Genomic DNA, 144,179 nt, shown 5'->3' with positions numbered 1-144,179 from the left:
GGTCCCTTTTAAAAGGAAATCACAGCAAATGTTTTCTCATGTCATTGTAAATGTAGACTAAATATTCTTTTTAATAATACTGCTTATAAATGAGCTCACCATGGAAACAATGCGAGGGCCGTCAGGCAGCCATGACACATAAAAGATAATGAGGTTGAGGGAGTCCACTTTGGTTTCCGATCTGTGAAGTTGAAGGTGAATCAGACAGCAGAACACCGCAGAGCAGGTCTGAATGCTCACAGACTGGATTTACAACTCTTGTGTGTTATCATGGTGGCTTATACAAAACTCGGTTATCTTTCTCAGTCACAACGAAGAGACAAACAGCACAGATACATTGTTATTATCTACCTGGAATGTGGGTCACAGGACACTGCAGCGCTTCCGGATGACGTTGAGTTTAAGCTGATTTAGTCTGAACTGCTTTAGGACATGAATAAATCAAACTTCAAGGCACTCTACTTTAAAACTATTCAAATGGCTTTAACTTCACAGGAAGGTGAAATGTTTGCAGAAACCAGGCGGACTGTTTTTAATGCTGTGTGCCTCAGAGTTTTCCTGTAATGTAAAACCTGAGCCTGGTTCAGCTTCTCCTGCTGGACTACCCTGCGCTGACTTCCAGGAGCGTCTTATTGGACCGGCTCCACTTCAAGTGAATTAGAGGGCTGAGTTCTGGCACACAAAGCTGTGAGGTTTTACAGCTAAATCAATTCATCTCGCTGGAATCACCGCAGGCGTTGGATTCACTTGTGCGGGGGGGGTGAAGTAATCCAAATTATATGAGCCAAGTTCAACTAAGTTGAATTCTGACATGTGAGTTTGCACTGCTGACCGAACTGTAGCCGCCTCGACAGAGCGGAGTGATGACGGGAGAAGCTGTCGTATCTTTTGAGCTGTTTTGCACCAAAGATCATTCATTAACAACCGACTTCTGTCAGAGAATAAACTGCTCCCAAAGACAGGAATGGTTTCAGAGGCGTATAGCATAACACAGCTAATATGCTACGAAAGCTTCCTCTACTTTGGTCAGCGATGTGAAGCGTGCACGTCAAAGTTCACCACAGTTGAGCTTGAGATTACGTCCTGATTATTGTGATTGCAGTTGAATTAACTTGTTTTTGCTACCAAATAGTGTTTCAAGATTTAGCCAGCCTCAGCCCAAACTGATGAATGTGCCAAATGTTTCTCCATCTTTCTTTCTGCTTCCTCCAGCATGTACAACACCAGACCGCACTGACAAATGGTTACAGTTAGACACACTATGTGTCAAACCTCTGCTGAACATCACTGTAAGCTCTCCTGTGCTGATCTCTGCAGATCTCAGCCTGTGGGAGTTTAGCTCTCACATGAGATATCCACCAATTGAAACTTTGACACCTACAAGCTTCAGTGTAAAGTGCTCCTCAGAGGCTGCACAGTGTCTTCTGAGTCAGCTCACATGTAATGCTCGCTGACGTCAGGGTAATACATTCTGCAGTGGACGTGCATGTTTGGGAAATGTCTCTTTAACTGGTTTCCCGTGTCCTGGGATAGGAGACGGGGAGGAAGGCCAGCCAAGAGAGCGGCTTCGGCTCGTCCATCAGCCGCAGAAATCTAAATATTTACCCTGTGATCCACATTTATCCGACCGCTGCTGCAGCGTTCTGGGTCAAAAACGAAATGTTTCTGGGAAGATACACGAGGATGCAGAGTTTATCCGATGCTACCCACAGAGATTTATCCTAAACTGTCACGGTTTACAATAACACACATAAATTGTTGTGTGTGTCTCCCATAAAAATCATTAGAATCATTAATTTGAGTTCTGCGCCAGCTGGGAAAATCTGTGCAGAAGGGAGTGAGTAATGTTCTGGTATCCAGCTGCTCTTGAGCAAGGCACTTAAACTAAGCCAGTGAAACAACAGCACAGGATTGTGGCTCTGCAGTAAATGTGGTGAAGATGCATGTCAGCAACTCAGTGGGGTGTAGCGGGCCCACGCCCTTCACCCAGCGGTGCTTTTATAGACGAGGAATAAAAGTCGCTTTAATAGGAAATAATCCGGCTTTTACCTTTTAACAGGGTGCGGCACAAAACTCAAGGTGCTCAAGTGGATGTTAAGAATAAAAAGCCGTCAGTAAATACGGGCAGCACGAAGACACTCGAAGGAGACAATGCACGCTCATCTAGTGTTTGTGTCTCTTTATATGTACGCTCTCATAGTGATTAAAAGGCTAAAACCACAGAGCATAAAGCCTGGATTATTAATGCCACACCCTCTTACTTACACATGATAGATTGTATGTTTTATGACTGGATCTACACGGGAGTTTGAATGCTGGACTGCAGCTGACATGCATCGTCAGGGTTCCCACTCTTTTTAAGAAATCATTTTCCAGGAGTTTTCGGTACAGCACTTGCTCTCAAATGGTCATATCATTTACCGGTAGGCCTAGTACTGACACTTTTAACCCCAGTTTTATTCCTCCTTACTTTGATGATGCAGGGTTCATGATGAAGTTTCTCAAGCACCTTTTACACTGACAGTTCAAGGCGGGATTATTACACCTGTCATGTTCTGTCTTCTGTGTAAAACGCACGGAGGCGTAATGATAGAGCGAAGTCGTTCATTAAGCCTACATCTATCCAAGTTACACCTGAAAGGACATAGCAATGTATTGAAAAAAGAAAGATTATAATATCATACTTTGATATGTCATACTTTTCCATCGTCTTTCAGTTGGTTAGAAAGCGTCTAAAGGCGGCGATCTTACACCCCTCGCAGGACTCGATTGTGAATGTGACAGCTCTGGGATCCCTGACCAGAGTTGAGGCGGCAAACTTGTGCTGAGCGTGGGGCTAAATTCAATTTACATTTACAAGGACAACATAAATAATTTCCAGGATATTTGGTCATTTTAATCAATTTCCAGGTGTTTCCAGGACTGGAAAACTAGTCTCTAAATTTCCAGATTTTCCAGGTTTTCCAGGACGCGTGGGAACCTTGATCGTTTTCTAAGGTGTTGCCAAAATAACAACACAGCTCTTTTCCTTCATATACTGCTTTTTTATGAAGATTCATATATTCATTGGATGCTTTCAGGTGCTCTGGTATAACTTGGAGGCAGCCTTGTTGATGTGCTGCTGCCTGTCTTGGCCAGGACACTCTTGAAAAAGAGATTTTGAATCTAACGAGTTTATCCTGGTTAAATAAAAAAACATAAATAATAAGTTTCTTTCTAAATAGGGATAACGACACACAACAATAGGCTATGTTTTGATCGTAACATGGAATTAAAACAGCTGCTATTAGTGACTATATTTTCATGGCCAAAAAACAAAAACACCTACCGTTAGCTTCATACTGTAGCACCTTCGTATACGCATGTGGCCAGCATTCAAGAGTCAAGACTTTCATAAAAAGACTGTTTATATACTTTTAAAATCAAATGTGCTCTTCTTGTGAACAGTGAGGCAGACAGTATCTTTCAGACCAACTGAAACACGTGTTGGTTCAGCTCGTGGAAAGTCGTCTGCAGGACTCATCTCAGCCTATTCTTACTTGTACTAACAAACCATAAAGACGGAAGCAAACATCCCCTGAGGCTGCGTAAGTCATGGTCAGCATCTCCACTGCTCCTGACTGACACGTGGAGATTTTGTTGATTCTTGAGATTTTTTCTGTGGTGCAATCCTCGGGTGAAAATGTGGTTTAGTTAGCAGCCTTAGCTGTACTCTTAGCGCTTATTAGCAGAGTTAGAATTCTAGCATACTAAACTGACATGGCAAACATTTACTGCTAAACCGTCGAGCATGGAGCGTGTTAGAACACTGATGTTAGCATTTGCTGAAAGGATAGCTGTGTGCCTACTTTAAGTGCAGCCTCACAGAGCAGCTAGCACAGGTGTAAACTCTATTAGCCTCCTAGCAGCTACTCCTGCCAGCCTGTGACTTTGGTCCTGATTGAAATATCTAAGCAGTTATTACATAAATTACCATAACATTTGTTATGAATATATACGTAGTCCCCAGGGGATGAATCTTGATGACTTTGTTTTTACTTTAATTCTTCATTTAGCACCACTTTTGGATTGGATTGTCATTTCTTTGAGTACATTCATTGCTAATGCACAAAACTAGCCTATTGAACTTTGTCTTATCAGTAATGGGGCAAAGTGTTCCTCCAGGAAAGGCCGACAAACGAAGCCTTAATCCTCTGGAGAGTCAGAGAGTTTTTTTAAAGAGGTTTTAAGATATATAAATATGGACAACTTTGACCTGTTGATAGTAGATATGGAAAGGTTACGGGAATCACCATAAATAGTGACATTTCTTTTGATTGGTTGCACGGGCCAACGAACAACAAACCTACAAATCAAGTACAGCAGTGAGGGCTAAAAATAAATAATAAAGAGGAAAAACTGAAGGAAAAGTTAATTCTAAAAACACTTGACAAGCAAGTAACTAAAGATGGAGGTATTGTCATGTTTTGTTTTTGTAAATATGGAGGAAAGAGTCTAAGAAAGGCCTGATTAATGTACATTCATAATGTACATGTCACAAAGGGTGCATACTTGTTTAATTTGTGCAGCAGTTTTTAATTCCAAGTGCCCTGAGAGAGGATATGTCGCTGCATTAAAGGAAAGCATTAATCATTCCTTTGTGGCTTTCAGGGTTTGTTCCTCTGGAGTGGTCCAACTGTAAAACATGCTGGGGGCACTAACGCTGCCACATGGCCAATCTGAATTATGATTAATGCTGTTTATACTAAAAAGTACAGTTATATGAAGTGCGGCGTTTTCTTTATTTGTGTGACCTGCAGGCGGAGCATCACCGATGGGGAGATTAGAACCGTGTCCCACATTTAAACACCAAAGAAAAACCATTAATCAAACCTGGAGGGCGACAGGGTGGCGTGTTGGTTTCCCATCTCTTCTTCTTCTTCTGTCTTTTTCAGCTAAACACACACATTTATTGTTTGAGGGATGTGCAGAGTGTGTGTAGGGTTTCCGTCATCTCATTTGTCTTTGTGTTTCATCTCCACACACACGCCTGGTGTTGACCTTGGCTCTGACCAGACCTGCTGCCATGCGCCCTGCAGACGAGGGGCCTGACCTCACGTCAAGACCTTCCTGTCCGACTAAATGGATCGGCTTACGTTTCAGAGCCCCGACTCTGGAAAAGAACAGAGGGAGGAAAGGTTTGGCAGGGGAGGGGGGGGGTAAAGTTAGACAAGAGACATGAAAGACAACATTTTAGCTTATAGGCCGCAGGGAGTGACAACAAACACGGGGCCTCGAGTGAAACAGGATCTGCTGCAGAGGGAAGATGGAGGTGCTGCTTTCTGTCACTCTGCTCGTTTCTCTCTTTGTATGCCTTTCAGCACAACATGGAAGGACGCCTATTATGTAGAGAAAAAAGCATTAACAGGTTTATCTACGAAAGGCCTGGGAGGAAAGGAAATAACTACAACCAAAGTTGTTGATCTTCGGTTACCATAGAGTAATAATTCACCAAAAGTTTTTGTTAATGACGTTTACCTAGCTTGGATCTGGTCAAAGTTAGACACTTTTTACTCTCCGGTTACTCTCTGATCTGATGATGAATGTACCCATCCTTTTTTAATCCTTCTCTCCCTCAGATCGTCTAGTTGAAGTAGATTGTTCTTATTGTTCTTTCCTCTTTCTTATCTCTTTGGTTGCTCCTCAGTTTATTTACATTTGTTTTATAAACATGTTTTTATTCTCAAAATCGCATCGCCTTAAATTGTACTGTTGTTACATTATCACATGGTAAAAGAAATTACAAATATATTTATACTTTACAGATGCAGTTTAACGTTTTCAGCGCTCAGCGACGCGCTCGTCAATGCCATTTATCCCTCACCGACCAATGAATATCAAGAAGGGGCGGGACTTACGTTATCAACTTTGTCTTAGTTCTTCGAGGGTACAATTTCCAGGTGTAGAGCTGCTGCTAATGACAGGACACGGTTCCTTTCCATTGTTTTAACGTTTTCTTTCTTAAACACCCGTGAACAAAAGCAAATATTAAGCACACAGAGCATTTTAACAGACTTAACGGTCACTCTCAACGGAAGCGGAAGTGCCGCCAGGCAACTTTCGTAACCTAAGCAACAATAAACGCCGGTGAGAAGTGCTCTGAAATTGAGGTCGTATGCGCTGCCAGAAAAAACGCCTTTATCTGAATTCAGAGCTTCAGACATTATATTTGACAGTAGCTTGATTTCTCTGAAGAGCCCACAAGACATACCGTTTACAATGAAAGAGGTGAAGGTGAATCCTCGCAGTCGAGAAACTGCAGAGACTGCTTATCATATTTGTTAATTTAAGCAATGCATTGTTTCAGCATGACAAACACAGAACTACCGCTGCAAGTAATTGTCAATGATATCAGCTGCTGTAATCTTTATTTAAGAGAGTGTGTCTTTACAAGCTGCTTCTTATCATCACTGTGTTGACAATACATCTTATTGGTTATCATAATATTACTCAGATGTGTACATACAAACCAACAGATTTGGTGCGTTTGTGGTCAGAGGGGGTTGTCCTTGCATTGGCGACACCTGCTGGTTTAATGTGACAACTGCATTACATTTGAACATATTGACACTACACAATAGGTCCATTAATAGGGCTCAAAATGTACAATCCCATACGATAATGAAAAGTAGCTTGTAATCTTCTAGTGGAGAAATTATTGAAATACATGCCTGATTATTTGGACTTTAATCTGTCAAACAAAAACTGTTGGGAAAAATATATCGTGAGCTCAGCGGTTTCATCGTGACAGGAGAGAAAAGGAGGGTTAAAGTAAGACAAATACACAGATTGAATTTCTCTCAGCGCTTTGAGAGCCAGCACCAAGAGAAGACCCTGCTTCTGCGAGGTAGCTGCCTTAGCGAAGTTTATTTACAATTCACAAAATACAGGTGTCGCTCTCAGTGTTCAAGCGTTTCACATTAGTGTCGTCGTCTGACAAACCACCACTTCCTCTCTCTCTATTGCTCTCAGTCTTTGGTTTCCCAATCACGAAACTTGGCTTCACATACATGAGGAACAATCATTTTTAAATACTCTTCACCCATCAAATTATTTCCTCACACACATAGGGTCTGTCTGAATTTATGTAATCCAGGTTTTTTCTTTGTTTCGTTCCCAATGAGGATTTATGCACTTCTATAAAAACCTGAATTTACAGCGCAGTCTTGATGACACTTCTAAAGTTTCGTATAGATCAACGTACAGGTTAGCTTCAAAATGTAGCTGGTTAAAGAGTTGGGCTTATCTATATTTGTCCATATTTATAGATATAGTTTTATATATATTTCTTATGTACAATTCATCCTCTTTTATGGCTTCAAAACACAATATTACATCTCTATCAGAGGATCTCTTTGTAGCAGTTGTGCGTTGGATGCATGGCGGCTAACTAAAGGCATAAAGAAGTAATGTTACTTTATTCTCTGCACTTTTTTTAAGTCTGTTTTTTGTCCGGAACAATGAAGATCTTTTTAAGTGCTAGGATGCTGTGCGGTTTTAAAACACAAAAGAAAACTAAACAGAAAGTTGTGATGTAAGGTGAATACTGTTGCAGGTGTTATGAAAGATGTATGTTCCAAAACTCTACACTATGGAAGAAGTGCATATCCAGGTGCATTTTGCATGTGGCATCTTCCATATGCAAGAACAAAAATCTATGTAAAAATCTAGGCGCACCTGTCAACAAGCCTATCAGTTATGTGTATGCTACTCCCCAGGCTCCGACCAGAAACCACCTGCAGCATCCACATGTGCATGGATCTGAAAGCACTCTTTGCAAAGATACTGAGGTGACAACTTGTAACGCATTTAACTCTTTCCTGTTGCCCTTTAAAGTCTGTTGTCTGAGCCAACCAGAACTTTGAAGAACAGCACAAAGAGTTACAACCAGGAAACACACCGCCTGCCTCCACCTGTGCGTGACGCAGAACTTACTACACAGACAGTGGTGCTGCTACTGTCGGCCTTATCTTTCCACATGGAGTTGGGGTTAGGGCTGGGCACTGTGGACTGGAATTAGACTCGCAGATTTTTTCACCTCGCATCTGATTTAGGATTTTAAGCTGCTTATGTTGGCTGCTTTTTAGAAGGTGTTTTTGGGCTCTTGTTCATCTCACACACTTCTTTCACTCGGCTGTTTGAGATCACGGAATCAAAAAGGCATGCTGTTTTAAGTTTCTTCAAACTTTAAACAAAGTTTACAGCCAACAGAGGTTTGCTGATGCTACAAAACCGAACCACTTCCAATTTGAGGAGCCTTTCAGGGAACAAACTCACTTTTATAGCAGCAAATGGCACCTTGCTTACACGTTGACTCGGTCTGAAGAGAACTAAATTTGAACACATAGTCCATTTATCGCCTAGCTCTTTCAAGAATGTTTCATTTGATCATTTTATTATAAATAACATTTATATTTAGGTAAAACTGGAAAAGATGTGTCAATTGTAAAAATATATATGCACCTTAAATATTTTCTGTGTCTGTGACATATTCTACAGTAAAAGGCATGGAAACTGTAGTGAAAGGCGTTATAATGCTGGTGGAGCCATGTGGAGAAGAAAGGGCATGACACCCAGCTGCAACCGCGCGCGTCTGCTCATACCTGTTAACATCGACGCCGAAATGGAAAGCAAGCGGTTCCATGACGTACACGCGCTGTTCAGGTAGGCGGTGTGGCCCGGGTGTTCGGACATGTTGCGAACAAATCTGGTCAGAGTCACTGCTGAGTTTTATGAAGGTGCATTTCCACTCATCCAGTCGCTGTAACACACACACACACACACACACACTCATACACACACACTCATACACACACACTCATACACACACACTCATACACACACACTCATACACCAGTTCCACTCAAGCGTTGAATATTTGAGTTTCGTCAATCCGAAAAAAGATTCTTTTTCAAAGACAAAAGAATACATCAAAGGCTTATATGTTGGATTCTAATCATTTCAAGTAATTCCTAGTTTCATTTATAACAAACTGTCTTCATTGTTCTTGTGTTTTTTCTTAAAGTAAAGTGTAACTGTACACCAGATCAAGTCTTCGGACTAATATATTGCAGATTCTATAACCTCCAGTTGCATTGCTTGCGAAGTTGTGCGCCCCCTTGTGGTCAGAAGGTAATATGGTACTAATACTTTCCAGAAGTGCAATATTTGCAGTTAAGAGAGGGGTGTGCACCCAGAGCACAGTGCTGTTCTTATGTGCTTGGATAAGGATACGTCTTTGTTTTGGCTCAAACACACTGGATTGCTACAGTGAGGTTAAAGTGCTGACTTTGTGCTTCAAGGCTTTTGGGGCATTTTCCCATCAGTTCAGGACTTCTCCCCCTTTTTGTCCCATGTATAAAACATGTGAACACGGTCATATAACAGCTCAAAGTCAGCACTTTTACACTTTAGTTCAAGGCCAAAACAAAAACATTAACATTTTAACAAACTGCACTGCAGGTGGCTGAATGGGGCTGAGTGGGGCCGAGCTTTTCTTTGTTTAAGTGGCCAAATTCAACTTCACTTTTACTGAGTTCATAGTCTATAAATAATTTGCTTTTTGAAAGCTAATAGAGGAAGTTTGTCAAGTTGAACACTAAAATGAAAAATGGATAAAGCATTTGGATGTGGTGGGTTAAGGAAACAGGGACATCCTGTCTGCCATTTCAAGACCCTTTTCATACTGACGGGTGAACCCACATCTAGTAATGAAGTATTCAAGACAAGCTGTCTGGAGGCGTCTTCACCTGCTATGAACTAGATCACACCTGGCTGATCTCAGTAAACAATAAGCTTTGACTTTATGCTCCAAGAATCTAAAATTCTGGAGCTTTTCAAACCTTCAGACGTTCAGAAATCGAGACCGATAACGGCGATCAGTATGGTTCGATAACCCTTTGTGTCGTTGATGCCCAATCCTTCTGCTGGGTGTTTATTTGTCTCCGTCACGATCTCCCCGCAGCAATCTCTCGTGCTGCCGCTTGGTGATGATGTATTTGAAGAACTCATAGACGGACCAGCTGATGGCTGTGGAGGGCATCTGGTAGATGATCCGGGCTTGGACGCCCTTGAAGAAGGCCGGCGTGCCTCCCATCCTGTACACAGTCCGAAAGGCCTCGCCCAGGCCAGAGATGTGGCGGCTGCCAGAGGCAGTGGCTGCTCCGACTGCTCCGGCTGCTGTCGCTGACTCGGTTTGGATCACATGTATGGCCTGGGCCTCCTGCGTGTTGAGGAGGGTCTTGCAGACGTCGAGGGGGGTGGTCACTGCGGCAGCCACAGCACCAGCCAGCGCGCCGGACACCACGTGGGAGGAAGGGTTGTACTGTCTGTGGGGGTTGAGGAGCTCCTGAAGGTACTCGTAGGTCATAAAGTGAAGCGCCTGGAAGGGCACGTTCATGGTCAGCTGGGTGGTGTAGCTTCGGTAGAAAGCAGCCGAGCCCTCCTGCCTCAACAACGATCCCATACAGTCGAGCACGCCGCGGTAAGGGGAGTTGAACATCTGCATTCGCTGTTTCACAACTACAGGGGGAGAGGAGGTGAAATTAGCGAGAGAATCACCAGAAATATATTAAACATGGCTCCACAATAGGACAAGGAACTGAAAAGAAGAACCAGGAAGAAGGCAGGAACACAAGAAGGGAAGTGAGTTCTTCAGAGTGTATAACCAAACAGGGTTGGATGATACTGGACCAGAGTAGAAATGTGCCCACTGGTGCAGAATTGTACAAACTTGAGCAGATTCTCACTCCCTGATGATTCAACGATACATGGTTAAATTATTTTTGGCAGACATAGAGGAGGGGAGGCCAGTTTCATATACAAGGCAGGAAAAGGCACCCCAGCTCACAGCTGAGTGTGTAGCTCCACCAAGTGTCCTAATGGCAGAATAACACCATTAAAGGGCTTTCAATAGCGGCCTTAAATGAAGGGCTTCTATAAATAACATTTACTCTTCAATGGGAAGAATGAGTGGCACATGTAAGAGCGTTAGGAGGGGTTTACCTTCGGCTGGGTTCATAACGGCGTCGTGCAGCACTGTGGCCATGCAGCCCGCCACTCCTAAACAACAGAGAGAGGAAGTTAAAGCTCAAGCTAAAATAAATTTCTGTATATTTGGCAACATTAAACTACATAAATAACAGGCTGGCAAGTCGTGTTAACCATCTGTTAACGACATTTTTGCTTTTTAGTTGCAGTAAATGTGGTAAATTTCAGCATCGTGAATCAAAAGTTGTGTGGGCAACTTACCGTTGGCAAAGTGGCTGTTGGCTCCAGGGTGAATGGCATCACTTAGTGAAAACTTGATCTTTTCGTAGCAGGCGAAGTAGAGAGCGTGGGCAGGCCCCGCCCCCACCGCCAGCACATTCACACCTCTGATTGGCCGCCACACACCCTCGGTCCGCACGATCTGCCGCAGGGCGTCCATCACGTTCCTGTAACGCGCTCCGGGCTCGGGGTGCAGGCTTTGCATACGAGTCTGGGGCGAGAGAAGCAAGAGGAACAGACACATGAGTAATAGATACGTCTTTATATTATTTACCTAAAGAGAAAGATGTTTTTTTGTCATCTTTCTCAACTTATTAATTTTAATATTTGGTATCTGCTGATCCTACGAGGGAAAACTTTTTCCAGCATCAAAAAGAACAAAAGGTCAAAAAAAAGATGCACCAAGGAAATGTGCTTTTTATTCAGTGTTAGAACAGAAGTAATACAGTTATAATAAGCACTATCATGCGTTTATAAAGGTCGGATGAAGAGGTTCAGTGGGATGAAAAGATACTGGGGTATTCTAAAGACAAATTTGACATCTGCATTAAGGCAGATCTTAAAGAGTGCGCAAGAAAGACTCTTAAACAAAGGCCTTAAATTGAACCTTGATCTTAGGTTCATGCCCTAAGAGAAACATAACCTTCGATACAGTTCAAAAATACTGAGTCACGGCAGGTAGCAGTTTCACAACTCTTTGCATCCAGATTTCAAGAAGTGTGTGTGGTTATGACCCTGCAGTGTAAACACACCTCACTTTGACAGCCTGTCGACTCCACCGACCTCAACTAACCTTGAAACTGCAGTCAAGTCCACAACCACAAACCACAGCGTTATGCAGACAGGAAGTGTGCAGATAAAAACACTCAGCTTACCACTTGAATTGCTCAGATATTCAGTACTGTTTTCACTCTGTTTGTGTGCTTGTAAATACACAGAACACTGGAGCAATGATAAATATTCCTACGCTCCAGACGAAGATGGCGCATTCTTCAAAATACTCATATCATGCAAGAAGTGATTTTCCCCTGACTAAACCCTCCCATCAGAGGCAACTATTTACAGAAGAGGAGGGGAACTGCTGCTTACAAGGGGGCGTATGTGGACATTCCCGCTATCGGGAAACGGTAACTCATAAGGAATGTGCCCAGTCATTCACAGTGGGATCATGACCAGGTTTCTTTTGGTAACATTTTGGAGCAACAAGCCTGGAGACTGAACGACAGCCAGACAGTCATACGAAACACAAATCAAATAACAACAGAGAGGTTTATGTGCAAACTTCTTTTTTCACATGGTATAACTCCCTTAGTAACAACAGAGTGGCGTCATGGCTGCTCTGTACGTAGAGAACTACAGCACCAGGACGAAAATGAAATCAAATACCAGTCGCTGGTCGACACAGGTTCAGATATGGCCAGAGAGCGAGTATCTCCACATGCACCTTATTTGGACTCTGGGGGAAAGTACAGCAGATGAAGTTTGAATGCAAAGAAGACTTTTAAAGCTACAAAATCACAAGGTTCTCAGTCACACAACCAACAGCTAAACCGAAATAAACAGACTCCCTGGCTTACTCATGTGATATATTGTATGGTATAATGTATTACTAATCGTTCTGAGGCACTGAAGAAAGCATGTTAAATGAATGCACTGCACTTGTTTTATCTTTGGTAGCAGCAGCACATATTTCACATTAACATCTGCAACTAAAACAAGGAATGTCGACTGGACTGATCGTCAACACTGCAGGTCGAGCTGGCGATGACCTTTATTTGATTGGATGGTAAAGGAGTAATACTGTTGACATTTACAATCCAACCAGCCAGGACAGATAGAGTATATATCTTCAGTCGAGTTGATATAGCAATCTTAAGTACGTAAAAGAAAAGATTTATTACTTGGGTCGCTGAGATTAATAGGATGATTTATTTGTGTCTTTGTGCCACATCTTACTCATCCCTTAGGGTCTTACAGGGGTTGTTTCCTCCTTTTACAAGACAACACTGTGCCCTTTTCTTACCATTTCTTCTACGTAGCAAGATAATAAATCACAATATATAATGTGTTTTTAACAAGTGTTATTGGTTTTCTATTAGAACTACATAACATTGTGCTTACCAAATGTTAATTTAAAAGGGGAAGTCACCTCTGCAAGGAAATAAATCTGACCAAAGCGTGTCCTTACAGACGCCATTGTCATATCAATTTCCTCATTTTTACTGTGAGCAAGGAAAGCAATTTGTTTCCTGCAAGGTTTTAAAAAAAAACAAGTCTTGTGGTTAACTATCTTGGATTTTAAGTAACTCTTTAGTGGCCTTCGAGCAATGAGGAAACCGTGTCTGAAATTCAGGGAAAGTATGACCAGAAGCATTTAGATATGCATGTTGGTAAACCTGCCGTGCCAGCAACAGGAAGTAAGAATTCTCTGTAATTGAGGAAGCTTGCTGCAAAGTATTACTGTAAAGAAAACCAAAGTGACTTCCTTGAGCTAAAGTATCTTATGTGAGAAATGTGTACTGCACTTCCTCCTCTTACTTCAACTTTCTGGAAGAGACCTGCAGCCAATGCCTTGACTGAAGGAGAAACAACAAAGATTTTAAAAATTAATAAAAGCAACCATATAAATGTCTACAACAGTTTCCCTTCAAAGACATCTGTTCATTATTTTACTACTTACTTACTATTTACTTTTACTACATTCCCGTTTGTGGGGCCCATTTATAACGGCACCTGGGCTTGAAAACAAAACCCAACAATGTATGCTTCTGCAGGATTCTCACAACATGAGATGCCGCCAGTTTTGAGGTTGAGCTGGAATTTGTGGACCGTCATTTAATCTTGCATATTCTTTCTTTGTTCAAGGCTTTCCAGAATAAGAAGCTGACTGTCCACAACAACTCATAAAGTCAGTATGGCCAAGGATGATGTTTGCCTATTATAATATGACAAGTTTCAATAATTCAGTACACGTTATAAAGTCAACCTGAGGGTTGTGTGCGACTCAAACAGTTGATGAGAACAAGAAGCAAGCATAACTCTGTCCACGTGAGGTCAAACATATTTTCAGACATCAGTAGAATCATGAAACTGTGCTGTGCATGACTCTGATGAACATTTGTACAATGGAAGCAGCTCTCGCAAACAATGAGGTGATTAGTTTTTAGGCCGTTTGTCCAAAATCTGCAACGAACTGGAAGACCTAATCATCCAGGAATTTGTTCTGAACAAAAGCTTTGTTTGATTTACCACTGAGAGCTGTTTGTTCTTTATCCTCTAATACTGACCGTATAAAGACGGCCAGTGTCCCAGATTGACCAGTTGCGAACTTTAAGGCTAATTTGCATTTGGCATCGATGTCGCCAAACCACTTTAAACTAGTAAATCTTTGAGACAAGTAATTTCTAATTCTTATTCACGGGTCCTTGGTGACAGGGTTTGTAAAGAGCCGATCGAATAGCTTTGGGCAAAAGACTTTAACAATGATATTCCTTTTGGGATAACATAGATGAATCAATGTGAAGATCTGAGGACAGTACATTTCCTAAATGGAAATAATTGAGTCAAAGGTGAGTAAGAACAGAGGTAAGCTCATAGTCGGGCGCAATAAACATTTCCCCATTTAACAGAGAATCTATGAGTTGTAATTCCAAACTAAAACTAACACTATATACTCTTTGCTATTGTGCTTATTTTCAGAGTGTTATGATTTATATTAGAATACAGGATATTAATGTTATTTTTCTTTTTGGACAACAGGAAATAGTAAACACAAACCAATAAATGTAAGCAAAAGTGTTTCCCAGAGATTTTTCAGGACACTCCTTTTCTCATAACATTCCCATAATTAGCTTTCATTTCTCCTCCTTGTGGGTAGGTTTTCACTTTGCGTTTCATCGGGTTGCACAGTGTTACTAAACGCTCAGCTCTCAGTGAACTCAGTATGACTCACAGTCACAACATATCTGAATGAAGTGAATTTAGAGTTGGTGTTTCTTTTCCATTGAGAATGTTAAAAACAAAGAGGTGTACAGTTCAAGAGATCTGTTTGAAAGGGACCCATAAGACAGACACGGCTGTCATATTACATAACAATTCATTATTAATTAATTCATTAAGTTTGCAAATATGGATTAAACCCCCAAGAGTTCAAATCACTTTTTGTACTAAAGGCAAATTGAAATAAATGGGATTAATCATTAACTTCACTGACTGTTCGCGAGTAGGTTAATGGTTTTAAACTTAATATCATTGATGTGGATGCTTACTCATTTAATTACCTTGTTGCATAATCCTCATTGGTTTACAGTGCGTGCACATGTGCAAATACGGGGACTACGGGACTAGAAAGACTGTCGACCGTTGGTCTAGTGACCGATGGCCCAGTTGTGTTAATCATCTACTACTTTTAAGTGATCTCTTTACAATGAACTTCCCACATGTGCTCCTCAGACAGTTTTATGAGTTAAATCCCTCAGTTGTGAGCCTCTTCAGTCATAATCAATCCCATTCCATTCAGCTAACAAAAATTAGTTTCAAACCAAGTAAAGCTTTCATTTAATAACTGATGCCAATACGTTTTGGACATCGGACTATTGAAAAAATATTTGTTCTATTGTCGAGCACACATCAATATATCCAACGACAGCTGAATTAGCTTTGCGTTTACAAAGTACAAGGATAAAGGGTGATAATAATGACCCAATCAGACTTAAACGATACATGTCAACACCCAGATTAATTAGAAATGTATGAATATGTTTAAGATCTGTCCAGCTCATAATCATTTATTCCACCTTAGACATAAAAACGCATAAAAAGTTCAGTTTAAGAGATGTCCGATAATTGAGGCATGCTAACAACTTCTGCTTTAGCTATCAATTTGGCTAGCGTCTGTGCCCTGCTAGCTAAGGGAGAGGAGATGCAACTGTCACACCAAACGGTATGTTATCACACGAAATCCTGCCAAAACGAAAGTTCGGCTTAGATAAACATATCCACCCAGGATTTAGAATATATGACTAACTTATGTTGGGTTATTTCCCTTTTAAACAACGTTAGTTGAGTGAACTGACCTCTGTTAGCAAGGTTATCCCTGTTAGCTAAAGGTAGCTTGCTGCCTAACGCTAATCGAGCTCAGGCTTCAATTCGGGCCTAGCAACGTTAGTTGAAGGTTTATGCAACCAGTGGCTGCGTTCGGGGTGACATTAACTGGGGCTAGACAAATCAAGCTGTTTGTTATGAATCTTTGCTTTGATACCTTGACACAGTCGATGGGATACATAAGGCAGTGCTCCATGATTCCAGCCACGGCTCCTGCCAGCATGTGTGTGCTGGTGGCTACTCCCTGTGGCAGCCCTTCATAGTCTATTTCTGGTTCGACAGAGGTCGAAGGCTCCGGAATTGATCGATGCGACACCGGGATAAAGTCCAGTTCTCCTGTCTTTCTCGACGAAAGAGACCCCACAAACCCCCCTGTGACGTTAGCGTCCAGGAGCCTGCCGCCAAGCCATCGAAACTCTGCACCGGCTGCAGCGCCTGTAACCCGGCTGTCGACGCCCGGTGCTTCCATGGACGTTCGCCGGGACACGAAACCGTCCGCCTCCATTCAAGAAAAAGGCAGTTAAGTCCGTATAGTAGATGAAATAGATGTCCTTGCCAACCCGCCTGCTGGTGTAATCTTCTCGGCGGTTTAATAAGCGTCCCAGCCGGCCGGAGAAAGTGTTTGCGGGTTGCTGCTTCTGCGCGGCAGACAGCTGTGGAGACACCGGGAAAGTAGAGTTCAGGAGGGCGGGACTTTGGTGGATTTCTCACAGTGAGTCACAATCAACAGGTAAGCTGATTCGACAAGATGGCTGTCAATCACTAACCGTTCCTTTTATTGGCCAATTCGGTCAGTAAATAAGGCGGGCAGATGAAGTGGGCGTGGTTTTGGCTTTAGTGGGTGTTGACAATTTCGTAACATCAGGAGGTCACATGTATGTTCGGGAAGTGCTATAAACAGACCGTCCCAAGTTGGAATTCGTACCATAAAAATGCACATTTTGGGACTTAAAATGTAGAGTTAAAAGTCAAATATAATTTTATCATGTTCACTTAATTATCTCCACATAAAAGCCGTTTACACACAACATTGTAACACTTATTATGCAATAAAAAAGGACACCACAGAGGCATTTTGTTATATAATAGGACAATGTGAAAGCTAACTCTGTAGTGTGTAAAAATTCATACATTTGCTACCACTCTCTTATATTATATATCGTATTATATATATATATATATATTATATCGTTTACTGTCTATTGTTGACATTCTTCCAAAAAACTGTGGAAATAGAAAAATATCCCATGGAAGCTGATAAACGATTAAAATGCCCCTGTTTTACAGACTTATCAATTTTACTTTATTGTTCTATTTTAAAGTCGTAGACACATTAGGCTATACGTAGGCTGCTATGAGAAAATGATTTTCTGATATTGATGTGTTGTTTTTTTGCCTTTTTGTTTCAAATATATGTCATTGATTAACTAACATAAGTTGGAAGCCGACAATCATTGTACTCAAACCAGACCCTGAACTCTGTAGACTGTGGTGTACACATGTTCGCACCACCGTACTCCGTACATAAAGCTTTCCACTAGGTGGCATATGTTGCCTTCGTGTTTTGCTCGGGATCCCTTCATATTCTAACACTATCTGAATCCACGTGTCAACCGTTTCAGTATTATAAAGGCTATTTTACCAGCCAGTGCCTCAAACTCAAATTTGAATTGCATAATGGAATCAAATCTGGATACACGTTTAAAAAAAGTTGAAAAGTAGTGCATTTCACTCTCACTTATTCTTAATCACTGTTTTGTTGGGCTGTGTGATCTTTCCTATAGCACCTAAATGCAGCATACGTGCCCCGGACACGTATTTGATGACGTACACATTGATTGACCGGAAGTCAGTTGGATTTTTCGGTCATTTCCTTTTCTTCGCCTCCTCATCTTCTTTTTAAATAATCTCCGTGGACTAAAGTGAACATTTTATTGTCGTTTCCGTCGAAGGGACGACACAGTACGTTGACGGATTGTACTGTCATGGCGGAGGATAGGCACATGTAGGTAAGTTTGTAACAGAGAGTGACAGCATATGGATAACAGTTATCAGTAACTAATGTGCTGTTAGCCGGTTTATAACGAAACAGCTGCTAACCGTACTAGCACATTTTCAGCTAAATTAGAAAAAACAGCAAATGTAATATTCGTGTGTTGTTTGTGTCTTCCACGAAGCTAGCCGTTCTGCTTTTCATGCAACAGTTTAATCTTACATAACTGGAAAATAAGCCATCTACTGTAGCAGAAGGATAGCCAGTAATGTAGGCTACTGTAAATACCAGATTAAGTCAAGTACATAATGTTAAGAGCTATAAAAATACAGTAAGGTGATTTATTGTGTTTGCATATATCATAATATGAGCATCTTTGCATGAAGTATATATCTATAAACCGAATGTTTCAGGTATGTTATGCAATATACAGCGTACACTTGATTATGTACCTATGGATATCTCGAGTGGCATGTGCAAGAGATTAGCTGACAGTATTGGAGAGATAAACACAATATATTTACAGTCTGTTACAAAAGTACAAAACCTGACACCCAGAGGAGCCAACTGTCACAACATAGCAGAGACCAGTTTAGAAGAATCATCTCCCAGAGAAAAAGTTCCTTTTTTTTCATGTTATTTTTAAACTTGGAATAATACTTAAAACACTACGTATTGCCACTCAGCACTATTAAGAATTTTCTATCTCTTCTTCAGAAGGAAAGTCACAACTCTGGACAGGATCCCAATCAGACTGCTGGCACCATGAGGTGACAACTGTGACATTGTGTATATTTGCCGACGTGGACATATGGCAAGGTAGTAAACAGACAACAACCCTAATAAGACAATTAATGAGAATGTTACATTTGCTCCATCATTATATGCACTGTGAGTTTAGTTTATAACTGTATATGGCCTTTTGTGACTCAGTCAAACTCCACAGTGTTTACAGAAGTGTGTTCTTCCTCCACAGGATCACTTTTTCCTGCCTGCCGGCCTCCTGGTACTGCAGCGTGTCCCTGCTGTCTCTGAGCTGTGTTTCCAGGCAGAGACTGCTGCTGCTGCTGCTCTTCATCACAGCAGCCATCCTCCTCCTGGGAACCTACCAGAGGCAGCTGTGGGGTCCGCAGCGACGGCCTGGGTCCCAATTCAACAAGTGAGTAGACAGATTCATTGTCACTATCACCAGCACCTCTGCCCTCTTTTACGTGAAGCTGAAAGCATTTGTAGCTGGACTGGAAAATTCTTGGTAAACACAGCCAGCTTAAAGTGACTCTGTGAGACTGACTGCAGGTGCTGTTTTTGTTATCCAAGGACAGGTAGAGATTAGGAGAATGACACTGAGGTCCGTGTTGGTGAAGCTTGTGGGACGTAAACCTGAGCAGCTAACTGTGCTTTACTTGTGAGGAATAAAATTCATGACAGAAAGAAGATGGATTAGTAACAATTATATTTATATAATTTGAATTTAAGGAGCCTAAACAACAACAATGTTTAGGAGACTGTAACAGTATGGCGTTAATAATGATTATAATAATAATAATAATAATGGTTAAATAATGATTAAAAACATAAATATGTGTAGGGAAGGTTTTAACATATTAATACCACGGTAAATCGTGGTCACTTATTTCAGATGGCTCTGCATTTGGAACAAATTCAGTCATGTGATGATAGTCCTAAGTATCAGCAGTGGAAGATATTTGATTAAAAATCTATATTACTATGTATAAGTTGAATCTAATCAATACATTTAATTACTTTGATATTTTTTGCTGATGTTTTTCTGATTCCAGCCTCTTAACTGTGAATATGTTCTGGTTTCTTTCCTCCTCTTTGGCAGTAAACTGAAACTTGGGCTTTGGAAAACACTGATCAAGAGTTTTGATTTTTTTCACCATCTGATCAAATTGTAGAGAAAACAATAGACGGATTTATCCTCAGAGAAAAATGATCAAAAGCTCCAGGCCTATGTTTGTTTAATTTCCTTGGATGGAAACACAATGTTGATGAATGTGTGAAATGTACGTACATTTTCAGACATTAAAAACGACTAATTAACATCTATGTTGCTTTAAATCACTCTAATGAAAAGCTTAGGAGTATATTCTTCATCTTGTAACGTTGTCCTCCTGCAGATACCTCTCCATGGCAGAGACCATGGAAGCCACTGACGTCCTGAACCCCGCTCTGAATTATGGGATTGTTGTGGACTGCGGCAGCAGCGGCTCTCGGGTGTTTGTGTACTACTGGCCCCCCCACAACGGGAACCCCCACAGCCTGCTGGACATCCGACAGATGAAGGACCGAGACCGCAAACCTGTCGTCAAGAAGATCAAACCTGGTGAGGAAAGAGAGCGAATCGCTGCAGTTTTTTAAAATCCTTTTTATAATGATTATTTATTTCATTAGTTTTAAAGATTTTTGGCTTTTTGCCTTAATTATAAAGGACGGGGGAAGAGAGACAGTAAATGTGGGGAGTAGAGAGTGGGGAATGACATGCACCAAATGATCAGCAGACCGGGGGTCGAGCCTGCGATCAGCGCGTCGAGGCCGAAGCCTCTATACATGGGGAGCCTGCTCTACCAGCTGAGCTAAACTAGCGCCCCATTTATTTAATTTTATCAGAATATTTTTAACATTTTAATAGAAATCATTCCTGTTTAAAAGGTTTTAAAGATCTTCTAAACAGACAAAACAAACAGGCAGACCGACTGCTTGCTGACTTGTGTTTTCATGCATGAATGTTTCTTTCCAAGTGCATTCTGGGAAAGAAATTGGAGCAGTTTTTGTTCAGGAAGCAGCCTAGCCAAACCAGCTTCTCTGATTTCAGTAGTTTTAATCATCTTAAACCAAACTTTATAGTTAAATGTGCAGCAGGGCTGCAAGATAGGGGGAATCATGTAGTTATTATTTGAAAGACAGCTGAATGTGAGACTCTGCATTGGTGCCAGTGGGACCAAACAGGCTCTCAGAACTCCTTCAGTGTTTTTGATGATTTTATTGCAAGCACAAGGATCAGTACTCATCGAGGTCTGCTCCTGTGGCTCCCAGCAAAAGAAAGAGATAGCAAAGAGCATTCATGGAAGACAACAACAACGATTAAAACAATATAAACCACAGTACTCTGATGCTTTCATACTAAGCTTACTTGTTTCATCTGGAGCTGAGGGTTTTATCACAAGTAGTTCTCCTGATGATGTTAATAAACGAGTCACATCAGCGGGGAGGAGCAGTCCGTCCCTGTGACTGTATCTCAGTAACTGGGACAGATTAGATTAGAGACTCTGGGTTTGTTCCAGGAGCACTGTAACGCCACGTCGCACTTTGAACCCTGTGATGATGTAACAACCTCAGAGGACGGACCTGCTCGCATGCAGTGTTTTCAGGAATGACAGCTCCCTCTGAATATTTACAATCATCAGGTATTACAATCAGGAGCACTGATGAATGGGCCGGGCTGATGGAACTGACCTGTATTAACTTGATATCAGATGTTTCTGATAATTAATTAGAAAGGTAAGCTAAATGTAAGCCGGAGAGCAGCGACAAGTTGATCTTTCTAATTTCTTATTTACCAACATTTTTATCAAAAATATCTGTTTATTTTTTAAAATAAACGTGAGCGATATATTGTCCCCCTAATATGATAATATACTTTAACTGCCTTTAATCAATAGTGTTATAATAACAGTGTATCAATTAAAAACAAGGGACACTTGTGGTGCTAAAATGTGTGTGTTTTTATGTTCTCTCTCTCAGGTATCTCCACCTTGGCGAAGACACCCACTCAGGCCAGTGATTACCTCCATCCTCTGCTCAGCTTCGCCGCTGCTCACGTCCCGAAGAACAAACACAAAGAGACGCTGCTCTACATCCTCTGCACGGCCGGCATGAGGCTGCTGCCAGAGAGGTACGCACAAGTGCACCTCACAGTGTTCATGCCAGATGCTTAAACTGTTTCAGAGGCGTGTTGATTCATCGTTACGATCACTTCAGAGGATTTAAATGTATTTTTGATGTACTTTTATGTTTTATGCATGTAGTGTTTTTGTTATTCTGTTATTCAGCCTCTCTAATGTAAACAGGGTGGGAAATAAAGGAGAGGACCTGTCAGTGAAGTGAAATACAATCCAACAGCACCACAAACACTGCAGCACTTCTCTGAAACAGTTTCCTTCCTCAATGGAGAGACGATCTGTTGCAGGACGGTTGCATCACTTTCAGCTCTGTGAACTTAAACTGGCACTAAATGTATTTGGGAGAATAAGTAAACACACGGAACCAGTCATCCCATTTTGGTTTCCAAAACTAAAAAATGTTGCTATTTTATTCCCTTACATTCTCAGTAATAACATACTATATGCATTTGCATTTATGCATCAGCTTAATAATACAAATGTGACATAAAAGAAGGTTAAGATTTAATTTCAGTAAAACATATTAAATATGTTTTATTTGATGCTAAATTTAGCTTTTTGCTGTTTACTGTCCCCTTTCTTTATGTTAAACGTGTCTGTGTCTAATCCATCCCTGCTGCCGCTCACTCCACCACAAACTGCCTCACAGACATGAAAAACTGGATGCATGCAAATTTCCTTCGACTCAACAGCAACAAATCTGAACTCCTCAACATCAGTCCCAAATCACTCACCTCACCCTGCCCCGGCTTCTCCCTCTGCTCTGACGGCTTCACTGTTCCCGCTTCCACACACGGCCGTAACCTTAGTGTCATCTTTGATCAATCCCTTTGACCGTCATGTCAACCACATCTCAAAAACTGCCTTTTCCCATCTCAAAAACATCACCCGTCTTCGCCCTTCCCTCTCGTTCTCAGCGGCCGAAACACTCATTCACACATTCACCACCTCACGACTGGACTGCTGCAACAGCATCCTCTACGGCACCTCCTCCAAAATCCTCAACAAACTACAATACATTCAAAACTCTGCCGCCCGTCTTCTCACCCACTCCCGCACCAGAGATCACATCATCCCTGTCCTTCAGAACCTCCACCGGCTCCCCGTCCAACAAAGAATCCAATTAAAAATCCTCCTCATCACCTACAAGGCCCCCCCCCCACTGACCTCCTTCACCAACACACTCCCACCTGCAACCTCAGAACCGCCAACAACAACCTCCTCACCCCTCTCACGGTCGGACAGAGCCTGCTCTATTGTTGCCCCCTCCCTCTGGAACTCTCTCCCCCATCACCTCAGACACTCTCATGCCGTCTCAGTGTAATAAAAGTGAATCTATTGATTATTTATTGAAGGAAGCTGGCATTCTCAGCTGAGAAGGGACCTTTCTTGTTATGAACAAAGACAGAGAAACATCCTTAATACGTTTAACTTTTCTGTATGCAGCCAGCAGGCAGACATCTTGGAGGACCTTATCACGGACGTCCCTCTGGAGTTTGACTTCCTGTTTTCACGCTCCCATGCTGAGGTCATCTCTGGGAAACAGGAAGGTGAGACGGCATGCTTCCTTACTGTGATGGCATAGCTAAATTAATTGAAGGTGTCATTTCTAACTGCTGTCTGCCTGATTGTTTTGTCTCCCCATCGTGGCTGTGATGACTCTCTGCTGTCGCCTCTCCACCCTGAAGGAGTGTACGCATGGATCGGGATCAACTTTGTGCTGGGCCGCTTTGATCACGCTGATGAGGGTGAGTGTGGACGTTTAACGACATCACTTAAGAGGTGTGACATACTCTTTTTTTATGAGTTCAAAATAACAATGATGTGATCCCCTCCCCGTTTCTCAGAGGACGCCACAGTCGAGGTGACAACAGGGTCTCAAAACCAGCGGCCAATCAGCAGGCGGCGCACGGTGGGCATCATGGATATGGGTGGAGCTTCACTGCAGATTGCGTATGAGGTGCCCAGCGCCATCACCTTCAGTTCACCACAGGAAGTAAGGAAGTGCGTCAGTTATGGGAGGAGTATCGATGAGGGCTGCAGCTGATATCGATTTGCATTCTGGATAAATCTGCTGTTTTGTTTTCCTGCTTAATCATTTGATCTAAAAGAAACTTGTGTACATGTAAAGAAGGCCTTAATCCAGACAGCTGTGTTTGATCTGCAGGAAAATAATGCCCGTGTCTTTCAGGAGGAGGCAGGGAAGAGCGTCCTCGCAGAGTTTAACCTGGGCTGTGACGTCGAGCACACTCAACACGTTTACAGAGTCTACGTCACCACCTTCCTCGGCTTCGGGGGAAACATGGCGAGGCAGCGCTACGAGGACCAGCTGGTCAACAACACACTGGCCAAGAACAGGTTCAGACATCCATTATTTCCTTCATACAGGATGTTAAAATCATTCATGTATTTATGCAGTTTCCCTGTGAAAGGAGAAGAGCGCCCTCTTTTCTTTGTGCCTTAAAAAAAACGACATATTTTCTGTAGATCCGACCAGATGGTACACAGATAAAACACATAGTTTACAAGCTGTTCAGTGCTGGCAGCCTGTTGTTTATGGCAATTACTTTAATATTCCGATGAAAGCTCAAAGAAAGATGCTACTGCAGTCTAAATGGTTTATAATCTATTATCATGATTGTCAGCTCAAATGAACGTTTTCCTTCTTTGTAAGATGTGACTGATGTTTGTTCAGGTTTCTGACCACACAGATGGGCCTGAATGAGGACAAGCCGTACATGGACCCGTGTCTGCCGGCCGGTCTGTCAGACACATTGGTGAGGGAGAACCACACGCTGCACCTGAGGGGTCAGGGGGACTGGACTCACTGTCAGGAGGCCGTGCGACCTTTCCTCGGCCTCCACAACGGCACCATGTCACCAGGGGGCGTCTACCAGGTACTGGCTTACATGTCAATACCAAGCTTATGTGAATGATGAAGAAACGCAGATTCTACCTTTGAAATAAGTGCGTTTTCAGCGAATAATAATGTTGGTGTGATGTCAGTAATTTCAGTAGACAAAAACATGTTCATTGTGATGCTTCTCTCAATCAGCATACTTATTCCTGGTTTTTCTCAGGCACCCATCAACTTCAGCAACAGTGAGTTCTACGGCTTCTCCGAGTTTTTCTACTGCACAGAGGACGTGCTGAGACTCGGAGGACAGTACGACAGTGAGAAGTACTCCCAAGCTGCCATGGTATCCGCTCACACACCACCGACACTTTTCAGGAGTAACTCAGCGGAAAAACTTTGTGGAAAGTTTAACAGTTGTTTGTTTTTCTGCAGGAATACTGCTCCACCAAGTGGTCGACACTGAAACAGCGTCTGGACAGCAAGCTGTTCTCTCAGCAGGCCGACATGGGCAGACTCAAGTAAGTTCATCGCTCTAATCCAGCTGTCTTCGTTCTTATTTATTTCTTTTTCTTGGCTTTTGGTGCTTCTAGTGAGAGAGAGGACAGTGGATAGTGTTGGAAACAGGGGAACAGAGGGGGGATGACACGCGGCAAAGGGTGGACCCCGGGGCCGCTGCATCGAGGACTGTAGCCTCTGTATACGGGACGCGTGATTTAACCGCTGAGCTAAGCCTGATCCAGAGTCTCAGCTGACATTCAGACAAAAGTGTGAGGTAATTGTTGAGTTTGGGTTCGTCTTTTCTTTCTCTGTTCAAGTACAGGCTTTCATAAACTTGATATAGGGTTTAAGTGTTGTTCTGTCCACTTATCCATCCGTCCATTATCCATTCCGCTTATCCTGTTCAGGGTCGCGGTGGGGGGGCTGGAGCCTATCTTAAGGGGGGTGCACACTACAAGATAATCAGGCCGATTCCCCCCTTTCAATCGTAAGCAAAGTCCTGATTGTTTGATGGTTCTAAAGATGATCTCTCCAGATGTTCCTGTGCTGTGAGGGACGTTCAGACTGATTTTACTTCCCTAGATCTGCTCAGAAGAACGTCGTGGCCGCACCGATTTCAAATATTAAACATGTGCAATATTTACGATCTGATATCCTGTTGTGTGGGGGGGAACCCCGAGGACAGCCGAGCACGCTCTCTGTGGATCGTCACGTAGAACCAAACGATAGCCAATCAGGAAGCGAGCTGACCGAAGAAGGAGGCACAACAACCGCAGCCATGGCGACCAAGCAAACGTGCAGCATAAAGTAACACGTGCAGCCCGTGTTCACGCCGTCTCCACCGCTTCATCCACAGTTTGTTCTTTTTATCATCGCCAATTCTTCCTGCCCGTCGTCGGCCATGTTTGTTTACTCTGAAGTCTCGTTCAACCGCGAGAGATTTAGTGAGATTCCCAGCTGTGAGAGTCGGGCTCTGGTTGTTGGTGGATGAATCTGTTAGTGTGTGGTGTGCTGTTTGGGTCATATCGTTGCCCTCCACACTACAGGAACAAAACTGTTCAATCTATCCTTATATATCATCATGTGTGGAGTCTCTCACATCTGTTAAGCTTTGAAAAATCTTTTAGTGTGGGCCAGGCATTAGCTGTCATTGGGCGAGAGGCGGGGTTACACCTGGACTGATCACCAGTCAATCACAGGGCTGACGCACAGAGACTGACAACCTTTCACGTTCACGCTCACACTTACCGGCAAATTTAGAGTCACCATGACCCTAACCAGAGTGTCTTTGGACTGTGGGAGGAAGCCGGAAAATGTGCACATTGTCATGTTAGACTTGAGCACTTTCTTGATGGAGAGCACTGCTAGAGTTACTTCATATTGCCCGTCATTTTCTACCTGAAGGACAATAAAGAAGCAGCGGACAGCATCACGGCCTACAGGCTTCTCTTGTGTACTTATGTGATTTAGGTCTCAATAGAAACGAGCTGTTGGCAGTAAAACACAAATGAAAAATGAATTAGATATGAAACAGGGCTTCACAGTGAGCTTTGGCAGGGACGTGAGTTTTTGGAACAATTAACACTTTTATTTTGACGACTAAACCAAAGTGTTAACTTTGTGGAGTTACAGTGAGAGCCAACTGTTCTACCAGGGAGCTCCTGAGTTTATGCTCAGATATTTAGCAGAACGGCAAAAATAGCTTTTAACTTCCCCGCTCTCTTCAGTTTGTGTTCATCAGAAAATGTGCTTGTTAATATTTAAACATTTTGCAGGTTTAAAATTCAAAATGTAAAACCTGAAAACACAAGCAGCAGCTTTAAAAGGTAAACATTTGCTTCCATAACACTTATTAACACATCTGCATCAACAGGTCTGAGCAGCTTCTACTTTTCTCGCCTGCAGGTGGCGCAGTTTCGACTTGTTTTGTCCCTCAGCTCACATTTCCAGAATAAACACATGTTAATTCATCCTCCTGCTCCTGCTCTCTCAGGTATCAGTGCTTCAAGTCGGCCTGGATGTACGAGGTGTTGCACTCCGGCTTCCGTTTCCCCACCGACTACCAGAGTCTGAAAACAGCCCAGCTGGTTTACGACAAGGAGGTCCAGTGGACTCTGGGAGCCATCCTGTTCAAAACCCGCTTCCTGCCTCTCAGGTAACTTTTTCATTACACACAGATCAGGACAACAACTCTTACACTTAATATGTGATGCTTAAAAACAAGAACTTTTAGTGAACGTACTTTTGGCGCCTCCAAGGATCACGTTGCAGTTGTTACAGCCTGTTTTTGTGGATTTAAAACCTTTTTGTCCTTTTTTTTCAGTCATTAAGAGCCAAAAGTATTAACAAAATAGGTCCCCGGTTTAATAAATACTATAATTCTCTTTTAAGACATAAGGATGAGGTGGGTTCTGTTGTATGAAACCTGTGACATCATCTCTGCTCATGCCGTCTCCAGGGACCTACAGCAGGAAACGCTGCGTCAGAACCACCCCAGCTGGCTGCGCTCCTCCTTCGTCTACAACCACCACCTGTTCTCGCTCTGCATCCTGGTGGTGGTGCTCGCCATCCTGCTGTACATCCTGCGCCTGCGGAGGATCCACCAGCGGGAGCAGCGGCAGGCCGAGGTTCTGGACCTCATCTGGGTGGAAGAAGGAGAGGCTCTCCTCGCCTGAGAAATGGCCTGCTGAGGGCGGGACTGAGAGACCTGAGCTTTTATGGTGTGGAGAACAATCTCACTACAGAGAGTGTTTCCATGAGTACAGCCTCGGATCGTGCAGCTTTAAACTCAGAGCCCGTCTCAGACTGGAAACACGTTCTCTGTGCTCGTCTTCTTCTGTGGAAGAAAAGAGTCAACTCGACTCAACAGGACCCAACAACGTTTACTTTGCTGCCTATTTCTCCTGAGATCCAAAGCCATGTTTCTGTGAAGGTGCTCCGGTTAGCGTCAGGATTCATTGCATTGAAAATATCTGCGCATGTGGACAGAGGTGGCAATCCTCTCTGGCACAGGATATTCAAGGGTTTAGTAAGACTTTGACGACCACAAAGCATCCTCTTTGGAGGAGCTGTCCAAAGGCACATAAGGTAGAGTCGCACCTTTCTAAGAATTATTTCCCATGAAAAATACAGAAATATCACGTGGTAGAAGCGTCATTCCAACACCTGCTAGCAGCCTGGCTCCTCCAAAGCTATAAGGTTAAAGCTAACATAAAAGCTCCTGCTCATGTCATAAGCGATAGATGATTTCAACCTCGAGCGTTCACGTCATTGCAACGACTCAAATTCCTGCACGTTTGCACAGCTGGACGTTAAATATGGGTTTGCAGTTTCGACACATCTGAGCTTAATCCCGACTGTCAAATCCATCTTCCAGAGCACATTAAACATGTGCTCTTAGATTCGTCTGGTGCCAAGGCTGTAATTTCTGTGTCATAGTTAATTACTATGATTTATAAAGGAGTCAAGAAAAAATTCCAGCTGTAAAATAGAAAGTTTAAATGTTGAACTCCTTTAACAAGTTCTGATATGACGTGAACAGAACAACATGCTAATATTAGCTTATTTTGAGCCAGCTGTACCAACGTTAAAGTATTAATTCTAGCTGATGTGTTAGCTCGGCTGTAACCTGACTTTTAAAGGAAATTTTGGCATGTTAGCACTTAAGCTAAAATGTTAGCTTAGCCTACAGTGCAGCCAAGTTGAACCAAATCTAGCTAAGGCGGATCCAAGTCTGACCATGTGAAGCTGAACCTGTCTGATGAGTCTGCTGGTGTTCAGGTAACGACTTCACCGTAATCTGGCGTAATCTGGCGCCACGTTGAGGCCACAAATCCCTTTTTTTCTCTTTAATCAACAACTTATATTATTATAAATGAACTTCCCTTAACATTAGCATCCTTCTCTTCAACATGAACATTTGACCTTTGACTATCTTCACCTGGTGGCAGATTTAAAACACCACGTTACCACCTGCAGACAGAGTAAGAGGAGGTGAAGAAGCTGTCACCTCCTCCAAATGTTTTTACCCGCTGAAGTGTTCCCACCCTCAAAGTGATTCAGCACTCGAGTGAGCCGTGATACCAAGGCGGGCTATCATCATCATCATCATCATCATCATCCTGAGTGCAGCGGCTCTTTCCTCCCATCAAAGACAGAAAATGTTTCATCTTAACCTCCATCGGTCCCAAAAGGAAGATTTCCTCAGAAGCAATCCTGAAGACTGATGATGTCAGCCGCAGAGCTCAGCATCAGACTGTGCTTTGATACTTGAATGTCACTGTTGTCCTGCCAAGTACCCGCCGTCTGTCCGGCACAGATTTCTATCAGAGGAAAGAACCAGCTAAATGGCTTATTCGCTGAAATAAGCAGAGATCTGCTCAGTGTTTGGGTGAAGGCGCTTACAACATAGATCCCAAAGGATTTCAGACCATGATGTCTGACCCTAAACACAACTCACAGAAAGGGAATAAACTTTTATTTGTTTGTTAAGAACCTAATAAGGTTTTTAAAATGAACTACTTTTATGGAGAAAGCCTTACCCGGAGAGAAGAGGAATCTTTCTGATTCTGTTTTTAAGTCTACTGTATTTCATGTTTGTAAATGAAGCCACTGTTTTGTCCTTTTTGGTAGCATTTATGACATTCACACGGCGGCCATTTCTCTCTGATGTCACTCTCAGATTGGGAGCTCAAATGCTGTCGTGATATTTTACTGCTGTTCTCAGTTTGTAAGCCATTAGCTAGTGTTTGAAAGCTAATGTAGCATAACCATTTCCGAGCCAACATTACTGTTAAAGAAAAGACCAGCATTCCTAGCGGTGACGTTAGCTACCTAATGTTAATGTATGCTAGCTGACATAACTGTGTGATTGTGTTACACAATAAGAAAGAAACGACCTTCATTCCTAGCTAATGGTGATGTTAGGAAGCTAAAGGAAATGTTAGCTAGCTGGAATTAATGTGTGCTAGCTAACAGCACTGTTTAAGTGTGTTACACAATAAGAAAGAAAATACATTCCTAGCTAACAGTGATTTTAGCTAGCTAATGGTAATGTTAGCTAGCTAATGTTAATGTGTGCTGGCTAACATTACTGTTTGATTGTGGTACATGTTAAGAAAGAAAAGATGTGCATTCCTAGCTAACAGTGATGTTAGCTAATAAATGACAACGTTAGCTAGCTAATATTAATGTATGCTAGCTAACATTACTGTTTGAGTGTGCTACACAATAAGAAAGAAAATACATTCCTAGCTAACGGTGATGTTAGCTTACAAATGGTAATGTTAGCTAGCTAATGTTAATGTGTGCTAGCTAACATTGCGGATTGATTGCGTTACATGATAAGAAAGAGAAGACTTGCATTCCTAGCTAACAGTGATGTTGGAAGGCTAACGGTAATGTAAGCTAATGCCAACGTAAGCTTGGAATTTAAGTCATTTCTATCTTACTGTATAACTCTATCAAACAGTAATGTTAGCTTGGGAGTGGTTGAATGCTACAGTACATTAGTTTTTGTGAATTAGCTGTCGGTAGCTAATAGGTTAGCAAATATGTTTTATGTCAGATTTGAGCGTGACATCCGAGGAAAATGGCCGCCGTGTGACTGTCGTGAAGGCCGATCAGCTCTGCAATGAACAATGATGATGCAACCATGTGTCTGAGTAGCACCTGGTGAAACTTCCTTAGAAGTTGTTTGTATTATTAATTATTTTGCGGATTGTTAAACGTGTTGTGGGACATGACTCGTCAAACTAAACGATGATGACTCCATTAGTTTGAAAAGAAACAGCTGTTTTGTGACCTGTACTGTGGTGCTTAGGAGAGGAGGAAACTGTTCTGGAGGGTTAAACTGTGATTCCACTCGTTCTGCTTCCTCTTCTCTCTCCGTCCTGACACAGAGGACTTCCTATCAGCGTCTCTTTGTCTCCTCATCTGTTCTTCAAAAACAACTTTTCTACTTGTGAGTCCTGAACCAGTGACAGGAGTTTCTGAAATAAACCCTGACAGACCTTCGGGTTACTGTGGACCTCCTTCAGATGCATCCTGATCAGGTTTCCGGGACTTCTGCTGCTCCTCTGATAAAGGGACCAACCCCTGAGTGCATCTTTCCAGAGCTGGGCGTTGTGCAATGTTGAACTGTAATTCTTTTAAATGGAAGGGACACTTGACTTTGTGTTTTTAATTAAGGTACCTTTAATAATAATGTGAATAGAAACAATTCCAATCCAATAAAAGGATCCTTTTGTAATAAATCTGTTTTGAGTCTTGTTATGTTATTTGTGCAGGACTGTGGGGCATTTAAGCCCTCATCACCGTCTTATAAACATTAATACCACCATCAGTCAGCTGGTTAGAAAGGGTTAACTTAGGGTCCCAATCATTGGCCGTGCATAAGAAGTAGACATCATCTCGGTTTCTAAAGTGAAGTGATTGTGTAGTGCATTAAACCTGCATTATTTCTAATTGCCAGCAGGGGGCGACTCCACTGGTTGCTTAAATATGTCTGTGTGAAAATGAGCCCGCTTCTCAGCTGATTTATTACCAAAGTAAACATTTTATGGTCTCAATCTCTTGTTCCAAGTCTTCTTCAATACAGCATGATGTTTATTTAGTAAGTTAGAGTCCCATTTAGAGGAAAAACAACAAGATAAAACAGCGCAGACAGTGTTTTAGGGCCTGGCTAACTTGCAGAGTTGTTGTGAAAAATCTCTGAGGACTATTACCTTTTTATGAAGCCAAGTATCTCTGGCATCTGTACTTCTGAATTACTAATGCACCTAGTTAGCACTAGGGTGGCTAACTTACTTTGCATTTATGGTGTTGGAGTTCCCTCAAGTACTTGGAAGTATGTAGAAAAGTTGGGTACACAACTTTCAGTGTTTATGTCATTTCACACATAAAAATTGCAGACAAAAGAATCTTTTCTTAAATTTAATTTTGTAATAAAGTTTACAGAAGTTACTGTTAGCTGCTGTCAACACAGTGAACTATATTAGTTCTGAGTGTTTTAGTAAATGATGATTTGAGGCTTGTGAACACACTGATATCAGAAGAACGACATCCAAACGAAATGGGACCGTTTTAGGCGCACTTTTATGCAGGTATCATCTTTTATCAGTCGCTCCTCTCAAGCTCCACCCTCTTGTCCAAAAATGGTCACTTCTGGCGTTCAAAAAAACAAGATGGCGACAGACATAAAGCCAAAATCAAGGCTTTGGAACAGCAGTCCACAAACCGATGGGTGAAATCACAGCGGTTAGATCTATTTCTTGGATCTTGTGGTTGAAAGATTTTACCTGCAATAAAGATCATTTAAAGGAGCGTTAGATCTTATCTCAGTTTTTTTTAAAGGAAACTTTATCTGCTGCTCAGGAGCCCTGAACAGCTACTAGAAGGTTTGTTTTTGATTCTTAGAAATTAAAAAATGTTTAGTTCAAAATATGTATGCTTTAGATTAAAAGTTAAGTTTAAAGAGTTGCTTCCCCGTTCTTACAAAGTAACTTTTTTTCTCACCTCACATCTCACGCTGTGCAGTGATGCAGAGAGATACGTGTTTTTTATGCCCACATTTGGAGAATTTTCATCTCTGAATATGTCAGGAAACTTCAAGCGAGGTTTCTTGACAGACTTGTCACACACACATCTTTCAAACATCAGAGTAAAGAGGAGTGCGTCTGTCAGTTTGCAAAACCAACAATCCGACACTCACATCAGCTTCACACAGCGACTCACGCTGGGTGTTTTGTTGAGGTGAGAAAGAAAGAAACTTCTCTGTAAAGCTCTCTGTTATCACACGACTGCTTCTGTCGCTCTCTGTGTGAATAACAGAGTAACACTATGAACGCTGCTCTGAACCGCTATAAACTCCTGTGCCTTCAGATTTCTGCCACCACAGGGATTTTTCCACTTAGGCAGCGGCTCCAAAGAAAACTGTGCATAGTGAGGTTTGTGGATTTAATGATGTGAGAAATACCGGAGACAGAAATACAGACGGCTGACAAAGGAAAGGAAGTGTCTCTGTAAGGTGTCGGGCAAACACGTTCTCCAGTGAGTCTGGGCATTGATTCTTTAAATATCAGGACTCTGTCTGAGGGATGGAAAGCTGCTCTTTCAAAATAAAAGTCCATATTTGGTGTGGTTATGATGTAGCTTGAAGGCGCTGGGTCAAAGACCTCCCACAGGTGTTTGGTTAGGTTGAGTTCTGAGACAGTGATGAGCACTGTGAATCATTTACACTATTTCTGTATTCTTTAAACCACTCTGTGACTTCTTTTGCCCCGTGGCAAAGGGGGTGTTATCATCCTGGAGAGACCACTGGCATTAGGGTAGAAATGTTTCATCTTTTGTCTTCTTGCTTTAACTTTATCTTAACAGTACCTTCATTTTTGTCTTGCTTTTTTTTGACCTACTCTTAAGATTTCCTAATTGTCTGTCAAATCACTTCGTAAACTCTATTTTTAAAGGTGTTATGTAACATTTTTAAAGGTGCATACCACAATGTAGTGTCATTAGATCTTTGAAACAGTTAATACCTGTGTTGCATGAACATAATAAAAGCGTCATAATCATGCAACTACGCTGCCCTACAAAGGCACAGTGCAGTATCTGTACTTCTGTACTATCTGTCTTGTTGTTCTGCTTTTTCTCCCGGAGATTTCAGGGTTTTTAGTTTCGCAGTATATCTGTAAAAATGCACCGTGAAACGAAGGCGGAGGGCAGTAACTGCACTTACTGCAGTTTGCCTTCGTTTTAGGACCAACTTTGAAAACGACACTGCTGGTCACTGCTTCTTTATTGATGACGTCCTGAACGAGGTGATCGTCGAAATGTGAAATCTACGGAGCCCCTGAAGTCCCAAAAAAAATTGTATCTTGTTCCCTCAAGATAATAATGTGTGCGCAAGATAACTTTTTTTCCCCCCCAACTTCTGGGACTTCAGGGGCTCCGAAGAAATCTTTGACACAAGGAAAAAATCTCAAAGACGGCACTCTGCCGTGGTAGAGAGCTAGTGGAACTTGCTTTGAACCCTGGGGCACACAAACGTTTTCACCATAACTAATCATCATTTAGCAAAATGACAAACACGAAAGCCTGTTTTGTTAGCTTGTAGATGTTAGCTCATTAGCCATAACCAATCATCATTTTTGCTATATCGCCAATGCAGTGACGGCTCTTGTGTTACATGTACAGAGGATGAACACACAGGAGGTCTTGCTCACACGGCAGGAGTCCAGACAATTACGGTATTTTGTGTGATCCAAAATAAAAGCAAAGCGTTCAGTATTAATAAATTCATTGATATACATGAATTGTTCAGTTCATATTAATTGTTGTTCTCATACCCAAACACACGGGCCTGTGACTGTAAGAGTTTGTTCAGAACAGTGAAAGACATTTTCATCTGATAACTGATAACTCCTACATCTCTTACTCCCTGCAGCCTATCACTGTTTGGACATATAATTATACTGCAGTAAAACAAAGACAAAGTGCAGCTTTAGCCGTAAAGCTGCCATGGTCAGCCTGAACGTCAAACTACAATATGCTTGAAATTCACTCTCATCTAATCAATCATGCATCTGAGTGAAAGGATAAATTTAACATCACCTAATAAAAGTCCTGCCTCTGTAAAAACATAGAGCTGGACATCAGCACAATAAAGCCCCTTTAATTCAGATCATTTAAGGGGACAAGTGGACCCAAACAATGTCAGCAAAATGCTCCTGAAAGCAAAATAGAGCCATGAAACTCTAGGAGGCTAAACTATAATGTGTCTGTATGTTAAAATTAAGGCAAAGATTTCGGTGACCCAACACTTTAAACTGTGGTCATTAAGTTTACTTTAACGTAAAGATCTGGGAGTGGAAATGTGGACCAATGCAACAGCTGCTCCTCCTGTAAGACAAGTCTGAGGGCAAAACGAGGGAGGAGAGCCGGAGTTGGATCCTTCTGTGGATCGTTGCCAGCCTGTAAAAAATAATTGCCAGTACACGCCAAAACTTCCACAGAGCCTATCCTCGCCTTCAGGTCGTGTAAAAACACTTTCATAACTGTTGCAGTAACTGTGTGTGACCTGCTGGTGGTGCCGCGCAGCATTAACGCACTGATTAAAATCCCACAGAGGAACATGCATCACCCTGCAAGGTGCTGCAGGAAGCTGTGAACAAAGCAACACCTTAAATTGGTCGCACTGCTCAACAGTTCACACTTTAAAAACTAAAACATTTAAATGAGCAACTCAAAAGTTACTTCTTGCTGTAAGTTTTACCTTCACCACAGGGATTACTTTGACAGTCACTTAAAGGAACACAGCCTGCTTTTTATTTTAAAAATATACTTTAATACAACAGCTGCATATAAATATTAAAATATACATTATACAGGTGTACAATACACTCACACAAAACCAAAACAAAAAATATTAGGCTTCTATTTGTACGGCACTTCTTGTTTTTTTTTTGTATTGTTTTTTGAACTATTTTTAAAGGTTACTTACTGACGAAGGAGTTGTACATAAAGATGTGTTAATGTGTTAACAGGTCCGAAGTATTACTGTAGTATTGTGATTACTGGGTTACAGAGAGACAGACGGAGAGGAGGGGGGAGGGAAAGGGGGAGAAGAGAAGTTCGGGGTTGCTGTACAGTATATGACATGGCATTGTGGAATGTTTGCTAGTCTCTGGATTTTTCCTTTCCTCCCATCATTCAACGTGTGTTCAGATTAAAGAACCAGCAGGGATGTGATGACTCGAGTCTTTACGTCTCCACAGGATGTCTCTGATGAATACCAGCGTATTCGTGACATCATGTTTTTGTCCTTTTCTTTCACCTGCTCACATCCACAGCCGGCCCTCGGCACCGACAGGAACGACTGACTTGGTTTTGGTTAAAGCAGCGAGGTGCCTCTCAGCTGTCGTGTATCAGTGTTACATTTCAGATGCAGAGCGAAGCATCCGCGTTTCAGATCTCTGGCGGTATTTCAAAACACTCACTGCGTCACAAAAAAAATAGAAATTAAAAGAGATGTATGTTGTTAAACAATGAGCAAAGGGCTAGAGCTATGCTAACTGTTCCCCCTGTTTTCAGTCTTTATGCTAAGCTATGCTATCCAGCTGCTGGATAAAGCTTTGTATTTTAGTGATTTAAAAGTCGTCTGAATGCTAACACTGACAGCAGTAAAAACTTTACATGCAAATTTACATATTTAAGACTCTAATGATTAGAAATATGTTATGAACATTTTCTTGCAGTTTTGTTTTTATATTTATTTTTTTGCCCTTTTTATGCCTTCATTGAGAGAGAGAGGACAGCGGACAGTGACGGAAACAGGGGGAGAGAGAGTGGGGGAGGACGCGGCAGCTAGTCGAACCCCGGGCCGCCGTATCGAGGACTGTAGCCTCTGTTTATGGGACACACAGTTTAGCCGCTGAGCTAAACTGGCGCCCCATTTCTTGCAGTTTTAAAGGTATTCGAATTATCAATAACACCTTTTATTATATTTATACAGTAGACAGGATATTTTGGGATTCAAAAATGCAGAAAATATTGTAAAAATACCCTAAAAACACTTCTGTTGTTTGTTAAAGCATCAAAAATGTATCGTTACGTAAGAAATAAAGTTTAAGTTTGGAAAAAAAAGGTTTTGTTTACTAGAATTAACTGTGGAAAACTCGATGCCTTCATCTAAAAAACTGCCAGCACATTTTAATCACTAAATTCTGATTGGTGCACAAAAATTATGTGACATCCCCTTTTTTTAGCTCTGCCCACATCAGACACACCAAAAACTAAACTTAAAGTCTTCTGTAAAAAAACTGTTTTCACTTTGGTTCATGCAGGATATCATTGTTTACATACAGAAGCAGATAAATAAAACAGGCTCGTCAGGGTCTTTTGAAAGATCGCCAGAGATTTATACGTCATGAAAACAGATACTTAGCTCTGCAGTGATAAGACATGAGAGGCACACACTGGAGCTAGCGTTAGCCAGCTGCCAACACCTCAGCTTCACTTGTTATGAAACTTCATGTGGACCCGCAGGTCTGAAGTGACACCGTCCCTTATCTGGGACTGTCCCAGGTGAAGGTTTCAAGATGCAAACGTTACTATTCCTCCTCCTCTCCTCTGTCACAAAGGCGGAGAAGGAGGATTAAAAGGTTTCAGGTAAAGTTTTCAGAGGCTAAGTGCTGTTTCCCCCCCGGCCTTCTCCACCCGCAGGCCGGTCCCCTTTGAAACCGGAGAAGCCTGAGTGTCTCTGACAATGTGAGCACCGGGGCAGAGCAGGGACGGCCACCCAGAGGTCAGCAGCGTCCCACCAGTGTAGGCTTACTGATGGGTCCATTTAGCCTGGCGCTCCACAACACCTCCACGTGGAAGGAGGTGAGAGAGGGGAGGACAGCTTCTCCTTTCTCCGTTCATCTTACTCCACTTCACGTGTGTTAATGCATGGACTATTTTAGACTTGGGCACAGATGCAAGACAGGATTTAACCCAGGCAGCTGTTAAATGTCAAACCATTCCAGCCAATTAGGGAGCAGCAAATGATCAATTTATCTGATCATTAATTAGAGCACAGGCTGAGGGGTTCAAACGGCAACAAATAATTCAGATATCATCGACAGAATTATTGTTTTATCTGAATATTTTGATGATTGCTTGACCCCAGATGTCTACCGATGTGTTTGAAAGATCAAATGTCCACTGCAGAAGGGCAGGTGGTTCTTTAGCAGAGAAGTTTTCACCTGCATTTGTGGTGTTTTACGAGCAAATCGAATATAAAACACACATTTATAATCAGTGTAGTAATAGGTATTTGTTACTGCTCTAATACAGCGTGTTTTCTTAATTCAATACAATTTACCTTCTGATTCACTGACTTTAGAAAGTAGTGACAGATATAAACAGTCTGCAAAGAAAACGCTTCATCAAAGACTTTGTGAGAGATTTAAACAGGTAGTTTAGCGTAGCTTAGCACAAAGACTGGAGACAGAGGGAAACAGCTAGCACACTCTGTCCTAAAGGTAGCGGGATCTGTCAGCTAGCTCCTCTAAAGCTCACTTACACCACAGTTGGTTGCATTATGTAAGTTAGTTTGCCCTGAACATGACAAAGTCTTGGACATATCGCCACCGAATCCATACACGTGTGTTAAAGCTGGGGCAGGCAACTTTGGAGTCCCCAGCACGTGCTCGATTTTAAAGTATCCAACCAAAACATGTGAAAGCAAGCAAACCCTCCTGAAAACATAAACCTGCTTTCACTCACGTATTTCTGTCATCGCTAAGCAAGTCAAAGAGCCTTTTTCTGCCATGATTTTGCGAGTAGCTCGCTAGCTTTAGCTTGAGGAAGACTGCTCATGTGCAATACATGCATGGGCATGGCACAGTGTGTGCAGGAATGCAGGTAGGTACACAGAGTTGCCACAAGTTGCTATTGTATTTTCTGTTGGGGTTTTTTGTAAGAGATTTTATTTAATTATTGCTTTTGGGATATAAAGAGAATTATTACAACAAAAAGAGTTAGAAGTAGACTTTTATCACTTTTGGACCAGCCAGGCTAACAGTTCCCCCGTTTCCAGTCTTTATGCTAAGCTAGGCTAAGTGACCGCTGTGGCTGCATATTTACAGCACAGACATAACCTTGCTCTTAATTTTATCATCCAACTCTTCCCAAGAAAGCAAACGAGCACATGTCTGGGAATGCAGCATTTTTACAGTTCTGCAAGTGAATCGCTCAAATAGCAGCCATGTTCGGTGGACATCTGGGGACATCTGGGGATATTCAATTATTCAACTATTGCTTCAGTGTTGAAGCCAAACATGGACAAATTATTTTCTTCAGATAAGGGCGACTTATCCAAAATAAGACATCTAAGAAACTTGTTGAGCTGAACCCCTTCTGTCTGTTTACATTTGACGTTAAGTGCTCCTAAGGTTTTAGAGCTGCCTCTGTCCCCCTAACAGCCAAGATGGATCCAACTTTTACTTCAACGGACAGAAAAACTTTCTCCGTCCCCAGACTTTCACTTCCTCAGAAAGAGCCGGTGAGCACGTCAGCGACAGACTTGTTTCAGGACTGTTTACTTCTCTGTCTCTGGCAGACGGTGACACCCAACGACGAAGTGACTCAGATAGGAAATTGTCCAATTTTTGCAAAGTCATCGTCCATATCAGGTCAAAGCTGGTTTAATCTGTGAGCTAAGAGCACCAGTTCTGTTTTCTTCAAATCAACAGCTTTCCCTTTGTCAAGCAGGCTGTAATGTCACCCATGAAAACAGCTACAGAAATGTGACCGAGCAGCAGAGACATCTTTGGGTCATTCCAGTTTCCCCCTCTCGTATCAGCCTCCTGCTTCCAGGTACACATAAAGAGAAACTTTCTGGGAAACTGAGTCAGGAATGTGAGCAGAGGCGAGCGGCCGTGCCAAAAGTGGCCGCTCCCCATTAAAGCTTTACAGTTAAAGGGATATGCCATGATACAAAAGTGTCAACATGTTATTTTTAAAAAGAGGAATAATGCTACAGTGTCGATTCGAGCCCTTTGGCGAGCTCACTAGTTGCGTAAAATCCGGCGTCATGTCCTGTGTGTTGTTGGGATCTGTGGACAGATTTCACTGTGTTTCAACAGTTTTCTCTTCTGTTCGGTTTTTGGCATATAGATAAAAGTACACAACAGATGGTGTTTTGTGTTACGCAACACCACTCTCGAGGAAGGAAACATCAGGACAAACTTGTGCGTTCAAACAGGAGTCCTTCTTAAACCCAACAGCCTCCTCTTCCTCTCATGTGACAGATGGGGTGTTCATAGGGATGCACGATATTAAACTTGGACCGGTTTTTCGGATCATTTTGGCTGATATATGCACATATTTTTCCACTTGTATCAACATGTTAATATGCCGACTCTTATTGTGAAAGTCCACGGGCAGATGGAGACGTGAAAAATAATTCTTTTCAATATATGCAGCTAAGCTGTGCAAAATAAGAGGACTGCTTCACTTACATGTTTCACCATAGACTGTGTATAAGAAGTGGACTTAGCCTCCTGGTAAGCCAATGCTGAATGAAACATGCAATCTTTCTAATGGTCAGCAGGGGGCGACTCCACTGGTTGCAAGAAGAAGTCAGGTGTCTGAGAAAATGATGCCACTTCTCACTAGATTTATTACCTCATTACATTTACATCTCTAGTTTTAAGTCTTCTTCTATAATGCAGGACGTTCACTTAGTAAGTTACGGTCCGCTTTAGAGTAAAAATGACGATAAAGGAGGGCATGCTTTAGTGCATAGCTTCTGGTGCTGCCACAGTGACCTGAAAAAGTCTCGTTGAGTCTGGTGGATTTTGTTTAAAGGCCGTCTTTTTGTTAGCAAAAAAGCGTCCCAATCAATATCACAGTTACCCTGAATTATGGATGCTCCTTGCTAACCAAGCTAGCACAGGCTTTAGCTCATAACTTAGCATTCTCTAAGCTCCACCCTCTCATCCAGTAACGAAGGTGTCACCAAAATGCCAAATTCAAGGTTTCGAAATGGTAGTCCAAAACTCTATGGGTGATGTTAAAGCGGCTATGACCACTTCTTATACACACAGTCTATGTGTTAAACATGCAATATTATGGTTTCATAAGGTGCTTACTGCCACCTACTTTAGTAGAGTGTGAAAAGAATACCATTACATGATCTGAATAGCACCCGGTTTATATAGTAGGAGTATAATTCAAAGATGAAAGTTTCACACAGGGCCTACACTGATATTTAAATTGAAGCCTTTATCAGCCAATACCGACATCGTGCCAATAATAACGTGCATCCCCGGCTGCACAACACTTTAAACCTTAGTGATGTGTACATTTGTTTTCAGCTGTTCCCTCTCCTTTGTTGTGTTGTTGTGTGAGGGCATGAGAAGGAGGCAGCTGCCAGCATGAGATCCTGTGACTCCGCTGGCAGCGTCGCCAGCTTCCCAAGCCTTGAGAACAAAGTGGGCGGAGGGAGGAATCAATCACTTCTCAGCAGCAGCAAGAGTGTGAAGTGAATTTTCTTCTACTGGCCCCGAGGAACTTATCCTGGATCATCTGCGTTTTTCTGTATCATCAAACGATCACATGAAAACCTGACCAGGTTTCTGTGGTAATGCTAAAGAAGCCTCAGTGACATCAAAGGCTTCTGCGGCTGCATCAGGCATCTTTCTCTGCAAAGCCACAGACTATCTGTCACTGGCATCTGAGCTTAAAAGCTCTGCTTGCCAGCGGCAGAGCTCCGCGATGAAACCTTTCCAGCTGAGCGACAGGACTCCTCTGTTTACAGTACAGTTCTGTGCTCATGTGACCATGAGCAACATTTCCCAGAATCAGAAGGAAACAGAAACTTAAACAAACTGCCCTGGACTCTTGTGTCCACAGCTTTTAAAAATGACAGAGTGAGACCTCGAGGAGGTGAAGAGTTTAAGGTTAACGGATCTGCTCCTGCTTGAAACAGGAAATGGAGTTTCCATAGGAGGGGAGCAGCGTGTTTCAGAGCAGCAGCTTTGGAACGCAGCCCAGACGGGAGCTTGTCAAGGTTGAAAAACAAAAGGGGGTTGCTTAGCTAACAGCCGCTCCTCTACTTATATATTTCCCAGAGATGATGTTCACAGAAAGCGGTGCCAGCTACTGTTTCCATGTATAGGTTTTAATCTGATAGCAAAACGTTTGGTTGATTTTTTTGGCTGAGTGTGTGTGAAAGGACCTTACACAGGCCTGCAGTTTTTTCTCCTAAGGGAAGTCAAATGAGGCCAAGCTGGGAGCAGTAGTCATGGGTTACTTTTTACCTTGTAATAGGGTTTAAGATCAGGCATAATAACACAGGTCCCTGTGGCTTTAAGCTCCAGGCACTTCAAAAAGGCGTCATTATGCAAACAAACTGCCTATTACAACAGTACGTGCTCGCAGGCCAAAACCCAGTCAGCAGTTACTGCCTGATGCCTCCGCTCAGGTTTGCATTGCTTTTATGTTTTCTCAACAACCAGTAGCACCAAACTGAAACAAACGGAGACCACCGAGCGGTCCCGAAGCGCCGAGCGCCCACAACAAGTCTCTCAATCAATATCTGTCTCTACACAAAGGTGCCAAGAGTCTTTTTTTCTTTACTCTTTTGGAGGATCTGGAGCCCTCTCTTTGAAGGTGCTTAGTTGCTTTTTTTTTTACCACAGTGCAATTCAAAGGGTCCTTGACTTTTTTTATGTCCAACATTTAGAGACCGTGGACAGGTTGGTCTACAGCTTCGGCAAAGACCACAAGAAGAAAGGCAGATTTTTTCAAAAAGACCGACGCCCACTGTGTGAGCTCTGGCGTCGCCAAATAACAACAAAATCATAATAAAAAAACAAACTTATTTGCTTTCTAGATCTAAAAGTGTTTTTCTCTATGTTTTTGTCATTGCAATTCAGGAAGGTGCGCTACATAATCAGGTCAGGGGGTTGAGGAGAGGGCTTGGGGAAGGCATTGAGGACACTTCCCTTTTTTTGTGGGTAGAAATAAAGCCACTGCAGAAACGCTGAAAGGAGCACCAGGCTGCAGAGCTAAAATCAGTCATTTCCTGTCTGTCACACCACTCTCGGGCCTCTCAGGTCCATGATAATAGTGCATTTATGTGAGGGGAATTCTGTAACATCATCCTTAATGGACGCATGCGGGTAAACATGAGGACTCTAAATATTCAGTCACTTCTCCCTCAAAACAAAACGATGAGTTAATGGTTGGCAGCATTTGAAGCGAGTGAGAGGTTTTGGTGTCCGAGTGGTTCAGCAGTTTCACTTTATCTTTGGTCAGTTTGAATTAAGGTGCAGTTTTCTCTTTCATTTTTAACTCTGCTTACATTTTAAGGGGCGTTAAAGAGTTCGGGGAGGGGGTAAGGGGAGTGTATTAAAGCTCCAAGGACTTTTTCCACAACAAACAGGCTGTTGTTTCCATCAACAGCTGGCCTGGCATCAGGACTCCATCAATTGTTGAATGTCACAACAGTTACTGACATTTCAGATGCCGATGCAATCCAAATGGTATGCAGTGCTTCTATAGGAGCCCAGCCAAACACAAAAAAACCCCAACACACATAACTGCGTCTTTGTCTTCCAGGCCTGGGCTCCACCCACTTCCTTATTTTAGCACTTCCTCTATCCTCAAATGCCCCCTCGCCCTCGCCTCACTACCGGTCCCCTGCCGGCAACTACGACCATCTACAAAACAGTGCAATGTCTATTCATAGGCACACTGGGATACGAATACAGCACACAGAGGGAGAGAGGGACACTATACACGCTCATACAGTATGTTACATGTCCAACACGCACACACACACACGCACGCACGCACACACGGACAGAACACAGAATACAGAGACGTCAGCAGCAGCAGCAGCAGCAGCAGCAGCTCTGGTCTGGTGGTGTTGGTGGTTTTGGTGCAGCCTGCAGAGACAGAGCGATGAAGAGCAGCTGCTGTTTGGAGGGCCAGCAGGAGGAGCAGGGTGGTAATTTACTCCAATGTTGTTTAGGCTACTCCTTCCTCCTCTTCTTCTTCTTCTTTCCCAGCATCTCCACCTCTTCATGCTCTTATGTGTGAGAGTGGAGGTGGTGGAGAAAAGCTTGGTCGGGTCAGGTTTGGTTTGTGGTGCTGGGAGGAGGGGAAGGCGCGGAAGAGGAAGGCGGAGAAGGAGGAGGACGATGGATGCTAGGTGGATTTAGCCCGCCACCTCATCACCTCCCTGTGGGGGATCTTTGCGCTGGTTCTGACCTCCTGCGCTGGCTGCCAAAATCCGCTGCACAAAGTCTTTGGTCCGCCCGGCAACTAAAGGACCTGCCGATGTTATGGAGATAGATTCGGATGTGATTGAAAGAAGAAAAGAAGACAGAAATATCTCGTCAGTGAGGGTTACTTTTGCTGAATATTTCATGCTCATGCAGACATCAAAACCTAATAAATTAATGTTACAAATTAGCTTATTTTTGTTGGGCTTCTTGGGCTGCGTGCTGAGCATATTACGTGCTAACATTTTAGCATGATGCTCCACACCCATAGTTCTTCCAGGCACACAAAGATGATATAATCTTTAAGATTTACATTTAAATAATGTCTGTTAAGTCTCTATCTATCGCCAAATAAGGTAACACAATGGTCATTGAGGCGATGGCCCACTGATGAACGCCTTTGCATTTGCAGTATTACAGACTGGGTGTCTGCGGCGACTTTCATGGAAATAAATCACAAGCGGCGCCCAGTTAGTGACGTATTTTCAATCAGCCAAAAGTGATTGGTCTGCCAGAGAGGGTAGGCGGAGCTAAGCGGCTGCTTTTCCGGTCTCTGCAAGTGTTGCGATTAAACAGTAATCTACTATGGCTGAACAAACAAAGAAAAGATGGATGACTACAGATACAACTTCGAAAATAAGTGAAAATCCAAAGAAGAAGAAACAAACTCGACGCTCAGATGAAGCAAACAGTCTGAAAAGGAAAGCGACCGTCAGCCAGGAAAATCAAGAGTCACAACCGGGGAAATCTCTATTTACAGATTCTACATACAAATGTACAATCTGTAGGCAGTGACGTGGATTTTAGGGACGGCAAGTGTTCTGGTTTCTGTTTGTAGTACGCTTGTAGTCCGAGTAATATTGACCAATCACGTATCAGCAGGTGGCGGTGTATGCAGGAAAAACAGTCTGTGAGGAGAGCAAAAGCAGGCGGAACGTAATCTGCTGTAATGACATCCCTGCTCCCATCAGCGTCATCTGACGACGATTTAGCTTCTGATTAATCTCTATAAACAGACATCTGCATCAAGTACAGCTAACAATCTGCTCTCGATCAGAAATTAAACTTGAGATAAATCTACCTGACGCTGTGTCACGAAACCTGTTGAGCGTTCAGATTTCCCAACTTCCTTGAATGCATCAGAATGATGGCTCCGACCTCCGTTCTACAAACTTCTCATGTTAAAGTAGTTTTCTTCTCCTCTTGAGGACAGACCTGACAAAGCTTCATGTTGACTTGTTGCTAATCTGCATCATGATGTTGTTATTTCAGCAAACTTAAGAGCTGTTAATTAAAGTCAATCACAAGAAAATGTGTTTCTTTTTCTGTAAACAATGCAGCACGTGGAAAAGGAGTTGCTAACTGCTGGCTACACGCCCGGCATGTTCACCGCCGTCCCCGGAGGCTGTATCTTTGTCAGACTTTAGCCAATGGGATCTGAGATTGCAATCAGGGGAGAAGTACATTTCTGGGAAGTGTGGTCCTGAAATTAGTGTTTATCACCTTAGGTGCCGCCAAAGATTACCACTTTACAGACTTTATATAGTCTTTAAGGGTCTTTATTGTTCTCACCGCTGGACTCTCGGAGGATGTCTTCCAGACGTTGGGTCATCCCCCGCTCGTCCGTGTCGTCCTCCTCGCTGCTCTCCACCCGTCGTCTGATCACCTCCTTGATCCGCAGCAGAGCGCCCAACAGGTTCTCTGTGTGATGAATAAACAAAATCAAGAACTGAATCAGCAACACAGGGCAGGAAGCTGATGTAAAGAAGGAAACTTCACTGAAGGACAGATTCAACCTGTGTAGAGCAGAAGCACAGCGATATAACAGAAGCTAAAAGCTATTTATGGTAACTTTTCCAGCTGCTTCCACCTTCTTGAATGTAAGGACTGCAGCTTTCCTTTGTCATTCATGAGAGGAAGATGTATATAGGGCTGTCATTTTGCACTCTGGGGATTCTTAACAAGCATTTTCATATTTTTTTAATATAAATTATATTTAAAAAAATCTAATAAAGACTTAAGACAGAGGGAAAATAACAAGCAGATTAATCAGTAATGAAAATAACTGGTTGCAGCCCTATCAACACACGCAATGTAACTGAAGTCAGGAGGCTTCCCGGCACCGGCCTGGCACCAAAGTCCTTCTTGTTTGAAGTTTCCTGTTGAATCCGCTGCTCAGCATTTAAAGCGTGTTTTGGGAAGATGTAAATTACAGTGATGGACAAAAAGAGAGAGGACAGAGAGAGCAAGTGAATGGGAGAAAAGAAAAAAGGAGGGAGAGAGCCGGGTTTATGTGCGAGGTTTAGCTCTGTGTGTTTTGGCTTCCTGTCAGTGGGACAAAAAAATTGTGGGAGCCACAACTTAAGCCGTGGCAATGAAACGCCGAGCTGGGATCAGGAATGACTGGAATGTTAAAAAAACTGGAGGAAAAAAAAGGACAAAAGGAAGTTGGACGCTGGTTGGGGTTGAATTCAAAGAAGTCGAAGGAGGAGGAGGAGGAGGCCGGCGGGACGGGGCTGACAGAGAAAAGGTGTTGATTATCAGAAACGAGGTGAAGTCACCCTCCTCAGGTTTTCGTGCTCCTCAGTGATCTCGTTATCATCAGCAGAGCATCTTGAATGTAGCCCTAAAAAGATTGTTCCTCTGTAATTTAAAGCTTCATTTGTATGTTATTTAATTCTCTGTAAGTGTAAGATGAGTTTTATGTTTAAGTACCACAGTGGAAATGAGCCATTAGGCTCCGATGTGATTTTATCCTCACTGAGTGTGCTTCAGCTGAGTGTAAAATAAATATAATGAATCAACGAAACATTATGTAAAATTGGTTTCCTTCATTAGAAAACGCATTAAAACAGCAGCTCCAGACATCTGATTTACAGATGAATATAATTTCAGTCCAATTTCCAACACGAGATTATTCATAAGATTTCAGGCTCAGTGAAAGGAAAGAAAGAAGTAGCTTCTCTCTCCCTGCTGAGCCTTATTGTTCACTTTCTGTTCCGGCTTTTTAAAGACAGAGTCGCTGCAGATTTTCAAGAGTAAAAATGAAGTAGCTTTTAGGCACTCTAAGTCACACGTTGTTTCTCCTGGATCCACAATAACCTCAAACAGCAGACGCTCTGTTCTTTTTCAGCACGAGGTCGACATCAACCACATTTTTCTTGCTCTTTTCTTCTTCCTCAGCCATCGTGGTAGCGGACCTCGTGTTTGCTGGGCAAAGATTGCATGAGGAAAGATTAGTCAACCCGGGTTTTGTGTTCCCATCATTGCCGATCGGGGCCGAGGCGAGAATGACCGGGGTCTGAATGTCGATTCTCACTAAGCAAAAAAGCCGGATGTTTTTTGACCAGTGGGAAAGGGGCTTAAGACGCACTTTTAAAACATTTTATGTCATCTAAAAAGTTGGCTGCGTCCTACAAACCGGTAGGAAAAAAAATGCCCCCAAAAACCTTTAAAATATGTGATAAGGTGTGTAATATTGCACGTCACACATTTTGTGTCAATATGAACTTAAACAGTCTGCAATCTGACTTCTCATGGCCAAATGTATTCTCATCCAGAGTGACGACACTGAATCAGAAGCTCCACCGTTTTATGTACAGCACTCTAATGTTTTGTTGGACCGCCTTTAGCTTTGATTACGGCACGCATTCGCTGCGGCAAGCTTATGCAACATCACAACATTTATTTCTGTCCAGAGTTGCATTCATTTTTCGACAAGATCTTGTATTGATGATGGGAAAGCCGGGCCGCTGTGTGAAGTCTTCTCCAGCACATCCCAAAGACGCTCACTGGGGTGAACTGGACTCTGTGGTGGCCAGTCCATGTGTGAAAACGATGTCTCATGCTCCCTGAACCACTCATTCACAATTTGAGCGTGACGAATCGCCGCAAACGAGTCACATCTTTTCCACGACCACAGGACATGTCTTCCGACATGGTTGTTTAAGAAAGGAGAAGCTACTCACTGCTAGGTTAGGGTTAAATAACATATTAATCACTGCAGTCATTGTCCAATGGAAGGCTCTTACCTATTTGCTGAGTTAAATCCAGGTGGTGACTTATTTTGGCCAGGCAGTGTATATCCTCACTGTCTCAAACTTTATACCACCAACATTTCATCAGTAAAGAAGCCTTGTATTTAAAGTGACCACACTGCATCACAGAGTTAATCCAATATAATCCAAACCAGTTTAAGAAAGCCTACATTTCAGTCATGTTTAAATTAGCACAAATCCGAACAGGAGTAAGATGTGTGCTGTACTGACCGTACTCCTGGTTGAGCCCCCACAGCTTGATCTTGTTGGCTTCGTGCTGGGCCTTCTTCTTCAGCCTGCAGGCCCTGAAACAGAGGAAGAGAAAGCTCTGTCATTCTCTGGAAGGGAAGGAAAGGAAACTCTCCACTCGTATTCCCACTCTCCACACGATCCTGTTACTGTGTCTGATGGTTCACACTGAGAGCGGCTGGAGAGCGATGAGTGGAAGATGTCTCTCTGAGCTGTAAGAGAGATTGACTGGAAACCTCCCATCATCCCTCCACTCCTCCAGAAACCATTTGACTCCATGACTCTGAAGGGAAGCGGCCGCTTCGGTTCCAGAGTATTTAGGGTTTGAAAAACGACAGCAGGGAATAAATCAATCAATGCGTTTTAAATATTAATGCATCTCATGGGACTTTTCTTTCGAGCATGCAGAGAATTTCTATTTTCTTGCAGCTGTGAGTCAGCGAAACAAGACATTTGCAGGATGTAGTGTTAGACTCGACTTTGCATTTCAAATTGCCTCTCAACCACAATTTCCTCTTCAATTTGCACCACAGTCCCAGCCTCTTCAGGGAGGATGAAGACTAGCATGCAACAACTTTGCTGTTCCTAATCACTACGAGAGTACTTTCCTACATGTACAACAGATTTTGTATATTGTAAATTTGTTTTCCTACCTTCCCACAAGCCCCAAAAACAATGGTTTTGGAAACAGCCTCGGTTCATTATGCAGAACCAAAAATAGCCGCCAAGCAGACATGCTGTTCATCTAGATGGATCACCTACAGCTGCAAATTGATTTAATTGTCATGCTGAAGGAGGAGGAACCAGTGGCTGCCTGGAAGGAAGGAAAAACATATTCACCAAATTTAAAGCTTCTGGTGCTTTGATGGGTTTGGAAAATGGCTGCTGTGCTTTGTCTTCAAGATACTTGGAGTTTCTTTCTACACATATTTTAGAGATCAAACCAACCTGCCATGGTAGCTGTGTCTTTAGGGAAGGAACAAACTCAGAAGGAGCACTGTCACTGCGATGTGGAAAATGTTGCACAGGGGACATTATTAAAGAGGCTATTTACAGATTCCACTGGGAGCTTTCTGACAGACAACTTCATTATTCTAAAGGTTAAAATACTCATACATTTGGGGAAGATGCTTAATTGCTTTCCTACCAGGAGTTAACAACAACAGGTGGGACAGAAAATGTGGAGAAGGTTTGGCCATGCAGTGCATTCTTGGGGTAGATGGCAGCTCAGTCTGTAGGGACTTTGCTAAAGAACCGGAGGGTGGCCGGTTAAAGTCCTGGTACGGACCAAGCGTGGAATTGAGGCTGGTAGCGGGAGAGGTGCCAGTTCTTTTCCTGGGCATTGCAGAGGGGTCCTTGAGCAAGGCACCGAATCCCCCACTGCTCGGGGCGCATGTCCATGTGCAGCCCCCTCACTCTGACATCTCTCCATTAGTGCATGTCCATAGGGTGCTGTTTGTGCATGTGTGTATTTCGGGCCTGTGTGTCTAGCATGTTTGTACAAACAAATTGAATTCCCCTTCAGGGATTAATAAAGTATGTCTTCTTCTTCTCCTTGATCACTAATAGGATCATAAGTTTAGGATCATATTTCTACCACCATCAAGTCCTGTCTAAAGACAGACTTCAAACCTTTTTGCATTTATTTACTGGAGCAGTTTATATACCAGCAGACCGGGATTGCATACATTTAGAAATGATGTCAAAGCTTACATAAAGGAAACAGGATGCAGGAAATAAAGTAAAAACAAACAAAAAAAATAACCAAGATTAACTTCACCCTGTTGAGCCAAGTGTTTTTCCTGCATACGCCACAGCCAGCTGATACACGATTGGTCAATATTACTCAGACTACAAGCGTAGTTCAAATGGAAACCACAACACTTTCTCTCCTGGAAATGTACGTCCTTGTACATAGAGATTAGTAAATAGCTCCAGTATGCAAGCTAACCACTCTTGCATGTTTAGTTTTCTTGCATGTTAAATGCATATTAGGGGAGTAAATATTCCTGGAAGAGGTGGTGAGTTCTGAAGCTAACTGTCAGGACGTTAAGCTAATTTTTGCAGATGCAGAGATTCTGATGACCATACTGAGTTTGGAAACTCTTCCACCACCAAGAGACCACACAGGAGAAGAGATCAGGACAGCTCTTATACAACGTGTACATTAGCAGTTTGAAGCACCTTTGATGGAGCTGGGCAAACAGTTTGCACCTGCTTATTATCTTTAAGCTAAGCTAAACATGCCTTGAAACAGTCTCTTCCCTTAACACACAGATTCAACTGATATCAATCTACTAGTGTAACTAGTAAGAGACTATTGTGCGTTCTCGCTTAGTCGGGATAACTTTCCACATGTAACTGTGCTTTTTCTCTGAGCATTTCAGCAATTTCTTTCCTCCTAGTTGACTGAACGCCCCGGGCAGATTGTTTTTGACAAGATTGAGAAAAGAATGAGAGCGACTGGAGGCGGTTAAAATAATCCCACAGCTGACTCTGACCTCTTCTCAGGCAGGCTCGACTGTGACAGAACAAAAAGATGTGACTCTTCACAGATGAAATTCCTGCATATTAAATCAAACCATGAACTCAGTCACATTACAGTAAGAGGAAAGTACACAAAACTTTAACTGTAAGCCGACTCTCCCTCCTGCTTTTCTTTAACCCTCCTCAACTTTCTATCTGCTGTTTGAGTCATGTTTAATATGTTTGGAATAATAAGATATTCCCAGAGTCCCCCTCCTCCTTTAACCGTCTGTAATAATGTCCCATTCCTTAAAATTTTTCTCCCCCTCCCTTTTGACTCCCCTTCGCGGATGAACTCTCTATGACCCTCGTCTCCCTCCTCATCTGCCTCCTAAATCCTGCCCTGATTTCCTTCCATTCAGCCTTTCATCCTGCTCCATCCATCCCATCTGCTTTGTTGTTTTCCTCCTATTTTTCCTTCATTTATTCCATCATACTCATTTTTTAAAGTAAACTAATTAAAAAAAAGGAGCAATCAACCCAAAAATACACTCCTGACCTACATTTCAAAAGTCCTTTGTGTTGTGTGTTTCATCCTCAGGGACATGTTTTGGATGTCTTTGAATGTAAATTTAAATTAGATAAAAGCTTTTCACCGCAGATTCCTCAGAGGCCGGGATTTTAAAGGTCATCTTCTGTATTGTACGCCGTGTTCCACCGAGGAAGAGTTGAAATCAAATGCTTTCTGACACTTCAACAAAATAAAATGTAAGATACTTGAGAACATTTTCCACTCACGTCAAACCAACCATGCTTCAAATTCACAATATTTTTCTCAATGTATTCTTCTGTCTCCGTGTCCTCCAGAAACGCCATTAGAAGGTCAACTATTTAAACGCACCACATATTTGAAACTCAAGAAGGCTAAAGATGGTGGATACTCAGTAGTAAAGCCCTGCAGGATTTTCTCCTGCAAACAATATAAAAACGCCGTGTAAAAAAACTCTCAAAATGCCCACTCATGCTTGATAAAAATCAATACAGGAAGTCTCCACGGCTCTGACTTGGTGCAGAAGACGTATGAGGGTAGTAAAGTGGAGGTGGTTACCTGGAGGCGAGCTTGTTCTTCTCCTTACGAGACCGGGCTCGGGCCACCGCGGGCAGGTCGTTGACCGGACCCATGCCATCGATGGCAGCGTTTAGCTTCTGCAGCTGCTCCCCGATGTTGTGGAGCTTCTGCGGGTTTGGTGTCAAGTCGCTGGCGTCTGTCTTGCGAGCTTTGCGGCGTCCTTTTTTGCCTGGACAAAGGACAGAGTACATTTAATATCCGTCTTAAAAAGCCTTTCAATCCTCATTTAAACAACTTCAAACCAGCTTGAATTGTCTGTAAGCCCAATTTTATTCTGGTTTCAGACACTTTGTCTCAAATGGGAATTCTTGTTTTAATAAACCTCAACCAATGTTTTACATATTTTGGGGCTTCATGAATTGGTACGAAAAGTTTTAAAAATTATCTCTAGAAGATCGCTTCAACCCGCTGTGAGCTGTAAGTGCTGCATCACAGTCCTTGGGGGATAAAAGTTCTTGTTTTTGTCACCGACAGGCCCTGATTGTTCTTCTAAGTGTCTGACAACAATTGATCACTACAGAGATAGATGTTTTTGTTAAAGAGTAAGATGCTTTTTGTTGTAACGTCTGTTGCTTCAAGGCAACCAGAGTCTTTTTGTTTGAAGATCTGGGGCTGCTCAATTAATCAAATTTTAATTTCAATACTGATTTTGGCTTCCAACGATTATTAACAAAAATAATCGAGTTAAAAGGATTATTATGCCGCACTGTGTTTTGCAACAACACTCTCGTTTAGTCCTGTGATATAAATCCAGCGCACCCCTTCCCCTTAGCAGTGAGGCCCCGCCCACACTCACTCGCCAGGCTGCAGTGGCATGTAGCTCAGTCCGAGCCGAGATGACGGAGCGAGAGCATTTGGTCAACAAGAAAGGTAAAAGTAATTCTGCTGTTTGGAAACACGTTGGCTTCATCAATGAGCCTGACGAGGAGCGAGATTTGTGACACGATGATGTCTGCACCGGAAAGGAACACGGCCAATTTGTTTAATCACCTGAAATGATTTTATTTATTTATGTATTCATTTATCATAATACGAGTTTTTCAGTTGAATAATGTTTGAAGTTCAAGAAAACACTCTGTGAAAGACCCTCTTTTAAGAAAAAAGTTAAATGGTTGCTGTTCCAAAGTCAACGAATAATAATTTTCTAAAATCGTGATCGCAATTATTGACCAAAACAACTGTGATTATGGATCTGGCCATAATCGAGCAGCCCTGGTAAGACCTGAAAAATCATTTGAAAGACCAGAGTTACACATGAACACCGACTGACAGATCCAAGCCAGCCACTCCCGTGTTCTTTTTTCAAGATTTGAGTGTGTTGATCTTAAAATAAACGGAAAAAAACGGGAGTCTGTACCGGTCTGTACATGATGTTTTATTTTGAAATGACCAGATGCTGTATGCTGCTTTCATGTGTGACTTCCTGTTTCGAACGATCTGCTCTGTCCAGCTTGATGCGTGTTTAAAGTGGCCTCCGTCAGAAATAGACCCAGCGTGTATCGGAGACTGACCGCGGCGCGTGCTGTGGAATCACGAGCATTGACTAGAATGGCCGCGATCGACTCTGGAGGTTGCGGCGCACACTGAACGTGCCGGAGACGGATCCTGTAGAATCGAGGGGTTAGAGATAGATGTTCAAGCTCTTACTTTAAGGTGTTACTCTGTAGGGATTCTTTCTGTTTTGTTGTCAGACACTTAGAATAAGAATCAATTAGTGGAGGCAACTTTGATTTGGTGCATTTGCTAGGGATTACATGGCAGCCGTTACAGCCTGTTTCGCTGGAGCAGTCCCAAAACTTTTTGTACTTTTAGTAATTTAGACACCCAAATATGTACAAGCAGGGCCCGGGATGTCAAATAGCAGAACTGCAATTCTTGCCAAGGTCACAAATGGCCATGGTTTGTCATCGAGACATTTTTATTAAATGATAATAAAGACATCTGGATTTTTTTATGAAATCACGCAGCCACAATAATGACATCGAGCTTGTCATATCTCAATGAAATGTAAGAAGAAGCAGCTGCAGAAGATGTAACAAATGTAAAATGTTTTGAGGAGGCAGCGCTGCGACGTTGATGTGGACTGTATTTCCTTTGATTCTTCTGAAGAACACAAGCTGACAAACGGCTGCACAGCTACAGTCGAGCCTGATGTCAGATTCACTTATCAAGTGATGAAAAATTCAGATTTTGACATAAAAGTTGTATGTAGGGCACATGCCGGAGGGTCCCTGTGTGTGTCACATGAGAGAAAAGAAATGGGACACTTCAGCTGCGGTGTGAGTGTCGTTCTAATGACGCCTGCTGCTTAAAGACTCCCATCCACTGGATCTTTACGCTCTCATTTCTCAACTAACCTCTATGTAATAAATGCTGCAACTAACATCCATCAGTTATCTGTCTGATTAGATCTTAATTACAGTCATTAAGATTAAAGTCTTGCTCATCGATTTATCTCTAAATATTGTTATTGTTTCACCACTATGATAGTGAATAAGTCAGCACTGTGATGGTGCTCTCACCCTCTCTGCGGTACAGCGTGCTGGGCAGAGTGCTGGAGCTCCAGGACAGAGACCAGTGGACGTCTCCGCCCAGCTTCTTCTTTGTGGCCGACTCTCGAGCGCGTCGGTACTCCCAGAAACATCGTCGCTTCGACGGGCGCTCGCCTGCCTGCCTCACTGGCTCGGCCTCGACCTCTGAGGGGAAACACATCCACACACACAATTAGAAGTTTGCACTGATGCGAATATAGGGAAGACTTTTCTTGTGTTGTGTCACAAATAACGCGCTGGTGCGAAGGAAAGTGTGCACAGATTCACGTGGCGGTCGTCCCTCGTTTTGGCCACAGGGTGCAGAAAGGGAAGGAAGGACAGGAAGATTTCATCATGGAAAAGTGGCGTTTGACAATGTCATCAAGAAGTTGACTGGACAAGTTCAGTCAAAACCTTATGATTTGATTATAATTCATCCTCCATGAATGTCTTTTCCAAGTCTCATTGCAATCTATTAAATCATGGTGGACATATTTCCGTCTGATGTTGGCCCACCAGAGACACATCACTCACTACACTCCGGCTAAAGACGACCACAACATAAAGTATTTACTGTCAGCAGTTTACTAAAGGTTTTTTTCCTCTTTTGCTTTGTTTCTCTTTTCACGTCTGATCGTATCTTCTGTTTCTGTTTCACTTTGAAGCACACTGACTGCACTGAAACACAAATAACAAAAGTATAGGAGAGAGAGAGAGAGCTGCTGAGCCGTCCAAGAGTTTGTTTAAACTCTGACTGACCTGTGATGATAAAACATTTCATAACATCTCCCACAGATTAGAGAGATTACAGTATCTCCGTCTGGGACGACTTTTAGTTTCATCTGCTGCAGACTGAAAGCAGCTGTGTAATACTTTTTTCAAAGCCATTATCTGAAGATAAGAGAGATATTTTATTATTACTTTATTATTCAGAGGGTTTTATAAGCAATCTTATGCAACATATTCTATTTTCATCTTCATGCTCATCTTACTTACTTTCATTATGAACAAGGCTTTACTTTCAGTCTCATTATTATGGCACTCTGTCCCTCTGTGCATGCATTTTCCTTATTAAAGCACTTAAGCTACAAAATATGCAATATTAATACAGCTCATAATAATTATTAGGCCCAAGCACCAACGGGTGCGAGGACCCTATTTAAATTGAAGGAATTATTATTCTTTCTTTGTCCAACTGAATCGCATATTTGCCAGCTTTAACGTGACCCAAAACTCATGAAATTTCATACGCGTATCAGGTCTGCCGAAAAAGATGATATTGTAGTGGCCTGGCGTATGAAGCTCCATAGCGCCCCCTAGAAAACATCAAAAAGGGGTCCATGTAGAGGTTACTTTGACCTACACGTATCAAATTTGGTAGGTACATATATAGGGTCAAGACATACAAAAAAGCCTCTTGCACCCATACCTCAAACCCAACAGGAAGTCAGCCATTTTGCTTTGAATTTCAAAATAAAGCGTATTTTGGGCGATTTACAGGGTCCATTCTTTAACAAACTCCTCCTAGGGACTTCAATCGATCTTTTTCAAACTCAATCAGTGTATTGACAAGACATTGGAGATTAAAAATGATTAAAAGTTTGAGTTTTCGTCAAGGGGCATGGCCTTGGCTGGGGGTCAAAGTTGGATGTTTTTTTGGCATTTTGCCAACATTTACATGCATGATAGGAGTCTCAGCTGGAACACAACTTTTAAATAAGCTTTAACTCCTAGTATTTAGCATCTCTCTTGTATTATTGTGCAAAAAAAATGTACAGTTCTTTGAGCAGAATTAATTTGCATTTTTATGATAAAAATATGTGTATATGTCAAAGGTAATCTGGTGCAGATGTTGCATTAGAATCACTTGATGTTTTGGCCTGTAATAGAGGGCCAGCATGGCAATGATCCAAGTGTATAATAAATACTCCAGGCCCATATTATTTATATTTTATAAATAAAACAGACTCTCATCTATTATTACGCTGGTGGAAAACATTGACAGCCATATATACGGGGATTTATTACAAGAGAAATACCCTGCATGTTAATATGTCAGATGAAAACTAATCATAACTGACAGGTATTAATGTTTACGTTTGCCTGATATGAAACGCTGCTGTGAACCTTAATCCACAAACACAACCTGTATGTCCTCAACGACAAAGCCACCATCATCTTGAACTGCATGCATGCACGCTGCTTCAGAGACAGACACCTACACGACAGACACACACGTCACCAAAGATTAGCCTCAGGCCCGCAGAAGCCGTGAATAATGGTGTCATAAATAATACAACATGGAAAGCTCCAGCGGCAGGGGTAGAGACGATACGCCTCTCAAAATTCACCAGAGCTGAGCTACAAAATATAGAAAAAATATGACGCGATTGAGGAAAAAAGAGGCAGGATTAAATCAGACCGAGAGTTAATAACCATGAGGTGCTACCCTAGCCGACCATGTCTCACACACACACACACACACACACACACACGGCTTGTGTAACAACATGACGTCTGGTCCAGTCTGCAGAAAATGCCATTGTCTGCACTCCCCCCCTTAACTCCATCTTTTGCTCCACAGCGCTTTATTTTATTGTTTAATACACACACACACACACACACACACACACACACACACACACACACACACACACACACACACACACACACACACACACACACACACACACACACACACACACACACACACACACACACACACACACACACACACACTTTGCAATCGACGCAGGCTAATGGTAATAGCTCGACCGGGCAAACGCACACTGCTACAACAATAAAGAGCGACAATAGTGTGTCGCAACCGTAGAAATATGACCCAGTCCGGCCTTTGAGAGCGAGCCAGCGACCTCTCGATTACCTTGCAACAAGAGGCCTGAGATTTGTTTATCTAATGTGGGGACGATCAGAGAGAGCCTGGGAAAAGATAGTTATCTGAAGTGAAGTCAGTTTACATGTGAGTTATCTAATATTCATGTGTATATTTCACAGCCTGCAGTCTGGACATGAAGTCACCTCTGACATTTAAGCCCTTGCTTTGATGCTCTGTGCGAACAGCGAACAGAATCTTTCATCTGCAGAACAAGCTTTAGTTCATTAAGACATGAAAGCAGCCTCATTCTACATTAATGGATTTGTTACAACAAATTCTACCCCTGCCAAGCAGCTTTAAAGTAAATATTTTCTTTGGTCTGTATGTTAATTAGCACAATATCTTAATTAATTACAACAAGGGACCACTGCAGTGATTTATCAAAATAGTTGTTGGGGTCTGAAGACACAGATTAGAAACAGAAAGTTCAAAACAGATGCCGCTGAGCCTGAGATGTTCTGACCTTCAGTCTCTGATATAGTGATGACTGATAAATCGTATTGCCCGTAGAAAACTCTGCTGCATATCAAATCAAGCACTCCCTGAGCTAACAGCCACTCCCCCAGAGGGCGATGGAGAGGTTTGGGCTTCACTTTTGGGGGGGCTGGCATGTCTCGTGATGAGCGCCTATCTCGCAGTTTAGAGAGGAAGAGTAAACAACATAGACAGTCGGAGAAACTAAAGTCAATGTCTGGAACAGAAGAAGAAGAGCTGGTCCCCTGAAACGGCTCGTCATCGCTCGTTTGGAGGTGTTTCAGGATTAGGGCGAGTGATGTTAAGAAGAAACAATAATCAGCAAAGAGGTCATGAAACCTGCGTCTGCGCCGCAAATCAACACAACTCACTCGTTCATGCAGCTGAAAAAACAGCACAGTGCAGCATGATGAGTGTGTGAAGGCCGAGAGGAAGAACGAGCTACTCCCCGTCCTCGTCCAGCGTCAAGTCAGACATCCTTAACAGCAACCACCCAACTCCCAAAGACACACTGAAATGACCCATGATGCACCAAATTCATGTAAAATAATTTGAAGTCTTAGTTTGATGCAAAATGTGTACATGAGCTGGAATGCAGCACTAAAATAAATAAATAATCATGGTTAATAATCCTGATCTCAAATTTGATCAAAATAATCGTGATTGTCATTTTGGCCATAATTGTGCAGCCCTAGATCCTACTAATCCCATAATGCAACTAGGTAGTTAAACCCCTCTCTGTTTATTGGTATATCTGTTTTGGTGCTGCCAGATTTACCCATCAGGGAATTAATAACGGATTATCTTATTCCTAAACATCCAAACCTTTTTAAATTTATAATGCAAAAAATGTGTAGTGAGGCAGAGCTTAAAAAGACAATATGCATCTGTTTTAACAGGGCAAACAGTCAACCCGCACCACATGACTGACACATGAGTGAAGAATCAGCAGATTAATAGGTGACTGTTTCTTGGATTTTCTTTGCTTAACACTGGGTGATAAGGACTGTAGTTTGTAGTTTGAAAAAATAAAAATCTGGTATCTATCTCCTCCTCATTTATCACTTCAACATTTTTTTCCAGAGGCTTTTAAACTATCTCCTACTACTAAAAGAACTAATCTATAAAAAGAACCGTGAAGCCTTGAGGAAGATATTTATTTCTTGGGCCATGGCCATGAATTTAGAAACACTCATATATTCAAAAATATGCCGATGCCTCGTCTAAAATACCAAGAAAAAATCTTGTAGTGAAACTCTTAATTCTTTATTTATTCTGTTCATGAAAAAGAAGTCAAGTATAGATTGATATTTAGTTTCAAAATACAGAAATATGATTGTAAAAGGCCAACTGCCTCCAGGTGGAAAAAAATACATCAACGGTACACACGGCTCTGTGCACTCGTCCTCCTTAGATGCACATTAACATGGAGCAAGGGGGTGTTGTAGATTCTATCCAGTAAGAAAGTCTGTTTGAATGGATAGTATGAAGGGAGGTTAAAGGTCAAAGCTACAGAACCAGGACAATACAGGGCACCAGGTCAGCCAGGAACTATTATTTCAATTCTAAATTGAGCTCCCTATTACTCTCCTCAGTAATTGTTCATCATTAATGTGTCAGAAAGAATGAAAAAAGGTGGGAATGTTTTGTCCCAACAGCACACCCGTAGAGAATCAGTTTACTGTGAGAAACAGCAAACGTGAGAAGTTAAAACTGGGTCAAACAACTCACAGCTTTATGCTTCCTCCGACCAGTCAAGTAGCAGTTCACATCCATCAGTATTTCACACAGGATTACAGAGTAAATGTGGCTGGGACTAAATATTTTGGTATGTTTTAGATACTGGAAAGAATACATCATGCTAAAAATAAAAGAGGAAGTGGGAGGGGAATATGAAGACCTAAAAGGGAGAGCACCGACCACAGTTTGAGGATGTGAATGTCAGTAGACCCTTCCGACAAGAACAGAACAGGTACTCCATTTGAGAGCAATGAGGTTGTCTGCTTATTAACAGCAGGTAGAGCCGGTCTCTCTGATGGATAAAAAAATGTAAAAGTATAAAATTCCCTACAGGAGTTGCTGAGATACAACGTCCACACAAGTTTGCAAGATGTGACCTCCAAAATCTGAATCAGTTCATCCTTGAGTCCAAGTGGCATTCCTGAAATATCCCATTCAGACTGGGACAAGAACCATGTCCAGGAAACTGTTGACCTTTTGGCCAGATTATATCACTTCATTATTTTGTCCTGTTAGTCATTTGTGTGAAATTGTGTCAAAATGTAATTTATTTTTTTTGGTTGTGGCCATAAATTATTTTTGAAAGATCCCAGTGACCTTTGACCTCTGAACACAAAAGTGTGATTAATCCTTGAGTCTGAGCAGACAACGGTGCCAAATTGGGAGAAAAACCCTCCAGTCAATCCTAAGATGTTGCGTTCACAAGAATGGGACAGACAGACTTCCTGAAAACATTATGCCTCCATGTAGGCAACAGTTTGGTGTCGTCTCTTAAGATGAATCAATTAGCAAAATGATCTCAACTTTAACTAACCCTGGAGAGAGTTTTTAGTAATACGTGGCTGCTATAGTATTTATCAATGACAGATAAGTGCGATTTAACAAGATAATGAGCCACCAGCAGAATGTTCTTTCAGACCGATAAATACAAATAAACCACATGGTATAAATGCCCTTCAGGCATTACTGAGAAATTGAAAAGACAGTCTGGCTGCAGGCCTGAACTCTCAGGTCGTTGCAGCCTCCACTGTCAGGCCTCCTCCGCTGTCAGGCCTCCTCCGCTGTCAGGCCCAGAAATGGACGCGAGAAATTGCAAAATAAAATCGGGTAGATACTTCCAGATTTAGCATTTTAGTTATATATGTTTCAATTGTTTTACTATTACCTTATCTTATTTACCCTCACTATTGATGTACTCTGTTAAAACGTGGGATAAACAGGAGAGAATGATGCAAATTTATACAAAAAAATAAAGCTTGTTTAGTCTGCAGCTGGAGCTTACGGCTCTCTTCTCTTTCTAACATAACACACTTCTCATTCAGATTTCCCCTTTGAAAATAACATAGTTCAGCGTTTTGCTGAAGTCAGCTCAACAGACCACTGTCAGTATTTTGTCGGACACAAGAACCTAATATGTCTACTCGTACTGTAAACCTGAAGACCTGTAGAGGAATTAAAGGCCAATAATTAATTTAATTTACATTTTAATTTGAAATATATAAGTGACTAAAACACTAAAACCGGAAGTATCTACACAATCACATTTTGTAATTTATTGCGTTCCTATATCAGCGGTTAAACCAGAAGCGTCTAGCCGATTTTATTTTGTAATTTCTTGTAACCATTTCTGGGCCTGACAGTGGAGGAGGCCTGACAGTGGAGGAGGCCTGACAGCGGCGGCTGCAACGGAACCCACCTGAGAGTGCAGGTCTGCAGCCAGACCCCTCTCAAAATGGTCAACAATGGGATGGGCGTGTCCAAGTCGAGGTGGTCCAGATTTTTTAGGTAGTCCCTCAAGGAGTTCTTGAGATATTGCATTAAAAAGAATGGGACAGACAACATGATGCCCACTGCCATGTTTGCTTGAACAATAGCTTGGACAATTAATCTTTTATCAAACTAATTGCAAGTAACTCATCTGGAAAGTGTTTTGAGTTCTATTTGGTACCTACAGATTTGCTCAATAACAGATAAGTGTGGTATAACAAGATAATGAGTCAGGACTTTTGGTAACGAGCCATCGGCTGAATGCTTCAGTCTGTTGCTGCATGTTTGTGTTTCATCTGAAGCTGCTTAAAAATCCATTTGTACAGAGACGGCTGTTTAACAATCAGTATCAACTTCCATGAACACATTTCAAATGTTCAACTACAACCCTGCTAACAAAGACAAAGGCAGCGTTGTGGTTACACATGGTCTTTGAATACATGAAGAGACTGCAGCCCTCAAAGCTGTTTCATAACTCTCAAACTGAAGCTGCATGTGTGCATGTTTGGAATTACACTAGAAACTTTGGTATGTAATGTGCCTGTGCTCAGCCAGCCGCGTCGCACCACCGGGCGGTCCGAGGTCTCGCCTGGACCTGAGACAGACTCTGATGGTTTCCCTGTGGGCAGAGCTGAGATGCCCCCCCCCCCCCCCCCCCCGCACTCCTACAGACAAACTGAAAACAGGACTCACCACATTCAGTCTCCGAGGAGCTGGAGAGCTCTGCTTCCACTGCCGTTTCCTCCGCCCCCTCTTCTTCTTCTTCCTCCTCCTCCTCCTCTTCCTCTTCGTCGTCCTCCTCTTCCTCCTGTTCCTCCTCCTCCTCCTCCTCCAGATCTAGCTCAGTCTTGGCCTGGCTCTCCTCTCTTCCATGCACTTCCTGCTGCGCCTCCCTCGCCTGCACCTCCTCCTCTGTCTGGGATGTGTGTCCGGTCCCTGCACCCAGCTCCTCTCCCTTGCTGAGGGAGTAGTTGTGTTCCTCGCTGCAGTGCTCCAGAGCCAAACCTGCAGCTGATGCAGCCACCACCTCCTCTTCTTCCTCCTGCTGCTCCACCTGATAAACCTCCACTGTGCGCTCCCTCAACAACCCCCCATCCTGTCCACCTCTTCCTGCAACACATAACTCCCTCTCTGTTGTTGTGGAAACAAACACACGCCCCTCCTTCTCCCGCCCTGCTGCCTGGGTGACAGGATCAGGTGCCTTGTGACTGGTCCTCCGCCTCCTCTCCTCTTCCTCATCCTCCTCATGCTGCTGTAGCTCCTCCCCGCTCCTCCCCCAGCGGCCAATCAGCACGGCCTCCTCGGAGCAGGCCAGCAGCTCCCCTCCCACCCCAAGGCCCAGCTTGGTGTAACGCGCCATCTCGTCCAGCGCTGACACGTCCCAGCGCTCCGGGTGCAGGTCCTCGCCGAAGCCGCCGTCATCCACCAGGTCGCTTAGCAACTCAAAGGGACGTTTCCGTGGCGATGCTGGGGAGCCCAGCATGAGGAGCACGCTCTATAAGGAGACAGAGATATACTGTTTAGCTTTACCATCACTCCTGCATGATTTGTCAGCATGTACTGTAAATATTACAGGAGGAGGTCAGTAATAAAATATTTGCCTGCTGTTTGTAATTAAACTTTTCTTTCCAGGCAGCATTTTAGCTTCAGGAGCTTGTTTAGAACAAGAACTGCAGATAAAGCATGTTTATTCACAGGAATGAAATTAATCTTTCATAAAATCCATCATATTCTAAATCATCTACACATACAGCTGCAGACTCAGACAGCTCCTTCTGAATGCCTACATGCTGTAAAAATAACAAGAACACTGGCGGCAGCCTTCAAGGTACACATGGAAAGCTCAACACACATATGAATCAGTTCAGCATTACAAAGGCAAACATGCCAAGACAGAATCATCTGTAATATAAACGTGTGTATTCTTGCTCATGTCATGTTTTTCCCCTTTCATCTAAAAGGACTGGACTTATATTGTGCTTTTCTAGCCTTTGCGGCCACTCAAAGCTGCTTTTACACTACACGTCACATTCATACACTGATGGCAGAGGCTGCTACTTAAAGGGCCCAACTGTCAATCACTTATCACATTCATACCCGCTGGCTATGCCACCAGGAGCAATTTGGGTTTCAGAGTCTTGCCCAAGGACACTTCAATATGTAGACTGAGGTAGCTGGGGATCGAACCTCTGACCTTCCGATAGAAAGACAACCGACTCTACCACTGAGCCACAGCCGCCCCGGCGTGGACTGAACATTGCCATTAAAGAGCTGGTATCTTATCAAGTTAATAAAATCTTTTTTTACGTCTTTGGTTGTTACACAGAACCCAGTTTGTGTGCTGCGCTGATGGTGCTCAGTGAGAGATTGTTGCAGACAGTTAAGTGTAAGTGGTAACCTGAGTTTTGGGGTTGGAACAGCACGCCATGCGAGTCTGTAGCAATTTAAGCCTGTTTTAAAATTCTACACTAGTTGACCATATTTCATTTTCATTTTTGTAAAGCAAAGGTCTCCAAGTGACAAAGTCTGGCTTAATTTTATGATGTACTGAGGAAAAACCTGGATGCACAAATTGACAGGGATTTTTCACTGGATGCACGGTGACTCATCACAGCAGGAAAGTGAGAATGTTTTAAAACGATCAATAAACGCTACATTACATTTAGGTTCTTTGTTTTCAGGATCCTGGCTTACTGTGAGACCTGGGTACTGCTCTAAAAATGTAGTCAGTCAACATGCGGGCTAAAATGCCTTCATCAGACTAGAATAATCCTGCTAATTCTCATCTAGCTGATTTGGTTCAATGGCTGCAACTTGAGGATTGAGTTGGTGATCCTGGATGAAGCTCTCTTGAATAACAGTGCACTCTGTTTTGGAAATAAAGACGAAATGGGTAGCTTGGTGAAACTATGATTACTTGTCATATGATTGACTGAATTCTGCACGGTGCTGCAGTGGTTAGCGCTCTCGCCTCACATCTAGAAGGATCCAGGTTTGATTTCCAGTTCGTACATAAGGGGCCTTTCTGTGTGTACTCCGGCTTACTCCCACAGACAAAACACCTGCTCGTTAGGTTCACTGGTGAATCTAAATTGCCTGCGGGAAAGGTTGTCTTTGTCTATGTGTCAGCCCTGTGACTGACTGGCGATCCATCCAGGGTGTACCGCGCCTCCCGCCCAACGACAGCTGGGCTAAGCTAGCTGTACAGATAATCGATGGATGGATGATTGACTGAGTGCTGATCATTTGATTGCAGGCGCATTAGGTATGTGTATTAATAACCCTCCCAGCATGCATTGTGTTAAGCCTGCATGTGATATAAGATGCATGATTGGATTTTTATGTGATAATTACAAACCAGGTTTGGTTTCTTTTCTGTGGAAGTAAAAATAAAGTGAAGTGAAAAAGGTTTTTTTGGGAAATAACCCAACTTCTCCGGGTTGATTGACCTCAGTGCGTCTGGGGAAAATACCGACTGAAACGTATTTTAGATTTTCAAATATTTTCAAGGTTTTGTTTAGTGAAATCCAAGGACTCTTTCTTTGTTTCAATGTAAGGCATGACTTTAAAAATCTGGGGCTGGGCAAGGATTCTTACTAGGTTATCAGTGCATTAAAACTTTAAGGCAACCATCTTATTTCCTTGGAAAATTATGGGTCGTACAACACTGCTCTTAAACAAACAAGCGTTTTAATCGATATTGCCACTGCCACTGACTCGTCGCACTTTCGTCTTACCTGGTCGTACTCAGTCCTGCCCCCTTGTGGCGACATGGCCAGAGGGTAGGGGCTCAGCAGACCCCTATGTCCCCCGTAGGCCTCGCCAAACGCAGGCTCCATCCCATTCATACCCGGCTGAGAGGAAGGAAACACACACACACACACACACACACACACACAGAAAGACACATAGTAAAAAAGAAGACCATGAGAGGTTTCATTCAAAGCTGGTGGGTGATAACAACTGCAGGTTTCCACGGTGTTCCTACTTTACCTGAGGCATGCCCGAGGCAGGAGGGTGTCAGGTCACGGTCACAACGTCAGCTCAAGTGAGATCTGCTGTAAAAAAAAACCACAACCAAGTTGTGATCTGAACATTGAGACGGAATAAGGAGGAGACCGGAGAAGAGAAGAGGTTTAATTTACCTAAGGTTGAGAGTTGAGAGGGTGAAGGGGTGGAGCTTGTTCACATGTCGCAGGCCTGCAGCTCTCAGCCTCCCAGCCTGGAGGGAAAAACAAGCAGAGGACGGAGAGGGAAGGAGGAAGTCAGACGTGGGTTCAACAAAGGCTATGATGCTAATTCTGAAGCAATAAAACAAAAAGTAAACAAAGCATGGAGTTGGAGTTGTAGTCTCGGCTCATGTAAGTGGTAAAGTTAAATGACAGGAACATTGTCGATAGTTGCTCCCTCTCGAGCACCAAACAGGAAGCAGCACACTGGACTCGGAGGAGGAACAAGCTACTGCACAAACAAGGACGCCTGTCACCGTGTCCTAACTGTATTAGACACAGTGGTTTAACACTTGCATGCTTGCTGTTAGTACATGGTGGTGTTGGTTAGCTGAGATGAACCGATGAAGCTTTGAAGTGGGAGGAAGAAAATGCCTCTCTAGTGGCCTGCTAGCTCAGGCTAACCCAGCTCACGTTAAAGCTTAATTACCGTATACATCGTAAACCACTGCACACATAAGAGCCTCTTCTCAATTCTATGTTTGCACATTCTTGATTCCTTTCCTCGCCTCCTTACCTTGTATCTTGAGTGTAAGCATAGACGGCAAGGAGGAGATATAAGGAGAGCCAGTTTGAGGCAACAAGCACTTAAAACGAGATCTGTGGTACAGCTGCATCATTTGTCCATTGTTTTGTGTGTGGGTGTGGTTAGTTTTTTTAAACTGTGTATCACCCCTTTTTATACATCACAGATGCCAAAAAGACTTCGGCAAGGGATACACCTGTGCATCCTCGCTAATGGCTCCATTTAACATTGAGACATCCTTCAAGATGGCGTGCTGAGATCGATTTTTAGGTCACAGAGAGGACGACGCAGGAGAGCCACTAAATAGAGAAATTTAAAAAAGCCAAAGGGCAGCTTCGGCCGAAAGCTGCTTCTGTTTGTCATGTTGTTCATTGTTCCTAAAAATTACACTTCCACTAGAAACATGATGTGAAAAATTGAATTCATTTTATTTTGACAATAAATTGTTATTTACTGAAACATTTTCTTAAATATTCATTGGAATTATTCAATGGAATTTCTAAGGAAGCAGGCAGACGACTGTATGGCTCTATGAGTGTTTAAACAGCTACAGACCAAAGATATTAAAAAGCTTCCCTACTAATGAATAGACAACACGCACAGTGGATTTGCCTTTATGGCGGTCCATCTTCCAGAATAGTGTCTGTGTGTTTTCTCTTTTTGTCTTTTCTCTCACTAATTTGCAGAACTCCCATACTTTCGAAGCCTCGGGCCTTTGGAAACGTTCACGTTCTGAGCCGAGTCGGTCCCTGCTGCTGCCACCGCCGTTTAAGAACTGCGTTACGTTGAGTGGAGCTGCTCAGCCAACCAATGATGCAATCCAAAAACGACTCATGAAATCAGAAAAACCTTGCGTCGGTTTAAAATATTAATGTCGATGCATTTTCAGTGTCGACATCGTCGATTACGCCGACTAGTTGGGACAGCAAGCTACCAAGTTTTTGCAAAATCTTATAGTTTCTTATAAATTTGTCGAAGTGGTTTCAGAGTCTTTCCGGTGCATGGTGTGTATTAGCCAGTTGCCACTGAATGCAGTTTGTTTGGCTGCAACATCAAGAAAAGATGACAGCAGTAAAGAAAATACAAACAAGATTTAGATGTCATTATAATCAAGAATAAAGCACTTATTTAAGTTTTCAAACAGAAAACTTTTCACCACAGTAATCCATGATATTGTTTTGTTTCTCTTGTTTACTGTATTGTTGGGTTTCTTTTATTCCAAGTTTATGAAGTTAAACATTAATGAGACCAAATCTCTTTTTTTATGTGTTCAACAATGACGGCTATTGTTTCTTACATTTGCTGGCTAGTTTCTAGCTATAAATAAATCTATTTATTCAACATGAAAAACATGCTGCTTCAGCTGCCAGAAATGTAGGACAAATCATTTCCTGAGAAAGACAACAATCAGCATTTAAAATAGCATACGCAGGAGCTTTAATGCAGCAGATGAAAGGTTGAATTTTTACTGTGGGGAGAATCAAAGTATTCATGTAGCATTTGAAAATAAATGTGTGGATTATTACCAAGTAGCAACTGTTCTTTCAATACCATGTGTTGTTACCATCACACGGTGCATCAAAAAATTAATTTTGCTGTTAATTTGTTGAAAAGCTTCCAAACCTGTAAAGTGGGATATAATGGGAAATAAAAGTGGGAGAGGAGCGCTGGGAAAGACAAGGACGAACTATAAAGCAGACCTTTTATTAGAGGAAAAATTACATTATTGTTTAAAGTAAAGCTCAATCAAGAGGGTAGAGGCAATGGAGAGGACTTCAGTTCAAAGCGACACAAGTTAGTAACAATATTTTCCAGAGCTGAGCTGCTGAGGGGTGAGCCATCTCACATCCTTACTATCCCTGCTGAGAGTTGCACATGCACAACAGCAACCGGGAAACGACAGTTAAACAAAACATAACAAAATGTCGGCGGCCGATGCAACACCGTCGTGTCCTAAAACTTGTCTGGGAGCATTTCAGCCTCAACGCTGCAAAGAAAAGGATCACCTGCAGGATTTGTAAAGTGGGCCTTGCTTATCGCGGGAGCACGTGGGTAATGTGGAGCATCTGAAGAGAAGGCATCATGGAGTTGATTTATGTTTTATATCAGCACTTGGTTTTAAATGGAGAAAAACGTTGGCTCAGTAGGAGCCAAATCAGCAGCAAAGTTTATAAAAAACATATTTTTGAATGAAGAACTCATATTTATTGTCTTTATTGTTAGTTAGCACATGCTTAAAAGAACCTCCAACTACATTTAAAAGCTGAGAGCTAAATGAGAGCCAGTGTGCAATTCATTATCTGATTAGTCGATTAATCGTTTCAAATATCCGCTTTATCTTTTGACAAAGCTTCAGAGTGAAATTTTGTTTGTTTTAAAGACAGAAAAAACATAAAACTGAAGTAATTCCAAATCTCCTGCTCAAAACTAGGAAAACCGTCATTAACAAAGCTGGTGCAGAATACAATGGGATCCTACCAGACCAATATGCGCTGTACCCATTGAAGTTACCATAAAACCACTGTTGAACTCAAAGTTCATACAAAGTTTATTTCCAAAACGGTTGCTGAAAGGAGAACTGCACTGATGTATCCCTTGTTTATGTTTGTCTGTAAGGAGATGGACTGTGTGTCATCGCGCCAAAAATGTTTCTCCTTGTTGTCTACATTCCCCGTGTCATCTCCTTGTGTGAGGGAGCTACGTAACATCCAAGTATAAATTCATTGCCAATGAGGGCAAAAAAAGTTAAAATATTTAAACTTTAAATGGCCACATAGTTGAATTTTACCGTTGCTGAATCTCTGCAGGCCTGAGACATTAACTATGGCCACAAAATGTTATGCCATGGCCACTGAATGTTACAAATAGGTGTCCCTTGTGACCACCATGTTTAAGCATCACATACATACAGCATAAACTGTGAACAAATGAACGGTGAGAAAATATATATACCATATGTTTGCAGAAAACTTGAGCCTTCAGTTAAGTTAAGTTGCATTTAATTGTTGTTTCTGTATTGTTTTTATGCAATTTTACATTTGGGCCACCAAAAATGTGCCAGTGCTCAAAAACATTGGCGTCTCTCCCTGACCTAATTTCACCGTCTTGCTCTCGTCGACTAAATAACATCCAGTTTGCCGTCTACCGTCTGCTTGAAACCATGTGAAGGCAGCATTATGTCTCACTGAACATGTAAGCCTAAATCTTTAAAAAGCGGGGACACATGCTCTAATGAGAGTTCCCAGCAGCAGGATGGTGTGCGTGGAATTTAGTCAAAACAAACTACAGTGTAGGAAGGAACACACTCTATGGCACAGAGGAAGATTATATATCCGGCTTCTGACACTCATTTCCCTCATGGCCTCTCTCTTTTTATAGTATTTATTACGTAAAACACAAATACAGGATTCACTATCAGAATCCTTTAACCTAATATGTCCTCTAAACAACTGCTTCTTCGACTCCACCCATTACGGTTAAACTCGACCAATGAGAGCTAGTTTTCCGCCTGCCGAGCTGCTCTGCATCAGTTAATGTCTGTGTAACCAAAACTCCAATTCTCCTTCAGAGGAGGAGGCCACAGTGCAAAGCGCCGATCAGACCGACCGAGCTCCTTTCAGACGGGGACATGATGAAACATCGAGTAACACTAATACACACACACACACACACTGAGGAACAATGCAGACCTACTGTTCGGTACCTGTGGAAAACCAGGAGAAAGAGCAGCTCACACTGACCCGGGCTCAGCTATTGGAGAACAATGCCATAATACGCTCTCTGTGGATTGACCTCAGGCACACAAGAATGAGGAAATGAGGATTGGCTGGGCGGTTATGACACTGCCTTGGCACGCCACATGGAAAACTGGTATTTGGCACACGGAGGGAGCCAGCTACAAACATGCTGTGTACACAAACACTTATCAGACACATACAGCGTTTTGAAGTAGATAACAAACTGGTGGAATGGATAATAATGCCACCAACGTACAAAGGATACACATCTTTATCATAACGTTTCAGCAGATGTGCTAACAGCAGGAGCATTCGAGATAGAAAACAGAGCGAGTTTACATACGGATTAAAACTACGTTCATTTTATATCAGTAGCTGCTTGTATCAACAGCACATCTTCGCCTGATGTTGTTTATGACTGTTTTTTTAATTTACTTGGAACAATATTTTTAAAAACAAGATCCTTATACTTTTAAATATAATGCATCAAAGCACGAGAAAAAGAGTTTACACATATGCAAACTAATTCATCTCACTGATGTTCTCTCTGCTATTTCTTTTCATCTCCTTTATCTGACTGCAGCGTTCCAGGTATTTGCTGTTTTTACAAGGTAAATTTACACAAGAAACGACGCACCAAATGGAGTTGTATTTATATTTGTTCGTACTCCAGCTGATATAGGAGCCAGTCGTGCCTCCGTACAATAACAATCCTGCAATCATTTATTGTGTGTTGGTTCAATATAGGCTTGGTCCAAAGGTCTCCGTGCTCATAAACGCTCTCCTCCTGACAGGCAGAGTTCAGGGTAAAGCGAGAGAGGAAACAGGAGGGAAATAGCTTCATCTCAAACCACCGTGGGTCAATAACCAGCTATAACCACCGGCTTTACGTTCAGCCAACCATCCGTTCAGTCTTTTGTAAACAAGGCTCCACAAGCAGAGTGGGATGCCAACACAACTGCGGCTTATGTGACAACTACGCCAAATACATACTGACAACACAAACATGCATGTTTACATTCACCGTGTGGTGGGATTATGGTTCATGTAGCGCAGTTTGTGCATGACAGAAGACACTTACATTGGTTATATAGACAAGTCCACAGAGTGCATTTCCATGCTGTCTAAAGCGTATAAAAAATTTGGCGTTATGTATCCTTAGAACTGACTTCTTAATTAATGTATTATTAATGCATTGTGTGGGCACAGGATATGCTAATTAAAATGACTCCATATGCTTGCAACAGCTTGTTATGTAACACGGGGCAGTGCAATCAAATGAAATTGTACTCTGCCATGATGTTCTCCAAAAAAAACATAGCTATAATATTTTATTACTCCAATTAAGAATATATGATTAATGATTATGATGCTGTTTATCTTAAGATTATGTCAATTCATTCAGTTATAGCTTTCATCAAGAAGATTCGACTACGCCTTCCTGTTCAGTGCCAAAACAAACTCCCATATCAGCCTATGAAAGTCACCTTTATCAGTAAGGGGCGGTTTAATCAGAGTTGTCCATAAGTGCTATCTTTCGGCAGCGCATAAGCGCATCTACAGCGGACCAGTGTTTCGCGTCATTTCACCCTTGTTTTGGCCACCAGACCTCTGGATCTTGAGTTATCAGAGACACAAGCTGAGCTAGGTTGTGGCAGCTTAGCTAGCAGCCTCCAAAGCACTGCCTGAAGAGCATCAGACAAACAGATTTCAGTTTGTACCACTTTTATTTACTTTTTCCGTTTGTTTTAGAGAGGAGGAGACCACTGGCTCCCGTTAAAAACCTCATGAATAATAAAGCATGCCCGAATCCTGACCTAAAAACAAGCTAGCAGCAGCTCAGCTTCCAGCCCCTCCTGGCACCCTCGGTCCAATGAAAAGGGTCAGAGAAACACCACATGAAGAAGTTTCGCATTATTTTAATCTGTTTCAATCACCTCATGAACAATGAACACTGAGGGGTCATTTTAAGATTGTGAGTAAAGTTTACAGCCTGACTTTATGTTGCTCCTGCATTGCTCTGTGTGCAATAACACAGCTAAAAAACAAAAGTGAAGAGATACGACTTACAAAATGACTCAACTGACATCAATAAACTTTTAGATGGCAGCCTGAAATGTTCCAGTTGATCAGCTTATATTGCTATATCAAATGATAGGAGAAAACAGTCATGATAATTAGCTAAAGTCTTTAAAATGTTTGTGTTGTCCAACAAACAGTCTATAATCCTCATGCATTCAGTTTACTATCACTTAAGACCAAAACAAAACAACTAATCCTCCTAAATGGGAAGCTGGAGGAATAAATTGTTTGGTGTTTTCGCTTTAAAAATGGCTACAATCATTCTTCTTTTATCACAAATAGCTTTAACATGGTATTAAAGTTTGTGTATGTACATGAAAGTCAGTTTTAAAGTGAGCTTCATCATTAGTGCACTGATATTTGAATATTTTCAAATAACATTGTGTAACTTTAAGTTGTTTTCATGACTTATGGTATTACTACTTAATAAAAAACTAATTAAAAGAACTTTCAAAATAAAAGTGTGTTATTATGGCGAGTGACTATGGCGAATTAAAAAGCACACATCCTCTAATATAAACATGTGCCAACCAAACATGAAAGGAAGTCCTTCTGACACTGGACCATGAGGCAAATTTAGAGCATGAGCAGTCTGACCAGACAATGAACCTTTAGCAGCTGGAGGCCTCTTCAGAAAAGAAAAAAAAAACTCCCAGTGTGATAAGAGGACAACACGATTACGGTTGGATGGAGGTTACGCACGGAGAGACGACAACGTGGTTGAGAAAAAGTAAATGGGACAGGAGTCCGTAAAGAGGCTGTGTGATGGCGGAGACAGTGACCGAAAACAGCGAGGATGAGACGGGAGAGCGAGGGGAGGAGAGGCGGTCTGGCTGGCGGTCTGTCTGGGAGGCCAATTTGCCAAATTAAAGCTCCAAAAATCTGGCAACGGACAGAGCTCCGACTCGCCAAGAAAATCTCCCTTTCTCCTCTAATAAAATAATGAAAAAGAGACTTGAATTATAGCTAAGGAGGGGAAAAAATGATATAACACCCTTAACGACCTGGATGCGCCCCCTGCCTCTCCTCTCCGTGTCCTTGGAGCTCCGTTTCCCGTAACGATGGAGAGCCAAAGTGGCCCGGTCTGCCGCCCCTCGCATCGCCTCGCTCACTGTCCATCCGGAGCGCGTCCCGCTCTCTCCCGAAAATAAAACCCCTGTTAAATGTGCCATGAACCGATCAGTGCAACAAAACCGGTGGAGCATGACGGTGCCGTGTGTCCGCACAGCTGGATAGAACAACAGCAGCACACACAGAGCCAGAGTAGGGAAGAGAAGGTGCCATGGTGGCAGCCAGCAGCGTGTCCCGCATGGCACGGCGAGCCGAGGAGCCGCACTCCCACCTCCAGACCCTCTTCTCTGTTTCACACTGCTCATTCACACAAAGTGCATTTTTATTTTTTAAAGATAAAGCCTTAATTCTTACCAAAAGCAGCCACCACGCGCCGCGCGGACTATCCAGCCGAGACAACAGGGATCCTTTCAGCGCAAGACAACAATAAAAATGGGGCGCAGCTGGCAGTGCCACCGGATGTCCAATATTAATTCTTAATACGGCCGATTTCTGAGCATGTGGATCGGCTTCACGTTTAACAGGTCCAGCCACATGCAGGTATACAGTCTGCTTTCCGTCCATAATGCCTAGCGCTTTAAGTAAATACTAAAGTTGCACGAAGAATAAATCACAGAGCAAGTTTGGCTGCTGTTTGTCCACCTGCAGGTGCTGCTGCCGGTTGCTGGTGGTACAGGCCCAGGCAAGTTAGACTCGGTATAAAATGTAGATTCATGATCATCAAACTATATCAAGTGCAAAAAAAACCAAACACACTGAGCTGTTTTAACTTCCTAGAAATGCGCAAAAATATGGAAAAAAATATGTAAACATTGAATATAAGTATAGATATCCCTAGAATTGATTTAAAAATATCAATATTTATACAATATTAGTTAAGAGCGCTTCCTGGAATCATGCGCATATTCTGGGATTTGGTGCATTTAAAATATTCCAAGTACAGTTCTGTGCCATGCATGCTACTGTATGTAAATCCGTGTGAAAGTAGCCATTTTTATCATAGAAGACCGTTAAAAGCCTACATATTTTCCTCTTTATGTTGTAAGTATTTATCCATAACTTCACAGCGCACTAACTTGCTATAAAAGCGCAGTTTTTTGCCTATAGGAAGCTGTGAGACAGCCTTTACCTTATCGCGTGTCCTCGGATGTCCCCTCGGAGTTAAGGCTCCTCCGGACCGGGGTAAAATGTCGGCCTCGGCCTCTCCAGATGATATTATCACGCACCATCCACAAAGAGGAGCAGAGCCCGCGTGGACAAGAGCAGCAGCAGCAGCGCAGAAATCCAGTTCAACCTACGGCCACATGCAGGAAGTTAGTTTACAGTAGTAACGAGCTGGCCTATATGGCGGATAAACGGGACAGAAAATATGGTTGTAGTAGGACTGTTGAATACCCCCCCTCCCTCCACGCCTCCTCGCCTCCTCCACCACCACCACCACCTCCTCCTCATGTCTCTCCCTCCCCTCCATTGGTGCACAAGCCTACTGTTTTGTAGAAGAGAGGGTGGGAGAATACAGTCATCTCTCCCCTAAAGCTTATTCATTTTATAAAGTTTTACAGATTTGTACAGCAGACCCCCTCTGTGTGTGACAAAAACACAGGAGGACTCTTTCTCTATCGGCAATTTAGTTTAAAACCACTTTATTTTGGGACAGAGAAGAAGAAACAAACGTACAGAGAGAGATGGAGGGCGTGTTGTGTAAGCATAAGGTTCTCTTTGTTGTTGTTTTTGTGGCGTACAGGTGTTGTTGTTGTTTGAGCAGCGGTTAGCTACATACTTCCGGGTTCGGCGGAGCGTAAATGTAGAGAAAGGAGTTGTAAGTAACTGACCTGATGGAAATAGGAAGTATGTCAGCTGTAAAAACAGTTTCAGCTCTCATCGGCGGACTGGGGGGCACTTGAGTTCACGAATAATCCCGTAGACTGACTGTCAATCTCGTGTGATTAGTGTATCAGACTTCTGGTCACGGCCTTCAAAATAAAAGTCTAGTACAAAAAAAAAATACAGTGCTGAAGTAAATTTCAAGTTCTTTATTTATATAAATACATACGAATTAAATATACAATAGTAGTAAAAGATTAACTATACAATTTTTTGTACTTAAAAAAAAGAACAGTAAGATATTGGATTTTTTTTGCCAACATGCCAATATTTTCCAACCCTTTTGCAGATTACCGATTTCGATACTGATAAATTAGGCACGTTTTTTTCCATCTAATTGCAGAGAACATCAGGTCTCCCCTGCAGCAGAATTGATAACAGGCCTACTCTTATTGTAGTGACCAAAAACTGCCCTACCGCAGACATTTTGCCCTCTTCTTCATGGTTGACGGAAGAGGCGTGGTGCAGGCAGTGCGCGTGCACACTTGTGCCAAGTTAATGTTGTAGCATTACGTCAAACTTTTTTAGGGAATCATCGAGCATTTAGGCATAATTAAAGCGTTATTTTATGGGTGGAAAATATCGACAGAAAGATTACATATCTGCCGATGCTGATAACATGCCAATAATATTGTGCATCCCTATAAATATACATGAAAGCATTTAAACTATTCTTCTGAAATTGTTATTTAAGATTTTTAAGGTCTACAGTAATTTAACAATACACATACCACGGGGATTTTATAATAGTATGCATCTGATATTAATCTATAGGATAAGCGTTTCCTTGAGAGTTTGACAGTTATATTTTTACATTTGTAAAAAAAAAAAAAAAAATTAATTTGTGTATAGAAATTTGGTGCAAAAATCTATCCATCACATCTACTTACTTACCTGTCTAAAATGAAAACCTGACTCATATGTTTCCATAAACATAATGATTATTATTACTATACTATGCAAAAAATAGTTTTTCAGTTTTCGTTGGTGTAGCCTTTATTTTGAAAAGCAAACTACTTTACTTCCGGTTTGTGTTAGCTGACCGTTGGTAACTTCACTCGTATTAAAGTCAGTGAAAACGGATATGGTTTGTACCTACGACACGGCGTCGTCAGAGGGGCGGGGTCACACGACCCGTCTTTAAGGACACCGAGAGGAGCGGGGCTATGAACCCATTGACCCTGGCAGGGCCTCTGGGCTGCTTCAGAGAAGAATCCCGCTGGAACCACTTCACCTCCTTACCGACATGCTAAACAGAGGAATAGACCCCGGCAGGCGGGCTCCACAGCGGGTTTCCAACAACTTAACAGCCACTTTACAACTACTCCTACCTCTGTGAACTTACTGTATTTACAGCATGCTGATGGGTTTACCTTTTGATGAATACAAAAGTGATTAAGTAGCCTACTATTCTCTTTGGGTAACTGGGTAACACCTTGCAAGTTAACACAATACTTTAACAGCACCACAAACCATAATCATACTTAAATGGTTAAATAAACCAACACCACTTTACAGTTTTAACAAAAACGGAACATTGATACATTACTGTACATCGATCTAAACAGACAGGCAACTTGAGTTTACATTAGAAAAAAAAACGTAGAATTAAATTTTATGTTATTTAATGTTAATATAAATATAAATTTAAATTATTATTAATAATCTAGGCAGCTGATATCAGTTATTTCAGTTTATCTCAACATATTTGAATACATTGGTATCAGATATGTTGGAAGTAAAATTGTACAGAAATCCAAAAAATGTTTTATTTATTTCTTGGTTTGAAGAGGGGCCATGTACATTATTCCAAATAAAACAGATGCAAATAAATATCACTAGTTGCATTTTCCATTGTTGACAATGTAATAATTCACTGTAGCACTGTAGATATTTTGTGTTGTCTAGTATTTAATATGCAATATTAACCAAATATAGCCATTTTTGTATGATTATCTTACCAATTAATTGTGATTTTCTGGTAATTTATTACACTGCAAACATATCACAATATTAGATATCTGTATGTATACTGTATATATACACCATGATACATAATTTAATACATATCACCCACCTCTTGTTATTCATAATAATTTATTTTACAATTAAATGCAGGGTATCCTTTTGAAAAAATATCAGCTGTATTATATGTATTATTACTTGGATATTTTTGGCTACCAAATAAAGTATCAGCTTCCAAATATGTCAGGCTGTACTGTACAGTATATATTGTATTATATTGTTTTGTCAATATGTATGTAGAGAGATTAAATATGCATCAACAGGCTTGCAGATGCTCTCTTGTGATGAAAAACAGCCCCTTTATAGCACAGCAAGTGTTATTTAGGCCAGCTCATATAGCTGTTTGCATAAAGATTGTTAAATCTTAATGTACTGTTGGGGAAAAGTAGGTTGTCATGGCGCATAAACACATTAAGCCACATTTTATGAATATTACAGAGGATAAGCTGTGGGGTGTTTGTGTTTATCTGTGTCTGTCAGTTAAATCCCATATGTGAAGGCCTGTAGGCTGTGTGTGTGTGTGTGTGTGTGTGTGGCCTTAAATAATGTGTATTAATTTGGCATTCATCTGTTTAAACAGAAATGTAGGTCAAGGCTTGGATATATCATACTTATAGGATAATGCCGCCATTTTTGATAGTGGGTTTTGTGCAGCTCTAAAGGAGTGAATATAATAGTGTCCACAAAGTCGCTGCTACTATAGTTTTTTTAAACGTCATGAAGATTTGATGGGTTGTTTACTCAATAATCTGTATCATGGATAATGAGACTGCAGTGCGGCCCCAACACTCATTTATTTGCTGCTGTGAATTATAGATGAATGTTTGTCCTCTTAGGTGGTAATAAGAATAATTTCATATAACATAATCATCATCAAGCACAACCGTTTGTTCAAAGCCTGCAGCTACATTACTGAAACATTTCCCCAGACTGCAAAAAGATAAACAGCACACATTCAATGTTTTGTTGCATTAGTTTGTTTCTTCACTTTACTTAGGGATTCCTAGCTGTACTTGAACCTGCCTTTGACTTAAATTAACTTACCATTCTGATACAAATTAGCATTTTAAGGAAACAGCTAACGTTTAGTCATCATGAAAATAACACTTAAGTAATTACAACCTGTTGATTAAAACACTGATGTGTTTGGCTAGCTAACGTTAGCTTAATACAATGCTGTTGTGTTTTCTAACTCTCGGTCGATATCTGGTAATCAAGAGATTAAAATATGAACTTACTGGAGGAAAAGTTAACTTCTGGGCGACATATCAGGCTACATGCTATCAAAAGTTAATGATTCTAAACAATATCAAACACAATCTACTCTGAGAAAGCGATAGGGATTTAGCAAGGCGCGAAAAAATTAAAGATGGCGTTTAATTTTTCTTTCTTCTTTCCACTGTCTGGAGTTCTGCTCAGCAGCGGTGCGCTCAGTGCTGCCACTGGTGGCGAGAAGCGGTATTACAAAATGGCGAGCGCAAAATAAACGGAGGCCAACTACGGCAGATCCATGTCAAGCAAAAAAAATAAAAAATGACTAATGATGACTTTAAATTACATTTTGAACTTGTTTATTTCATATAATATAATATAATATAATATAATATTATTTTGAGTCCCAATGCCTTTTTTATTTATTTAATAGTGTTACAATAATCTTCATGGACATACTGGATAAAAGATGTACTCTGATAATAACAACATTAGCTTTGTAGGTCTATGTGGAAAACAGAATGCCAAAGGGACGGGTTATGTTCAATCAGAGCCAGTTAATTTGATTGTTTAAATATGTGGGTAATGGTTCACAATTTTACACGGTCTCTTGGCGACTAAAGAATGAAAAAGAGAGCTAGAGTAAGGAATTTTTAACTCTTCTTCACCTTCTCACAGCCGACCAATGAAGGTGTACAGTGTGTCTGAATGGAGGATTGTCAGTTTCAGAGAGTTGCAGAAATGTTTGGACCAGAAAAATGCTGTGGGAGGGGGTTTTGGAAAAAAGCAGCTTATAGTCGTTGCCCGCAGGTTGCGCCAGCCTCAAAATGGCAGTAGTTAAGACTTTGACTTTATAGCTCCTGTCATTTTCCTGACAAAAAAGTATATTAATTGATGGAATATCTTCCTCTAGTTCCTTCCTGAGTTTGCAACAGGAGTGTAAAAGAATGATCTTCCGTTATACCTTGTGTAGACGTATATTTTGAGTTCATTGTTGCAAAGTGTTTCCTGTCCTTCCTGTACAAGATAGATGAGGTGATTGAAACAAGTATGAATAAACATGCATGCTTGGCCTTGCTGTGTCATTGTGTGACACCTTATCCTGGATTACCAAGGTGAGTATAGGAAAACCGCCTCAGTCTTTCACCTCAAAAACAGCAGAGATGCAACAGGAAGGTCGACATAAATCTCTCTTTTTGCACGAACACAAACAGGACTCCAAAAAGCCACGCAAACCACACAACCCTGGAATTAAGTGATGTGCGTGTTTGTGTGAACTTGTTATTCTATCCTTGTGAGATAAGGTTTAGTGTGTATAAGGGTGCAGGGTTAAGTTCAGGTTTGTCGAGTGCTGAGTCATGCAGAGAATCTAGATCCTCTCCTCGAATGGCTTTGCATTTCATTTGAAACCGGAGGATTTGCTGTGTGCTGTGTTGGCTTTGTGTGTGTTTCATTCACAAATGAACCATCCGGTCTGCTCAGGAGGAATGTTAATAATGTCACCGGAGCATCAGGATTGTATGAGACATCTCTTTTTTTATTGGGTGTTTCACAGAAAAACGCCACTCACATAGAAGCATTTACTTCACACTAATACAAGGTCACATATAGGATCTCATCTCCACCAACAATCAGATCTGTGATTAAGTCGATTTTTGTAACCATGGTGATTCTTCACACACACGCACATACACACACACATGTATTTCTATCTTCATCTTTGTTGCCAGGAATTTATAACAGCAGCCACTTGTCAAAAGAACTGAACAGATTTCTGCGGCCAGTTCGCACCCAGCATGTCTATCTAAAGTGTGGAGTCCACTTCGTCCGGCCGGGTGAGAACAATGCCATTTGTTGTCTGATGATTCCCTGACACTTGAATGCAAAAAACTAAAAACTGTTTCACTGTGAGAGGGATTGGAAATATAATCCAAACTGACTGCGGAAAGAAACCCCAAAAACACAAGGGTTTATGGGTACATAGTGATAGCCAGCAGCTAATGGTTGGAAAGCCTGATGGAATAAAATGAAGTGAGAGCAAACCACACTCTGGACTGACGCTCATATTCAGCTTTTTCTTCTTGTGTTCTCAACTACACACCACTGAGCTAAAGTTACAGGAACTAGCTTCAGGTTTCTTTTTATTCTGGGGCAGCAACAACTTCTTTTGACGTGGCAGATTGACAGTGACCAAATAATTGAGCCACTTGCGAGTCCATAACGAATTTGTTTAGAGGTTTGGTAAAATTGAAAGAGAACATTCTGGCTTGGGTTTTTCGAAACCAGCCTCAGAGATTTCTTGGAAATACAGCCTTAAAAGTGGAATCAGGTACCGGCTAGTCAAGGCACCAATAGCTTGATTTGCTAGCCTGCCAAAAAATCAACATGTTTGTACTTCTATAAAACAGTACCCTAAACAGCAGTACCATAAATTATGGCTGCTACTTAAACTGCTTTAAGCATTTGATTTCAGAAAGCTAGCAAAATGTCAGCAATCAGTGTTTTTCCGTTAGCATTTTAAATTTTTGTTTTGAAGTCTTTAAGTTAAGATAATTAAAACAGATCAAAACACAAGAGAAAGCAGCGCTATGTTTAAAAAAGCTTTCCTAGGAGAGGCTGCAAGCTGCTAACATTAGCTCAGCTCAGGATTCCTTCAGTGTACTGAACCAGGTCATGCAACAATGCTAGCAATCATATCACATACATACAGGGTTAGTACAGGGTTAATAACATATATAAATCTTTATCGCACTGGTTTTGGAGTGCAATGCCAAAGTCTAGGTATCAGAGTCGGTATCAGGATGAAAAAAAGGGATCGAACATCTATGATTCTGGAAAGGAAAGCCTTTACTGGGTGTGATCAGGTGTGATTATGCTCTATCTGATGTGGTTCCTCACTTGTGTAACTTGACTGTAAAACCTTTTAGATGCATGCCACCAACACAACTACCGAAGAGGGCTGGAGGAAAAGATACAACGTAATTTGGTCTTTCTAAAAAGTAGCTGTATATTGATTTTGATTCTTTTTGGCTGAAGCAAAGTGGTTTTAAGAGAGAGGGGTTTGGGAGGTAGAGTGTTAAGGAAGAAAGGAGGGAGGGAGGTTGGGGAAAAGGGGGGGTTCTTAGGGATGGAAGGAGGGAGAGGTAGTTGTGGTAGTGGCTGGCAGCTGAGACTCTTAAAGCATCGGGAGGAGGCAGGTGTGTCACAGCAGCATCTTCAAAGAAAACTTTTTTTTAAAATGATACAATGCTCAGTTTATGTAGGTCTTACTGCTGGAAAAAGAAGATAATATGTGCTGTTAAGTGGATGTATAATGTACTCAAGAAGAACCGCAAGCTTTTATGGTGACTTCTTCTCCTACTTCCCCTGTTTCTTTGCATAATGATAAGGTTTGAGCTAACTGGCACTGCACAGAGAACAGATATTTGATAATCATTGGTGGGTAGGCAGCTGCAGCCAACTATGTAGTACTGACAGAGGAGACCTGAGTCAACTGAAATGACCTCTTGACCTCTGGCCGACTGACTTTTCCATTTGGCAGCAGAGTGAACCCACACCAACTTGCTCCATACTCACAAGCATGTGTACAGACAAACATAGGCCTTCTATTGCATGACAGTACAGCCAGAACAGTGAAGTCTGCGGTGAAACTATAAATCAGAATGAACTGCCTTGACAGCATTTTGAAGCCAACATTTTGATAATTTCCTGCAAATTCGAAACTGCAATTTATTATGCAGCCTGATAAACATCAATCTACATCCCAGGCCTTGACTGCTCTCTGGTATGATGTACTATTTCCCTTCGATTAAATATCCTACATCAGCCGGCGGCATGTTTCAGCTGCTGAGACAGTTGTTTGCAACCATTAAAGGTGGAAAGGTTCTGGATAGGTCCCCCCAAGAGAGCTCAAGTGAAACATTGCACCATAGAAGAGTTCTCTGTAGAATCCCATAAAGTGGCACACTCGTTTGCAAACATAGAAGGGGAAAAGGTTCTGGATAGAACGCCTACAGAGGGTTCTTGATGGAACTATTTTATCATAAAGGGTTCAACTAAGAAGCCCTCATAATGGGTTCTGGGTGGAACTCAAATAAGCAGCCCAAGCAGATGGAAAGGTTCTGGGTTGAACCCCCAGGGAGGGTTCTGGGTTGAGCCATTTCACAATAGAAGGGTTCTCTGTAGAACTCTTCATAGGGCGTTCAGGGTGGAAGGCTTGTTAGAAACCTGAGCGGGTGCTGGTTGGAACCTTTTCATCACAGAAGGGATCTCTCTAGAGGGTCTCGAAGGGGGTTCAGTGTGGACCTGTTGCTGGCATCCCTTGAAGGGGAAAATGTTCTCGATGGAACACCCAAAGATTGTTCTGAGTGAAACAACAACTCCACAGAAGGGTTCTATGAAGACACTCTTATGGTTCAGGGTGAAACTCTCGTTAGCAACCCTAGAAGGGGGAAATGTTTTGGTGAGAACCCCTAGAGAGGGTTCTTAGTGGAACCATTACACCTTAAAGGGTTCTCTGTTGAACCCCTCATAGGAAGTTCAGGGTAGAACGCTTGTTAGAAATCTAAGAAGGTGGAAAGATGAGATTATTCTGGAACCATTACACCATAAAGGGTTCTCTTAAGAAGCCTTAATAGTGGTTTCTGGCTGGAAGTGTAATAAGCAGCCCTAGAAGATGCAAAGGTTCTGGATAGAAACATCCATAGGGGGTTCTAGGGGGTAGAACCATTCCACCATAGAAGGGTTCTCCCATTAGAATCCTAGAAGGGGGGAAAGTTCTCGATATAACCCCCAGAGAGGATCTTGTAGAACCTTTTTTAGTTCTGGGTGGAACCTTGAATAAAAGGCTTTATCGCAAACCAAAAAGGCCATAGAAACGCTATGATTCTGTTAAGCACACGTCTTTCAAAGAGTGTTTGGGCCCATTTATAAGCAGCTATTTCGCTCTGCTACTGAAAAGATGTGAGGGGTCAAACTTTCTTAAGGAGCTCTTAACCCTGAAAGAATTCATTGGCTGTAGTTGAAATGGAAGGATTTGATGCAACCGCAGTTTGAAAGAACAAGAAAATAGAAAAATACTTGGATGTGGATATCATCACCGAATCTATCAGCAGCCTGAAGCAGCTTCAGTCTAAAAACATGTCCACACTGTACAACTTACAGTACATCTGTACACAAGCAGGCGAGAATGGGCAAGATTTCATCAAAAGGGGTCGAGTGGAGTGGGATTGAATTGGGAAATGAGATCACCATGGCAACGAGGACCTCCGTGGTGCAGAGCATGATGGGAATGTGGGAGGGGAGTTTCATGCTGAAGTGGCCTAAAGTGGAAGGAATCGCTCTTCACTTTTTTTTTTACGGTTCTGGGAGATTCTCATGGCCTTGATCCAAACACTCACTGTAATGAACTCTTCACACACACACACACACACACACACACGCACACACTCAACACACACACCATTACATCACAGTTATATAACAAGACCATGTGGACACTGAGGTTATTACAGCACACTCACATCAGTGCCCGCAGGTCAAATAAATACAAATACTTATAAATTAATGTTCCCTGATGGCAGCCACACAAAACCAAAACATGTAAACAAACACAAAATAAACTAAAGTACTAAAAGATTGCACGTTTCAGAGATGGAAGATTAATATCTACTGGCGTCCTGGAAATCATTTCTATCGGTAACACACATAAAAAAAAGAATAGTTCACATATCCTGTCATTAACTAAGTAACAACTTCAAACCGCGTGCATTATTGGGGTCACAAGATAAATTTAAATGTATCCCACAACATGTCCTTACAAACTCTACATCTTAAATTCCAGGTACTGTATATAACTGTAATTGTTTCCAGAGGTTACAAAGAACCTTATTTTCTCATCGTTTTTGCAGATTGTGTGTGAAGTGGGAATGTTTCACGTTTAGGAGTTACGTTGAAATAAAGTCCAGCCAACCACAGGATAGGAACGATGAGAGGCATCATGTCACTCGGACCTGGAATAGAGAGAAACATAGATTTAAATACAGGAAAAATGATCTTTAAGTAGCGCTCTTGAACATCTCAGTTTTGTGGTGATAAATGGTAATTGCAGTTGTGTTTTTGGAACATGATTCACACAGCGTCCCCTCATAGATGGTATATAAGAAGTGAACGTAACCATTGTGACATTACCCAGTAGTTTGTTGACTTCAGTTTTGGAGCCTTAAGTTTGGCATTTGGCCATCACCATCTTGTTTTCTATGAGCCAGAAGTGACCATATTTGGACAACAGGTTGGACAGCCTTGGTTGGTTAACAGGTCACCATGGCAGTGATTTCTCTTTTACAGGCATCCATTTCATGCAGCATACCCTGCTTTAAAGTCAACCTGACCTTAAATGGGACCAACATTTACCACATGAACATGCTGTGTTGAAGAAGATTTGAAAAAGGCTGTTGAGACATCAGGAAAATGTTTACCAAGTCAGACAATTAGACTTCTTTTTTGCAGCCAGTAGACTCGCCCCCCGCTGGCCATTAGAAAGAATGCAGTTTTTAAGCACTTCTGCATCAGCATCACTTTTGAAACCAAGAGGCTGCGTACAAACAGACAAAGGTCTTTACTGAATGTTTTGACTTTTTGTCTACATATGAATGTTGAATTTGAATGTTGAAGTTCCTTGGTCTGTAGTCATCACACTTTTCTTTGTTTGTTTGGCAATAGTAACGGTTTACTTGCAACTCAGCAGAGAAAAACAGAACATTTCCTTTCACTTACTTTCCTTTCACTCTCACTCATTCAGCAAAAGATAGTAACTTGACAAAGACTTTTTTTAAACTGACATTCCTCAAGAAAACCACTGAAAATTCCTCAGGCATAAAAATGTAATAGCATCAATACTATCGACTGTGAAGGTCAGGGCTAAACGAGTACTTTCAGTATTTTACAGTTCTGCGTTGTTAAAAAGCACGAGCGGCTGCAAACAAGCCATTTTTCTCTTTTCACCCAGCTCATCTTTTTCAGAGAGTTGAAAGATATTCACGCCTGAACGCCACTCCTGTCACTGTAGGCAGTTTAGTGGCAGGGATATTTTTCCACTGCGTACTGAGAGAGACAAATGTTGTGGTTTTTCATTTGCAATCATGCAAACACAGAACGTAGCCCGAAGGATCTCAAATTGTTGGTACAAAGAAGCCAGCAGAAGAAATAATATACATAAGTGTAATAGCTTTACTCTGTTAGTAGTTGCTTTGTGAATTTGTATTTAAACAGAAATATGAGCAGCAGTAAAACAGGAATAAGCATTAATGTAATCAGATGCCCATCTTGTTATGCATACACACGGTGAAATATGACAAAGGGTCTCTGCAGACATACCGCTATAACCGAAGAGTTTATTTATATATAATAAAGCTAGCATAATGTGTTTCTTAATTCATCTTAATTCAAAGTATGGGCCTGTTTCTGATTAAATTACTTTACACTCAGACATCTTGTGTGGGTGATATGTAGGCAAATTAGGTTTATCTTTGTTAAGTATGAATACATTTGCATAAATTGGCAATTAGCATACGCTTCTAGGACGCCATAGAAAAAGCAGTATGAAGATAAATGTTGTAATATGGTATAATATTAAAATACATTATACTTCAGAATTCTTTACTGTTAATGTCACAGTCTGTCCCCCTGTTCCTCCTGCCAGTCTCCATCTCCCTTACAGGAAGCGCTCAGACCTCTCTGTGGTCCTTCCCCTGCCTGTGCAGGCGCACTCCAAATCCTGACAGTTACATGACATTTTTTGTAGAAATAAAGTACTGAATAGTTGCTGGGGTTAAGTAGTCCTTTAAGCAAAGAGATGGATAGGGTAAATATTCATTTAATTTTTCAAAATAAATGCTTGAAATGCAGCTGCCCTCTGGAGATTCATTTTGAGTCGAACTTGTTTCTTTAACTTTTAAAAAATACTACTTGGTTTTAAGCGGTTGTTTCATACTGGGAGACTGCAGCAAATGTTGAGCTTTCTTGTAGTTTAGGTGCATAACTCTACTGGTGTTAGTCTTTACAGTAGTCTAGTAGTTTATAACGGATCTGGACGATGAGTGGTAAAAGGCTAAAATGGATGTCAGTGTGCGGTGGCACTCAGCCCACCTTTAAGTCTTCTTGCAACAAACTCACCTTGTTTACTGCCAGAAGTAGCGCAGGTACCATATAGTTTCATTCTTCAGCTGAGGGCCGAACAGAGGGTTGGTTTGGGCCAGAATGGCTATCAACCAACTGAGTACAGAGAGAGAAAGAAAAGACATATAATTAACATCCCTAATGTTTATGCCCACACACCAAAAGATCATATTACCTAACTAACATTACTTAAGATACAAAGTAAGAGCACAGCACGGATCTGGCAATCTCCGCTGTGAATTCACAAACAATAAGACATCATGCAGATTGTTTAAATGGACCATATAGTTCTACAGTAAAGATTTGGAGTACAATGCTTTTAAAACTCTTATGTCTTTGAAGCTTCTTCTCTATTTACTGGACTTTAACTCAGGCAGATTGTGGGACACCTATTGCAGAGTGAATCGACAAAGGACCCTTGGATCACCTCTGCCATGTGCTTTTCAGGCCTGTTGAATCCTCCTGTGGTATAATGTGCAACATATTGTGAGTGCATTCACCAGTTTTTCTTACAATGAGGCAAACAAAGCTTTCTAAATAACACATGAAGCAATCGCTTGAAAATCTGTCACTGTTTGAAAACTTAAATTCAGTTAGAATGGCGACGTCTGCTGGCTGAGCCCAAGGTATTTATTTGGATGGATTTAATCTGAGAGCATGATGCAACAGTCAGCAACAGTAAGTGGTTTTACTGCTATCATTATTACTATGTTGTTCAATAAAACCTGAATTATGAAATGTTTTTTCAGATACTGCAGAGGTAGAGTGAAAAAACCCTCCATATATTAAACCCATTTCCCTTCTCATCTACTGCTGCTTTTACAAATGACATTCGAGCTAGAAGCAGGCAGCTAACATGCTAACTTGATGTGATTATTCCACTTGGTTTACAAGTTCTCTTGGTGTTATACAAAGTATAATGCTGATTGATGGTGTGTTTGATAATGGATGCAAATCTAATTGAGGATGCTGTACGCTCATTTGTGGAACTAATAAGCTAAATGCTAATGCTACATACCAACAGATGGTTCCTACAGTGTGTGTTTGAGCCTCCAGGAAGTGTGCCAGGATTTGCAGTAATATTGACAACTACTGCGCTGCCACGTGACGCACACTGGCCCAAATATAAATGTTTGCATCCGCTTACATTGTGAAAGAGGTACATGCACTTCCTGGTATGAACATTTGAATAGCCCTCATTTAAATCATATAGTCCTGCTATAAGCTGAAATGTAGTCGAGCTGTTTGGCTTCATGTGTCTGAGCAGCTCTAAGGTGAATAAACGGGGCCCAGCATCTTTTTTTGGTTTTATTTTGCTATATTTCATCTTCATGCATGTGTGCCCTTGTGAAATTAAAAAGTTGTTTCTTCTTCTTTTTGTAATGTAGTCTAAGTGGCGCATGAGGTTGGTGATAAGATGAAGATTACATTTTTAAATGTATGTTCTCACCTGACTATCTTTGGTTAACTAAGGTTAGCTATCTTACATCAAAACACAAACCTTTAACCTATAAGCACAAAACCACTAAAACATACAAAGTATTAAACTCTCGCAATATTTTCAGTTTATTTAGCGTCATATGGATCCTTTTTCTCAGTCCTTAAAGTATGTTTTATTTTAGATTGAATTATTTGGTTGATAGTGCATTTATTAGAAATAATGTTAACACAGTATGTTCTAGTTCTAGACTCTACATTTATTAGGACAAGTCCCTCTATAATCGTATAAGCTCAAGAGCCAATACAGAGCTGTTAAGTTACAACTAAAGGTATGTTAATAAGGCATACTGTATGTTATATTATACATTGTTATTCTCAAATAGTCAGAGTTCTCAGGTTGTGATAAGTTATCCCTATAATTGCCTATATTCTGAATGATAAATAAACCCCTCATCAACATCATGTATTTCTTCCTCACCCATCTGTTTTCGTTCCAGCTCCTCAGTTTCAATCTAACAGCGCTGACTTTACTTTTCAGGTTTAATAGTCTGCTGTTGTTTGTGTTCCTTTTTCAATGTTGAGGATATACTCAGAGCTGGGGCTCCCTCTAGTGGTGAAATGAAATGAAGCACTCTGTTCTTTATTACCTCATCTGCACAATCAAGGTCATACAAACATCATTAAGGTATATTTTATTCCAGGCTGCTTTAGGATCATTTAATCAATTTTAAACAGCAGAAAATGTAATAGTTGTATTGTGTTATGATCAGGTTTTTGTGTCTGTGATTCCACTGATTTAGAGGTAACTTTGTCAGCATGTACAGCTCAGTGTTTTTCCAACATAAAATCATCAAAATGCCTTTCTATCTTTTTTTATCTATCTTGCATCAACTGTCCAGATCTGTAATTTCCTCTTGCTTATTTTTCCAGTAGAAGTAGAGACAAGTAATTAATTATAATTCTCGACTGTTTTGCTTTGCTGCCAGCCTGGCCTTGAGCTCGTAAGACCCTCAATTAGCCTGTGAATAATATCTTTTTTTCGGTGTATTTAGACTCTCCTCCATGTGTCGTCTACGAGCCACTGGTAGCTCGTTGGCAGGAGCCTCATGCATATCCTGTTTGAATATTTGCAGATCCTCCACAATTTATGGTAATTACTGGAGTAACTCTCCAGCCAGGGACCATTTCACTGCACAATTAGTTCTATTTATTTTCACGCTTGATGTTATTTTAAGCACATTACAGACAAACTGTTTCTTGAAGAGTGGTATTAGTACTTTTACTTAAGTAAAGGATTTAAATTCTACTTCCACCACTGCCAGTCAGTCATAGAGGGAAAGAATTACATCAACATGCAAAATGACAACTGCTTCATACCATAGAAGAAGAAGAGAGTTTGTACTTACAACAAGTAACAGCAGACAGCTGTGAGGATGAGACTGGTGACGATCACACTGTCAGAGAAAACAGGAAGAGTTGTATTTAGAGTTGACCGTATACACTGAGGCAGGTTATCGTTAATATTAATGTTATCATATCCCCATGTTAAGGTTGAGTTAAAGTGCTCACAGGCATCAGGTTTAAATGGGATAAAGTAGTTCAACAACTAAGTGAAGAACTGCACGCTGCCTTTGTTTACATTTTCCAGGGCAAAAATTCAAAGTGAGTGATACATGTGACATGTTAAAGAAAGCAGGATGAGATTTTTTGTTGAAAACCACTTAAGCGTGCACAGGAGAAAATGAGCAGAGAGATGAGAGGTACGGCTTTGTCCACAGGGGGCGCCAAAATCAACACAAACCGAAAATTCCTCATATGAGCTGTAAATACTCTAAAACAAGGGCTGCAACTACTGATTTCATTGTTGAATAATCTACCGATCATTTTCATAATAACTTAATTTATCATTTAGTCTATGAAATGTCAAAAATGGTCATCAATTCTTCACATTTTTTGTTTTGTCCAACAAAACCCAAAGACTCTTCAGTTGCTGTCAGAAATGACAAAGAAACGCAGCAAATTAAGAAGCTGAAACTAGCAAATGTTTGACATTTTTGCTTGGAAAAAGAAAAAAGGTAAATCAAAATAGTTGGCAGTTTATTTTCATAAAGTTGAATATTTGATTCATCGACTTATTGTTGCAGCTCTATTTCCCTTAACACAACGGTTTTAACTTAGCTTACAATAGCTGTGGGCAAAATGATTACGCATACTTGCATATTATGCAATATAAATTAGGCAGATGTCGACCATATACTGATATAGTTTCATTTTTTTAATATGTCTGGTTGTATAAGGTTGTTGCAATGTTATTTAAAAAACATAATACATTTGGAATATTATTGCAGGCTATGTGATTAAATGACTAGATTTTCCAGGTATACTCTTTTTCTAGACTCATTTAATACATATTTATTAATATCACAGTATTGAAGTTAACATATTGTGATTAGATCCATATCACCCACACCTGTTTTACAGTATGGTTGTAAATAAAACTATCTTACAGTTCACATGATACATTAAGTGAGGTTAAATATAGGCAATAGTTCCCTCTATAATATCATGTGGAGTAAGTGTCCTACGAAACACAAACCTATACAGGCAAAGAAATTAATTGTCCTTTTACTTGAATACTGTTAAAGCATTTCTGTTTATATTATAATAAACCAAATTCAATGTTTATTTTGTAGCCTAGCTTGTGAACCACTGGAAGTCTTTAGCATCACTGTTATTCTCATGCCTAGACTTAAATTGAGACGCTATTCAACATTAAAACCTAAAGCTTACAATACTATCTTGAAATCTTTTACTCCAATTGATTCTTTCAAGCATATTTGTTATTGATTTGACCCTTTAACCTTACTGCCCTGTTAGGATGAATGGAAAGATGGATGGATGAGAAACAGGATGGATGCAAGATGACGCGCAGGGCCTCCATCACATGAGCAGGTGCACGCTCGTGCATTCATACAGACGCAATACAGCTTGATATCAAGTAAACATTGACTATGACTGATACAAAAATACAGAACAAGACTTTTAGTGTCTGCAATGAAAAGAAAACGTTATATAATCGACGTAAATTGCAGCCAATTAACGGCAGCTAGACCACCTACCCCCGGTTGGGTCCTTTGGGCACTAAAAAAGGAGCCACGACCCCCACCAGCCCCCATAGCGTGGTGAAGCAGATCATCGGCAGGGCGAGAGAGTGAGACACCATGGCTTCAGTCCGCAGAAAACCGACGATATTGAAGATTTATTCTCGATTTGTCCTCTTGGAAATAAGGAGCATCAATGGCTGCTGATCCAGCCCGTCGCTTCCGCAATGTCCTCGCCCAATTAAGCTAACGCGACATCTAATTGGTCAAGACTCCGGAGACAACGGTTTCTGATTTGTTTAGCCGGCTGTCTATCAGTATTACCGTGATAGGGATTGGACGGGTGTTTGTGCCAGCAGACTGCAGGCAAGTGTATTTTCTCTTATCTTTATCCAATGAATTTAAGGGACAAAACATAAGAAATCAAAACAGTTAAAGAATTTCACTTGTGTTTTTATCATTACTAAATTCAAATATTCCTTTGTAGTTAATTACTTGTCATTATAAAAAAAGGTGTGAAAATATAGATGCACACGCATTTATACTGCGTAGTTTGGCTTATGAGTATGCTAAATTAAGAAATTGCAGATATAACTTTCTTCCTAGCTTATCTTTTGCGTCCTCACATTTTTATTCTCCTTGTATTTCAGCCCACTTGTATGTTTATGTATGTATTATAGCCGATATTTGGCGCATTTATACTGTATATTGTTAAGAGTTTTGATAACTCTAAAACTTTGCTTACTCGAAAAAATTAATCTCAAGCTTTATGTGGACCTATGCACCTAAATTCTCCTTTTTTTCCTCTGCGTTTTATTAAGTTTTGCAACACAGTGGTAATTTGATAACGTTTTAACATAGCTTTGTTTTGCAGCTATATACAGTTCTTTGCAAATTTCGAGAATTACAATTTTGGCTGTAAAAACTTTAATTTGAATTTTTTTTAATCATGCAGATACCCAGGAAGGCTTTGTATGCCAGACTCAGTTTAACAAAGGTTTAGTTTTTAATTTTAAATTCAAAACTACATTTAAACCACAACACATTTTAGTAGATTTTTCAAAGCAACAGATGCTTATTCAGCAAGCTACTAAGCTGCTGCCTGATAAGATTTGCAGATAGCAAGTTTGCAGGAATGCAAACTTTGCAAACCCCACCATAACCCCATAGAAAATGAGGAATTCATGTGCAAGTATGTGTACATATATATTAGAGGTTTGTTCACTTATGTTCTCATGGGTTGTCATATATCACAACAAAAAGAAAAAACAAGGCCATCCATTAAGAGCCTACAGAACATGTTCTGATACGACTGTACATGCAAAGGCCTCTTGGTTGATCTTTCCACTATACTGAGAAAAACAGTGCTGTATTACCACCCTGTGGACAAACATGTAGTCTACATTCCCTTTGCAGTTTCCTGCAATTCATAAAAGTCTTATCTATACCCACAAATATTCTTTCCACACAAACCAGAGACCACTGCTCTCCTGTTTCAAGTAGGTCATATTGCTTTGCAGGAAATACCAGATGGCTTACAGTCAGTAGTTCTTAGGATATTTCTCAATTCTTGGCAAAACTGGAACAGTTGTACTGATATAGCGAAATGGAGGAGTTCCTAGAATAGTTTTGTTGAGTTTTGAAGAATTTAGAGTTTCTAAAATAATTTTCATGACATAAGAAATGATTAATTATGGAAGGTCTATTTTTCTGTATTCATTGAATTTCATACCAGCCTGTGGCAATATTTAACATTTTTGCATGTAAGCTACCTGCCACAGCACCAATTAATTCATTCCAAATAATTGAAATCAAATTAATTAATACATTGGAATTTGAATGAATTCATTAGAAGTATAACATTTGTGCAAAGTCTCGATGTCCCTATAATAAGTACCAATTCAGAACAAAAGAACAAAAGAAATTTAAAGAATTACCAGTTGCATATTAAGCCCTCTCTAGTAAATCACAGAAAACTATGGGGTCTTAAAGTTGTTACTAAGAATAAGATGCAATTAAAATAGAACAATGAATGGATAAATAATAATAAAATAAAAGACAAATTGACAAAAAGACTAATTATATTTTAAGTGCTTTAAAAGTATAGTAACAACGTAGCCCTTAAATTAGAAAGTGTACTATAGCTTTTATTTTGATGATTTAAACCGGAAGTCAATCCCCAATATTTTATTATTGTAAGTGGTTATCGGAAGTAATGTTTGTCAGTACAACGGTTAGTTTGACAGTAGCCTTCGACTGGACGGACGGAGGAGGACCAACGGGCGTAAATCTTTCATGTACCGGTAGCCGGTAGCGTGAATGAAGATTGGAAAGTTATCGTCCTGTTCTGTATGACAGTTAAAGTTTTATTTAGCGTGTGGGTCGATAATGCTGGACGTTAAAACCTGATGAAGTTCACCAGAGATATCTGCCGGTTGCTGGGATTGGGAGGCGGTGAGTAAAACTGCCAGTCAACCGTTAACAACTTTTGGTTTGTCGGTCCGATAAATGAGTACTACAGGTTATGTGGACATAGCTTTGATTTTAAATTTAATCTAAGCGGAAGCAAGGTCTGGCAGCAATGAAATATCCATTGTTAAACAATAAATTTCACTTAACAGCCTCCAAATTACTTTGGATAAATGGGTAAAAACGTTACAAAAATTGCCTTAACGGTTACAGTTACAGTTTGAGTTTCTGACACTGAAACTTGTCTTTTGCTAACAGCTTCATACGACATATAGCTAACTTAGCTAGCAATTACCTTTAGTCTTTTTTTAGATATTTATTTGTAGGTTGTCTAATTAACCAGGAAATTTCCTTTTACCACTTAACTATTTAAATACTAAACATATATATATAATTTTTTTGGCGGGGGGGATTGTACGATAAAAGAGAAAGTTATTTCTTGATTGCTATATATGCTATTTCTGGGTGTTTAGTGTTATTTGACCATGCATGAAAGTTGAAATATATATACATTTGCTCAGTTGTAATTTACTATTGCTGTTGATAACAAAAATCAATGGGCACCTGTGATTAACCCCTCCATTTTGTTGCATTAAAGTCATATGGGAATCACCGTAAATACCAGTTTTCAACTTGTTTATTTCACCATATGTCGTAATAGGGACTGGGAAAACCACACATTTCAAAAGTCCCTGAAAAGGAAAACAAACTGGGTGCTTCTTTGGAAAAATTGAGGCAATTAAAGCCATTGAATAGATATAGTGCTATTTTATTGATCGATTCATTCATTTTTAGACCTCTAAGGTCCAACTTTGCAATCTTACATTAATATTAATTTGTCTGTTGAAAGCTGCCAAATCTTTAACATTGGACTCTTCGCTGCCCCTACCCTCCATCCCATATGACATCAACCTAGCAATGATACAAAGCCAGTTAAGCCATTTTACCCCACTTAATGATCTTTGTATTGTCAAACTTAAACTTTACATTCGTAAGCTGTAACTCGAATGATGGAGGGCTCACTAGTATGAATAATACTAAAAAGGAAAACAGGACATGTTACTTCTAAAGAGCAAGATGCAGGTATCTGCACGCTTTAGTGAACACCTTTTATAACTTAAGCCTTCCAGGCATGACTTTTGTCCAATGAAATCAACTTTTAAATAGCAAACCAATCCTCTGAAACACAAACAAAAACATCTGTCTGTGTGTTAAGATGCAACGCCTTGCACATATTTTTTTTTTTGAACCTGATCAGAGCTAACCTATGTTTGTGATGATGTTTAGAGCCACCTGGCAACGGATCATAAAGCCAGCCAAAAAATATTTGACTGGTAAATGAGTTGTAGACTAACCTCACAAGAAAGTGGTCAGACCTGATTACAAATAGCTCTAATATTCATTTAATTAGAGCCAAATTAATGCTGTCTATATATGTATATGTATCTATGTGTGTGTATATATATATATATATATGTGTGTGTGTATATATATGTATTTGTAAAAATCTCCTCCTTCTGCCTCATTAAAAATTCCAGAATTTGCATAGTCCCCACCCACTCTGCAAATTTCCAACCCCCGCCTCCATCGCAAAAACAAAATACATCTCTGCCATTGTTTAGTGGCAACTTGTTGAAACTTAGCTGGCCTGAAATGTAGTAATTAGTAGTAATTACTACATTTTACTACAGCCATGGCTTATGTTGTACCTGATATATCTTGTAGTATATGAAAAACACCTCATGGAGATGTTTACAAGGTTAAACACTGGATTTTCTCTGGAGGGGATCTTTAAAATCCTTGTATCTAACATATTGATCAGTTATACTCCTAAGTGAGTTTGACTGAGTTTAAAGGTAGTAAGTAAACCCGGAGTTCAGGTTGTTATGTCATATTAATAGTTAAATTAATGCATCTGTGGTTGAGATAAAGCAACAACTTTTATTGCCTCAGATGGTTTTTGAAAAACTCACATTCATTTAAAGGACACTTATGACTTTTTGTAAAAGTCGTAGTTCTCCTCAGACGTCTAGTGACCTCATTTAATCTTGGGTGTGCCTGTGTGTGTATGATTTGTTTGATGACTAAGGAAAAGGAGGGGCAGATGATACTGCGTTAACCAGACAATATTAGCCTTTTGTTTCCTTTGCCTTGAAATCCTTAAGCTAAAGAGAGATGTAACCACACCCTTTGACTGTCAATGCTGCTGTTGTAGTACATTTATCTTAGTTATATAATTTTTTATATTTAAAATAACTTTAGAACAAGTCAGGTCATTCTGTATATTATTATGTTTTTGTATCATTTTTAATATTTAATTCTTACATAATCAGTAGTTTTTGTGGCCGCTGTAATTAAAATCACATGTTTTTATTAAGTTAGTTCATTTTATTACTCATAGTGACATCTGGAAGCTTCCCAGTACAACCACAGGCTGATCAGCGGGTGCAGTTCAGGCCTGCTGAGTGGTGAAAAGCTTATTAAGAAATGTTTATTTTTTGGGTCATGTGTAGATGTTGAAATACTCAGTCAGTAATTAATAACCAATACAATATGCAGATATTTTCACTATATGTAATTGAACAGTTTGACTTTGAGTTGAACTTCCCTATTTCTCCTTTTTCATCAGGGTTTTTGAGAAGCCTCTCTGTTTTCTGAAGTCTTCGCATTCACTGTTTCTGTTTGTTTTAAGTCTGCATTTCTGTCATTATCTTTCCAGCTGCTAAGGGAGCGTAATGCTTTAATTTTCCAGGAAGTCTTGGATTATGAAACAGTCACAGGAAGTGTTGACTCATAAGCCACTGCTTTATACAGGGAGAAAACAGAAATCAGTTGGAATTACATGTAGCCTGACAGAGCAGCCTCTATGCCACGACTACAAAAAATCCACCACCTCAATGTTAGCAGGATGACAACCACATTATAGGTCCGTGTCCTAATTCCCCCTACATTCTCCCCCCCCCCCTGCCTCACAAATACACCTCCTCTGTTGCCTAAGGGACCTATTACCTTGCATAACAGCCCCCCTCAACGTCGTGAGGATTGCTCGCTCTCCCTCCGGACTCCATGTGTCCATTAGTAGAGTGTACAAGGTGGACTCATTTTGCAAATTTGTATCCGTCTGTCCTATTCTTGTGATTAATTAATTAGATTTTGGTGGTCAAAGAACTTGGACCTCATGTCTGTCCAATTCTCGTGTATTCAGTATTTTAATAATGTCTGGAGAGATTTTAATCTGCTTTATTTAGATTTTTTTTTTAGCATTCTGTGATCAATAAGTGGCTAATCTCCCCTCACATGCTATTCCAAGAACACAGGGAGAGAAACGTTCTCTGCTCAGCGGCACTTCTGTAAATGACTGTGGTGTCACAGCTCCTGTTTAGGCCGTTGTTTAGTTTTACGGAAGTGTGTTTTTTCCAGATATTTTTAACATCCTTTTAATCCATCCCCCATCCCGGCCACAGTTGCACTTCTGTCTTTCTTTTGAAAAAACTAATGGATGTAAACTGCAGCTTTACTTGTAAGTTGCAATTCCAGTTAGCTAAAATTTTGATAATATAATATTCTCCACCCAAAACAAAGTTGTTCTGAAGAAAATGAAAATGCAAAGAATGTACCGTATGTGGAGTGGCTATTTTGTAATTTCATCAAGTGCAAGAAGTTGTCTTGTTATTCTTTTGAATATGTAGCTTTTCTGTTGATCTAGTGTTGAGCTGCTTTTGTAAACATCCAAAGGTACAGTGCAAACTTTGTTTAATGATTTTGCTTAACTGCTGTCTATCATCTGCATTGTCTTTGAAGAGTGAAGTTAATCTTGTTGATTCACGTTGCAAAGCTCAAAGACAGCAGCTCAAAGAGAAACAGAAACTGTTGTATTCTCGATAGCTGGGGACTGACTCAGCATGTGAAAGAGGCCACACAGTTACGGGAACACTGTGGACTTAATCATTTCAGAGAACAAACATTTCTAAGCTTGTGCCGACTGCTTATTTTCCTTTTATCATTCCAGTTTTTTAGATGACTTATCTCTGCTGTATCATCAGAGTGAGTAACAAAACAGAATATCATTTAAACACCAGTAAATTATTCACTCAGGCTCTGTCTTGCACACCTGCCCCTACTTGTTTTACCTTCTAAAATGGTAAATGTTATATCATGCTGTTACCCCACTGAGGTAAGAGTAGTCTCTGACAACAAAAACACCAAGAAGATGTGCTGAGCTGGTAAAGATTGCATCTTAAATGAGAAAGAGAGACAAAAACCACATTATTACACTTGCCTTATTTGCAGCTGTTGACAGGCTGACAAACCCTCCTGTGCCGGAAGCCTCTGAACTTTAGTCCACTAAGTCATGCAGCTTCATCAGATCTTCTGCAAATAGTCAACTCTTTTCTCATGTGATTTCCCACATGTCCTTAAACCAGCAGTTATTAATTTAGTCTTAAAAACAGATTTCTATTTTTAGCTGCACTTTAGCAGCACTGAGAGATTTTTATTCTACCTTTTAATTTGTCTCATACTTTTTAAGCTTATTATTTTTTGTTTTACTCTTTTCTGTACCAACTACAGCCTAACACTTTTATCTTATGTGAAGCACTCTGAAGTGCCTGGTTACATTAATTACTGAATTATGTTTTCTTACCTAAAACTGAGGAACTCAAGGCGCCGAGTGCTGCATGACTGTCGTTTTGTGGCCTCTACTTGCTCTACATGCTGCTACTGTTTTATGTTCCCTTTTTGACGTGAGCATAACATGAGGGCACTTGTGTCATTAATATGTTCATACACCGTAACACTGTAGGCAAACAGTACTGCATTATTAGGCAGTTGGTATTTGTGTTGCACACAGCATAATTCTGTATCTGTTTGACGTTTTTAATAAGCCAGTGAAAGTCTGAGTTCTCTGTTTTTCCCCACACGCTTTTGACAAAACCTGAGTCGCTGATGTTGGTAGCGAGGTGCGTGTGTTGATATGTCTGTTTAAAGAAGGGGAGGAAACTTTCAAGGCCACCCTGTACTGCAGCCTTGAGAACCAGATTTCACTAGCTGTAGCTTCCTCAAACAGTAACACATGGTTTGTTACACAGAGCTCACAACACCTTGTCGTTTGTGTTGATTTGAAAGTTTCCAGGGTGTTTTAGGTCCAACTATCCTTTAATATTCAGCAGCCCACCCCAGATTCCCCTCCATGTTTTCCATCTATCCTGTATGCTGCTTCTAGTTTGGTGCAGGAGATAGCAGACCTATAACTTCACTGATCGAAAGAGCCAAGACAAAAAAGTTACCTTTATATTGTATTTATAATGTCAAGACATGAAAACGACTTAAGATAGCTCGGACTGAGTTTTATGTTCGCTGTACACCAAACGATGAAGATGAAGGCAACGCACCTCAAATCAAGCTAAACACTAGATGTTATTCTTACATTGGAAATACGTCAGGCCTTAGTAGTTCTTCTGATAAGTGACTATTACTAATTTCAGTCTCATGGAGTTGTTTACAACATGATGTTAGATGAATGAATGCCAATATTCTGCAGAAACAAAAGGAAGTTCTACAGAAACACTCAGCTTTCAAATTCATCAGAATAAGGCAAAGTTCCCCATGTTCTCAGTTTGAAAGTACAAGTCTGACTGTTCCCACCTTACAGCTGAACACGGCACAGTCACCCGTGGCACTATGATTACTGGGAATGGTGATCCTGGTATTTCCCAGGAATATTCTCCAAAATCTGCCCCTTTTTCTGGAAAATCTGCCCCTTGTGCTGGATTTTTTTGGCATGTGTCCTCTTGTGTGCTCCTTGGTGTTTGTATAATGAAAACTGCTGTATAAAAGCTCCAAACCTCCAATCATACAGTCCAGCCTTTTAAAACATGCAGTTTCTTCCAATCATTTTTCAATATATGCTCTGGAAGTAATTTTGTACGGGTGTTTTTACTTAGATCCCTGATAAGACCTCTCCGTGTGTGTGTGTGTGTGTGTGTGTGTGTGTGTGTGTGTGTGTGTGTGTGTGTGTGTGTGTGTGTGTGTGTGTGTGTGTGTGTGTGTGTGTGTGTGTGTGTGTGTGTGTGTGTGTGTGTGTGTGTGTGTGTGCGTGCGTGCGTGTGCGTGTGTGTGTGTGTGTTAGTAGTTGTTAGACGTCCCCCTCACTCCCTTTACTGTTCTTGTGAGACACCTAACACCGCTCATGTTTTTCCTGATCTTAAAGTTGTGGACTGCGTTCCATCCACATTCGCATTATGATCATAATCTGTGCTCATGTTGTGGGTATAGGAAGCATAATTTAATATTTTGAGTTACAAACCTATTTGACATTTGGCTTAATGTGGATGGTTAGTCAATACAAGCATGTTATTCCCTCACAAACATCCTCCTTCTCTCTGATTATTCCTTCTTTTCATCCGCCTCGGGTCTGGCCCTGAGTCCGGTTACGTTGTGGCTCTTAATGCCAAACAGATTCAGTTTCTGCTCCTTCCAAAAGTTTCTGAACGGACCGTCTATTTCTGGACAGAGTTTTCTCCCCTCGCCTTTCGTCTGTCAACATGGTGTGTGTAAGGGAAAAGAATGTTGGCCTGAGATCGTACAGTGCATACTTTTAGCCGTCATTTATGCAACCAGTTTCTCAATATCAGCAGTATAAGCTATGCAGGCTGCACTTGCTGCACTCAACATGTGGTAGGACCTATGGTTAAGATAGAATTGTGCTTATGTCCCATATACTTGAGAGACAAGAGACCAAAAAATGAAGTTCAACTCAAAATTGTATAGATTGATTTGTCTCTAATAGGCACAGTGACAAAACAAGTAAAAGCTGTTTTAACAGAGAACCTTTCTGTTTGGACAATACAAGCACTCATAATGAAGTTCACATGGCTATTTCGTCTTTCCTCCTGCCTCCAGAGTTTTCTCATTTTAAGAGGGGGAAGATAAGAGCTTTTTCCCAGGAAGAGGAGAGGATTCTTTGATTCAAGGTCAAAGTGACCAGCGAGCTGACCTGCACACTCACACACAGATCACACTTCTATAGCTGTTACAAAAATGTTATTTGGCTTTGCTTTGATTCTCCATCAATGGAAATGTTCAGCTGAAGAACAGTTACGTAGGCTCATTTTTAAGAAGGCTGTAGCACTGATAAGGACGAAGTTTCAACTGGCTAATTAAACACTTTCTTTCTGGTGATTTCTTGGCGATTTCAGTCCTGGGTTTTTTTCTTGTCTACTGTTGGCCATCAGTGTAGACAGTGCTGTGTTGTATGCTGCAGTCAGGTTAGTGTTTAAGTAATCACTAGTAATAAAACCCTCCAGCTGTTGTGTCTCTTGTTGCTTCTGTTGCAAAGTTCCCTTTCTGGGTTTGTGGTTGTGTCAACATCCTGGATATATACTTGATCTCAGTGGTGTGGTTGAAACTGAAACATGAGTCAGAGAGTGAAACATTTCTCTATGGGGTGTTTCTAGAATGCATCCGTGTAGCTGAGCTCTATTTCTGTCCTTTCTGTCCTGAGGCCCTCAGATATTTCTGGCATGGTGACCTCTTACTGTGGTATGAGAGTAAGGGGAGGAGGGTTCCCCTTCTTCCAACACACGCGCCTGCCTGGGGCCGTGTTAACGTGCACCAAAACATTTTCTCCTTTCATACAGTCTCAACTTTGTGTGCAAATTTGACTTTATGTTTTTTAATAAAGTAAAGACTGACTGTTCCGGAAATGATTGAGGATGTTTTAAGACCTGGATGTCTCACTAACACAGACGTAATTATATTAGCTCATACAAAGAAAATTGAGATAGACAGAACACGCTTACTAACTGATACTTAAAGGTCATTCTTTCCTCAGTAAATAGTGAAGTGAAATTATGTGAACATTGTCATGAATTAATAGCTGCACTTTGCAGATAGCAAACATAGATAGGACTCAAGCAGGAGCACGCCACTGCAAACACAAGGGCTGCTGTCCCTGTGTCCTACCTGAATGTGATGTGGTCTTGGATGCTAGTTTGCTGCTAGGACAGGGTGTTAGGTCTGCAGTTAGGTTTGATGAAGCAGTGAAAGTTTGAGAAGGGAGGAAGAAAACGCCTCACTAGCAACCTGCTAGCTTGCTGTGCTAACCCAGCTATCAATACAGCCTCAATCAATGCAGGTAGCACAAACCACTGCACATACAAACAAGGGCAGCTGCAGGCAGAAACGCTTTTCTGTTTCTGTTCCATTGTTTGATTTTCTTCTAATAAGATACCAGCAGGAGTCTAACGGGAAATAAAATCGACAGGAGTCTAGTCTTGTAAAAACAGATCCTGCAAAGTACAGTCTTTGTAAAGTCTGGCTGTAGGTCATAGAGGGTGTCAGACGTTAGTCCTTAAAAAGTCTTAAGAATTCTAGTGTATGATCGGTGTAAGTTGATAGTGTAGAATTTCAAATCCGGTAAATCAGATATGAAAATAATCATGAATATATTTTCAAGTGTCTTAAAGAAGCTGCCTAGTTAACTAGCATAAACTCCAAGATGAATTAGATTTTAATTTGTGTTTTATCCTGTTAATGCAGGATGATTATGATTACCTTATTTGAGTAAGTTTGTTTTTCAATAATAAATGTGTGATGGAAATTCTTGAGCTCTATGAACCAGAAGATGAAGAAGACTCAGGAGACTCAGGTGTCTTAAGTTGAAGAGTTTATATACTTGATCAAGGAGAAGTGACAATACAGTACACTCAGAGCTTCAGTGTAATGCCAAGTCAATTCTAACAGACCCGTCCTTGAGCTCAGTATTTAACCTATTCGAACGCTATGGTGTCTACGTACTATCTTCCCTAAAAGGACATTTGCTGAAACCGTGTCTAATCCCAGAAGTACTGAATGTGCGATCTTACCTATGGGCAAATAAGACGTGTAACCTCAGTAGGCAGAAAGCAAGAATGAGAGCAGGGAGGGGAACTTAACAAGCGAGACGTGGGCTTGGTGCCATTCTGTCCACAATAACAGATTACTTGATGGCCATGTAGCGAGTGGTGCATATCTTCTCTAGCATACAGTGGGATTTACGAATGATGCTGGCAGGGGTCATCTTGAACCTGTTGCACAGCAACACATCTGGTCTGACCTCGGAGTTCTCTGGGCCTCAGTGGATGCTCTCTCACACATCTCTTCTTACTCTAACGTCTGAATCAGGAAAATTCTACCACAAAACGTGTGTTTAACTGTGATGTAATGTGAATTGATTTCAGTATGTTTAATGTCGTATTAAATAATCTATCCATACAGTAGTAATGATCTCGATAGTATCTTAAATGGCAAATGTATTGGTGAGGATAATCGTGAGATGAAATTTTCATATATTACAAAACTGAGTGCAGATTCTGGAATGAATTTCAGCTCTTTACGACGCCATGTTTCTAAGTCCAGTATTATCAGGACAGCTGTGAATTTAAGACGCTCCGCCTCAGGAGACAGAGAGCTGATCTCTGAGAGAGACAGGCGCTGACCCTCTGCTTTTATGTTTGCAACTGACCTGACAGTGACCTGTGACTGTGTTGTATATCTTAGAAGTCTCAATGGAGGAAAATAATTCATTTGGGTGTAACAAAAACTTTGTTAAAACTAACAAACTTTAAAGAGAAAAATCTTTCAGTGGATTCTCTTTGATGAGTCTTACATTAGTTATTGAAATACACGAAAAATATGTTTTTTGTTCCTAATTTTAGCTGTAATTTTTTATTGTTTGACATCAAATGAATCAGACTTGACTCTCATATTTAGGATGCTTTAAACTGTAAGCCTTAAGTCACAGTTTTAAGTCAATGAAATACATCTTATGTGCTCATAATGTCATGCTAGCTGGTGGCCATGTTGACTAAACAATATATATTAATTTGTAAAATAGTTGATATTTAACAATGTTATCTCCTAACAGTAATAACAGAAGTGACAAAGTTTTTGTTTGTTTAGAATGAGCCAGTTTTTCAGTGGAATGAACTGGACATTGGCTTATTCATAGTCCTTTTCAATGTTCACAGCAACATTTTCTCGGCTCAAGGCCAAACGGACACGATCTGTGTCCAGTGTGCTGATTCAGATATTGCTGAATTTACCACTGTGTGTCTGTGTCATAAATACATGTGATTTTACTGCCTGTATTTGGGAAAGACTTGTTTGTTGACTGTGTGGGCTCTTTTTTTAATATTTGCATTGAATAAATCACTTGAAACCCAGCTGCTGCTCACATTCATTCTGTCCCTCTGTTTGTGTTATTGTCCAATCACACGCTGCCACACGATCAACTGAGTAGATTTTCATAGTAAGTGTGTGTCAGGCATAACCCCCCCCCCCCCCCCCCCCACCCCCACCCCCACCCCCCACACACACACACGCTAAACAAACATTGTGAAAACATGCTGCATGAACCTTCCTCTGAAGAAACTGACACCAATTAAAAATATATTTACCCAGCAAATCACAAATGCTATAAGAAATATACGTACTGTGTGTGTGTGTGTGTGTGTGTGTGTGTGTGTGTGTGTGTGTGTGTGTGTGTGTGTGTGTGTGTGTGTGTGTGTGTGTGTGTGTGTGTGTGTGTGTGTAGATGGGCCAGGTGAGAAGGAGATGGAGGTTCAGGATGGAAGCCCTGACCCAACAGACAGAAGAAAAGACCAAGGCCCATCACAGGTAGGCTGAAAACTTTGTACTCAGTTTTGTTTAAGTTGATTACTTGTAATGTGTAAACAGTATTCGTACTGTACTGTCGTTCTGTAAGATCAGATCACAGTTATCCCATTTCTGTTGTCCCATATAGCTGAATCCAACGCTCAGGTGCTTTGAAATAGAGTATCACTTGTTGCCACAAGTTGTTGCCTCCCTCAGGATTATTGGTGCAGGTGACAAACATAACTCCAAGCTCTTCTGAAAGAAATGTGAAGCTGTCAGTAACCTGAATACTGTGTTTGTGTTTAGCAGGTGATGTTGAACTGTGAGGAGGGTTTGGATGATGACGAGAAAACAAGAAGAAGAGCTGAGAGGAGGAGAGCTAAAAGAAAAGTGAGTAAAAAAGGTTCACAAAAACTTTCAAAGCTATAAGCTGCCAACAGTCATGAATACAGATGGTTGTTGTGGTTCTTTTCTTTCCGTTCAATCTTCTTTAACTTGAAATAAATAACCACAAACACTGACACACAGAAAAGGGAAACCCTCCTACTTCATCTACTACAAAGTAGTTTGTTCTTCTGATTGCAGAAAGTACAAATTTTAATAGAGGATATGAAGGGTTTGTGTTCAGAATGCATGACAAACATTTTTCCCGGCATCTGTTTTTAATGCTCTTGTGTTCCTCTCCCTCTTGTGGCTTAGGGCATTTCTAATCGCTCCGTTATGAAAACAAGGAAATCACTGAGAGTCTGAGAGTAATTATGAATTAAAGGCAGGATCACACGTTTGCACTTTTTTTGAACGTTGCGTAACAAACGATAGCTTTCTGATTATGGTCATGGAACATGTCCTACAACAAATGCTGCACACCTGTCTGCATGAACTTCGTCCTCGCCTCCTTTGGGACAGCAGGTTCCGGAAACATTCATACAGCTCCAAACAAAGAGATTCTCACTGTCTCAACTTTGTGATGAAAAATGCCAATAAGCAAACCTAGCCTTGGTTCTCAACATGACAAATGTTCATCATAAATTCAAAGCTTTTTTGTTAGTTTTTTTGTTGGCCCTTTGCCTTTATTTGAAAGGACAGTGGATTGAGTTGGAAATGTGGGAACAAAGAGGGGGGACGACTCGCAGCAAAGGGCTGAGAGTTGAACCCAGGGCCGCTGAGTATCTATATGTGGGGTGCCTGAGCTGCTCAGCTAAACATGCACCCCAAATTCAAAGCTTTGTCTGATTAAAATGAACACGTCTAGGTTTTGCAATCTTGTTTCTTTTGATTAACGTGTTCTGAATTCTAATGGGTAACAAAATTAGATTTTATCTCCATATTGTCGCATCACACAAGAGAATGTCTTGACCTCAAAGTCACGTCTTAATGCCAGCGTTCATGCAACACTGAAGTGATGGTTTGCTGCTTCAGACTGTATTAAGCTTTTGATTTTTCCCCCCCGATATCATAGGCATAGGTTACAGTTTACAAAAGCAGTTAGTCTGTGATAGCACCTAATTAGTTCCATTACCTTGTCTTGTGCAGTGGTCATTGTGGTGGAAATTTAAGAATAATGGGAAAAATTGACCAATAAATAAATTGTCTTTCGTATATTTATTGTAACATTTGCTCAAAAGGACCAAAACCAACAAGTGACAGTCAGCGTCTACAGAGGAATCAGTGAAGAGTACATGCTCACCAGGGTTTTTATGCACAAGATAAAAGGAACAATAATTACATTCAGGAACAATCGATTGCACTCAGAGTTAACTAAAGTCATTACGAACATCTCTCTTGGGCTACTTACCCGTCCTGGCCCGCCCTGGTCGGCTGAATGCACACTCTTGTATCCGTCCAGACATGCTATATTTCATCTTACATTATTCTGCAGATGCATGTTGTATACTGACCAGGCATTGTATTAGATTAGGAAAGATTCTTGGGTTCAAGAAGAATATTACTATGAGTTCAGCAAAAGTCCAGTCATATGTCTTTCTACAAAACAGTATTACACAAAGAGTCATATAGAAGATTATTGTATTTACGTGTCACATAAAGAGATTATTGTATAATCACAATAGATGATAACATTTCCACTAGAATAGAAGATTATTATGTTAGATATAGAGTCATAATACACTCGCCGGCCACTTCATTAGGTACACCTAAAAAATCTAATGTAATCCAACACACCAGCTCGGCCATAAGATTTGCTTTTATGTTGCCTGTAATGTACAGGCTTTCTTCTAAGCTGTCATAGAGGTGTTCATTCAATGATACTCGAGCGTCAAGGTCACAATTGGTGCTGGGGCTGTCCTGAGCTGCATTATATTCAGAGGTGTTTCTAATACTCTGGCCCCCTCATGTATGTAGGGAGGACAAAAAATTAGAGACACATCTCAATACAATTTAATTCAGTACAACACCACCTTTAACTACGGCCTCAGTAATAAACATCATTGAATTTACACACTTCCGACTCTCAACGAAACAAAAGTCAACAAAAACTAAACTTCATAAAAGCAGAGTCCATGGCAGAGCTGTTGTATTGAACTGCATCAGCATGTACAGGTGTACCTAATGAAGTGGCCGGTGAGTGTAGATGATAACATTTCCACTACAGTCATCTACATGTTATGAAGCCTGCTGTTAGATCTCTATTAAACTGACCAATTTGGCTCTGTGTCACGAACACTGCCAGCTGTTTAGATAGGAGCTTCCTCTATCTACTACAGTATAGATAAATGTAGTTAATTCAGTGCCTGTTTATTGGGCATCATCCTTGTAAACTTACATTAAGCCCACATAGACACTTGAAGTAGCTGTTTTGCCAGTGAGACGTCAGCGTGCACGGAGACAGTGCAGGCATTGAAATGATGTTTTTTTTGGTGTGTGAGATGTGCTACTTAAAACAACATCTGTTAAAGCTCTTTATTTTGACACGGCTATTTCCAAGGTTAATTTCCAGCTGAGTAGTGGGTTTAGGAGTATAACCCGAATTTGACACATCTCATTGTTTTCATGTAGCAGCTATCGATATTTTATAATGAATATTGTATTGAATATATGAAGTGAGAAACATCAATGCCACTTTTCCCACATTAGCACCACTGCTTCTTTTTGAACAAGCACCATATGCACTGAAAAGTCAACACTATATATTGCAGCTCATGTCTTTATTGTTTATCATTATTCTACTAACTGAAATTAATATGTCACCTGTATTTCACACACCACCACACCTGTACCACACCCTTCTTTACTTATGTCACCTGTTACTCCATCTGTCCTCACATATTCACAGTTGCTACTGTATTCACCTCCTGCTCTGTTTCTTTTCATCCTACCACACCCACCTGGTCCCACGCTTGTTTTCTCACTTTTCTATGAACCCTTTTCTATTTAATACGCCTGACTGCACATCTGCTTCTACACCTGTGTCTTTACATGTCTCTGTAATCATCCCACAGCCGCTGTGTCCATGCTCTTTGTTTTTTCAGAGGCAGAAAGAACGCAAGAAACTGGAGAGAGAGGAGAGGATGGAGGATGCTTCAGAGCAGGTGATAACAGCCAAAAGAGAGTTTGCATGATGCCACATATGTCATACAATCATGCTTATGTCCAAATAGATGCTTACATTAATGTGTATATGTGCACACAGACCTGGATGTGTGTTTGTTTAAATGTCTCTTCATGTAAAATAGCAATTCAATAAATATTTCCAAAACATTTTTTGCAAAGATTTCAAGCAGTTTTTCAGAAATTTCTGCAAAATAGAATTTTAATTCAGTGCATGGTTTCATAAACTACCTCTATAATAGAATAAGTATAGACCTATTGAGCTGTATTCTCTAACTGTTCAGACATATATAACTAAATAACAAAGAAGTTCAGTATCACTCACTTTACTAACATTCATGTTAATAAATATAAATGCATTGCTCCAAGTTCCCTTCTGACACAATAATAAACGATAAACACAATTATTTTGATAGCATTTGCTGCTATAACTTTAATTACTTTATTTATTTTGCTTATAAACAAAATTAAAAACACTTGAAGACTATAAACCTAATTCAATACAAATAAAAGAATAAAATAAATAAACGTCACATAAAAGCAAGTCTATTTAAGAAGTTTTAAGAAGTGATTTAAAAGTTGTCACTAATTTCAAAACCGAAGGGCCCTGATGGCAAAATCACGTTCACCTTTAGATTTAAGCCTCGACTTTTGAACAGCCAGGAGCATCCCACCGGAGGATCTAAGGCTGTGAGGCGGCCAGAATTTATGTCAACATTTCTATGTGGCTTTGGAACAGACTCAGATGTTCAATTAAAGTGATCACTAAAATCTTAAAATCAGTGGTCAATGAAGCATGGAGCCTATGGAGAGATGCCAGAATGTAAATGATATTTCACCTGTTAAATCCACTAAAAGCCGAGCTTCTGAATTCTGAACTTATCAGAGGCAAAGAAAAATATTTGGAATACTTTTCTAGAGTTATGTCTCATCACACCTCTGCAAATCCCAGGAAGAAAACATTATTTCTTCTATTCCGTTTTTCCAAAATATCCAATTATGTTTCACAGGAAGAGGAAGCCGCTGGAGCGGTGTCAGAGAGTGACAGTGAGGAGGAATTAAAAGATGAGGAGGAAGAATGGACCGCTGTTCGTCCCAGAAACAAATGCAGCCCTGAATCAGCCCCTGCCCTCGTAACAACAGAGAACAAGAGCAACCGCCAGCTGCCCCACAGGACCTCGGAGGAGGTGGGTTCACGACAGGCCGGGATAATTATATAATTATTTCCTTTAAAATATCATGAATAATAAAAGAGTACCTGGTGATTGAGTATCAACGAAGATACAGAGCAACCCTCCTGAACAGCCTGAAGTTTCCTGTTGAAGTGTTGTTGAGTGTGACCCTTCTCTTCTCACTCACTGAACAGTTTTACTTCTAATAAGATTTAATTACTTTAACATTTGCATAGAAAAAATTGCAGACTTGATTGGGAGTGGCTGTCATTAAAACAAATAGATCTTAAGAGTGTCAGAGGGTAATTGCTCACATTGCCACATACAACAACAATATGCCAAATTTGCTTGATTTTGGCAGAACAATCGAACCAAAGGTCACTTTGTAAAACATTTAAATGGTCTTGAAGAAAATATGGGCTATTTATATGTCAGCTAGCCTTAGAAACTAGTGTTAAATGAAAAGAGTATTTAAACTCGGAAACACGACACCACTCGATAATAAAATGCATCCCTTGCGTCCCTTATGGTCCAAGGCTGAAGCAAAAAATCTAATACAGACACACACATCCCTTAGTGAGTGCTGGATCCAAAACAATCAAGTATATCAAAAGAATATATCAAGATCGGCACACCAGGAAGCTCCCGTAAAGGGTTTTATTCAGCACAAAGTGGCGTTTGGTGCCAACATGCTCTTCCTCAGACTTGTGTCAAGGCTGAAGCAAACCATGTCAGAGTGCACTGCACTGAAAGGCATCTGAAGCTGAGTAGATGTAAGAGAAGATAAGATAGAAATGCATTAATACTGAAGGAAGTTATAGTGCCAGATAGCTCAGTACAAATGAGTAAAATGCAAAAAAACTGCTCAAATATAAGTGAAAATATAAAGTGAATGGGTTAATGCAAAAGAGACGTGGTAGAAAAACAATATTACAATAGTTATATAGAGAAGTAGGCAGGACATAATGGTGGCAGTTAAATTGACAGTTATTACTTAGTAAGAGCTTCCATTGCAAAAGATTATGAATTTAAAGATAGTGCATGTTATGGACTGTAATTGTACACAATAATTAAGAAAAAATTAAATTGCTCCTGACACTGCACGTTACTAATAAATAGGCGGAAGTACTGCACATGATTATGCATTCTATAAATATCAACATGAATACAAATGCGGTCAGAAAAGTCTTATTGCACATAATGAACATAACATTGCCAGATATAGACATGTAATATTGCACAATTGTACATAGTGAATATAATATAACCTGATATTGAAAGTGTTATTGCACATGATATCAGAAGGTGCACATGGTGATAAAAGTCCCTTTATGCTCCATTTTTCCTCCTGCTGAACGGGAAGGAGTCATACAGTCATAGCTTGGTGCAGCCCAGGGTTTAGAGGTGCATCAGGTGCTTTAACCCTGGTATATTTGTGTTCCAAGTCTAGTTTTTGTTTGTCTGGTCCATAGAGAAAAAGTTAAATTTGAATTGTAGCATCTGGTTTGTTAATGTTTGTAAGACTCAAATTCATAAGCCACACAGGCATTAACACTCTCACAACTTTAGGAAATGATTTTGGTGAAATGTAATCCTGCTAGATGAAGTTTAAGGCTTTAAAAAATTTAATTTCCAGTACTTGTAACTTCAACTTAGCATAAACAGGAGATAGCATCATTGAATATGTTTGAGGAGACTGTTGAGAGGATTACGGCTAATAATACCCTAGTATTTTACTGGCACTGAGGGAACATCCCATGTTGATTTAATAAACATGCAAATCAGCATTTGGTCAGAGTAGGTGTTTGTTTCTGTTTACTACATTACCCATGTTTTGTCAGATGTATTTTTGCTCACTTCCTGGTGTTTCAGGAGCCGGAGTGGGATGTCAGCAGTGCGTTTGTGGCCAAAGCTGCCAGTCACATCAAACTGAAATCCCTGAAGAACAGAGTGACACAGTTCTCCAGAGAGAACAAGGAGAACGAGGCCAGAAGCAGCCAGGTACAAACAAAATACAGATATCACCACCCATTAGCTCAAGTGTAGCCGTTCAACCAATCATATAACCTCCTCTGTCTGTCCAAAGCAACAGTACATCATACAAAATATTTAATGTATTTGTCTGATGACACATTGGTTCTTTTGCTGAAGACTTTGGAAGACCATTAAATTAGCATCGCAGAACTAAACTGTCTGTTGTCCTTGCAGCTGGAGACCACAGAAGAAATGAAGAGGAGGGGGGAGTCGCTCACAGGTGACCCATTTCATCCTCTTATCGTCATCAGTCAAAATGTATTCATGCTATGCTTATGTTGTGTTTAGTTTGTAGTTTGTGTTGAAGTTTGTGCGAGGGAAGGTATTATGTGAATAGGTTTATAAAATTAAATTGTGTTTGTGTGTGTACATTCTCCAGTGCAGGGCATTCAGATGTTTGAGCAGGGCCAGTACAGCCAGGCAGTGCATATGTTTACAGAAGCCATCTATTGTGATCCCAAGGACCACAGGTGAGCTGAGATGTGAACTCTGACCCCTACTGAACCACACTAACTCTGTCCTCTACTAAATGTACCATGTTGTTTTACTCTGTCTCCATTACTCTCTCTTTGCTCCATCTATGTCTCTGTGTCTTTCCTCTCAGGTTCTATGGAAATCGGTCTTACTGTTACTGGTGTTTGGAGCAGTACTCCTCTGCCCTTACAGACGCCCAGAGGTCCATTCAGCTGGCTCCTGATTGGCCGAAGGGACATTTCCGAAAAGGTTGTGCTCTCATGGGGTTAAAGGTCAGCACCTGTGTAGTGTAAAAGTTATTAGTCATTCAAAATATATCATACTTTTTCATCTTGTGTTTTGATTTTGTCGCCTCTAGCATTTCTAGCTGTGTCATATTTTTATGTGTGCATTTCAGCGGTACAGTAAAGCAGAGAAGGCCATGGCACAGGTGTTGAAGTTGGATCAACACTGTCAGGAAGCATCCAGTAAACTTTTCACCTGCAGGATCCTGCAGCTCATGGTAAGACTTCAAGGATCATCCTCCACCAGGGCTACCATCAGAATTCGTACATTCAACATAATGTTGCTGTGGTTTCCTTTTTTAGTTCAGTTTTCCTTAACTTTTATATACAACAACTAAATGTTTAGAAGGAACCAAAGACTGAGATGTAAAACCAAATAAACTTTGTTCTGCCTTGGTAGAAAGTAATCACACTTTATCCTTGTCGAGGCACTTTTACCCAAGTAAGCTACATTATCTTGCCAATCATTACCTCAGCTGTGCAAGCCTGTACTCGCCAGGCATCCTTTTATCCAACAACACTGAAATTCCTTCACTGAGAAGCTAGTTACACACACTCTCTGGTATGTGCAGGACATTGGTTGTGCAAGTAATATTTAACATATGCTAACCAAAGCCATTCTTTACTTTAGGAGTTGGGCTTTTCAGGACAGCAGAGTGAACTGCTGCTGGAGAAGTTAACCACTGTTCAGGCGGTCATCGACTCACCTGAGGCCAGAAGTAAGAGCCAGCTGCAGTTCTGCTTCTGTCCACCATGGGGCAGCACTGCTCTTAGTTACAGTCGTATCATACTTCAACTGCAGAAACATGCTGATAGTACTGAAATTACAAAATAACAGCAGTGCTTATGTGTAAAGAGACATTATTAAATACATCACAGTATAATATAAAATGACTTTATTATAAACAGCACACTATAGACAATACACTGAAGTTAGGACAAGACAAAGGGGAACAGAATAATGTTGTTTTGACAGCGAAATATTGATCAGAATATGCAATAAAAAACATGAAGCACTCTTTATACTAAAGAGGAAACAGGGTACTATTGTAGGAGTATACAGACAAACACGATCTATAGTTAAAAGTAGATTGGTTTTTATATTATTTTAGTTATATTTTAACATTGTATGGCACAATGACGAAGGTCCAGTGAGGAATATTCATTGATGATGTTGCAGCATCAAACCTAAGCATAGCCTAGAAAGAGAAAACAGTAATTAACAATGTTAAATAAATAAATAAACATTATTTTGTCATCCCATAACATCTTCCTCCTGTCTCCTCTCCCTTTAGCACTGAAGCCAACATATCAGCAGGACCAGAGTGGGTAGGTTGTATGGCTACAGGGAAAATACACAATCACAACAATCACTTTTAACCTTTTCAGGTACAAGAAATACAAGAAATAAATAAAAGTGTTTTTTGGGTATAACTCATACATACTTGTATTGTTCCATTCCTTAATAGAAACATAAACAGAATGTACTATGTTGAGTACATATTAACACAAATTCAACAGGGGTAATACATTTGGTAAAGTTAGTGTTGTTGTTAGTGTTGTGCATACTATACTTTAATAGCTTCTGTGGGACAAATACCAAAATGTCTCTCACATTGTCCTCTACCGTGATTTTCCCCTTCTTTGTATCATCCTGCTCACATCCCTTACCTGTTCATTCTCACTCCTTTCTCCTGCTATCATCCCTTTTCTGTCCTTCAGGAGCTGTCGCTCTCTGTGGGTTGGGAACATCACTTTGGAAGTCACAGAGAAACACCTCTGGGATCTCTTCAAAATGTAAAAACAATTTGTTTATGCTCATGTTTTTGCAAATTGTGCTGTAAAAAGCATTTTGTTTTTGAAATTATGAATGAGGATACCTTTGCATTGCTTTGACAGGCTGAGTGGTGCAAATGTTACTAGTTGTTTTATCACGACTAGCAACAATTGAAAGGTTGGTTTACTCTGCCTGTAGATCTTTAACTCACTGGTTTGCTGTAGGTTAGAGGCTCTGTGTTACATGGTTACAGGTTTGGTGAGATAGAGAGCATCAGAGTCCTCCATGAACGTTTCTGTGCCTTCGTCAACTTCAAGAATGCCAACATGGCCGCCAAAGCCCTGGAGAAGCTGCAGGTGACGTTCAGATGTCATTGTGGGTGTCTGAGTATGTTGATATGCACTTCAGTTGCAATAAACGTTTGAACATCTGTGTTGTTACTCCTGGGCAGGGGGCGGAGCTGGGCAGCTGCAAGCTGGTGATGAGGTATCCTGACCGTTGGATTCAACGGACCCTGCCCTCCATACAAAGGACCAACTCAAGCGTTAGCTCCAATGCTGCAGGAACACAGCAGAACTCAGTGGCTTCATGGTACCGAGCAATGAACTCATAGCATGCTTATCTGTGTGGTGGTGTGTCCTTTTCTTTGCAAAAATGTCCCAACTCTACAACTCTGACTGGGCCCTACTTGGTGAGGACACATTTACTGCTTATCAGGTGATTGCATCTAATTAAGTTGATCTAGGGTTTAAAGATTAGCATTAAGTCTTGGTGAAAGTGTGGGTAAAGATACCTTTTCCAAATATTAGTGTGACATTTTAGGGTACAGTTTAGGTTTTGGAAATGCTTTATGATTGGTTATTGATGATCCTCCCAATATAAATAGGGGGTTATTATGAGCCACTATTTTATGATTTATCAGACGCTCAAATGATCACAAAATGGACAACTTTTAAAACTCCTTTTAGATATATAAAAATCTAATACTAAAGTTGATGTTCCTACAGTCAGAAATGCTGTTTTTCTCCCTTTTAGACATTTTCATTGTCTACTTTTTTATTTAGGGTCAAATGAAACCACAATTTTCAGGCAACTTTCATCTACAGTCTCACTGTACCACTCGAATCTCAGTGATTTGGTGACCTCACCAATTGGTTCGTTGACCACAGTTTGGAGCGTACAATTTGGCACCTTGGCCGTCACCATCTTGTTTTTTTGGAGCCAGAAGTGGATACACATTGCTACGCTCCTGTCCAGATTGACAGGTCCCTGTGGTAGTGGCTTGTTAATCACAGACAGCAACACCCTAAACATACCCTGTGTGGTTGTCTATTTTACTCTACATGGGACTGAACATTAACATCATGTTGTATTGAAGATTGAAGAAGACCTGAAACTAGAGATTGAGATCAGAAACTCTGTAGGAAAGTGTATACAGCGGTCATAAAGCGACTGAAAGGTAGGATGTTTTCTTTCCCATTTTTCCATCTGCTTCAATGAGATTTGACTTCTTTTTGCAACCAGTGAAGTGAAACCATGTCCTAGAAAGAATGGCTGTTTAAAGCACTTATGCTGTGGCTTTTCTTTACTTAAAATGAGGCCACCTCCACTTCTTTTATTTATTGTGTGCTGAATTGTCTTCTGTGTCTCCGTGCAGCATCAGCATCCCATTATTTTCCTGCACGTACTGTACATGCATTTTTCCTTAGATATGATTCAGGATATTCTCTTCTGGTTTCAGGTCCAGAGGGTGCGCACCTATAGATGGAGACGAGTGCTTCTATTGGCGGACCACTGGCTGTTTTTATGGCGACAAGTGCCGTTTCAAACACATAGCAGAGCATCAAGGTCGAGACAAGAAACAATGGCAACCATAACTATTTTCACCACCCTCCTAACACCAGCGCAACGGCTCAGTAATGAAGGATTGATGAAAAAGGAGTGGAAAAGGAACAAAAGGGAAAGCGAGTAGAGAGGAGGACAGAGGAAGAGAAGATGATCTGACAGAGAACACTAACAAGTGAATGTGTGTAAGACAGAGAGAAGGATATGGCATCCAGAGAAGAAGCCTCAGAAAGAAATTCATGTGATACCACAAAGCTTCTAAAGAAAGGATGAACTCAAAGGAATTTAATTTATTAAAAGTGTCACTGACTTGAATCCTAGAAAAACCCTGATGAACTCCTGGCTTCTGCATGGAGCTCCCTGTTCTGTGGGAGTGTGTCTTCAAAAGGATTTACCTGGACAAACACGGTACGCTTGGTGGAACCATATTGGAAACACTACCGAGACCTGAGAAAACATCTGTCCCTTTAACACCTCTGTTGAAGTGCCTTAAAGTCCAGTTATTTTCATATATTTAAAAAGAGATGGAACATTTAAACTTTGTATTGTATGTATTTTTCACAAAACAATAAATCAATACAACCCATATTAAAATGTTTTACTCCACAAATTCTGCTTTCACAGTCTTTCAGATCCTGACTTACACATTAGCATCACCCATTTTTGTTCTGATGACTGCACGACATGACAGACTACATGCTGGCACAGATAGAAAATGGTTTTGTTTTTGTTGAATATAGGACGCCAGGTACTGATTGAGACTGGAAGAGAGATTTAGATTTCTAAATTCAAAGAGCAGACAGGCTCAAAGATAGTCTGACAATGTGGTGTTGTTGTTGTTGTTGTTGTTATTATTATTATTATTATTATTATTATTAAGGAGGTATCGTCAGCTAGTTGAAACAGAGACGCTATAATGTAATAATCAGTGTCTGGTTAGATTTATTACAGGGGTCAGTAATTTGGTTTAACTGATGTTAGTAAAGGACCAAACATTCTGTCTGTCCCCATTTGTCTCCCTGTCTCTCTTTTTGTCTGTGTGTGTCCATCCAAATCTCTTTTTCTGTCTCACCACTCCTCGAGGTTTCTGCACATTAAAAGGAAGTTTTTCCTGCTCTTGGTGGATTGATGTTGGGTCTCTCTAGATATCACAGAGTACGGTCTACATCTGCAAACTGTGGACATGTATCTACTAATCTATGGGGTCCCCACATAGATACATACATGTGTATTTGTCAATGTGGGGACAATCAATCATAACTCTTTACATACTCATGAACATGTATTTTTATTGTAGAAAGCTTGTTCAATTTTTAAAAAGTGATATTTAAGTCAACACTCTTTGTTTACAGCAGTGCAGACATTTGTAATAGACACATCAATGGTACGGACATAACTTAAATGGGGCGTTTAAATCAATAGTGAAGTGCCCACATGTATTGTCACACAGGAGTGGAGGGTGTTAACATCACCTTGGATAATATGAACAGAAATATACAGGGAGAAAGATGTCAACTGGGCTGCAGGCAGGTGGGGACAGTGCTGGTGGAGTGAGTCATTGGAAGAAGAGTTCTTGTGCTCTGGAAAACAAAACAGTTTAAAGGGATAGTTAGTTAACTATCCCTTTAAAGCAATTCTTACCTTTCTGGCATTTTTACACTTTTCTTTTGTAATCATAAAATGCTCCTAATAAGCGTATAGCACAATAAAATGTAAAAGAAATCAACTAGGCGTTGAAACTCATCAATATTTAATTCTCATATATTTCTGATAGAAGTCTGACCAATCATTTTATTCGGTCCGAGTAAATTGATTTGCTGAGCTTCCTGTCTGTCATCCGTCGCCGTGTCCCTCCCAGTTGCACCGCTGTCACGGCTCGCAAGTCGCGCGCCTCTCTGGCAGAGCAGTAGAGCGGTGAGAGAGAGCAAGGAACGGAGAACTGACAATGACTGACCAAGGCGAGCCGCCACTTCCATCATCAGCTGCCCCCACAGAGAAAAGTATCAGGACAAAGAAGACTATTTCACAAAAAGATGCCTTAAAGAAAGAGCTTGATGCGGCAAGAGGCAAGACTGGAGTCAACATTGGCTCTGCTTTCCAGCAATGGAGGAGGCTAATGCAGCTACATCCAGAGCTAAAAAGAGATGAGATGGTCGCAGAGTTTCTGCTGGACAGGTACGTTAAGTTTGCCTAATCCTAGAACACAACATTACATGTGATAACATCAGTTACCAGTTACTATCGTTCTGTAATATTATGTTATTTGTGCAGGGAAATGTAGCCTAGCGTTAGCGTTAGGGCCAGTAGTGTAAACAAACTGACTCCACAGCTTGGTTTGTTTAATGTTACACTACCGGGGTCCGTTTCAGAAAGCGGGTTTAGTGAAAACCCAGAGTTTATTAACTCTGAAATGAGGGAAACCTCGGGTTTGCCGTTTCAGAAAGAGAGGTAACTTTAACTCTGAGTTGGTTACTCTGGTAACGTAGTCTGTGAACCTAACCTGGTCGCGAGCAGGTTTTCTTCAGGAAGCTCAGAGTTTCGCTCTGTCTCCTCCCTCTAGGCTGTAAAACCTTCATTCGACTTCCTCATTCATTCAGCCCGTCTCACGCGTGTGTTTGAGCAGGTACCATAAATACGTTTGTGTGACAAAGAAGATTATTATTTGTGACCATGGCATGTCCATTTGTCGACGACATAGTTGACGAGGGGGCTGCACTTCTCCGCAGGGAGTTCAACCCTCATCGGGACAGGATGATCAGACCCCGACTAGATGTCTTTTCATTTCCAGCCACTTTTTATTTGAGCGTTACCGTTTTTCTTTACTGTCACTGCGTTATTTGCACACTCTTCTGCAGCCGCACATCACAAATATCACCCACCGTGGACAAGCATCACATCTGAACATTATTATAAAGTTTAGCTTCTATTCCGTGATTATATATTTAATTAATACACCAATTCAAACTTACGCGTTCACTCGAGCAGCAATTTCTTCCCACGCTGCTTCTCTCTCTCTTGCAGCTGCAGCCGTATTGCTTCTCTTGCGAAATATATGTTCATGTTCGCCATACGTCCGCATGAGGATTTCTAGCTCCATTGGTGTGAAGTAGGAGGACCTCTTATTGTGTACAGTTGCCATGGTGAATCGTGATATCGGGGCTCCATTAATGCTGGCTTTTTTATAGTCAGCGTGAACACACTTAACTCCGACCTAACCTACTCAGAGTTGATTGAACTCCGATGAGATCGTCAGGACTGAGTACAGTAGGTCCACGTGCCCTCTGACCTCTGGCTCTTGTTGTGGATCTTGGGGCAGCTTGTTTGCTGGTTCCGGGCCTCTCCTCAGCAGATTCCCCACTCTGCATCACCCCACGGCCCTGCTGCTCCTACCCTGGCAGCCCCTGGAAGGACCTGCCCTTCTCTGGGCTCTTAGACCTCCTGTGCTGGTTCTTGCTGTAGGCTGCTGCTGTCGGCCCCTGCCTCTGGTATCCCTGGGGCGGCCCTTTCTCCCTCCACTCTCTGTCCTAGAAAACTTCCTGACAGCTGACGAGCTGGGAGAGTCGTTGTCGTCATCATCATCAGCAGCAGCATCATCATCATCATCATCCTCCTCGCGAAGATCCGGAACGTAGTCAGGATCTCCAACCACACTCTCCTCCAAGAAGCACCACAATTTAAAAAAAGAAAGAGCCTTTTACTTTGTGACTATATAACATAAAGTTAAAAGAAAAAAATGTTGAAGCTAAACGTCTGAACGAGGGCTAAAGTTAGCTACCGTTAGCTACCGTTAGCTGACAAAACAGGTTCTCAACAAGGTTAACCTGGAAACAAAACTGCTTCAACTGCTCCTAATTTAATGACAAACGTTACCGGGACAATTCAGGCAAGGTAAGACGTTATGACAGCAAGAAAATATTAATTCTGCCGAAAAACGACGCATTTGACTGTAAACAAACAGGCGATGAAATGCTATAATTACGATAGTAACGTTGGTAGTTCGTCAGACTACAAAAGGTAACTAAACGTTACGAGGGAGGGAATTTTATTTTATACCACATGCAGAATTTAATATTATTTAATTACTGTTGGTTAGTTTTCACTTACCTGTGCCTCTGACTCTGACTCCATTGACCCGTTTCACTCGCGCTGCTTCTCTCACCGCACGCGTCAGAGGTCAGGCAGGGGGAAGAGGGTGGGACTTTGAAGGTAGACGGAGTTGTTCATGTTCAAATTTTAACTAAGTTGTGAGGGACGTGCCAGACAGGTAAGAATTGCTTTAAGCTTTAGCATGTCCTTGTTTGGCCTGATAAAGTTGTTGTTACATGTTAAAGCTTCAAAATGCACAAATGGGGTATAATTGATACATACATACATGTATGCATTTTATGTCGTAGAACAACAAAAGCACCCTTTTAGCTCATGCTAACCCAAGACCTTAGTTCAGGAAATGTACCAAAAAGGGACTTCAAGAGGGAAGCTGAAGGGCAAAAATGCAAACGCATGTCTGGGTTTTAGTTCTTATTTCTGCATCACTGTATTTATATCAAAAAGCTCCTACATCAGTTCCTGTTTTTATATAAACCCACAAGCCCCCCGAAGCTCAAACAGGAAGCTGTGATGTGTTGCACAACAACCACACCTTAGCAGCTGTCCTCAACACTAATTTAAACTCTGCACCAACCGTGACAATAGCTCTGCACACATTGTTTAACCCAAGCACTTCTACAACGGGGAAATGTTCAGTGTTACACCGCAGCAAACAGGAAAGTAGAAGCATACAGTGCACAAAATGGTTGACGTGGAAAATGCACATTGAAATTATTATTTCACTAAGTAATTTTTTTATAAATGTATTGCACATAAGGAGTTAACAGAACAGAAATCATTTCCAGTTGGATGTGTGTTTTATTGTCCTACTGGGAGCAGACTTGGTTAAACAGTCTAACTGCTGCAGGAAGGACTTGCGGTATCTCTCCATCACACAACGGCTGAAGCAGTCTGTTGTTGAAGGAGTTCCCTAGTGGTGTTAGTGCCATGCAGGGGGTGGGAAATGTTGTCCATGAAAGATGACAGCATTGTCGAAAGTCTTCAAGTCTTGGGCAACAGCAGCTATAAACAATATAGAGAACAAAGGAATTTTTGAAAAAGATCACTTTCACTTTCACTTTAAATTAAAGGCACTGGAAGCCTAAATTCACAATAACCTTCTAACTAGTTAAAAAACGGTCTTAAGTACATAAAAGCTAGTATCTAAAAAGTGTTCAAGTAATTAAAATTATAAATATTCTTAATTAAATTTCTGAAAATGTCCTGATTTCCTGATTTGAATTGGGTATACTTATCATAAATTTACATAAGTGAAACATATGTTACTGATTGATTTCAGATGTCTTCTGCTTCCTCTTAATTCTGAATCAGGCTGGTCACACATACTGTTTAGGAGCTGCGAAAAGCTGATTGTCTCAGGTTCTGTTGCTGTGCTAATGAACCACGCAGATGTCAATCAAACGCTACCTGCCATACGTAAACAGTCTTGAAAAATGGTCCGAACTAAATGAGACGTTTCTTGAACTACATTTTAGAAAAGCTTTTTAATTCTGAACTCAGAGTCCCAACTTGCCACAAAATGACGCTATCACTGGCATTTCTGGAAACTACAGTATATTTTAAGAACTCCTTGCATCATTTGCATAACAAAAGTGAGAACAATTTCTCCATTTCAACTTGGGGATTTACAGTCATATGACTGCTCATGCATATTAATGCTGTAATGAGGAAGGCAGCAGGCCTGTCTCTTTACAGCTTGAAACGTTTTTTCACAACGTTACCAACCTCAGACCTTCAAAGACCACATTCTCCTTTTTTGCTAGTAGCCTACAAATGTCTAATGTGACAAACTGACATTCAGTATTTCTCATGTGATCTTCCTGCTGATCTAACAGAGACCTGAGCGGCAGCTATGACTTTAGCAGCAGCAGCAGCAGCAGCAGCAGCAGCAGCAAGTGGATTTGTTGTCTTCCTTCTATCTGTGTCAGGTACTGTACCTTTTTATATTTATACTGTAAGTCAGAAACACACTACAGAAACTCAGAGGGCAGTTTTAATACTAAATATTTGATGTGTGATGCAATGTGCTTCTATCCCTGCGACACCAAGAATGACCTTTTCTTTCTGTAAATTGAAGTGCACTTGTTTACAATAGACCCTGTGTTAGCAGCAGACTCTGTAGACTTCTACCTTTATATTATGACAATTCTGAACTAAAGAATGGTGCACCATTGTGGGCGGCTGTGGCTCAGTGCTAGAGTCGGTCGTCTCTCAATGAGAAGGTTGGGGGTTCGATCCCTGACAGCTGCAGTAACATGTCGAAGTGTCCTCGGGCAAGACACTGAACCCCAAATTGCTCCCGGTGCCAGAGCCGTCGGGTATTAATTGGCATACATCTGAATGGAGATTTGCCATCAGTGTGTGAATGGGTGAATGTGACATGTAGTGTAAGAGCAGCTCTGAGTGGTCGCAAGAAGAGGAAAGTGCTATGTGAGTGCAGTCCGTTTACCGTTAAAGGTAGTAGAGCTGTGTTTGAGTGGATGACGTATGAATGGATCGTGCTGCAATCTTCAAAACTCAACTTCAGCCACCGTTTGCAGCACTAGCGTCAATTTAAAGGCTGATAGGTCCCTGAAGGCAGAATTTATACCGGTATTGTTTTGGTTATTGGGTCGGGACTTTGCTTTCTGGTTTGTTCTCATGGCTCACATCAGCCCCCTTTCCAGCAGGCAGCTGATTTTAGTTGAACACTGCTTAAACATGCACAGTAGTAGCCCGACAGAGTAAGTAAATAAGCAACTAAGTGATGAACATATTGACGCATCTATGTGCAAAAAAATTCAGATATTTCAAAGGTTCACAGGGTTATTTTAGAGTTCCTCATAGTCCCGCCCTACTGTGCTTTGTAAAGCAGAAGGTCAAACACAGGGCTGTCATCCAGGAGACGGCTAAACCCTGAGTTGTGACCAGGGTTGGACAGTAACGAAGTGTATGTACTTGAGTGCTGTACGGAAGTACATTTTTTGGGTATCTGTACTTTACAGATTTACTTTATTTTTTGGGGGAAAATTATTACTTTTACTTTGCTACATTTGACAGGCAAATATCGTTCATTTGACTATGAATGTTCGGTAACACTTTCTTTGAAGGAGTGTGCATAAGACTGACATGACACCTTCATAACCATAACCATGAACATGAATGAGTCTTTATGAATGTTCATGACTGTTGTCATTAAGTGTCATTCGGTCAATTATGTCCTTTTAAATGCAAATTTAACTCAGATTGATCTCAAACAATGTCAACTTTGCATTAAAAATGTCAGTCTTATGCACACTCCTTCAAAGAAAGTGTTACCGAATGTTCTCGTTACTTTCGCTCTGAAGTTAGCTGCTGAATTTTCTTTTCTTTTCTGAAATCCAAAAGACAACAAACCGTGTTCGTGAAGTTCTGCGTGAGGTTTGTCTAAGTGGTGTTGCCGTACCTGTACCTCACGCGTCTCCATGGTTGAAAGTAGAGCAAAGGTCACTCAGATCAGGCGGTTCATTTAGTGGTGCTAACGATGCTACGGCTGACATTTTCCCTGGTCGTCAGATATTTTTGGTGTTTCTTATTATTGTTCCTTTTATTTTGGAGCTGCGAATCTGTGAATCTGTAACATGTGAGTTTAAAAATGTGAATAATGTTTTCTAAATAAACAGAACATAACAGAATGTACACCCATGTATTCTTCACTGGACTCATGCATTGTGAAAATACAATGTTTTAAGATTTTTTTTAAAAGTAGTTTGAATACTTAAGTATTTTTAGGAGTAAGTTCTCCAGTAAGTTCTCAAGTAATAATTTGACAGAGCAACTTTCACTTGTACTGGACGAATATCTGAGTATCTATACTTTGACTCAAGTAATGAAGTTGTGTACTTTGTCCACCACTGGTCGTGACATGCAAACATTGCCCAGACTGAGAGAATTTTCTCTCAGTCTGCAAATTACTATTTTCAGAAGAAGCTAACAATAGCTGTGGTTACATGTCCAGTCAATGCAGAAATAAAATGAGACGTTTTTCCTCATTTCTGAATACTGCTATATTTTTTATAATTACAATTTTCACAGGAAATAAAAGCTCATTTAAGTGACTTAATTAAACACCAGTAGCTGCTGTTATCTCGCTCTCTCTCTATCGCAGTAGTTGACCACGCCTCAGTGTTATACATTTCTCTTCACACTCTGCTGCAGCCTCGCCACGGAAAGAAAAGCAGCAGACTTTTTTCATGCACTACACCCTTCTGAAATGTTCGATCCTCAGCTCTTTTTTTATCCAGTTCACTAAGTACTGTCTTAAAGGCCTGAGCTGCACTACATTGCTTCACTGCAACCTCTAAATCGTTGTCCTGCCTCTATGCTTTTAAAATTAGCTGCAGAGAGTGTGTACGTCTTTAACTGTTACATGGCATGATCATTTCTGATGTACAACTGAATAATTTTTAGATTTCCCAGCTGTCATTGAGCGAGAGGTGGAGTACACCCTGGACTGGTCAGCAGTCAGCATCAGGGCTATATGAAAAACATGTATAATAAAAAACAGCTGATGTGCTCTATGTTACAGTGGTGCAGGGTTCGGATGACTGGGGAGTGACTTACACTGCTACTCAGATCTGTGCTGTTAAAGGATCAACAGTGGAACTAAGCTGCACCTACACATACCCATACTGGAAAGATGGCCAAAGTACTAAAATTGAAAAAAAAATCTGGTTTACTAATGTCCAAGACGGAGAACCCGTAGATCTGACAACAGACTCAAAGTACACAACTCGTGTGACATACAGCGATGGGAACTTTCAGAGACACACACTGAGAATCACAGACCTAAAGAAGAGCGACTCTGCTGTGTACAAGTTCAGATTCACAACAAACACACCAAGTGGAAGATATACCGGTGCTCCTGGAGTCACTCTGTCTGTCACAGGTAACATTTTGATTTAACATGTAAAAAATAACTACATCAATGTTTTGTGTATGTTGACAGTGTTTTCTAACATAACTGTTTCTTCTTTAAAGATCCAGATCTCAGTGTGCAGGTCAGCAGATATAATAGCCGGAATGTTCTGTGTCAAAGCAGTTGTCCTCTTCCTGCTCATTCCTCCTACGTCTGGTACAAAAATGGACGAGAGATGACAACAAAAACTTCATCTTTTTCAGTCCCGTTTAGTTATATAGACAGCTATTCCTGTGCCTTAAAAGGACAGGAGGATTTCGCTTCTCCTCCAGCGTGTGAGTTTACCTCACTTCATTTGCTACTAACATAACAGCATCTGGTGGAGCTTTATAACTACTTGTATTTTTACATGCCGACCACTATTGTGACTCCTCACCAGCTCTGTTTTAAAAGAGGTTAACAGTTTTTTTTTTATCCTACAGGTGTCGGTGGTAAAAGCTGTAACAGAGTGACGTATACTGCCAGAAGCATCTGTGCCATAAAAGGCTCATCAGTGGACATTTCTTGTACTTACAACAGTTACAGAAATGATGATAACTCAAAACACTGGTTCACTACTGAACCTAATCAAAAGTGGTGGCATAACTCAAGACCTGAGGACCCTCGTTTTCAGGTCCTTGAAACAGAGAGAGGACGCTCCACTCTGAGAATCACTGACCTGAGAGAGAGCGATTCATCCCAGTATCGCTTTACATTCAAAGCAGGATACTTTGAATGGAGGAGCAGTTTACCTGGTACATCTCTGACTGTCACAGGTACTCATAAACACAAACTGATGAAAATACCCTGCACATTGAAGAATACTGAACATGGTGATAATGGTTGACCATCATCAATATGTTTTAACATTACTGTTGTATAAGTAAACACACTAAGGGCCTGTGTATGTGCCTGTTATTCTCAGAAACCCCACATCTTTTTTCAATAGTTTCCGATTAGGTCATGAGCATACAGCCGCCTGGAGGAAAGTGCAGCATCCAGTGTCTTTGTTCAGAGGGCTTTGCCTTTTTTGAGGCACTTTGAGTACTTTCATTTTAAAATCACTGAACTTTTCAGGAAGAAGCTCTATCTTTTCTGAAAGAAGGATGGAGGAGAAGCTTGATTTGGCCGAGCTGGACCATATGTCCAAAAAATGATCATTATAGAGAAAGAAAGCAGCATTTGGGAGCAGATCCCTCTGAAACAGCCCCGTCTTGTTAGAGATCTTGGCAAGGTGAAGTTCACTGTGTTTTGGTCTCTGATGAATCGTGTCATGCACCCACATCGAGTGACAGTGGTCATAGTTAAACTCATCCAGACAAAGTACGAAGGGCAGCATCCTTGGTTTCTTGCTCACAGTGAAAGAACAACCTCAAACAAAGAGGTGAGAAAACAAATGAGCTGGACAGTAAAATCCAGCACAGGTGATACTTGTCAGCACCCTGCAAGCACCCTTCTGTAGGAAATAAATGCTATGTGGACACAGGCCCTTTGCATGCTTGCTATGATTCCTACGAATTGTATCTGTTGTGTTGATGTGTAGCTACATCCATCATTTAGTTTACCTAAAACCAGTGATAATGGTAATGTCTCCTGTTCTCAGATCCAGCTTTTCAGGTACAGGTCACCAGGATAAGACTCCACCAGAATTATGTTGAGGCAGAACTGAGGTGTCACAGCAGCTGCAGTCCACCTGGTCGTTATTCCTACATCTGGTTCAAGAATAAGTGGAGAATGTCGAGAGAGTTCGAGAGATCCTATAAAGGCCGGTTTTCTCCGGAAGAAGAAATCTCCTGTGCTGTTACAGGACATGAAAATGTTCCCTCTCCGTCAGTGTGTGAGTTTACTTCACTGTTTCGGGATTAAAAACACACTGCAAAGTAAAGATATTGTAAAGATATCAAGGCAATGTATTTATATAGCACATTTCAGCAACAAGACAATTCAAAGTGCGTCATAAATCATCATAAACATTATAAAACAAGAACTTAAAAAGCAAAGTGAAGATAAAATAAAAACCGCTAAAACAGGTGCCAAAATATAAGAGCTACAGTAATAGAAGCTACAGTGCAGATATAAATAAGCAGAACAGTTTTTTTAAATAAATGTATTAATGTATGTCAATGATGAAGCCACAGTTGTCAGTATGAAGAAAGTGTTTAAAAAGAGACTGGGTTTTTATTCCTAAAACTAAACTAAAGGTTGACTCACCTCACCCATTAATTATACAGTTTTTAGATTCAACAACAAAAAGATCAGCATCCACTGTGACAAAAATATAAAAAGAGAAACAAAACAAGTCAAAAAGAAACCCTTGGTGTGATAAAATGCTCTTATCTCTAAGTACTGCATGTCGATGTCTCCTCCAGATGCTCCAAAGGTTTGTTCAGTGCTGAGTCCATCTGGTGAGATACTGGAGAACAGATCTGTGAATCTGACCTGTAGCACTGATGCTAACCCAACTGCTAATTACACCTGGTACAAGAAGAATGGGAATCCCGACTTTCAGCCTTTCAGTTTCGAGCCACAACTTGTCTTCAGCTCCATCCAGGCCTCTGACTCTGGAGAGTATTACTGTGCTGCTGAGAACGAGCTGGGACAGAGAAAATCTGAACACGTCCTCATTGATGTGAAATGTGAGTAAAAAATGACAAACAGCTTCAGTCTTTCTGTTCTTTGCGTAAGAAGACTTCACTGATCAATCCTACTTTCCTCAGCTCTGATGCTCGAAATTTACAGTTAGCTGCAATTTACTAAAACAGCTTAAGGAGACTTGTAACGTTTTTGGGACTTGGAATCAAACATATCTGTCAACCTTCAACATCTAAAATGTTACACACAGCTCTTCAAATTTCATGCTATTAAACCCGTATATACTGAAATTGTAACACAGCTCAACCTATAATCCTTTCTGCAAACACATCCCCTCCAGATGCTCCAAATTGTCCCTCTGTGTCAGTGAACCCCCCTGGTAAAATCATGGAGGGCAGATCACTGACTCTGACCTGTAGCAGCGATGCTAACCCTGCAGCTAGATACACCTGGTACAAGGAGAACAAAACAGCACCTCAGGCACCTTCAAGGCATTTATCGTTTCACCTCTATCAGAGCTGGGGACAGAGGGACCTACTACTGCACATCTGAGAATCATTATAGACAAATCAATTCTTCATCTGTATTTATAGATGTCCAATGTAAGGTTGAAAATGAATTCTTAGTACTGTGGTCAAGTTTCATATCCGTGTCTGTTAGTAGTAACTATAGCTTGCTAACTAGCTTTGTGAAAGCAACAATTGCCTGTACTCTATAGCAGGATTTCTTAGCAAGGTGGACAACATATTATCCTCCGTAACTTCCTTGTAACTCATGGCAGTCCGTGCCTAAAAACAGGCCTGCATAAAAATGTTTGTAACTTGTCCTTTTTTGTCCACCAGATGCTCCAAAGCTTCCATCTGTGTCAGTGAGTCCCTCTGCTGAGATAGTGGAGGGCAGTTCAGTGACTCTGAACTGTGAAAGTGATGCTAACCCAGCAGCTACTTATACCTGGTACAAGGAGCACATAACACTGCTTCAAGAACTACAGGGCATTTTTTCTTTCACCTCCATCAAGTCCAAGGACAGCGGGATCTACTACTGCAAATCTGAGAATACGTATGGCCAGATGAACTCCACATCTGTACACATAGATGTGCGGTGTAAGTACAAACATAAGCAAATGACTTCAACAGTCATTTACTCACGTTATCTTATGAACTGGTAAAAAGGAGGTCCTGTTGTGAAGTAGCATTAAAAAGGGTTTCAGAGTTTAAAGTCACTGTACTCATTCCTTAAGTTTATGCTACCTCGTTTTTCTTTACCTAAACAGTTGTATTTCTAAACATGCTCTCCTCCAGATGCTCCAAGGTTCACCAATGTATCAGCAAGTCCATCATTTGAAGTGATGCAGGGCAGTTCACTGAATCTGACCTGTAGCAGTGATGCTAACCCAGCAGCTACTTATGCCTGGTACAAGGAGAATAAATCTCTGGAAGTATCAGGACCGATCTTCACCATCAATGACATCAAATCTGAACACAGGGGGAATTATTACTGTGAAGCTCACAATAGAATAGGACGCCATAAATCAAGCTTACATTTCGTTGCTGTTTTTGGTAAGTTACGCTTTTTAACCTAAATAAACAGCCACATAACTTTAAATGACACAGCACATTTTATTTCCATTATCCATTAAGTTACCTAGCTATAATCCTACATGCCAAATAGATGTCAACATAGACGCCTTTGTTATACTTTGGTCTGAGCTTATTGTTAGCTGGTTAAGGTTTATGAAACCTGCTGCCTCTGTAATCCAGTGATGCTGCTGCTGCCTTGCTGCTAAAAATGAATCCAAAAATATGAATCTTGTGTAATTGGGGCATTAAAATGCTCCCAACCCAAAGGAAGCAGTCCACTGCATTGCAGCAGAGTTTCCTTGCCGTCCTGTGACCCTCGCCAGCAGGTTCTGATCAGTTGCTGTGCTCAAGAGTCCATTGCTTAAGATAAAAGAATGGTTTAATCAACTACAGAGTCATGTCATCCAAGCATTTGAGATAACCAATATATAGCCACAAGGGGTGCAACACTGCCTTCAATACCTTATTTTGTAATGTTAGCCAGATCATTTGCATGTTTGGGAAAACCAAAAGCAAAGATATAGTTACTGAGTCATTATTTAGAATGCTGTCTGATGATCTTTAATTTTATGTTTGATTTTGTGTCCATTACCAGCAGCTTATCAACCCAAACAACCTGTATTTCCCTCGTTAATCATCAATGTTTCCGTTTAATCACTGTTTCCTAGGTTCAATGAAGTCAGTTGCAGCCGGATCAATCACTGTTATTATTCTGGTTGTCATATTCCTCTTCATCTTCATACTAATAAGGTGAGCAGTTCAGTTGCTGTGGGATTTTATACACCAACGGAGCTTTTTAGTTATTTTTTTCTTCATGCATTTTTCTATTCAGAAAAAAGAGATCTTCAGAAGAAACCAACGGAACCGGAAAGAGGCGAGACAACAAGGGACAGGTAATGGAGTTCAAGTATCATACATCCACTTTTGTGCTGTTTTTTAAGTCTTCATCTGCAAACTCTTTTGAACCGTGCTTCTTGACTCTCTTTGGATCCTGTTCATACCAGTTTCATAAACATATAGCCATAGTGCCCTTTATCCTTGTTATCCCTTAACTAGTCATTCTCGATCATGAATTATAAGGTTCTAAGACGGGGACTGCTTCCCTCTACACTCCAGTTAATGTGGGTTTGACTTTTTTTCTAACTAGGAGAAATGTACACATACAGGATAGTGTAATACCTCCATGGTGCCTAGTAGGGACTTAAATGACAAAAACAGGAGTGAGCTCAAACCTCAGGTTCACTTTTTGGCTTTGACAACACGGCTTGGGTTCAAGAAACGGAGGACATGAAAAAATATATGGACCCCAGAAATGTGTAGTGCCTGATGAAGTATTTTTAAATGACCAATTCATGCTTACAGTACCCACTTACATATGTAATGTGATGTTTACACTTCAGCTAAACATCGCTTCAGTTAGTTACAACCCTTCAGCTGCAGTACGGAGACAACCGGAAGAGGAGGACGACGACGACCTTGATTACACCAAAATCAGCTTCTCTAAAAACCAGGAAGAACCTCTCTACTCCAACATAATGCCAGCTAAGCAAAACAGACCCAGGGATAAGGAAGAAGATGAGGATGATGTGGAATACACTATGGTCAACTTTAAGAGTGCCCATGCTTCTCCTAAGTGAGTCTAAGTGAATGTTTTCTTTGCTGCACAAAGTTTGAAGGAGTCAGCGTTTTGGTTCCCACTGTTTTAATGCATCTGTGTTGTTTAAATCCACAGATCAAAACGTCAAGAGGCTGAGGAGGCTTCATCTGAACTGTACAGCACAGTCACAAAAAAATCAAGAGTATGAACACAACACGAGTCCATGCTGTAACCTCAGTGTGGAAACAGATGTTTGAATACATTTCTCAAGACAGACCTATTCAATAATGCAACATAAAGGCACCTGTAAAAATGCTAACACAAAAACAGACAATCTAAGCTTCAACTAACAGGTAACCAAGTTTGTTTGGGTGGACCAGGTAAGCATGTTTTCTGTTCCTTGCCACAGTTTTTTAAAGGAACTGACTGTGCAATTTGTCAAAATGCAAAATTGATGGAATCCACACATTCAGCAGACAAACAACACATCCATGTGGACAATGTGCACTGATGATCTTGATCTTTTTTATAGTTAAGTATTTTATCACATATTGCCAATATTCCTCTGCTCATTTTCTCAAACTGTAATACTGGTGCATCACCATCGCAAGTACTTTTTATGTCTTTGACTTCTTCATCATTTGTGAAAGGGACTTTATTGCACTGATGAATGTTTTTACATTACCTGATATTTTATTGATTAAAGATTTTTAGTTAATTTTATTTTCCCCAGCTGTCATTATGTTCATGCAAGGTGGTTAATATTCAAATAACAATGGAAACAACATTCCCAATCTTATTACTAAATGGTAAGTAACTTATCTTCGTGATATTCAGTGTAAGCAAGCTATGGCTCCTGGCACCAATTTGGAGCTTGAGATTAGTGTTGCACATTCTTGGTAAACCCATTTTTGACTGAATGGTAGAGGAGGAGTTTAAAAGCAGAAGAAAACAGTGGTTAACACGTACAGTACAGTAAAAAAAATCAAACAATAGTCTACTGTTTCAGTAACCGAAAAAGCTTGAACACAATCAATTTGTGCAAAACTTTATGCCGAGAAATCTTTAAACAGGTGAGTCATATAAAAATAGTTCCCTGGTACATTTGTCAGGTATAGAGAAATTAGCCAACTGTTGTTTGCTAACATGCTTAATTCTGCTGTGAGGTTTGGCATTTTAATACAGGCCCAATGGGAAGGGACTCGCTTTTGGACCCAGCCCCAAGTGGCCTTTAGGGGAACTGCAGGTTTTTTTTACACTTTCAGAGTTGCTCTATCTACCAGGCCAGGAGGTTTCAGCTTGTTTGCATCAGTGACTTTTCAGTCTCTTTAGATCTAATCAACTGAAATGTGAATGAAAGCTTCACATTTTTATATCTTTATATTCTTCTTTTTTTCCATAATTGTCCTCCTAGAGTTTGTGTTACAGGTTGGGTGCTGTTCTTTGCGGCTCTTTGCGGCTGGTTTAGGTAATGATATGCCTGTGACATTACAGTGCATCAGGAAGGTCATGCATGGATAAACAACAGAAGTAGTCAGTTCTTCATTTAATCTTGGGGATGTACAGACGTTCAGCTGTTCATGCATGCTCATGAAAAGAGGAAGGAAGTCTTTTCAACGGAAAATATGTTTTATTTCAAGATCACATCTACAAGCAGAGCTGCTCTTTGACTGGAATAACTTTGTGATAGAAATCATCGAACCAGCTATGAGTTTAACTGCAGCAGCGAGTGGATTTGTTGTCTTTCTTCTCTCTGTGTCAGGTACAGTAATTACTTTTGTTTTAAGGTACTTCTTTCGATTACGCAAAATTCATTGCAGAATAGAAAATAGTTGCTACATTACAAAAAGAGTGGTTGACGACACTCTCCAACCAGATATTTGCATGCTATGAAATAGGAAATTTAATTTGGGTGGTTTGGCACGTTACCTTGGCTGTGATGTAGCCAGTTTTATTCTGCACAGTTGCTTGGATTGAATGTAAATCTCCCGCAAAAGAAAATAAACTAGGTATTTGTGACCTGGTATTCTGTTAAAATATTAAAGTGCTGGAAAGGAAAGATAATGAAAGGAGGAAGCAAGTTTTGTGCTCTGGGCTGGAATTGATAGAAACGGTGGATACCATTAGAGAGAAAATAAAGTGAAGATCTAATAATGCCAATGAATCACTTGAACCACTACCTCAGTACAGGATTATTTCTAGTTTTCTTTACGTTGACTTTCTGATATCCTTTCATTAAAAACCTTGAAAGTTTAGTCATCATATATTCACTGTGACCTCACTATATGAGTTTTGTAGCATCTTCTTATTTACAACATACACACTGTAAAGCGTTTCACATCCCCATTCTGCATTTCTGTGTACTCTCACACCTCTGACCTGACCACAGACAGGAAACCAAGCAGACAGACATGCTACACTCTTCAGTTTCTTTCTCTGCTAATGCTTTTCTGTTCCTCCTCTGCCCCTGTACACACCTGTTTTAGTGGTTTTAGCACATCCACATTGTATTAACTGTAGATATGTAGTGTGCATGATACTCCCCCCCACAAAACCACTCTTGGATGAACTGTATTTCTTCAGCAATCTTTCTAGCTGTCCTAATTCGGCTGGCTAGCGCTAAATGTTACAAATCAACACAATTGCTCGGGAACTAACCCTGTGTGTAGTACGACATCTTCCTTCTAGCACAGACTATTTCTTGAGAGTGTGCGCTCATTTTCTCTCGTGTGACTTTCTTGAGGTAGGTAACCATCAGAAAACACTCTGATGATTGAAACGATTTTGATTTGATCACTTAAAACACTTTATTTTGCCAATAAAGGATGAATGTTAAAAAAAAGTTTCAAGGAGATGTAAGGCATTTTTAGACCTGGGCCCTATTTGTACAAATGTGTGTGTCAGAATGACTCAGAAAAAGTGCTCGTTTTTGCCACTGACAGGCTCAGATTGTTACTCCAGGTGTCCAACAACATGACGGAAATTATCCCTACAAAGACCGTCCTTGTTTTAAGGAGTAAGATCATTTTTGTGTAAACAGACACAGTGGAATTTCTAGGTAAAGAAATTAGATGCATGTAAATATGTGGCCTTGGCCGCCTCCTCCAGTTTATTTTGGGCACATGAAAGAAAGTCTGTAGCACAGCCTGTTGATCAGAGGGGGGAAATCCTCCGACGTGGTTACACAGTGCTGTGTAATGTACGAGGTATCATCCCTGCACACCGCTGGCCATCAAATTCAAATGCCTCATCTCCATCGTTGAAATCAGGTAAATATTCAGCCATGGCTTTTGAAATATACTCCTGCTGTCAGTCCTCTACGGAAACAAATCCTCTCTCCAGCTCTAACCCCCGTTTTTCAGAGCGAGACTTCTCCTTGAGCGAGACTTCTGTGTCTGGTTACAACAAAAGGATCTTACTCTTTAAAACAAGGACGGTCTTTGGAGGGATCATTTCTGTAATGTTGTCGGACACCTGGAGTAACAATCTGAACCGGTCAGTGGCAAAAACAAGCACTGTTAGTGCCGCAGTTGCTCTGCCACACACATTTGTACAAAAAGGGCCAAGGTTTAAAAATACAGAACTTCTCCTTTAAAGGATTAAGTAGTTAGCTTACAGCAATGGATACATCATTTAAAAACAAGTAGAAATAGATTAACAGTTTTAAGAGTTAGTTAAAAGTAATAGACAAACATTTTAGTCAGTTAAATGGTTATCATTATCAACTTTTGTGAGATTGACTGCAGATTCTTACCTTTCAGAAGAACTTCCACACATTGGTCTTTTTTCTGATGTTGTCTGATTGTGATTTCTGATGCGTTTCAGTGATTCGGGGTCAGAACGACTGGGGAGTGACTTACACTTCTACTTATATCTGTGCCTTAAAAGGATCAACCGTGGAAATACGATGCACCTACACATACCCATCCAAACTGAATGGCCTGAGTACGACAGTCGATAAAACATTCTGGTTTAAAAAACTGCAGGATAAAGAACCTTTGGATCTCAGGGCAGACGCTGAGTTTGCAGGTCGTGTGGAGTATCACTGTGATCAAAAGAGCTGCACTCTGAGAATCACAGACCTGAGAGAGAGTGACTCAGCGAGCTATAAGTTCAGGTTCATCACAAACCAGGAGGGTGGGAGTTATACGAGTGCACGTGAAGTCTATTTGACAGTCACAGGTAACTTTTTCTGTTGGAAACCAAATGCTCAACATCTAGGAAACACTTAATGAACATCTGTGCACCTACAGTATATGCTGACAGGAAATTTAGAAATCATGTTTTTGTTTCTTTATGAATCAAGGTTTCCAGGTGCAGATAACTGGAGAAACATCATGCATGACTAACCACTGCACATGGTCTACTCTTGGTTGCACAAGCAGATGTCGTCTACCTGGTCAAACTTCCAACATCTGGTACGAGAATGGAGTGAAAGTTCAGACAGAAAGTTTATCTTATGCAGGCTGGTTTTATTCTGCAGAGAGTTATAGCTGTGCTGCAAAAGGATATGAAGAATCCCCCTCGCCTTCAGTGTGTGAGTTTACTTCATAGGCTTCTGCATACATGATGCTGTTGTGAACTTACTTCGATATTCTGTACCATGCCTTTGTGTATTTTTTACATGAGTGAAAGAAAAGTATTCATTTTTTCAGGTGGGCATGGTGATTCATGCAACAGAGTGGCGTACGCTGACAGAAGAATCTGTGCCTTCAAAGGCTCATCAGTGAACATTTCTTGCACTTACAACAATTACAGAGGTGATGTTGAATCAAAATTCTGGTTCAGTACGAAACAAAGTGGCCGTTGGCGATATCACATCCGACCTGAGGACCTGAGTAAAAACTGGCTGTACTCCGATCGTGTTCAGGTTTTTGAAAGGGGAGGACGCTCCACTCTGAGAATCGGTGACCTGAGAGAGACCGACTCTGCAGAATATCACTTCAAATTCAGAACAAGCGATTTTGAATGGCACAGTATTTTACCTGGAACAACTCTGACTGTCACAGGTATGAACACAAACTGACCATGAAGTTATTGGAGCAGATTTTAATGTTATTATTGTGACTATCCAGAAAGAAACTTAATGAGTCACATAATGGTGGCTTGAGGATTGCTTTTAACTCGATTCCAGGTAATCCAAAACACTGTGCAAAGTTGTTCTCTTTTGGGTGAGGTTCCCATTTATTGCAGCAAAGGAAATTTATAGTTATAACACAAAAACTGAACGTTACCATGAAAGTCGATGTTTTACTGGAGCTTAACCTAAGCTGGCTTTCATCTGGATGTCGGTAAAAACTGTTGTGTTCCCCCACCACCATTCTACTCACACTGATTTGCACCTCATTTCATACACCTGCTGCTGGGAGGTTACTGGGTGGTTGCCAATTAAACAGAAACAGAACTACACTGCACCCTTGTGGTCAAAATAAGGTACCTGCACAAAACATAAATGAAGAATGGCTCCTACAGTTATTTTGAAATATATGATTTCCTTTGGATTGGATATATTCACTTTGATATGATTATTGTGAAATGTAACAAAATATTTAGGAAGTAACTTCAATTTAGATGCAAAGTTTCCCAACATGTTTATGGTATCAATCTTTAGTTCCCAGTCTTCTTCAGAACAGCATGTTTATTATGGTGCCATATCATGTTTAGCACGATAAGACTAAAGGGCTTGGCTACCTGTGATTGACAAGTTGCTGTGATGGTGACCTAAAAAGTGCCTAGTACTGCGTTCGGATGTACTAAAAGACACTCTGAGTTGCAGGCTGTTTAATATTTCTTGGTAAGTACATGTGTTTAAAGAATCCCAAAGGTGCACTTTGCTTAGTCAATAGCATCAGTCCGTAACTTAGTTTGCTAATCCCAACTCCACTGAAGCTCTACCATCTTGTCTAAAAGTACTTTTGTCTACAAAAAAAAACAAAGATGGTGACGGCTAAAATGCCAAACTTTAGTGAAATCGCACTGGCTACTTCCGCTTCTTTTAGACAGTCTCTGACAATGACAATTTATCGAATGGGCTGTTTAATGTGTCCGCACATCATTGTAGTTGCTTGCACTTAAATCTGTTCTTTGTTCTCAGATTCAGATTTACAGGTGCAGGTCATCTGGTCTCCTACTGGTCCAAAGCTGATTTGTCACAGCAGCTGTCTTCTTGGTGGTCGCTCTTCCTTCGTTTGGTTCAAGAATGACACACAAATAATGGAAGAAACATCTTCTTCTTATAGCGGATACGCCGACCCTGCAGATAGTTATTTCTGCGCTTACGAGGGGTACCGCTCTATTCCAGTGTGTGAGTTTACTCACTTTATAAATACATAGAAACTTGTATGTGGTGGAAACAATACATCACAAGACTGAAAATGGGGAAACTATTAGTCCTTTCTTCACAGCTTGATTCTGCTGCCATCAAGGGAGAAGAACTTTTTTGTAACTTTAAATAAATAAGCCTTTTAGGTGACAAAGTTAGCTAGTTACAGAATCCTATATTTTCAAAGCAGTAAGTGGACAAAGGTGTTTCGGATAGTTTTCCAATCATGTCCTCAAACAAATGCCATAAATACCCAATGCACAAAAGGGTTGCATAGATATCATAAATCAGTGTATGGAAATCTAAAAACAATTCCTCTCAGGTCACAAAACTTTTCAACATCTCTGCCACACACTTAAACAAAGGCATGCATTGAAGCGGCCATGTTAAACATGTTAAACAGTGTATGAAACCAATGACCAAATATGCATACATTCTTTAATTGTATTACATATAGATAAAAATTGAGAGAACTTAAATTGCTTGGAACCCTCTGAAACCCCCTCAAGGAACCCAAAGGGTCCCCTATTTTGAGAACCATTACTGTAGAGTAATGTTTTGTTTTGTCATGCAGGATTTTATGCTTAGAAAAGGCAAAGATCAAGGCTACAATATAGCAAACAAATATTTAAAAAAATAAAATGATAAAGACTAATATTGTGACTAATGTATTGTGTTGTTGGTTTAGCGACCCTGTGAATAATATTCATATTATCCTGTTTTATTGTCTCCTCCAGATGCCCCTACGGTTCCTTCAGTGTTGATGATTCCTGCTGGTGACATTATGGAGAACAGTTCACTAACTCTGACCTGCAGCACTGAAGCTAACCCAGCAGCTAAATACACCTGGTACAAAAAGAACCAATCGCTCCCCAATAAAGAAGCACAGCTCGCCTTCAGATCCATCCAGGCCTCTGACTCTGGAGAGTATTACTGTACAGCTGAGAACGAGCTGGGGAGGAGGACATCTAACCATGTTTTTGTTAATGTGAAATGTGAGTAAATATAGTTTTTAAAGGAACATATGGCTGAAATCAGTCGTGTTGTATCTGGTTAGGAAAGGATTGGCTTTGCAGGTAAGGCCTTCTCACTTCTGTAGATGTTTGAGAGGCAGTGTGAGTCAAGATTAGCATAAATGTTAACTGTTACGCTCAGGGATGACCTCTGTCATTGTTTTAGCTTCTGCACCACACCTCAATTTATCTACCTTAATACATCTTTCCAGATGGTCCAAAGGCCACCACTTTGTCAGTGAGTCCCTCTGGTGAGATAATGGAAGGCAAATCAATGACTTTGACATGCAACAGTGATGCTTACCCAGCAGCTAAATACACCTGGTACAAGGAGAACCAAACTCTGCTTCAAGGACCAGAGAGCATTTATATGTTCCCCTCTATCAGCTCGGAGGACAGAGGAACCTACCACTGCAAGTCTGAGAATCAATATGGATGGATCAACTCTACTTCTCTTTTTTTAGATGTCCAGTGTGAGTACAAATTCATCACCAATCACTTACTAAAAAGTAGAGATGAGTTTTAAAAAACAAAACACATGCAACAGAAATACAAGACAACTCCTACTAGATGAGACTTGTAGATGGGTGTAGCTGTAGAAAGTTTACAGTACTTACATAGCAAGTGTTGTGGTCAGCTTTGTTTCAGTGTATTTAGATAGTGTGCATCAAATAATGGCAGATCAAAAATGATCACTTGAAGGCTACATCACACTGCCGGCAAAGATGGCCCAAATATTATTGATTTGCTTTATGTGACACCCTGCAATACTGGGTCCATCTCAGTCTATATCTGTAAAACCATTCACATCTGTTCCTGGTTCTGTCTTCACATCTGTATTAAAGCAGCCTTAGTGTTTCAACTTGGTCAAAATTATAAATATGGTCTCCATGATTACGTATGAACCACAGCGTGCTACATGTGTTGTCTTAGTAAATACAAGTCAGTTCAGGGCCATCCAGTTAATGCTAGATTAAAAATTATGTGAACAGCCAAACAAAAAGAAAAATCAGATCAGCACACAGTCATTAATAAGTTCATCTAATCCACCAGATGCACCAAAGCTTCCCTCTGTGTCAGTGAGTCCATCTGCTGAGGTAGTGGAGGGCAGCTCAGTGAATCTGACCTGTAGCAGTGATGCTAACCCAGCAGCTACTTACACCTGGCACAAGGAGAATGGAGACTCAACTTCAGTTTCAGGACAGATCTTCACCATCACTGACTTCACAGCTGAACACAGTGGGAATTATTACTGTGAAGCCCAGAACAAAAGAGGACGTAGTAACTCCACCTTACACCTGATTGTGGCCGCGGGTAAGTTATGGACATTGCCTACATCTGACTTTGACTACATGAACTTTGACCTGGGACTTTTACAAGTGGTTGCAGAAATCTGTCACATGTTGTTGTTAAACATATCCTAACTACCTTTAATGAAACATTTGGATGACAAAACATTTCTAACAAGTAGCATGGCATCATTGGGCCTGTGTATCAATGAGCAGAGACCGAAAAGCCTCTTGACGCTACCAACCAATCAGAGCACCAGTAGGTCTGACCTAGAGGTGGGCTGCTGGGCTAGGTAGCTAGGACTATCGTACAACTTACCTGGCTTCCAGTTTAATTTAATACACAGACGCGACGCATCACATGATTAAATAGCCAACAATTATCCTTTGCGCACAAAGCTAACCGCTGTCTAGTTTGTTTAGGTGGCATGGATGGGATTCCGAACATTCCAAATTAACGGCAGCCATCTTGGTTGTTCATAAAAAAAAGTGTATACGCTCTAAGTACACTAAAAATCACTGAACTCCCCAATAAGTTTCCTTCTCCTTTCAGGTTCAAGGACTTCAGCAGCTATAGGAGGGATCACAGCTGTTCTTCTGGCTATCATACTCCTCACTGTCTTTCTATGGATAAGGTGAGATATTGTTTGTCAGTATAATCATGTTCCTAAATGCATCTAAAATAATTAGTTAATTTGTTCAATCACTCATCCTCTAATCCAGAAGAAAGAAGTCCTTCCCACAACACTGTATGGGTGGAAAGAGATCTGACAACAGCGCACAGGTGAGAAAAGAACATTTCAAGTATTCTTGTACAAATTTACAGATTGTTAAATGTTTTCCCTGAACTTCATCTCCGCTGGAGGTTTTATCCAGATACAAAACAATACTGGATTTAATCCGATTTCAACCCATTCCAAAGATTTGATCCAAACGTATTCTGATGAGATTACTAGAGATAGACCAATATGGTTTTTTCAGGGCCGATACCGATTATTAGTAGTCAAGGAGGCCGATAACCGATATTTAGAGCCGATATTCATTTGCAATAAAAGTGAAAATATTGGCGTCAGAATTTTGAATAATACAAACTCCAACACTTAACTTTGTTTAAATGCCTTTAAGCATATGTTTATTAAACAGACAAACAAAAAGCGCAGGGAGTTCCCAGGGTCAGCAGCATCTCTTATAAAGTTAACTGTAAATTTAAATAAATAAATAAATAACTTCCTGAAGTTTTATAAAGTAAATAAAACAAAGTTTTTAAAATTTGCAAAGAAATGAACTTTTTCTCCTCTCCGCCGTGTGTGTGAGCACTCTGCATGCACAGCTTTCACTGCTGATTGGCTGTTACCCGTGCCATGGCTCTGCGTGTAACCAATCAGTGCTGTGGGTGGGACAATGCTGGACACAGAGTAGTGACTGCAGACAGAGAGGCGCGGCTGCATCAGAGCCAAAATAACAACAAAAATCTGAAATCTGAACATCCCCTTTGCTGATTACAACCGATATTAAAAAGGTATTTTACTGTAAGGTCGTCTGAGCAACGGGGTAATGAAATGGTGGTGATGAAGAGTTCTGATTACCTGTCAGCCCAACCAAGGTCCAGTGCATGACAACCTGTCAGCCGCAGCACGGACACATCCAGCAGAACAGCAGGATGACCTTCACTACGCCACCATCCACTTCTTTCAGAGCCAGGCAGATGCTCTCTACTCCAACATCAGGCCAGCTCGGTCCCACCGTCAAACACTAAAAGAGGATGAAGAGGAGGATGTTGAATATGCTGTTGTCAAAATTAACGACGCCAGTAGACTTCCAGGGTGAGCAACTTCAAATGCAAATTTAAAATCGCTAAAGCCTATGGTACTAGAAATACACATTGGGTTTGAAACATGCTTTATTTTTCTCTGAACAGAACAAGACGTGAGGAAGATGGAGAGGATTCATTTGCACTGTACAGCACGGTCAATCACATTAGAGCACAAGCACTTTAAAGCAGGTAGGGCTGTCATTGGGCGAGAGGCGGGATACCAGGGCTGACACATAGAGACAGACAGCTCACAACTACACCTACGGGCAATTTAGAGTCACCAATTATCCTAACAAGCATGTCTTTGGACTGTGGGATGAAGAACCCACGCATGCACGAGCAGAACATGCAAACTCCACACAGAAAGCCCCACTTCCTCCAAACCGGGACTTGAACTCTCAACCTTCTAGCTGTGAGACGATGGCACTAACCACTGCACCGTCGTACAGCCGATCAAGAAAACAATCAAAACAAATGTATATGTTAGCTATGGAATTATTTTTGTTTTTGAGAAGTTAGTTGAACCCTATCACAAATAAATCATATACCAAGTCCCATCTTATAATTTTATGTACTCAATGCTGACTTACAAAGATTGTCACCGGAAAGATGTTTTCGCATTCTTCTTCTAGAGGACAAAGCTTGAATTTTTACTTCTTACAAATCTGTTTCTTACCAATTTGGGCAAAGGTAAGACCCGTTAATAACAAGCAAATCACAGGAAAACGGATTCTCTTTCTGTAACAAGTTGTTTATCTCTTACCGCGCAGCACGTTCACCGGTGTGCCCAGATGCGATATCGTCTCAGACTGTAGCCGATTGGATCTGAGATTGGTGCACAACAGACTTTTTTCCCGCATTTTAATAATGCAGTAGAAATGTGTGTCTTCATTGTTTCAAAAAGACAAAACAGAACCAGCTGAGTTTGTCAGACAGCAGCTCCAGTGTTGCCCTGTATCTACAGGATATGTAAGTAGGCAATTGCTTTCTAACACATTAGCCACGTTAGCTTTAGCGTTATGCGGTTATAATGTTTCACAATGCTTGTAGCTTGTTGTTGAGTTAGCCTACACAGAAGCCGAACACAAGCTTTTACAGCTCTGTTTTAGAGACATGAGAATATTTGCAGAAGTAGAATGTATTATTTCGGTTGAGGTAATTACAGCCTGCTATAAATATAAATCAGACATCGAGCTTCAGATATGTCTCTGGAGGATTCGGTCAGATAAAAGTCTGATTACTGAGAAACAGCTGACGAAATAGAAACTGAGAAGTGAAAAGGGGAAAACTTGTGATTTACAACAAATGACTGTATATATAGATGGACTCCTCCTCCTCACGTTGGTCAAAAATGAAGCCAAACCCCCCCAGAGAACACAAGAAGCTGTTCTGCTGCAGACTGAGCTCCTCTGAGGAATCTTTGCCGTTTTTTCAGCAAGTCAAATGTGTATTTTTGGTAGCATGAGGTGCGATACATCAATACGGCGACTCACGCACAGACTCTGCCTCCAAATGTACTATTTGTAATCTTTGTGCATTTGCGTGTATTTTGGCTTCTTTTTTCTTACAGCAAGAGGAGGGGGAGACAAGTCGTCCATCTTTATAAACAGTCATTGATTGTGTCCAAGATCTGCTGAAAATACCAGCTAATTTATATACAACTCTTTCACAGTGTATAAAGAGGAAAAACTCTTTATGAGCCAGCGTGCATCGCATGTGCAAAGTACTATTACAATTTCTGTGAGACCAGGTTGGTGCAAACGAACCCTTGCCTTACCCTGGGACCATGATTAAACGTGCATCTCTTCCTGTGTCAGAGAGACATCTCTGTCAACATGGAGCTCTGTCAGTTTGCACCCGCAGACACACCCAGTAACTTCTCCTCTGCATCAGCTGCTGATTTCACACATTTCTTTGGCTACATTTTCACACATTTGATCTTTGTGTTACTTTTGTTCTTAATCTGCAATGACTGTGACCTGATACAGTATGTAGTTAGTTACAGTAAATCTACTTGATATATATTGCATATTGATGATGTAACAAGGAAGGAAGTCGGACAATTTTAACAGCTCGACTTCTGCCTTCTGATGACCACAAAGGAGCATTTTCTGTGAAGAGAACATCCTCTCCCTGTTGTAAGTAGAATTATCCATTGATATGACTGATATGTATTTGCAAAGGTTCTTTACCGTCCCTGCTGATGTGTTTTATTCTCTCTGAAGTCACACAGGGATGAGAGGAGCAGCTATGAGTTTAAAAGCAGCAGCAGCAAGTGGGTTGGTTATCGTCCTTCTCGTTGTGCCAGGTACTGTACATCCTCATTTACATTGTAAGACATTTATTAAGCTTATTCAGAACAGGCTTCATATGTTTTTAAACATTTTATAAAAGAACAGACTTCCTAAATGTGCACTTTTCTGGATTTAATGTGAGATATGACGTTAAATGATACAAACCATTTAAAGCATATTCACTTGTGTATTTACAGATTGTTCTGTATCCTCATGTTTCAAAGTCTTTGGATGTGTTTCATGTTTTCACACATGAAACATCTGTTTGCATCATGTTACATGAACTTTTGGGAGGTTTGGAGTATTGCACATGACGAGTAGTTCTCTAAGGCTGGAGCTGTCAGTGGTACATCTGAAGGATTCAGTAACTTAAGAGTTAAGCTACTGAAGTCTGTATTTCCTTAATGAGAGAACAAGATAAGGTCTATCAAAAAGGGGAACCAAACTTTGCCAATCATCAAGTTACTTACTGACGTCTGTGTGATGTTTCCATCCTCTGTGCGGTTAACAGTTATCTGTCTCAGTAAAGCTCACATTAGCAGCCTGGTGTCTTTACGTGCTCATCACTAATCACATGGTTGTCCATAGTTAACTCGTGATTAATCGCAAATTAATGGCACATTTTTTACCTGTTGTAAATGTACCTTAAAGAGATATTTTTTAAAGTTTTTAATCCTCTTATCAACATGGGAATGGACAAATATGCTTCCTTTATGCAAATGTATTGTATGTGTTTATTGTTGCAACATTTCAAACAATGACAAAAACTGTCCAGAATATTCTACAGAATAACCTCTGCACGCTCAGAAAATATGCTGAAAGCATCACCTGGCAATCATCGCATATATCAATGATTTCTGTGAGAAGCACATCACATGTAGACTCAGTCTGGATTACCCTCTTTCTAGATGCTTATTTCTTCACCTTAATTCACGTTTTAATTCACAAACTACTTTCATCCGATCACTTTGCTTTGCTTCAGTCCCAACACACCTGCACCTCTGCTCGCTGCACAGCTTCTGGCCCCGCCCCCCTCTTCCTGTCTGTCTGCTGTGTTGACTGTCTTCATCAGCAGTCTGTTTAATTAAGTCACAAGTTAAATATTTTTTTAAGTTAAATACAAATAACTTTTATCTTGTCCAGAGAACCATCTAGCAGGGCTTTGAGGCTGA

At 40.9% G+C, this 144,179-nt stretch overlaps 7 protein-coding genes and 1 pseudogene across 10 annotated transcripts in view; 5 read left to right on the top strand and 3 right to left on the bottom strand.

Moving 5' to 3' along the window:
* Positions 1–9,849: 9,849 nt before the first annotated feature.
* LOC138594328 (mitoferrin-2-like) lies at positions 9,850–17,033 on the bottom strand. The gene is made up of 4 exons (XM_069665391.1): positions 16,568–17,033; positions 11,290–11,518; positions 11,044–11,100; positions 9,850–10,560 (listed from the first exon to the last, which is right to left on the bottom strand). Exons 1-4 carry the CDS (start codon positions 16,913–16,915, stop codon positions 9,974–9,976), a joined length of 1,221 nt encoding a protein of 406 aa, XP_069521492.1. The 5' UTR covers positions 16,916–17,033; the 3' UTR covers positions 9,850–9,973.
* Positions 17,034–18,302: 1,269 nt separating this feature from the next.
* On the top strand, positions 18,303–31,935 carry LOC138594327 (ectonucleoside triphosphate diphosphohydrolase 7-like). The gene is made up of 14 exons (XM_069665390.1): positions 18,303–18,419; positions 19,121–19,222; positions 19,380–19,562; positions 20,545–20,750; positions 22,169–22,319; positions 23,773–23,876; positions 24,015–24,074; positions 24,174–24,322; positions 24,518–24,684; positions 25,022–25,223; positions 25,407–25,526; positions 25,616–25,701; positions 27,675–27,836; positions 28,140–31,935. The coding sequence occupies exons 2-14, from the start codon at positions 19,215–19,217 to the stop codon at positions 28,354–28,356; spliced, it is 1,815 nt and encodes a 604-aa protein (XP_069521491.1). The 5' UTR covers positions 18,303–18,419; positions 19,121–19,214; the 3' UTR covers positions 28,357–31,935.
* Positions 31,936–36,000: 4,065 nt separating this feature from the next.
* LOC138594394 (CREB3 regulatory factor-like) lies at positions 36,001–75,311 on the bottom strand. Of its 3 annotated transcripts, XM_069665467.1 has the most exons (11): positions 75,224–75,311; positions 74,521–74,685; positions 65,892–65,968; positions 65,740–65,804; positions 65,484–65,600; positions 62,440–63,241; positions 54,861–55,034; positions 52,318–52,507; positions 48,726–48,799; positions 46,030–46,158; positions 36,001–44,506 (listed from the first exon to the last, which is right to left on the bottom strand). In XM_069665467.1, exons 4-11 carry the CDS (start codon positions 65,746–65,748, stop codon positions 44,391–44,393), a joined length of 1,611 nt encoding a protein of 536 aa, XP_069521568.1. In that variant the 5' UTR covers positions 65,749–65,804; positions 65,892–65,968; positions 74,521–74,685; positions 75,224–75,311; the 3' UTR covers positions 36,001–44,390. The 3 variants fall into 3 exon arrangements, with proteins under 3 accessions (XP_069521568.1, XP_069521567.1, XP_069521569.1); XM_069665466.1 differs by lacking the exon at positions 75,224–75,311 and having other exon boundaries at positions 74,521–74,765; XM_069665468.1 differs by lacking the exons at positions 74,521–74,685; positions 75,224–75,311 and adding an exon at positions 70,195–70,233.
* A 4,717-nt stretch (positions 75,312–80,028) lies between these two features.
* Positions 80,029–91,442, bottom strand: atpv0e2 (ATPase H+ transporting V0 subunit e2). Its single transcript, XM_069666229.1, has 4 exons — positions 91,247–91,442; positions 89,534–89,581; positions 86,685–86,783; positions 80,029–84,523 (listed from the first exon to the last, which is right to left on the bottom strand). The coding sequence occupies exons 1-3, from the start codon at positions 91,348–91,350 to the stop codon at positions 86,690–86,692; spliced, it is 246 nt and encodes an 81-aa protein (XP_069522330.1). The 5' UTR covers positions 91,351–91,442; the 3' UTR covers positions 80,029–84,523; positions 86,685–86,689.
* Positions 91,443–93,489: 2,047 nt separating this feature from the next.
* LOC138595423 (stress-induced-phosphoprotein 1-like) lies at positions 93,490–116,376 on the top strand. 2 transcript variants are annotated; one of them, XM_069666832.1, is made up of 16 exons: positions 93,490–93,682; positions 104,271–104,353; positions 104,642–104,722; positions 107,821–107,880; positions 108,910–109,086; positions 110,944–111,072; positions 111,280–111,325; positions 111,485–111,575; positions 111,710–111,851; positions 111,977–112,081; positions 112,495–112,582; positions 113,159–113,192; positions 113,586–113,660; positions 113,894–113,996; positions 114,092–114,231; positions 115,382–116,376. In XM_069666832.1, exons 1-16 carry the CDS (start codon positions 93,637–93,639, stop codon positions 115,515–115,517), a joined length of 1,536 nt encoding a protein of 511 aa, XP_069522933.1. In that variant the 5' UTR covers positions 93,490–93,636; the 3' UTR covers positions 115,518–116,376. The 2 variants fall into 2 exon arrangements, with proteins under 2 accessions (XP_069522933.1, XP_069522932.1); XM_069666831.1 differs by having other exon boundaries at positions 104,639–104,722; positions 115,382–116,374.
* On the top strand, positions 116,170–130,956 carry LOC138595072 (B-cell receptor CD22-like; annotated as a pseudogene).
* Positions 130,957–136,498: 5,542 nt separating this feature from the next.
* On the top strand, positions 136,499–141,232 carry LOC138595316 (B-cell receptor CD22-like). The gene is made up of 8 exons (XM_069666685.1): positions 136,499–136,580; positions 137,336–137,593; positions 137,824–138,084; positions 138,665–138,925; positions 139,454–139,535; positions 139,624–139,684; positions 140,494–140,723; positions 140,819–141,232. The coding sequence occupies exons 2-8, from the start codon at positions 137,362–137,364 to the stop codon at positions 140,895–140,897; spliced, it is 1,206 nt and encodes a 401-aa protein (XP_069522786.1). The 5' UTR covers positions 136,499–136,580; positions 137,336–137,361; the 3' UTR covers positions 140,898–141,232.
* Positions 141,233–142,963: 1,731 nt separating this feature from the next.
* The window catches only part of LOC138595071 (B-cell receptor CD22-like), a 23,633-nt gene continuing 22,417 nt past the window's right edge, over positions 142,964–144,179 (top strand). The window contains exon 1 of the mRNA XM_069666388.1: positions 142,964–143,021. Coding sequence (XP_069522489.1) covers positions 142,964–143,021 — 58 coding nt within the window. The remainder of the gene's footprint in view (positions 143,022–144,179) is intronic.

The sequence above is a fragment of the Semicossyphus pulcher genome, unplaced genomic scaffold (genome assembly GCF_022749685.1).
Source record: "Semicossyphus pulcher isolate SPU_LCO1_2020_fin unplaced genomic scaffold, fSemPul1.0.p SCAF_17, whole genome shotgun sequence".
In the NCBI taxonomy this organism is placed as follows: Eukaryota; Metazoa; Chordata; class Actinopteri; order Labriformes; family Labridae; genus Semicossyphus; species Semicossyphus pulcher.
The sequence above is the reverse complement of the archived record's forward strand: the minus strand, read 5'-3'. Positions and strand labels throughout refer to the sequence as shown.

What these genes read in the sequence shown, in the direction of transcription:
- LOC138594328 (XM_069665391.1), bottom strand. Translation starts at nt 16,915, where the DNA reads ATGGAGGCGGACGGTTTCGTGTCCCGGCGAACGTCCATGGAAGCACCG. An exon ending in ATCCCATCGACTGTGTCAAG is followed by an intron (nt 11,519 to 16,567) that starts GTATCAAAGCAA and finishes CTCTCGCCCCAG; the next exon opens with ACTCGTATGCAAAGCCTGCA. An exon ending in CGTTATGAACCCAGCCGAAG is followed by an intron (nt 10,561 to 11,043) that starts GTAAACCCCTCC and finishes CTCCCCCTGTAG; the next exon opens with TTGTGAAACAGCGAATGCAG.
- LOC138594327 (XM_069665390.1), top strand. An exon ending in CCTTCAGTTCACCACAGGAA is followed by an intron (nt 24,323 to 24,517) that starts GTAAGGAAGTGC and finishes CGTGTCTTTCAG; the next exon opens with GAGGAGGCAGGGAAGAGCGT. An exon ending in AACACACTGGCCAAGAACAG is followed by an intron (nt 24,685 to 25,021) that starts GTTCAGACATCC and finishes ATGTTTGTTCAG; the next exon opens with GTTTCTGACCACACAGATGG.
- LOC138594394 (XM_069665467.1), bottom strand. An exon ending in AAGAACAAGCTCGCCTCCAG is followed by an intron (nt 48,800 to 52,317) that starts GTAACCACCTCC and finishes CCTCTGTTTCAG; the next exon opens with GGCCTGCAGGCTGAAGAAGA. An exon ending in GGGGCTCAACCAGGAGTACG is followed by an intron (nt 46,159 to 48,725) that starts GTCAGTACAGCA and finishes TTCATCACACAG; the next exon opens with AGAACCTGTTGGGCGCTCTG.
- atpv0e2 (XM_069666229.1), bottom strand. Translation starts at nt 91,350, where the DNA reads ATGGTGTCTCACTCTCTCGCCCTGCCGATGATCTGCTTCACCACGCTA. An exon ending in CCCAAAGGACCCAACCGGGG is followed by an intron (nt 89,582 to 91,246) that starts GTAGGTGGTCTA and finishes TTTCTCTGACAG; the next exon opens with TGTGATCGTCACCAGTCTCA. An exon ending in GCTGTCTGCTGTTACTTGTT is followed by an intron (nt 86,784 to 89,533) that starts GTAAGTACAAAC and finishes CTCTGTACTCAG; the next exon opens with TTGGTTGATAGCCATTCTGG.
- LOC138595423 (XM_069666831.1), top strand. Translation starts at nt 93,637, where the DNA reads ATGAAGTTCACCAGAGATATCTGCCGGTTGCTGGGATTGGGAGGCG. An exon ending in GAGGGGGGAGTCGCTCACAG is followed by an intron (nt 111,326 to 111,484) that starts GTGACCCATTTC and finishes TACATTCTCCAG; the next exon opens with TGCAGGGCATTCAGATGTTT. An exon ending in GCAGGATCCTGCAGCTCATG is followed by an intron (nt 112,082 to 112,494) that starts GTAAGACTTCAA and finishes TCTTTACTTTAG; the next exon opens with GAGTTGGGCTTTTCAGGACA.
- LOC138595316 (XM_069666685.1), top strand. Translation starts at nt 137,362, where the DNA reads ATGATTCCTGCTGGTGACATTATGGAGAACAGTTCACTAACTCTGACC. An exon ending in GATCTGACAACAGCGCACAG is followed by an intron (nt 139,685 to 140,493) that starts GTGAGAAAAGAA and finishes ATTACCTGTCAG; the next exon opens with CCCAACCAAGGTCCAGTGCA. An exon ending in GACGCCAGTAGACTTCCAGG is followed by an intron (nt 140,724 to 140,818) that starts GTGAGCAACTTC and finishes TTCTCTGAACAG; the next exon opens with AACAAGACGTGAGGAAGATG.